The sequence below is a fragment of the Argiope bruennichi genome, chromosome X1 (genome assembly GCF_947563725.1).
Source record: "Argiope bruennichi chromosome X1, qqArgBrue1.1, whole genome shotgun sequence".
Classification (NCBI taxonomy): Eukaryota; Metazoa; Arthropoda; class Arachnida; order Araneae; family Araneidae; genus Argiope; species Argiope bruennichi.
Window position 1 is genome coordinate 80087644 of NC_079162.1, and position 125847 is coordinate 80213490.

The window sequence follows — 125847 nt, forward strand, 5'->3', positions numbered from 1 at the left end:
TAAATTTAACATGATTATAAGAGGAAATTCGGAATTTAAAATGTTTCGTATAATAATTCTTAATTCTACTTTATCCATGAATAATTAAACAGAAATTTTTTCGAAATAATATGAAATAATTATCAAGATGTCTAAATCAAATCTATGTACAATTTTATTACATAAACATAAAATTCGTAGTTTAGACTACTTTGCATGATTTGTTCCTGTTATGAGCATCATAGATAAGATAAAGCAACTGCGATTACTAAATTCATGAATTGCAATTACACTTCGTAGTAATTATTGAATCCTAATTTGTTTATGCTAAACTTTAAGAATAAAACGGGAATTAGTAAATAAGAAATCCATAAAAGGTAAGGGAAATATTTATCTTTTTTTAATTTTAATAGCGTTTTAAATTTACTTTTTCATATACAAAGTATATAAAAAAAACGCATAGTGATCATCAAAGATTTCAATTTCGAGAATTTGATAATAATAATAATAATATATAGTACTATTATTAAGCATAGCAATTCGAAATAAAAAATAAAGTTGTGATTTGTGTTTGCTCATCTGTCCATGAACGCCCTATATAAAAAATACAACCATGTAATTTGAGAGAATAATGATCAATTTGTTGAGTAATGTTTACACCAAAACCATAGATTTCTGACAAATGGCGGGCAATATTCGTCTATGAGAAGTCTATCTGCCTGAGTGCATGCAAACACGATAAATGAAAAGCGCAACAACTATTAAACAAATACGATTTTGTATATGATTTGATTTTCAGAATATTGATCAAATTATAATCAAATATTATTTCATGAGTGTCAAAATTTGAGCCAAAATTATCATCACACTGATTATGCATTGATACAATACAATAATATAAAAACTAGTAAGCCCAAAGATTGAATTTGAATATGTGATCTTTATGCCAAAATATTATATCGGCGTCAAATTTTGGATCAAATCCATGAAAGAGTAGACTGTCTGTCTATCAAATCAAAGTTACGTGAATATGATAATTCAAAAACTGAATGATTTAGACGGTGGGAATTTTGAATATTGTCTTGGCACCAAAATATAAATTAAAACCAAATTTTGGATTTAATCAGTAAACAGAAAAAAGTACTATTCTAAACATACGTACTTGATTATTTACATTATACAAAGAAACTTAATGAAAACATCGCTATATTGTGGAAATATACGGTATAGCTACTTTCGCTGGTTAATATCCGAAAAAAGCAATAATACTATCTAAAATTTGTAAGGCTGTTTCTTTATACTTCTAAATAAGTAAAATGTGTTAATACTTAACTTCTTCAATAATATCTCCTTAAAGTCTTATTTGAATGAAATAACGACTTATTGAAAGGAAAATTTACAGGTAATAAGTATAAAGTAAGTGATGTAACCATAAGATTCTAAATATAATATCGCAAATATTATCTAACAAGAATATAAGAAGAAATTTTTGTAAGCCATGTAGTAAATTCAGGAAATCTAAAAATTTTTTTGCAAGCTAAAGGTTACCAATTTATTTTAATATAGAAAAATACAAATTTTTAACTATTAAATCTTGAATAGAAATTATAAAAAATATGGTTCCGATCCTGTTAATTTTTTCCAAAAGCAAATAAAATCTTTAAAAAATAAAGGAATTATGTTATTCTAAATGTTAAGAATTATCCTAAATGAATTATGTTATCGTATATCTGAGGCAAATAATTCTGAAGTGTTATATACTATTCAAATTTATTAAAGAAACACAAAAATTAAAAAAAAAATACCTCTCTGTTTTGAAAAGAAAAGATGAAAGTCCTGCAATCATTGTAATCAATACATAAAACTTTCTCTGCATGCCAAAAAATGAGCAATAAAGTCCCTTCCTTCACATAAACAAACAAACAAAAAGAGAGAGAGAGAAAATGAACCTAAAATTTAATAAAATTCATGAGCAAGTAAATTGGATCAAAAACAGTTTCTACAAACAAACCTTTATTTGTGTACCAAGAAGCAGAATTTTTTTATTTTAACTATATTCTGCTTCCTGAATGAGAAATGTTTTATATCAAACTCACTACTAAGTGCCACCACTGATATGATATTAAAATTTAATCAAATTAGTGATTTACTGATCATTGATTTTTAAAAATATAGAAATAGTATTTTGTCATCAAGAGCACTCATTTGATCTAAACCAGGCAACAAATGTTAGAAAAATATTATTTCTATATTTAATACTATTTATAACAAATAATAATGAGAATGTTTATAAATTAAAGAATAAAAACTAAAAAGCAGTTAAAAATAAACAGCAGTGACTTTTTTTATTTTAATTGTTTTCTTTTTTTAATGCCAAATATTCTATCGTTCTTAAATTTTCTGCCAAGAAACGCCTTTGATATAAATTGAAAGTTAAATTTATTTAAGGGTTAACTGATAGTTAAATTCGAAAAAATTAAAGTAATGTATCAAGAAAACATAAGTGTGTAAAATTTTTATTCACCGGGAAGTCGGTGAAGAAATCGATTACAAAATTCCATTCTTACTACAACAAACATGTAATGTTGAATGAAAGTGTTTAAAAACTATTTATATTAATTTTTAATAAAAAATATATAAGTTATAAAGATTATAAATTAAAAAATAAAAAGTAAAAAACAGTTAAAAATAGTCAGTGAAGACATTAGACATTCAATAAACGTAGATAAATTTAAATGCTTTTTTACAGTTATTTCAACGACCATGAAAATAATCATTGCATTTGTTTGGATTCCCCTACTTTATGCTTGTAAGGATGGAATTTTGTTATTGATTTTTCATTCACTTCTTATTATTCTAGAAATTTTAAATTTTGCTCATGTATATGTATTCGAGAGAAATACTCTATTTTACCAATTTCAACAGATAGTTAATAGTCGTCAATGCGTTTAGTTAAATTTGGAATCCTTACGCGTGGTGCCACCTGGTAGTAAATTTATGAAAAAAAAGATATCTAGTTTAAATAATGATGAATATTAAATAATAGATTAAAAATTAAAAAGCAATTAAAATAAAGAAAACTCCACTTTATATTATACGATAAACGTGTTTTTTAATAAATTCAATTAAAAAATGTGTTACAAAATAAACTTTTATGCATATACTAAGTAGCAGAAATTTTTGATTAAATTATTTTCTTTTTTAATGTTAATGTTCTCTTTTGAAATTATCAGGCAGTTCCCTTAAAAAAAATTATCAGGTTCTTAAAATTATTATCAGGCGGTGCCTTTGATATGGAATCAAAGCTAAATTAATAATTAGTTGATATTTAAGTTCCGAAAATTGTAAAGCAATATAGTAGTGTCGAGAACACCCAAGTACATGAAATTCAAAGCCTCTAGTTCATATGGAAGTAAATGCAAAAATTGAAAAAAAAATTCCAGCTTTGCAAACATGAAAGAAATAAAGAAAAGTAAAAGTATTTAAACACCGTTTAAATTAATTTTCACTTATTATTAATAAAAAGAAATTATTGAATAAAGTAAAGAATATTGGCAAAAGAAAATATTGGAAATGTTTTCTATTATAGTTGTGAATCAATTATTGATATTTTAACTTGTTTCTTACAAAATCTTCTTACCCAGGATAAAAAGATTCGGATTCATATAGGAGAAAATGTTTTTACTTTATTGTTTTACAAGATTTATATTTTTCCGAATTTTAAGAAATTCTTACTCCGCAATAATTGCGTATAGTAAAAATGGCAGATTAGAGCTAAAAATATTTTAATGCCTGCTTTGAACAAGTATTCCATAGTATGAACTAAATAATGTAACGCTTGGAGACAATATCCGTAGGAATTAGCAGTGCATCTTAAAGATTTACACAGAATTCATATCCTGCGGCTCCTTCTTTAGAATCATGAAGTATTCAATTAGGGAATCAACTAAAATTAACCTTGCAACACTTCAACTATAGCGTATTTTAAAATCTGAACGAAGATTTTCGGCAAGATGTACATGATAAGAGGCTTTGTAAACCCATTTAACGAATTTCTGAAATCATTTTTCACTAAACAGCTCGTTATTCATAAGATTGGCAATCTTCTTTTATAGTTTCCAAAAGAGTATTTCCTCACAATGCTGCTGTACTTATAATACGCATTTTATTATATAATTTCGAGATTTGTTTTTGATGTGTAATAATATGTACGCATTGAGTAAAATTATCAAATTAGTAACGTCAGTGCCTCTTATTGCTTCTAAAGAGGATATAAATATAACTTAACCAGAATATCTAATATTAGGCAACTTCCAAATGAATTTTCAGTTAGCAACTCAGCTTGGAGCATTTATTTATGAGAAGACTGTATCTTCAAAAGTTGGTTTGCGAAGTTGCCCTTTCTTGTTGAAAGTGTGAGAGTGATGAACTTACATTAAATGACGAGACATTTTTTTTTTCACTGCATTCAGAAATAGAGAATATTTTTCTTTCTACTGTATTGCTTGCTTTTCATGTAGGGGTGTAATTCATACTATGAAGTAAAAAATGGTTTTTCGTATGTGTCATTCAACCAACCACACGTTTTTAATTAGAATTAATGAAACTTTTCTAAGAGTATTCAAAATCATCTTTTTATAGTGAATGTTTGTCATGGACATTTTTTGATTTCATAATTTTTTTTCAGAGAGAACTTCAGAAAATGATTCGTTAGCCGTTTAAATAATGAAAACATCTCAATTCAATAATGACAGTTTAAATGCCGTGTTTTTTTCTGATTTTCTCAATTTCTTAAGGAAATCAGAAAACAGTATTAAATAAACAAAAAAATTATTTAAATAATATCTTATGAGAAAGATACATAATGTCATTTAAAAAAAAATATGCATAAAAGATATCTCGCGCAAGTTAATGCGGCAAAATATCAAATGTTAATTTTAAATAATTTGCCATAATAACTTGTGCACTAATAATTGCACTTAATTATTTCATTGACCATAATAGAAATTTGCATGCGAATACGCCCAATAACTAAAATGTTTATACTATTTTCGTTGAATATAACTAGAAACAAGCTTATGAACAAATGCAATAATTATAAAGCGAGGATAAAGTATTTTATTTCAATGATAATAATAATAAAGTGTTTGTTTAGATAATTTTTATAAATGTGATGATTTTTTTGAGTAACTTCGTGGCACATTGAAGAAAATCTCATATCTATCCAGGAAAAATGTTTCTTCCTCGTGAAATGTCTCAAAATTTAATACAGATTTACAATTTTAGTCAGATTAATATCCCATTTTTAAACTATACGAGCTCTATTACAAGGCAAACCTAGCGATTTTGAACTGTAGTCAAATGACAAGGAAGACACGTGAGGTCTCCTAATTTCCACATTTCAACAGCTGTTGGAAGTTTGACCCTTGAAGAATTTAGCGTGCCTCAGCCCATATACAGCGGGGATCTACCGAGGAATTCGGTCTCGAATTAGCATCAATCCTGGAAATTGCACATGCCTAAATGTCGATATTCTAACACAATTACTTACAGTTTTCGTATCAAAATCACATGCCGAGTTTAATTAACTTAATTGCTTAGTTTTTAGGTTGAGTTCACACACATACATACAGATAGATACTGTTAAAAAAATTCCTAGGGCCCATAGAACTCTAAAATGTTGAAATTCTTTTGACTCACAACATTGAATTATTTTATGATTACAATATTTTTTCGCGATAAGTATTAAAAAAATGACGGATATCCATTTTAACAACAGTTTTTGAAAAAATACGTTATGACAATCTCGAAAACTACGAATGGTGATTTGCAAACCTTACAACGATCAAAGGTTTTCTTTCTCACAATTTACCAACCCATTATCTTTCCATATATAACTGATTTATTCCTCCGCTCTACCCCCACTCCCCACCCCCCCTCAGGGCACATCTTCTACAGATGTGACGGGCTTCATGATCCCGAGGTTTCCTAGTGACCTGGCCTGCCACCTAGTTTACCCTCATTTGTGTCTACTCTAGGGTTTTACTATTTGTTTGGCACAGCATAGCCAAACAAGACACTTGCGCCAGAAAAACCGAACCAACAAACCTCAATTCTACTGTTATTTGTTCACCGAATTAAATCAAACATCATGACAAGAAAGACAAAGCCTCGGAAACTTATTGTAAGCAAGAGGTAAATGCTCATTCGATATCCGATTTTAAAATTCCAATGCATTAAAGCAATTTTAAACCTATATGTCATTTAATAATCTAGCATTATCGTCTTATGCTCATAATTACTAATTAAAGAGAGATTATCTTATTTCTAGTCAAAGCTTTGCAATATAGGGTGTTGTTTACAAACTTTAGGGATAGGTCAGACATACTAGACAACAACGTTAATGAGATTAGACAGACCATGTAACAATATCCCAAATCTTAACCTAGTATAAGTAGGACGCGGTATCAATAACAAACTTTTGGAATACTTAAGACCTTTAAAGGACATCCGTCTGAAGTGAAAGATGCTTCGTATGTTGCTATTCATGGGACTAGGTTGTCCTGTTATTGCAAATTTGTATTACATTAAATCTGTCTTGTACATTTTTATCTTTGTCCTTTCATTTTACTGGATTCATTGGCAAAGAGCTCCTTGTGCTCTTAGGGTTTCCTGTTCGTGTAATCCTGATTTGTTTTTTTATTGATTTACCATTAAAGTTTGTAAACGGCATTTTGGAATACGATATAGATTTTAATCGATAAAAGTCAGGTGTTATTTAAGCAAATTCGACAAAATATTATCAAATGGAATCTTAAATTCTAACTATTTTTTAAAAAAAATCTATAATTTTAGAAACAGAGTATAGATTGGAGATACCGCATGCGTAAAAATCATGAGGATAAATTAAGATGTATGGAATATTTTTCTAAGAATACAATAACACAGTAATATTTTTTAAATTTGTATTTTCCGAAAGAGTGAAGGGATATTTATTCACCATAATATTTTTGGATAATATATTACGGGAAATAATTACTATATCGAGGATATTTGAAATTAAAAAAAAAATTATTTATGAAATGAAAAAAACAAAACAAAACACGAATATCCAGTATGAAACAACGTAGTATGATTATGTTTGACGTTTGATTCATCTGACTGTACTTCGTGTAATGCGATTACAGCTGTTGCATTCTGTGAGTAAAGATCGTTATAACACGCACAGTCTGTCTGTCTGTCCATCTGTCTGTCTCACAGTAACGCTTTAAAGTGATAAATTATTTTCAGGTGACGATTTTCGCATCACGCAACTTACAGATAACACGCCAATCTAAAAACAGTCACATGTATAATGTTGAGTATTAAAATGGCGGAATACGATATTTTATACATGTTTAACTTTCTTTTTTCTTTTCATGAACTAATACGATACAAATATTACCGAATAATTCGGATTAAATTGCTGAAAAAGAAATCAAATTTAAATTTCGAAAAAAAAGAAAGAGAAACTTTAATAGCAATTAAATAACGAAAACAATTCTTTTAAGTAGTATTATCAGAAAGGAATTTAGAGGATCCAGATTTGATTTAATCTATTGATTGGCTGAGTGAACTAAATTCATTAATATGGCTGATAATTGATTTTTTTCGCTTTGTTTTCACATCATTTTTACTTTCTTGTATGAGAAATATCCAAAAATATTGTAATCGTCAAGAAACTCTAATTCATTCTAAAACTCTTATTTTTACTTCTTTGTATGTGAAGCTTCTGATGAAACTTCGAATGTTATTTGAATCCCAAAAACATAGTCTTGATAACAGAAGAATGCAGAGAGCTAGACAGCTGAAAATTGATATGTGACTTTTATATCAGAAATATAGATTTCGATCAAATTTATTGACGAAATCCGTCTACATAAAGTATTTGAGCACATTTCTGAAATTTAACAAGCTAGATAAAGGGAATTTTGCATACGATATTTATAAGCAGAAATAGAGATGCACATTAAAATTAATCATTGGATCAATTAGACAACAATAAAGCCACGCGAATGGGATTATCTCTCCAGCATTTAATGTGATATTAGGCCGAAAGGTGAATCTTTCCTGCACCGTATCGTTACAGGGGACGAAACATGTCGGTATCATCTGATACCTAAGATAAAGAAAATGTTTCAGAACCGATGCTGAAGTTCAGGAAGCCTTTGTGAATTGACTCTGCGACTTGGCACCTGATTTTTTTCTGTTCCGGTTTAAATAGATTGATTTACTGATAGCACAAATGTTTCAACAATCATGGAGACTATGTTGAAAAATAATATGTACCAATGCTTTTCTAACTCCTTGATTTTGTGAATATTAACCTTGCCTGAATTACAACCAACCAAATAAAGAATGTTTAGCTTAATTTTCTGATACACTGCAACTCTGATCATCAGATTTGCATATTATTGATCGAATGGTTACACGTACATGGAACACAATGGTAATGATGAACACTGCGTAATGATGACTTTAAAATCATATATAAAAATTGATGCATTTTTTCTCTTTTTTTTCTGTAGATTCGAAAAAAATAAAAATAAAACAATACATTAATTCATTGTTGATGCATTCCATTTTCCTGCAGTTTTATAGTATGTATATCTCAATACCATATGTCTTACATAAAGAATATCAGGTCAATTTCATTTTTTTAAAGCGGGAAGTATTCGCATTCAAAAATTTATCATTCAATTATACCCTTCAAGAAAAGCTGCAATTTATATGAATAAAGCCCTATTCATTTAAAAATAGATCTCTTTTCTACAATAGTGACATATATAATATTGAAGTGAATAAAGAAAATGCTTCAAGTTCCAATTTAGTGAAAAAAAAAATCTTCTGAGACATGCGGCATTCTGTAGATGTACATATGCCCTATAACCATTTTATCAGCTGCATCAGGAGAAAATATTTATTTTTATACCTAGTTATTATTCAGGGCAGAAGCGTTAAAAGTCTCCACCCCACCTCGATTTTCATGCAAGAAATACAGCTTGAATATCTATTGAAATAATTAAATGTCTGTGTTCTTCATTCACTCAGTACAATTTCAACTAATAAAAGGATTTTCACTGCCTTCAAAGGTACCGAAATGCAACAGATTCTTTCTCAAAAACATCAAAAGATTATATATATGTATAAAGGAACGAATACAATATAAAATAATGATACGGAATGTGATTGAGAAAGATCCTTTAATGCTTTGAAAATTTTTAACTATGTTTAAATCTAATACTTCATATAAATCCTCGCTTTTATTCAGAGCAAAAGAATAAGAAGTTTCTATTTCAATTCAACTCGAATTCATGGCATTTTCTAAAAGTTCAAAAAAGGGAAAAAAAATTGGCATTTTCTAAAAGTTCGAAGAAAGAAAACGAAAATGTTGCTTTACTTCAACTATCAATACTATTTTACCCAACAAAATAATTTACATTACACGCCAATCTATCCTCTTTCATACACTTGAATTAGATTTTGGGTTATGGCAATCGTTTATACGATGTTTTCTTGTATTTTGAAAAAGTGGAGCATAGTTTGAAGACATTTCTTATTGTAATATCGTAAGGGATTATAAATAATGCCATTTTTTTCAATTAACCCATGGTCTCAAAATAATTGAAATGTGGGTAGTGGCTTCTGTCCTTCATAATTCGATTGATATTATTGTCTGAAAATAGTGTCAATTTGTTTTTAAATGCTTTTATTTTCGAGTGGGCATCTTTTAGGGATATAAATAATTATTACTTAGCGAAGTCAAAAGAATTCTTGGATTGTAATGACTGGCATAACATTCAAATCACCTAAGTTATCTGTAACACCGGCTATCTATTGCTACAGAAAGTTCACCTGGAAAATTCATGACCAGTGATTATGAAATGAATATCCATTTGCAATAATGATGGCAAAAAAAAAAAAAAGACTAATGATTTTCAGCTTACATCATTGCACTCAATTCAACAAACAATAAACGATCAATCGAATCCCTCTTCCAAAACCAGTTGTTGTAAGATCCATAATTATGAATCTAATATTCACTTCTCTTGCCCGGATATCGCATGGTTTTAAATGCGAAATGATTCAATGATATGTTCAATTGAAGAAAGATGCTACTTATCTGCTTTTATGATACATGTTGGTCATTCAATTATAGTATTTGCATTTTATGTACTATATAATCTTTGGCTTCCAGCACTTCAAAATCGCCTTAGGGAATGACATTTAGATCTACAAAGAAAAAAACTTATCACGTTTGCATATTATTACACTGATAAAGCGCACGTTTAGAACTTCTCTGATATGACAGGTTATCTTGATGCTTTATAGAATGATAAGCACTCATATTATCATAATTTTGTGAATAAAAATAGCGGTAATTTTTTTTTTCGTTATCAAACTGAGGATATTGGCGAATACATTTAAGATATATATGTCAAAGAAAAAAAAAAGCCAGTACATTTATAATTGAGATATAATAAGGTCAAACCGAAAAAAATGACAATACCTATTATAGTATTATATCATTTTAAATATGTGAATGTGAAAATTGTATACGTTTTTATTTCTTTTCTTTATCTTTTTTTTAAAAAAACTATATTTTTTAATCTCTGTATGAAAGAAATAAGCGATTCTGATAATAAAGATGTTTTAATTCACTGGCGTTTTACATTTCCATATATCATTTAATTGAGTAGGATTTTTCCCCCTTCAATATTAAGGCATTCCTTACAAATACTTCAAAATGCGCAATTTAACATATATTCTATATTTTTTTAAGAAAAAGATAAAAATTAATATTTATATAAGAGTTGAAAAAATTTACAGGAAATTAAAAATATGGTTCAAATTTCCTATGGGTTATGCAAAAATAAAATAAAAATAAATTATCAACGTCTTATTAATTTTAAAATAATTTTTGTTAAACATCTATAAAATTAACAAAAAAAATTGCTTTTGAAAGGTAAAATATTGTTTCACATTTCTTTGAATGAATAGTTTATTCGTATATCTTGTAATTTTTATGAGTTTCAAGTGTTATAGTTATGAGTTATATCCCATATGGGTTTCTACTATAATTGCAAAAAGAATTTTAATTATGTTGCTGTCAAATCAATTCTTCAAGTAAATTCATAATTTATAGTAGAAGAAACATAAACAGTTACATCAGCGGGCTGTTTACAAAATGAAAAATGAGTTAAAATTCGGGAGATGATGAGGAAAAAGAGTTATGAACTTCAACTGAAATGAATTAGACAGAGGCAGATGGCCCGATTGGCTCGAAAATGTAAACAAGTGAAACCATTTTTTTTTCTTTTTCTTTTATGGAAGGTCAAAGTTAAAAAATCAATCTGCCTCCTCTTTATTCAATGCTTGGAGATTCTCTTTCGAATTTAAAGTCAACGAAATCATAATGGCTTTGAAAATGCAAGATTTCTATGAACACGCGTGTTGAACACATTATTTATACGTACACATTATTACAGCATGTTAGTTTAAATTTACATGCGACGATGATGAAGAGGTTTCTAACTGATGTTCATGATATTTTGCTTGTGTATCGACCCTGAATAAATAATGTTGGTTCTATAGAAAAAAATATTTTTCACAAAATATCTAAAGGAGCTAAAAAGTGACTAATACGATAATGATTTCAATTTTTTTTTAAAGTTCCTTAATTTTTTAAGAAATGAAATTTTCGCAATTTTTCATAGATTAAATAACTAAAATTTTCTAGATTCTTAGGGTTTCTAAGCGTTTTTAGATTTTTTGAATTACTTAATACATCTCAAAATCTTTCAACTTGAAAATGAAGTAATAACTTATTACAATTTTTCTATCTTTAGAATCTTTAAATTTTCAAGATTCATGTTAAATGGTTTAAAAATCTTTTTCAATATTCCTTCACGAGTTTTTCAAGATGTAAAGTAGAATATGCCGTTTTCATCTATTTGTCTACTTAAAAAATGTTTTGAAATTGATATATTAACTTTAATTCTAATTAATCAGATTATTTTTGGTATTTTCCCCTTAAAACTTATCTTTATTTTAACTTTATCATCATCAGTTCAAAATTATAGGTCTTGTACTTACGGGTATGAATTTAGTTTTACTATATAGTTTTTTTTATTTTTACGGGATTCTTATTCTATAGGAGAAATATAAGATTATATTCATCTGTTAAATAATAATGATTATGCAATATTGGAAATCATCGAAGAATCATAAGCACTTTAATGGCTCGTGAAAATTTCTAAATTTCCTACTTACTAAATTCTCGTTTAACTTCAAAAGAAGAAAAGCAAATTTTACTGTGTTTCTAAATTATTATAGCCGGAAACCTTTCTTTTCAGTCAAGAACTTATAAACAAGGATATCACGATTCATTAAATACGTAATTTAGTGAATCGGAATTCAGTTGATGATTACTTGCGAATGGTTATTGATATGAAGATCCTATTTTTAAAACTTTCAGCCCCTTTCGAAAGAAAGAATTTGTTTCTATGTCATACAAAGTTAATAGGCAACACTAATCAATATCCAATTGCAGAATTCAATACATATACAGTCACTCAAAAAAGTATTGGGACACTTGGCATGAATAATTGCAAAGCTATTTATAAAACTATATCACATTAAAATGAAAACAAAGTTAATCAAGAAATATTTTAACATTTGGTATACAGTTTATAAGGAAAATTTAGTTGGTATTTTAGAACTATACTTTGATATAGCTTTTCAAATATAATTCAAATGCAAATAGGGGTCAAAAAAGTATTGGGACACTTTTGAAATGAGAAACTCAACAAATATAGAGCAAATCAATAAAATTGAATTCACTACCACTATTTTTGGACTATAATTTTAAACTTAAAAGTTTCAGCAAATAATATTAGTTATAGAAAAAAAAGTGGAGAAACAAAGATATATCAGTTGTTGGGCGAAATCTTGTCATTGAAAAATGGAAAATTAGTTCATTGTTTAGTACATATCTTGAAATTGAGTAAGTCTACTGTTTTTAATATTATTCAAGGTTCAAGAAAACAAATAGTATTGAAAACAAGCAAAGATCAGGACTTCCAAGTATATTTAATGAATGTGAAGAAAGGTGGATTGTGAAACAAGTTCACTTTAAGCCCAAAATTAGTGCAGTAAAATTGAATTTTACTGCACTAGTATTGACCTCACAGCTACCAAATTTGGTACATGTATACCTTGGAGGTCGGGAATGTGCATCTGAGGTCCCTTTTTTGAATTTATAATTAGAATTTTAATTATTAATAAAAAACTAACTCTCTCGCCAAAAAATCTTTTCATTTCCTCACCGCCAAATAAGTAAGGCTGCAGCTTTTTCCCCACGCTACCGAGGGAGGCTTAACATGCTTTCAACCAATAATTTCAAACGATTCTGTTTATTTTCGTAATGCTGGATGCATTTAAAATCAAACATTATTAATTAATCCATTTTTCGGATTCATTCTGAAATACTTTTGAATTAAAATAACACAGAATACAGGAAATTAAAAATTTCTATTCTGGGTAGCGTTACCCCAACTGGCGCAGGAAATACAAGCATTTGCGATACCATAACTGGCGTTGAAAATTCATGCATGCTCACTGTGTTCTGATTGTTGACAACTGATTTGCTGTTTTGTTTTATTTCAGCTACACATTGTAAATAAAATGTTTTTAGGTTAATTGTGTGCTTTTGTAATTAAATTTTATTTATGTTAGTTATATATTTTTCGTATATGCTTATAGTTTTAAGTACATCGTTTTTTAAGTAGTTTTTTTTCTCCTACGCTAACAAGGGTAGGCTGAACATGCTTTCGACCGATTATTTCAAACGATTCTGTTTATTTTCTTAATGTTGGATGCATTTAAAATTAAACATTGCTAATTAATCGATCTGTTCATGACGAATCTGAGAAAATTTTGTTGAAAAATTCTTGAGATATTACATAGATTAAGAAAAATATTCTTTAGTGCCCATAAGGTTTAAATACTCAGCGACTCTGTTTTCAGCGCTCATATTTAAAAAAAATGTTTTGTTTCAGTAAAAAAATGTTCTTATATTAATTGCAATTTAATCATTTCCACTTTAATTTAAAGCATACATTCTAGGGGAATTAACAGAAAATTAGAGAGATTCATGTTACATTATGGCTGAAGACCTTTATAATATTATGAGTGAATTATGTGACTATCAAAATTTGAAGCCTTAAAATATTTTTATGAAGAAGCTATTAAAATAGAAGTTACATAAAATATTTAATTATTAAAATTTTAACGAGCATTAAGATAGGCGAACCAGCTGGTTGCCAAAGGCGGCTAGTACTTCATATAGGAGAAAACAAAAATGGCGCAAAGACTAATACACACACACACACACAAAAAAAAAACCGACATTTACAGGCGACTCAAAGATCAAAAGATTTCCTGTCTTCAGCTTTTTCAGTTCTAACAAGCAAAGAATAGAAAAAGAAATTATTGTGATTGACTGTCGATCTGTCTATTCTTATCTATGTGAACACGATAACTCAAAGATATAGTTAGGTAATAATACTTTTTATAGAACATATGACTAAATTGGAAAAAGTTTTCAAATATATATTCGCTTATTTTCGATATTTTCTTTTACTAATCAATACAAAGTTCCTTTCTTAAATCATTTATTTATTACCTCATCTTATATGTACTAAAAGAAAGGGGAAAATTAAAGAAATGGATGGGAAAATATAGGTTATAAGCTTCTTTTCCTTGCTTATTATTATTAAGACCCAATGTGTATTATAAAAATTCGATTTCGTTCATCAGGGAACAAATTTGGAACGAATGACTTACTGTTATTACGTTCCTATAATTCCTAGAATGATTGTTGTCAAATAACCTTGATGTTAAAAAAAAGCAATAACATTACTTTTGATGCTGAAATTGAAGTAATAACGTTTTCTGGATAAAAAAGTATTTAAGTTACTAAGGCTATATACTATTAAATATTTAAGTTATTAAGGCTACATCGAATTGCTGGCTGCTTGTTTGATTTGGAAGGTATACATTGTATGTTCTGAATTAATACACTGCATGGAAGAGTTCATCAATCTGTGTTCATTTCAAACTGGTTAAATAATATCATCGATCAAAATCCGCAGACGTGCAGTAAAATGATACTGCAAGCTTACATAATCCAGTCACACCGATAAGTAACAACAACAACAACAACAACAAAAAAAAAACAGCAATTTTGGAAAGAAAATGAATCAATTTTCATTTTTGTTTATAATATTTCTCTTTCATATCCAAGGTTTTATTATTTTTATAGACTTTCAGTTTTATGAGATGTTTTTGGAATTTTTATGCTTTACACGTATTCTTTATTAAAAAATATTTTCTTTGTCATTATTTTTAAATCTTTTTACTGCCTTAGACGATACCTGGATCACTTGGTTTTTATTTTGCTTCTAATAGTAATATTTTTACAATCAATCTCAGTTAATTTATGTTTACAGCAATTTTTTTTTTATGCATTTCACTTTTTTTCAAACTTTTAGTTCCTTTTGGCAAACTTTCTCCTTCAACATCGAAATAAAAAGGCCTAAACAACAGAATTCAAAAGTTGTGTAACTTTCAGCAATTTATCCCTTTTTTTATTATCTGGTTATAGTCAAAATTGTTATGATGCCCCAGGAGGCAGCACACTAACCCAGATATCTGAACATCGCGGTTTCAGATCTGAAACAGCAAGAGACAGGAAATTTCCAGAACCCAAATCTTCACCTTTCAGAGGGTACATTACTCCATTTCAGCTACTTAATGAAATCATGAGACCTCCAGGGTACAAGAGTTGTACTTCCAAAAAAAAAAAAAAAAAAAAAAGAGTCGTTTACTTGGTGGTTGAGAATGAACGTATCCTTGAAATCCTTAAGGTCAGTAATGCTGGTTACCTCATTTAGCTTGGACTGGCCTGACCTTGATAAAGTAACATCATCTAGTATCTCCATTACCAGTTCTTCAGCTTACTAACGTCTGGTGGTGGAGTTACTGCGTCCTTGTGAAGGTAAGCTTTAAAGGAGTTTTATTTTCCTTTGGATTTTCACTCGTTCCATGTCACTATCCTCAACCCATAGTAAAATTGTTTTATGTCATCACGCGCTGCCATATCAAGATTTTTAGCTATTTCCAAAGATGGTTGTTCCTGCAGGAAAGATTAGATTTAGTTTTCGCTTCGCATTTATACTTCATAGTTCAATGAATTGACATACCACTCTCAGGATTAAAAATTTTTTTATTTTTTGAATACTAATTTTGAAGTTTTTTAGCCTACATTATGCATATTAAATCAGATATGGAATAATTCAAATTCCGTTGCTAAATGTGATTTATTTTGATTTGAAATTTTCATGTTTCAATATTACATGTCAGTGAAAGTGATGCTAATGACCAATTTTTTAAAAGGGCCCTGGGGTTGTAAAATTTTTGATAAAAATACAAAATATAAAATTATTTTTTTATGAAACATTTCCTAGGACTTACTCAGATCTTATTTAGAAAATTTATAAATACAATTGTTTGAATTTCATTTTTGAGTAAAATGAGCTAAGAGTTTGAAATTCCGAAATAAATTTTTTATGTATACTAAATTTCTCTATAAAATTATTCAAAAATATAACTTTTTGAGCTGTGAAGAAAAGTTTATGTTCAAAAATACTGCGAAACGACAAAAGGCTTTAAATGGATTAATGAAATTCGCTAAAAAAAAACACAAATTAAAGACTACAATTTTCAGTTGCATTTTGAATAAAGAAAATTATGGATTCAATAAAAGTGAAATAGAAAAAAAAATATCATTAAAAATAGCAATAGAAAAACTCATTTACTAGACGGTCTTAAAAAATATTTTTGCAAGTTTTGAAAACCCGATTAATGCTCCAAATAAATTATTTTACTCTTAAACAATTTTTGTGGAAAAATTAAATCTAATTATTTGAAAGCTTCTCTTATATATTTTAGTGTGAAATGATTATTCAAAATTAAATTTCCGTATTAGTTAATCTGTATATACGGGTAGTGGAAAAAAATTTGATTATTTCAGTTATAGAGAGTTTACCCCTCCCCCCCCACCATGGCTGCTTAATGAGGATGATTGCTTACAGAATTATTTGAAATAAGGACTTTCAGAGAGGATATTATATTCTGCTTATGCGTAAAAGCTATAAAAATTCTTCAATAAAAGAGAGAAATTCAAAGCAAAAATATTTTCTATGAAAATAATAAGTAATTTTCTAATTAGGAGTTAAAGGTGGTATAATCACGGAATCTTTGTTATAAGGCCAGAAAATTGCATGCTAGAGACCCGAATTTACCAGAAATGCCCTATGTAAATGTAACCCTATGTAATGCCCTTGTTGACACTAAATCCGTAGGAATTAAGTGCCCGGCGTCTGATTAAAATCTGCAGGCGCAGGTGTCGTCCTATTCAAATGCCGGCGGTTCGGAAATAAGAGATTAAGGCCTTAAATAGCTGTCAAGAAGTTTGGAAAAGAGAAATTAATCCAAGGAAAGCTAATTTGTAGAAATAATTAAATCAGAATTTAATCAGCAACTATTTATTGTACTAATGGAATATCATGCTATCGAAATGTGTAAGATGTGAAAGATATTTATTACAATCAAAAATTTAAAGCAGCATATATTTAATTTTTTTTAAGTGGAGAAAAGTAATTTTATAATTTAACATTTCGATAGTAAGTTGATGAAGACAATTGTTGCATATATTTATTTTTTTTTAAGTGGAGAAAAGTAATTTTACAATTTAACTTAAGATTAAAATTTATGTTTTGTACAAGTATTTTTTATGCTTAACAATTATAATTAGTATTATACAAACCAACAGGAAAGATATTACGCTAAACGCTGGCAATTTCATGTCCTTCATTGATTTTCTGTTTAAGGGGAAAATTAGAAAAATGCAAATAAATCTCAAATGTTATTAAATAACAAAACAAATGCATAGCATACGTATCCTTTTTTAAATCATGTATTTAATATTTTCTAGATAGTAGTTTTGGAAAATTATCATTCTTTTCAAGTTATTTCGTTTCCTTAGAAAAGCCTCGCATTATTCTTTCATTTAATAGATTTAATAACATAGATATTCTGTAGTTTTTCTGATATGTTAATTTTTATTGTTAAATTTAGTTAGCTCAAAATCTCAAATTGTCCTTTTTCAGAAGCAGCTACAGAAAAAGTAATATTATATAGCCTAAATTTCATTTTTCATCAAAGGACAAAGAAACAAAATCGTCTTGGTTTGCGGATTTGATCTTGCAGTTTTGTAGGGAATGATGAACTTTACTCGAACACGCTTAAAATACGAATCGCAAAGCCTTTTGTGTTTGCCGAAAAACTGATATGATTTGATTCATCTCGAGTGTTTTGAAAGTCATTCGGCTCACAAATGTGCATGCATTTAAGGAAAAAGATTTATTTCCAATACGTTAAGAAATTTGTTTGCTTAGACAGTTTTCAGAGAAACTGTCTCACATTTGTGTTTAGCTTCAAGGAAAACAAGAATAATTCCCAGAAGCCAGCTCGACTGCATCGAGTAATTCCTTGTCAAAGTGCACAACAGTTTAATAGTATTTGAATAAGGCTGATTAAAAGTAGTGTCAGAGACTAGAACGCATAACATATATATCTTTCGATTCTCGTTCCTCAGCGCTGCCGTGGCACGACTCTGTAGTCCATTTTTAGGTTGAAGTCTGGTTTTATTTGAATGGATAATTGGTTTTATAATAACTTGATTTATCTGTGATCAGTGAAGTAAATATAAATTTGCTTTCCTTCCATTAAATTTCCATTGCTACTCGAATAATATAAAATCAATAATCAATAAATTCAAATTATATGTACTTATTTATAAGGATAATCTAATATTTCACTCAAGTTCACACACTTGAACATTTTCTTGTATTTAAAAAAATAGTATATGAATTTTCCCAGGACTTGTTAATATCGTTTTAATTTACTTTACAAAAATAATTAACAAATACATATAAAAAACTTTTTAATAATTATATAAAAAGAAAAAGATTTGTTTTCAGAAAATGCTATCTTAGTGAAATATAAGGGCCCTTGATCAAATGATTTGTAAATAATTCACTGAAAAGTGCCAGACTGAAAGCAACAGTGCTAATTTACGAGTTGTTGCTATTGCTCCTGAGGTTGACTAAAAGAACTTTAAATAAAAAATATCAGAATACCATGCTGAATGCTAATATGCCATTTCATCAAAGAATATTTATTTGAAGTAATTCAATGGATTTGAAATTTGTTTTTTTTTAATGCACTTATATCAGATTTTGAAACAGTACAAAGATTAAGACAGACAAGTTTTGACAGTTTGCTTGTTTTTTATTTTGTTATAATTGTATGCAGTGTATTTTTTTTATTCCTACAATCACGTTTAAATTCTTAGTGAATGCATGTATCACTGTTTTACCAAAGAAGAGCTATTTGCAGACATCACAAAAATTTAATTTTTTATGTGATATTTTGTGCTTTGAAAAGCTTTTTTATTTAAAATAAATTATTTATAAGAAAATAAAATTGTAAAAGTAACAGGCCTTTTATATTGATGATTATTGAATAGCCATTAACTTTATTGCTTTAATTTTAATAATTATATTAATGATAGAACTTGCATTATTTTGCTATACAATATCCGGCAAAATTGACTTTTAAAAAATCGAGTTTTTTTAACTGATGATTATTGACTAGTCACTAAATTTACTGCTTAAATTCTTATAATGACTAATTGAAATTGAATTATTTTCTGATGCAATACTCGGCGACAATTGACTTTCTCTCATTCCTAATACTTTAGTAAATGTATTATTCCTCATCTCATGAGCAATGTCACTTTTATACTTCAAGCTTTCTCTTGAATTTTGCTTACACTTAAAAACATTCAGTCTTTGAAAAATTTTAATACCATGGACTTTACTTGTTTGCTTTTTAAGCTTATTCGTGAAGAAAATTATCCGTTTCCTTTCCACTTCAATAAAATAGTCGTACGAGAAAACAAAATAGTATCATATGTCCGCATGATCTTGTTGTCTTACAAACAGTGAAACAAATATCTAACTCACCGAATGATATAAAAAAACCACAGAGTATATTCTTGATTATATAAAGAATATTTTTAATTCGTTGAGAAGTAACATCTCAGTTAAAAGGGAATGTTAGATAACTACGCTGTGCTCTAGAAGGTTGAACCAGAATCGTCACTCCTAGGTCTTGCACAGTTAAACAATAACTCAACAACCACTAAGAACAACGTTAGATATCATATTAAAATACCTGGAAAAGTAAAAAATTGAACAGTTGATAAATAAAACTACGTATTTATAAAGATTCGACTTAGCACCATACCTTTGCATTTAATTCAGGAGCTTATAATTTTGACAATTTTTCCTAGGAGAAACAAGTTTTGAGTTGAACCATCAACCACTGTTGTTGTTGTGACTTATGGCACTTTATAAGCCCGCTGACAGTTATCTGTCAGCGATTTAAACCGAATGAGCGTCTCTTGTTTTTTCGATAGCGCCAACTAGAGCCAAGAGTACGACTTAGTTACTAACACGTCACAACCCTTTTCAAGGGGCGGACTTCATTCATACATTTCATTCACTCATCCACAGATCGTAATTTAGACCTGAATCAGAGAACGATCACCTCTGAACCGGTACCCCCCCCCCCCCCCCCAGTGGTATTACTCTCGACATGGAGGACTTTGTGACCATGACCAATTTATACGATGCTCCAGTCACCACAAACACGGAGAGTCTTCGGCCTGCTCTTTGTCAGCGATTTAAGCTATCAACCACTGATGCACCATTACTTTTACGTCTTGTTCCATAAAAAAACAACTTCCGCGTCATGTATCTTTGAAGGTAGAGTTTTCATGGTTGAGTCTCTCAACGAATTATATGGAGAGACTTTGATTAATCTAGGCTCTTAAACACTTTTCAACCAGAGGAAACTGGTGAATCCCCATTGTTTTTTTTCTTGATGCATATTACTCTAGTACGTATAGAAGAAAGATAAATGACAATATCACAATAAAATGTAGCTTATATGAACCTATCACTCCATGCATTTTGTATTCAGCGAACCTTATTAGAACATTTTTTTAAGCAATAGTGGCGATAATTCTTTTTATTTACCTATGTATTCACTCTTATGTAATGAAACATTTTATCCTGCAAATTGCTGTTTTAATAGGTTTCTTTTTCTCTTTTAGAGACCGAAATGAAACGACACTTCCTGTACCTATTATTACTTATGACAACATTATTCCTTGTGGGAGACAGCCGCCCTGAAATCTTCACTCCTTCAGATTCAGCTGACATTGGCAAAATGTCTTCTGTTCTTGCAAAGTCAGAGCCACGGCAAATGGGACTTCTTGGATTCACGGCTTTAGGAGCACTTATGTTTCCAATTCTAGTTTCATTAGGAATGGCCAGCTTTGTCTCTCATCTGCCCACAGTATTCAAAGAATTTGCTTCTGAATTCGGCATACCAGCAACTCCACCTCGAAATTTCTTCTTTTTCAGAAGAAATCTGTATGGTCGTAGTGGTTATGATTCCCGGCTGGACTATATACTGAACAATCTTCAAAGACTGCAAAGTGAAACATCTGGAAATGGAGATATCCTTAAGTATAACTATGGACGTAGTAGACGATAGAGATCAAGTCACCATGAACTGTGGATAAACCATATCAATTGTCGAAGTTTTCTACTGCCATTGATATTAATATTTTCTTAAATTTAATACCATTGATACCTACTAATGAGCATTAGCAGCTTTAAAAGAATTCGTTTACTTTTTAACAGTTGTAAATTCTTTCTTTCTTTTTTTTTTTTCCTTTCAGTTCTGGACTGGAAATTAAGAAAATGGCGTTCTCAACAAATTCTTGGGATCAAAAATTTCTATTTCATATTTCTATCTAAATTTTCTAATACTGTAAATAATTATTCTAAATCTAATTGATGACTTTTTAAAATTATTTCTTAATCTATATTCAATAGAAATGATAACAATTTTTATGAAAAATGTTGGTAGAAGCTCAAGTTAATGTTAAGAGAAGCTCAAGTTAAGTGTTTAGGAGCCTAGATTAATGTTCTAGACTCTCCTCCAGAACAGGGTCTAATCAACCCTATCAGTTTAACGCCACTTTGTCTTAACAAGTCACATAGAAACGATTCTGGAGAAGGAAATAAAAACTTATAATTGAGAGCATTTCAGAAATTGAGATAATAAATCAGATATCTAACGCATCTTTTCATTAGCAATTATTTACCACGGTGAATCAATCCGGAAAAATTTATTTTGAATCTTTGTGATGACGGAGTTTTATTTTCTTGCCTATGACTAGAGCAAGTGAGGAATTTTCCAAAGATAATGGATTTGATGTTAAATTGATTTGATTGATTTTTGTATTTAAGAAAACATATCAAAAGCGCCTATGCCCATACACTTGTCTTCATAGGCAATAATTTACTGAGGAGCAAAAATCTGTGAAAATTCATTTCAGATTTTCGTGATAATGGTGCTCTATTTTCTTACCTATGCCTGGAGCAAATGGGGAAATTTTCCAAAGATAGTTTATTTAATCTGTCATATTGAAACAAGCTGGGGTTTGTCATAAAAAAACATATCATATATTTAAAAAATACGTAAATCGTATTTATCTTCAATTACGTTCCCATAACCTTAAAAAATAGTATTGTTTTAATATCTAGTATTGTTAGAAAAATATTGGATTCGTTTATCCGTTTGATACGGAATTATGTATATCAATGTTAAACTGTGTTATGTATGACTGCATAAATAATAAAATATAATTTGAAAATGATGAGTATTTTTTTAAAGATTTTTGTTGTTTTCTATTTAAAACTCTGTTAAAACCAGTGACTTTTCGGCTTATTATAAATTATTTATGACATTTTCATAACGTGAAATTATTTCATTAGTAATATTTGATATATAAATTAAATATATATTATTTAAAAGATGTACACTCTAATAAAGACCCAATAACTAATTTCTAAACACAGGCAAATGTGCAAGTATTTATAACAAATAATTTTCGCCATTCCGTAGCCAGATACATGGGGCAACTTATATTCTGAATCTAATCAGTTGAAGATTGTTAAGATTCAGAAAGATTTTGGTCTTGCAGCGAGCTGATATTCAGTTAATCTTTAAGAGGTTAAACAATGAACATTTTCAAAAATGTTTTTTTTTTTCAATTTATATCTTTTGATATTTACATCGAATATAGGCGAACAGTACCAAATGTAAACATAATTCAATTTTAGTCAATATGCTTTAAGTCTTGAAGTTTTGGTGGTATATGAATTCTATTGATATTAAAAAATTTCATAAATTTCTATTTAATGGATAAGATAGGGCTATAAGTAGGGATTGCAATACCGTACCAAAATTTCAATACCGGTATTCGGTATTTTTCAGATCTTAATACCGGGATACCAGTTTTAATACCGGTATTAGAAATTTTAGAAAAAGAAAGAAAACACAGGTGTTTCTTTGTTTTATTTGCCAGTTTTATTAGAAAGGGCAAATATCACAAAAAATAATTTGTAACTTATAAATTATAACAGTATATAAAGAATCACAAAAAAGTAAAAGAACCACTTATTTATTTAAATCACAAAAAATTGTAAATATCACTATTCAGGCTGTGGTACTAATACAAATTTTTGACATGTGATCTTAAAACACATAATGCATCAATTGTACTGTCATTAAGCCTGAAAAGTAATTTTGTGCAAAAATTACTAGCTGTCAAAAACGCTCTTTCGGCATCTACGATAATTAGTGGTACTGTTAGCAAAGCGCGATATACTTTTTCCAATTACTTACCTCTAAATCCCTCATCGTCAAATAAATCGATTTCTTATCGGATGGTTTTGGATATAGCTGATTTCTGTATTGTATTTTGGTTCGTTGAAATTTTCTTATTTATAGCTAATTCTAATTTTTGTTCAAGAGACAACTCCTTTTCACTATCGACATTAGTGTCATCATAATCTTCGATAACTGAACCGAATTCCTTTGAATGTGGATAGGTTTGTGGGTAAAAAATTTTAAGAAAATTTACCATAAACTTAATCAGATTTGAATTATTTTCTTTTCTTCTTTTTCATTTTCATTTTTAAAATCATTATAATTATGTAAATACCATAAGACATTTTCTATTTCGATATGCCTTTCTTCTGTGCGATTTTTCAATGTAATATATAATCTTCAGATAGTGATGTGTGCTGTTCTAGTGTGATGTTAGGACGTGTCTAACGTGTTAACGTTAGGTTCCAACGTGTTTTAAAATCTAATATTAACATATATTCTGTTTTATTTTCAGTTAGTATGTATTTTAGTAATATGTCATCTTTTATAGGGGAACGTTTAAATATCTTAACAATTTTTCGAACTTTATAAATTATAGGAAGCAATTCTTGATGGGTTAATATTTCATCCTCATTAGCAATATCTTCTTCAACAATTACATTGTCATTATCTTCATTGTCAATATCACTCTCACTCTTACTCTCTTTAAAGTTGGAATCCGAAGTTTCTATATCCACAGTATTTGGATTCATATGTTCTTTATTTTTTTGGTATGATGCATCTATTACTCCTAACTGAATTGCATGAGCATAGCACAATTGCTGATTTGCACCAATAAACTTTCCAACTTTTTTCAAAACTGTTGCTCCATCAGTTGTTATGGATACAATATTTTCTTCCAGGGATAATCCATGTTCCGCTAATTCAGATTTAAGCAATTAATTAGTTAATTAATTTCGCCCGTTAGGGAGACATAAAAACAAAAACGTATACTGTTTTGCTATGTTGGTCATCCCTGAAAATATAGTGGAGACTATTTTAAAAATTTCTAGTAAATACCGAAAAACCGGTATTTAAACTTGTGAATACCGGTATTACAAAATTGTACAAATGGCTCAAAATACCGGTATTCGGTATCCCGGTATACCGGTATTGCAATCTCTAGCTATAAGCTACACTGGATGGAGTGTTCTTATGAATTTCTCGTATACAGTCGCAATATAACTTGTTTTGGATTTACTTTCACTGTTGGGAACAGGATAGAATATGCATTTTGAACTACTTTCCTTTAACCAAATTGGTTCATAATTTGTCCTTTATTTAACTTTTGGTGCAAGAATCACATGCTAAAATTCATGCATTTTGTTTGATTTATTTTTGATTGAACGTGTTCATGTGCAGATGAATGGATATATCGACAAACAATCCATCCTACGACGTATTTATTCCGATATATGATACACGTTTAATAATAAAATCATTTACCATATTTCATTGATATAGCTTGTTAATTTTTGAGTTATCATATACAAACACAAATGGATGGCCAGGCAAACACTCAGACGTCCCCATGAAAGATTTCTTTTGAAATTTATTTTATTTTAAAAGGAATTTTTTTATATATATATAAAGCAATGTTGAAAGACATACTTTGCTTTCTGTTTCATTTAAACGGTTTTTATTCCTGACAGAGAATTCTTTTGTGAAAATAAGATGCTCTCCCAAAAATATAAAAATCACGTTGTTCTAAAAGGTTTTGGTTGTTGCTGCAAAGCTTAAAATCTATTTGAACAGAAATGCATAAATTTTGGAAAATAATGTTTTATGTTTTTCTCCTTCGATTGATATCAAAATTTTTATGAGTTTCTGTTGAAAAATTTGTAGCTTGTGGATTTAAAAATATAAAATAAACCTCTATATTTTAAAAAATGCACAATTTTAGTCTGACTTACAGAGTGTTTTAATGTAAATTAAGAATTATAGTTAAAGGTTTCTTATATCTAGAAATGCATTGCCAAAATGGGATGGTATGAAGATTTCAAATTTTCGATTGCTTATTATTCATCACTCGTTCATTCAAAATTCAAAATTCTGAATTTTTTTTTGTATTAATTTTTTTGTATTTAATCTAGAGAATTCAGATATGTATTCGAAATCTAGTGTTGCTACTTGAAAAACTAAGTATTAGTATATATATATATATATATATATATATGATGATGATGACCCTTTACTTGAAGAAATATTCCTTGTGCTTATAAAGTACATATTTCCACAGCGACAGGTATTTATGGTTTTATTTGTGGTAATTAGTTTCGGAATAAAAAGTAGTATCTGGATACTTTTTTGACAGACTGTACAAACCATATAAATATAAAGTGTCAAACAATTGCAAGTTGTTAAAGTGTTATATAAGTTGTAAGCAAACAGATGTAATAAATATAAGTTGTTCTAGAAAGCAGATGTAAATAATAGAAAGGTACACAAACAAAGAAGTAGTTTGATTTGCTGCTTTTTAAGTAAAGACGTTCTTTGCAAATGTGATGGATAAAATTTTGCCGATGACGCAATAATATTTTTGAATTTAATGAGAAACGAAACTTATAAGACTATGATTCGGTAGTTACGAACTTGGAAGTGTCTTGCTACATTAATTTCTAGATTTTTTAATCTTCTAATACACTCTTAGCAACTTTTAAATCAGAAGTTCCTGCACTATGGGTCTCGATAAGTTTTTGAATGTATGTATATTTTTCCACATTTTGAAAGATGTAATATTAGCTTAAAATCTACATCAAACCATATATTAGAAATATTTTTTGTAAAATTATATTTAATAATAACTTTTTTCATACCAAAGATCCTTTTTGGCCCATAAATTTCTTTCGGAAAGAACATGAGCTTTCCAATTTTGACAAATTTCTTGCGCCTAAGATGAAGTGGGCTGCTATAAAGCGGTTTCTGAAAAGTGGATCGCAATGTTTAAAAACTTGGGGACTCCTGTTTTAAACAATATAGCACAAATGTTTATTGCATAAACTATGAAAATACGAAACAGTGAAAAATAAACCGTATGTATGTAAAAGGACACTACAGGATACATTTTTTGAAACACTGAAAAGTATTAAAATAGGAGAAAATGTGTTATCCTTTCTCTAAACTTGTGATTAAAAATAGTAAATATGAATTTTTAAGTATAATTTTATCAGAAAAGAGTAGAATTATGTTTATCTATAAGCATTTTTTCGAAATTATTTTAATGATAATAATACTTAGAGCCTTATTGGTAGTTATTTAAAGAAAAATATTTTCATTGAACTTTGTTTTTATCATTAGGAATCGCAACGCAAAATTTAATAATAAAACTTACATATAAATCAATCAAAGCTATATCGATATATGATGAAAAAGGTACACTATTTCATCTTTTCGTCAAAGTGCTTTTCAACCTTGGAAAGTAGATTTGTTACTATATGAGACCTTCTCTCTAATTTATTTGATATTTTCTTTGGATTAACCGTATTCTTCTTCGAAAAAAATTGGAATTATTTCAAAACAGCATATTAATAGTAGTTTTTTTAATTATCTTCTTTTCATTATTCGATTATATAATTCACTTGAATCAAACATTAATTTCTTTTTCCTGATAGGTGTTTTGATACGATATCAAAAAATTGAAGTTTGCTGTTAGAAACAGTTCTGAATAAACTCTTGAGATTCAACTTGCTAGTTACTATCTAAACTTAGTTGAAGAAGATGGAAGCTTATTTTTCTTTAGTTATGGCATCCGAAGCATCCACCACATTTGAATTTCGAAAGATTTTGTTTCCGAAGCAAGCATTTCCTATTGCGGAAGAAGCTAGAACCCTTTACCGATATGTTTGTTTATTACTTCAGTTTTAAGGCATTGATGCCTGAAATCATACTAAAAATTGAAAAGTGCCTATTTGGCATTTGCTTTTCATGTTATATGACTGGGTACAGTATCAAACAAATTGCATGTTTTGATACATCAGATATAACCTACCACTATTTTACAGTGATCAAATATCTTTGTACCATGATAGCATGGTGGATTCTGCACTATAACCGAAGATAGCTAAAACACCTGAGAAATGATTTGGGGCAATTAATAATAGATTTAAAGAATACTAACAGCAAATCTATCAGCACATGGATAAAGTTTACCAATTATTTATTTGTATTCATCATATTTCGGCCAGATGTAATTTGCAACGTAAAGTTGTTGATTGTCAACAAGAATCAGAAATTTTTTTGTCCTTATATGCAAAATTTGGCAGTTAGCAACGATACTGCTAGGATGTTGCATTTTATTTTATTCTCAACATTCAACTACTACAGTTTAGGCCTTCCGCATATCACAATGGTATTTTATTGCTTTTACTGTGTGGAACTTATTCGCATGAGCAAGAAGTTAACTACCAAGCGACTTTACAAAACGGCCAAGTTAACTTTGACAAAACATTTCGATGACAAATATTATTTTAAAAATGTATATTTACTTCTGTTGAATGGAATCAGAAAGCTTGAAAATACATTTTCAAAATTGATGTTTTTACTGTTTGTGAATTCTTTTCTTGAGATATTGCGCATCGAAACTGTTGTTTGTTCATTCTTTATATGACTCGATTATAGCAGCAGTTTCTTTCTTGGTGATCATAATTGATCAGGCTCAAGATAATATTTTTGATGCTAAAGGAAACTTAAGGGGATTTAATAAAGTACTTTCAATCCAGTATCGTCTTAAAGATTTGAAGGAAGAAATAGAATTTTGGCAAGATATGAGACACATTCGCCTAGCTGCCTGGGAAATATTTAAAATAAAACGAGACCTATTTCTAAGCATCATAACTTTATACATCTCTTATGGTGTGCTGATTGTACAATTTACTGCTTAAGATTCTTTGAAAGACTGCTTTAATTTTCAGCCATTAGTAGTAAAAAATACGAAGCAGTAATAAAATTTTTTCGATTCATCCTGGCCCAAGTGAAAAAAATAATATATCTCGCTGAAGAGAGAGAAAGATATTTGCTTCATCGTCGCTGAAACATTTGAAATGGAACTTATTTCTGAACAACACAGATTTAAATATTGTCCTTAGAACACTGCTTGTTTTCAAATGACAGCCCAAAGTTTCTTCTGCATTGCAACTTCCCAAGAAAGCTTTGCGCATTAGAAGCGAATCATTAAGACGCTTGAATACTGAATGTAATGCACCATATGCACAAGGACTCAAGGGAATAATTAGAGAAATTTAAAGAGATATAACATTGAAACTTAATAGAAACTTTGAAAAATGGCATTGAAACATTATGTGTCAATTCAAAAGCTGATATTTTTTATATCTAAAAAAATATTTATATGCATCAGATCTAAATTAGAAATTATTTGCAAAAACAATTATCTGTAAAAATTGTGAGAACTCCCATCTCGAATATTTACAGGTAATGAACAGTAATAATTTCTGCTCATTATCTGGAAGTGCTCGAAGATTTGAAATTCGATTCCTCTGATTTTCATTTGCTTTGAATCACGTAGCTACGCAATAAAATTTTATTACATCCTTGAAAGATTGTATTTTCTTTATTTACTGCTAATTCCTTGTAATTCGTACTAATTATTTGACAAATTGGTATAAACTGACAAATATTCCAAAAAGTTTAGTAGTTTGCCACTTTAATAATTTAGCATGATACAATCAAAAACATACATGCAAGTATTTATACAATCACAAGAGAAGTTGCTTTACAGTATAAAGAAACTACCCAATTTAAGAAGAGTATAAGGAGCTCTTCGATTTCTATGCACTCGTTTTCGTTTCAAAGTACGATACGAAATTTGCTAAAAGTTGGAAGTATATGTTTGGTATGTTTGATTTGTCTAAAATGGATCACTTCAGTACACAATACAGTATTATGAATTCGTATAAAAATTACTTCCAAGTGTTTCTGTTAGAACATTTGGTTGTTCTTCGTTGGTTCTGTTGGAAGAATATAGAATCCAAATTTTCGCATGTTAACTTTTTTCATTGTTTTAAACTTGGAAGGAGCAGTTTCCCTCCCTCAATTATATGCACATTAATTTTTTTTAAAAAATAATTTTGTAAATATTTTAAACCTTTTATAAACCAATGGTATAGTCATTCGCTCATTTTTCTTCTTCCTCAAATCTTATTATGAACTCTAATATTTATTTCAGTGTTAGAGACGTTTTTAGATTCATCAGCGCGAGCGTCAATTATCACAGTATTTGATAAGTCAATAATTTTCTATAATAAGGGCGATGTTATTTAATGTAACTCTAATAATATTAAATGTCAAAGTTTGTCATTTGATTGGCGCTTTGCAGAACTCAACGTTGATTATAGAAATACTAAGCTTTATATCAAACTTTGAATACTGAAGATTGCCTTTCTGAGCCACAAAATTACAATTAAATTTACTAAAAAAATTAATCAAAATTTTGATGTTTTTGAACAGTTTTTTTATCAACTTTCCGAAGAATTACCACACTAAAAAATATATTTATATGATTTTAAAATTCAGAACACAATCTTTTTACTGATTTTAAATTGAATGTTATGCGACTTTTGGTCTGAAAGTATCAATTTTTTATTCCTATTTCAAATTACTAGTAGAACTAATATTTCAAACGAATCGGATAGAATGTCGCGATCAGCTTGAATAAAATATTAAGACTTCATGTAAAAAAACAGTTTAAGTTTCTTTTAAGTGATATGATTTTCTTTTATATATTTTTAGACGCGTTTCTGAATACATTTGAAAGTTTTATTATGTATATTTCTCTAATATAGTCACAAGATATCTGAACTATTGCATTTTTTGCTTTAAATGGTACTTTTTCATTTCTTATACAAATTCTCCTTGAAAATAAATATCATAAAAAAAAAATTCTTTGCAGAGAAAAGCTCAAATAGGCAGCAGATAGCCACAACCACTTACAGTTCTGTCATGTCAGCCCAAATTTAATTTGAAAAGTTTTGAAATTTGGTCTAATACAACTTAAGCTGAAGATGTTTCATTTATTTTCCTTAGATAAATTTTGTATGTATTTGAATTTTCATTGCTAATTTTAGTAATAAATATGTTTATCATTCTATTTCTATGTTATTTTTTATAGTAGGTATTTTGAAATCGTCCAACGATTCAATTTTCTTTTTAAATTAATTTCGTATATAGTAGCTACTGTTTGAATCTTCATTTTTTTAGCTTTCAAAAATAGTAGTTCATTTAATTAAGAAATTTTAACTACATTGTTAAACAGTTTTTGTTCAAAATTACTAGTATAAAATTCAAAAGTAATTATTTTAAACAACCAGCAAATTTTAAATTTCAATGCCATAAAATGTTTTTGATTTACGCACATTTTCTTGATCTAACTTATTATTCATAATAAGTTGGGCGAACCAGATGATCGGTTAAAATAAATATCAACAACATTCGCCCTCCCCCCCAAAAAAATAAGCAATTACTACATTGACAGCTGCAATTTCAATATACAGCATCAGCAGCTGCATTTATACAACAATCGATTTTCTTTTTATGACACGCACTCATTTACTTTTGAACTTTTATTGTGCATGCATTCGAAATTTGATATCGGATCTTTCAATCTATCGGATATTTTCAGCGTAATAAAAAAAATAATTATATTTCGGCAATAATAAGCCTCAAAAGGGATAAATAAATCCATGCGCTAAAAATCCAGAATTTGCTGTACTTATTTTAACCGATTTATATCATGTCAGTTGCAAAATAGGTTTTGAAACTTTTCAAACAGTGATTCCTCAGATTTCCTTGATTTACATCGTATACTATATTTCAATGTACATATTTTATGTCAAGTTAAACATCTGGTATATATTAATGAAATAACCAAATAAAGTACAATTTGTAGTTAATCCTTCTATGTTCTATGTAGCAGTACTAAAAATCTTCGAAACAGTAGGCATTTTAAATTAAAATTTCGTGAATTGCATTTTAAATTTAAATTAAAGTTACATTAGAGCATAACCATCATATACAGTTAATTCATGCTTTAAAAAAATTTGCTTTTAAAAGTAGTATCTAAGTAGGACGCTGCTCTAGTGAGTTTATTTATATAAAATAATTTTAAAAAGTATGTTCCATTTTCCATTTGCTGCAACTTGAAAGAGAACTTAATTCTTAGATGTTTGTGTTCACTCGGTTTTTATGCTAAAATTGATTGAGAATGATACACAGGTGGCGAGTTCAGCTCTACTAGTTTAGTTTAGTTTCAACCAACTTTTAAACAGTTGAGCCTTAAATAAAATCATCGTTATGCCTCTTTGACATCTTTGTATAGCAAACTACTTTTTGATGTCATTTTTATGTAGATTTAAAGCAAAGCCAAATAAGTAAATTCTCCATGAAAAATTAGACCATGAAAGATTGGAATATTTCCTAAGTGATGCTGGAGATACCTGTAATACAAAGTTATTTTTAATTTAAGATGATTTTTGCGGTCGTCATATACTAACTCTTGAACATGGTGTGTGCGAAAATCTTCGCAAATTAGTTCAACAAAAAATAAAGACTTCCATTACTTATATCTGAGAATACAATGAAATAAAGGTTATTGTCATCAGAAAGCTGGAAAAACCCACAAAAAACCACCCCCTAACCTATTTCCAGGTACACAATCCAATTCTTAAAGTATTATTTTCATGATTGCCTTTTTGGCAAACATCTGCGGTTTCTATTCTCTAGAAGTAGGGTCTTTCTCTGTTTATTTTCAAAGACTCAAACTGTTCCTTTTAGCGATCAAGATTACTAACAATTTGGAAAGAAAAAAGCCAGCTAACGTGCCATTGAACTTGCAAAGACGTCCCTCGCTTCCGGCAATAGAGATGACACCATTTCCTTGGCGTATCCTGTTCTTTCAGTCTAGTCACAGTCGGAAAGGAATTTACTCTTAATAAAGCTCGAAGCAAGGTCCCCCCGAAAGACGCAGCTTGTTTACAGGTAAATATGATATTCTTTTTCCAGCGGTCAATAATTCATCATTATCGCTTCTCGGGTAACTTTTCCTTTGCCGATACATGGTGGATTAAAAAGCCGTAGTTTGTTGAGGATATCTAAATAAAACGATTTTCCTAATTCGTGAATTCTCATCAAACGAGATCACTTTTCCTGATTACTCCTGGATCTATAGTAACCAGACCTAAATATTTATACTTAAAGATGATTATGCACAAGAAAAGCTATTTCATGATACTAAAAAATAAAATTATTTGAGTCTGAATTGAAACGAGATTTTCATGAGGGTTGGTGCTTGTTTTGTTAATAATATTCTTAATAAAATTATGAAATAAATAATTTTCTGCTTGGCAAAAAAAAAAAAAACCTTGTCTAACTGTTTATAAGTCAATTTTATTATTTTGTTTTCAACATTATATTATTCATCATTTTCACCCGCCCCTCAAGCAATTTTTCTTTCTTCAGAAAATACTGAGCTACAATACACCAACGACGAGATATATTAATAAAGCAAATAATATTTCAAAATAGTAAGATACCCTTACTTCTGTTTAAAATGTACACAGATATCCTTAATATGAAATATTTGCATTATTATTCTGGTTTAAAATTCTTAGAATTTTTATTGAACATATTTACAACTTTTCTTTATAGTTATATACGTTTAGCAAAATGAAGAAATAGTTAACCAATACTACTTTATGACAATGGGCGATTCCTTTATGACTATATGCAGCAGAACTTGTTTCATTTTTTGTAACTTTGTTACTAAATATTTTCTATCTATACCAATGACGATAAAATTTCGCTCTAATAAAGTTAGAGCGAAAAATAAATATAAGTTGTGTAGTCCAGATGCTTTTAAAGAGTACCCATTGTCTCAAATCATTCCAAATTTAAAGTATTCTTTATATGACTGTGAAGGCATTGTACCTTGAAGCAGTTTTTAAAAGAATATTTTTTTTTAATTTTTATTTTCAGTAAAGTTTAAAGTTGTAAGATTAAAACTCTATTAATTAACAAATGTGTTATTTTTTAAAAAAATTGATTACTTCTGTTATGCAAAGGATGTAATAATGTATTTTCTTCGCACCCTTGAAAGTGATCCAAGTTACACCATTATTGTGTCTTGGGGATGGGGACAAAAAGTAAAATAAACACTTATTCAAAAAAGAATGAAAATGTTTATTTTATAACTGTATTATAAATAAATACAATAATAATTATTATTATTGGTAGTTTTGTAATTTTTGATAATTGGAAGAGTATATTAGTTTTTTCTCTAAATAAAATTATTCAGGAATTTATGAAAGTTTCCCATTATAAACTGGATCAGATGATGTATTTTAAAATTCAGTACCTCAGTAGCCCCAAATTACTGCACAATATTTGGGAAATATTGAATAGTATTGGGGATACCGAGGAGTTCCGTATACCATATCAACAATATTGTACAGTCGAGGTACAAAAAAAAAAAAAAAAAAAAAAAGAGCTATTCAGATTTATTCTGCAATCGATCAACCTATTTAAAATCTAAAAGTACCATTTTTAAGGTATTGATGAATATTAAAAGATGATGCGCCTAAAACTTTCGTAGGGGTTGTCACCATATTTAAAATTGTACAAACTTTAAAATTTTCTATGGCAACATCAGTTTTTGATGTCATGAATAAATTTCCGAAGGAAAAAGATACCCAGTGTACAGCTTTTGGTTAATATGCCATTATTACATCAGTAGATATTTGACATTTTCTGTTAAGGAGTATTTTCCATATTTAGATGTGTTAGATTTAGATGTTCTTCGATTTGATACTTTATTTGCAACAAAATATTCATACTGAAAATTTTTGGAAGAATTTTGTTTATTTTATGCAAAAAAATGTTCAAGAGCATTGAAAGTTTAGTTTAAATTTTCACCAGTGCCTAATTCACCATTAAGTTGAAAACACCAAAATGGAAATTTTTGTCGTATAAAGAAATAAAATTAAAAATATTTTTGCTATCTAAATTAATATATTACAGAAATGAGAGAGAAAAAATTAACTGGTTTTTATTCTTTTTGCGTTTTATTCCTGCATTTCTTTATCAGTACATATTATTCCTACCATCACTACTACTACTCATAAATAGAATACAATGATATGCTGCATTATTTTACGAGCATACAAAAAAGTAGTACAGTAGTGCACGTAGTCAGTTGCATTTTCGTTCGCTGATAAATGTAAATCAGTTCGTAGTGTTCAATGCGAATGCTTTGTGATTGCAAAAGATTTCATGAAGGCATTTATACAGGGTATATGCATGTTATCGACTTGGAAAACAAATTGCAGAACATCGCTCTAAATGTTCGTTCATAAATTTCCATTTTTGTAGTATTTTTTAAGCTATATTTTATCGCATATCTTGTTGTTTTTATATGAATAGAGATTTGAGAGAAGGCATAATTATAAGAATTTATATATATATTTATAAGAATAATTATATATATCTAAAAGAACAATCATGAATAACTATAAGGATCATTATTACATATAGATAATTATAAGAATAATTATTCCTTTGAATGTCTTTCAGTGACGAGGTAGTAATCAGCTTAATAATCGAAACTTTGCATTAGAACTGTTTGCTTAAACAAAACAAAGTTGATTTAATAAAGTTGGCATAGAAAAAAATTTAGTATTTATTAGAGTATTTACTGTATTAAATAAAGTAACAAAATGAATTGCAAATTGTAATTATATATATATATATATATATATATATATATATATATATATATATATATAATATTAAATGCATAATTAAACAATGTTTTGATGATTATATTTTTTTATTCCATTTGTGATTATATGTAGTGTATAAATGTTACAATAATTATAATTACGGTAGGTTAATCCTATGAAATTTGAGGCTTATTTAAGAAATATTGTGCACTTAAATAAACATGAGTAAATTCAAACACAAATCACTCTTTTCTTGTTAGAAAATATTGAATTCGTTATCCATAAATTATTAAGAGAAATAATTCATCAGAATGTTTGTAAAATTAAATAGTTAAATCTTACAGAGTATTTATTACGAAATAAAATTCCCATTTTTCTGGAATTTGCTATATTCTGTACGTGATATTATACGAGGAGAAGGATAAAAATTCTACCTTGTTACAAGGACAGAGACTATCTACCACATTTAAAAGTAGCGCCTGTTAATCAATAATATAGCATTGAAATTGTTTTTAAATTTTTATTTCATATTTTTTACCACTGACGAATTTCTTAAATCTATTCTTACATTAAAACAATGTAGAAAACGGTATTTGTTTCAAAGAATACATGATGAGCAGCATTTCAATGCCAAATAAAAATATATTTGGTCGATATTTTGAAATCTGTAAACTACCCCTAAATGCATCCTTTCAGGGGTAATACAGAAAACTTAGTATAACAAAAAAATTACTCGTAGAAATGAGGTGAAATTTTGCATGTCCGTATAACATGGTCTTGTACTTCGATTTATGTCAAAATTCAAGTATGTTGCAATTTAAAAACTTGAACTTTAATTTTGTAATTTTTTTTTCAAATGTTAAATATTACTTTTTTCATTTTAAATGAGTAGAACACCTTTTTTTCATAACAAAAAAAGTTTAAGTCAATAGCTTAATAAATTTTTAAGATAAGAATAAAAGTTCAAAATTTAATTTTAACATCAGAAAGTCAAAGTTTTGTTAACTCATAATTTCGAAGCGAACAGACTTAAACTAATGAAATTTGATTTCTAGAAATAACTTTTGACATTTAACATTTGATGAGAAAAATAGGTGTTGCCACTGGATATTTTGAAGTTTGTTCTTATTTGGGCGAAACTTTTCATTAGGTAAACCTCTTGGAAATCCGTCATGTCTTTTGAAGAAATATTAAATAACTGATTTAAGATAAATATAAATAAATTTGATTTTTAAACATCTTAGATTTATATATTTATGCTTTCTAACATTCTTATATATATATCTGCTACCAGAAAACTTTAATTTTAGAAATTGATAAATTCATTTTTAATAACGATGAAAAATTTATGTTAGCAGCTTAGTGAAATAATTTAAAATTGCTTTGAGCTATGAATGCATTTATAACTTTTTAAGCAGAAATGCGTAATTATATGACAAGAGAGCAAAACGATTAAGAATCATGTAGTGATTCCAAATAATAACAACATGATTTTTGGGGGTGAGTGAGTGGAACTAGAAAGGAGTGTAACAACCTAGTTAGAATTATGTTACTGTCTTATACATTTAAAAACTATTAATTTTGAACCTAATTTCCATAATTTATTCTAATAGCACATTTTAGTTGCGAGTAAAACCTCTTTCTCTTTGATTTTAAATTACATTCCTAATTCTAGATTATAAATTAGCCGTTAAATTAAAAGGATAATTTCTCTCCATATGTAATGTGTTCCTACAGAGTCAAGCTGCTATGTTGTCCTGGTGGTGAGATTTTATCTTAGGAGCAGGATGGTTCTGGGTTCGTGACCCGATTCCATCGAAGAACTGTTTTGTGAGTGGGTATGGTGCATACTAAATCTGTTGAGGCAACTCTCCTGCCTCTAGTGTGCAAGTTTGGAGAAGGGTCGTGGCGTCGTGCTTATCATTTGACAGCGGTTTAAAATTACGAGATCCGTCTCAAAATAGCCCTAATATTACTTTAAAAAGGGACATTAATATAACTATATAAACTCACTAATCATATTGAGTTAAGCATGCAATTATCATAATTGTCAAGCGCTATCTCAAGGTCTCGTTGGTCTAAAGGATAAGATCTCGGGCTCGAATCTAAAGTAAATAAAATACAAAAATAAAACAAGTTTAGGTTAACATCTCATTTGCGAGATACGTTGAAATTTAATAGTCATTCATATTCTAGTAGGAAATTAGAATTATTACAGAAACATTTATAGTATTGGGAGCTGATCTGTTGAATACCGGGAAAACAATATTGATTCATAAACTAAACTTTATAGGATAAGTGCATGGTATAGTATTATTCTGTTTTTATCTTTAGCATTCTTATTCCTAGGTCATTATAATATATTAATGTTTATGTTTAACAGCCGATTTTAAGACTTGACCGATGTTTAAAAGAAACAGTGAATATTGGGAATTATTACGTTTATTTAACTGAACAGATATGTCATACAATATAGTGATATTGAGAAATATTCGTAAATTGTATAATGTCATGCAATACCTTATAATATTTTATAATATTGAACATTACTGTTCAACATCATGTAACATTATAACCTATTCTGTTTCCATTTTTGTTTTGGGATAGTAAATTTCCAGTTTTAATAAAGTTTCATAGAAGTATCGAAATATAATCCTAATTTATATATTCTTCATTGATGCAAGAAACCAAAGTTGTGCATTTTGATTAATCCCAGGTCGTTCAGCTTGTTCGAAATACAGATGTATATTAAAATTCAGTTTTTATAGACATTTCTTTTAAGCGTTCGGAAGGACAACATTCTGTGTTTGAGTGATAGCAACAATTAGCTGAATTTGCAACCATATTGCCTCCAAAACTCTGTTTTTGAATAATATGCTAATTTTAATAATTTTACAGAAATAGGAGACTTACCTACGTTGCATGATTTCTGAAACCTCATACCGATAAACATAGAACATATTTAAATACAAGTAGAACAAACGGAAAAATATTATTTTCCGATTGAAGTAATCAAATCGATAGTTTTAAAAGATAATCCAGGTTTTTTAGTATTTGTTTATTTGCGAAAGAGTCGTGTTCTGTTAAACTGCGTCTGATTATGACAGATGTTACGCCGGTGTGACAGATGTTATCAGGTCATAGTTAATGAGCTCACTCTCAGCGAAATCAGTTTTTATTAAATATGCAAATTCATGAAAACCTGAGCTACATCTGCTATTAATATTTTATTAATAAAGTTTGATTGATAAAGGAATATAAAAAATATTTTTTGCAAAATTAAGGCCTTTGCGATTTTGGCATAAGTGGACTTTCTTTTGTTGTTTCGGATAAAATTACATTCGCCAGGCAGCAAATATTATCTTTCCCATTATTTCAAAATTTTATGGTCACAATTTTTCAATAAGTGAAGATTGATCAGTATATTATTTATCTACAACATTTACCTTCTCTTTGTGAACTTATTAAAAACATTTCATTGTTGAGACATACATAGACACACACACAAAAAAAAGTTGTTTTTTTTTAATCATTGATAATTTTGGTGGAAAGATAAGATATTCAGGGAACGGTTTAATGAAATGGTTCTGTGAGTTCAACAACTTCGATGTTTTGAAAAATTAGAATAACTTAATAATGTAGCACATACTTATTATGGCTTCATTTTTAAAATGTCTTTTTAAAAAAGTGGTAGCTTTAATGCAAGAAATTTGTTCGATATCCTTAAAATGGAATATATCTTTAAAAAGTGAATTTTCGAAGAATGAAAAAGGGCTTTTTCAACTATGTAGCTTATGAAGAAATCTGTTTCCAATAATCAAGATCAAAATATTTAAAAATGCATTTTGATATGCATTAAAATACTGAACATTACAATCACCAAAACCAAAAAATGTAATATTTTACACGGACTTTCGCAGATATGATATCTAATAACTTCATAATTATAATATCTAACAAATAAAAATCTTTTCATTTGAATCATTTTTTTTTTCAGAAATAAAAATGCGCTACTTCTTTGTGAACATGCTTTTCCTGTGGATGATGTTAGTAGTGTTGAGTGAAACGTCTCCAATAGAAAATCCTCACACATTTTCAGCAGACGGTTCTTCAACTGAAATAGCGTCTCGGCAACTTGGACCAATAGGATTAACAATCCTTGGGGCAGTATCTCTCCCGATTTTGATTCCTGTTGGTGTAGCTAGATTAGTCAGTAGATTGACTAATCTTGGAAACAGTACATCTGCAACTGGAGTAACAGTTCGACCAGTTATCTTACCAAATCGACCATTAAGACTACCACTTTCCAGAAGTTTGCATGTTAGATCTTTAGATAAACAAAAAAACTTTAAACAGCTTGCTTTTCTTAAGCACTGAACGATGACCCCCCCCCCTTTCTTTTATCGTAGCTATATGGTCAGTGAAATTTACACAAACTACTTAAAAAATTTGTGAGATTTCTATATATAAACCAAATGATTTATACAATGCAATATATAGTATGTAGAATGTGTTTTGTGATATATTTATTTGAAATAAACATTGTTATCATAAGTATCTTTAATTTTGTGTAGATTTCTTTCAAACCATTTGTGGTAATCAAAAGATGCTCAATTTTTATGATAGAAGTTTAAACCTTTCATCTTTAAATAGAGGATCTAAAAAGCTCAAAATACTTTGAGTGTTAGAAAAAATAGTAAAAGTAAAAAGCCTTTTAAAGTAAAGCCTTTTGTTATTGTACTAAACAGTAGAAAATAATTTTTTAAACAAAAATATGGATCCGAAAACTAGGGACTGATAGAAATGTTTTTAGGGAATTGAAATTTTAATGAATTTAATAAGTTATTTTAATTTAATGAATCTATAGAAATTTTCTTTCATGATAATTTTTGCGATGTAATTTTTTTATATTATTGTTTTCAGCATCTCGAGCTCTGATTTTTATTAAAACTTCCATATTTTTAAGGAAGAAATGCATATTTTCTATTTTTATTGTACTAATAAAAACGTGTTTCAAAAAAAATATATTTATATATATTTTTTTTCGTCTTTAATCTATTTCATAAATAATTATTCTAAATATTATGATATACTGAAATCTCAGATTCACTACCAGATGGTGCCCCAACTGTAGAAACCAAGTGCAATTAAAATTAAACAATCTATCGGTCATTAAATTCTGAAAACATTGAAGTATTCACTTGTCATCGAAAAATTCATTCATCAAAACACAAATTTAGAATTCTAGTGCTTCAATAAGTTAATAAAATTAGTATTACAAAATTCCAATTTCACAAAGATGAAACAAATTAAATAAATCATGTATTAAATTTTAGCGAGTCCTGAATTATCTTCCACATAGGAATAATTTAATTTTAATTTAGAATTACCATTTCGATTCAAAAATTTATTTTTAAAACTCCTTTTACTGTTTTTCGTATATAGCTATTTTTCATCCTACTCTCAAATGTCATCTTATCTAATATAATAGGCTTGATAATTATGAAAAACGTGTTTATATTGTCAAACGTGTTTCATTTTAGCAAAACATTTTTTCTGAGGTTATCTTAATCATACAATAAATCTTTTACACGAGCAAAAATGAATAAATTGATCATGAATTTTAACTTCGATATCTGAGTTTGATAAAATAACTTCTTTGAGGATTCCGTCAATTATTTATTAACATGGGAATTTAGCAAAAGTTTCTTATTTTGATTTCTGATATTGTCTCCGGTTTGTATATTTCCTATTCACAATAGTCCAATACAGTAGTTCAATTTATATGGAAGTTCATAAACAAAACGTACACAGTGGTAAATGAATTAATGCTGTTGCTCTCTCCGAGATCAGATAAAAATAATATATAAAAAATTATTCCTTGATTATACGAAAAATATCATCTTTAATCAATATTTTTATTACGAAATATCAATTTTTAAGAATTTAATTATTTAAAAAGTGATAAATTACTATTTTTAGGATTTTCTAATTTTCTATTTTCTAATTTTAGAATTCTAAAATTTCTATTTTATTTTCTCTTATGCGAAATATACAAAAAGAAAGCATTGTGATCATAAAAAAATGGACCCTTCTAGTTTTTTAACTATCTTAGTTCGAAAAAGCCATTTTTAGAATTGTGTCTGTTTGTCTGTGAAAACGATAATTAAAAAGCACAACAAATTAGACAGATAAAATTTGGTATATGGTCTTAAAACAAAAGTTATTTATTCCTATCAAAATTAAAAAGAAATTCTTTTACTGCAATCCTGTCTGTCTGTCCGCAAGTGCACATGCATAAATGACAGCACAAAAATGCAATAAATTAGATAGATGATGTTTGGAATATAGTTTTATCTTTGGAATGGTAAATCTATACAAAATTTTGCGTCAGATTCGTTCACGGATAAGATTTGGACTGTATGGTAATTTTCATCCATTTAATTCCATGCGTTTTTGAATATCGTGTTACTACATGCACATGGACGAACATACAGAGAAATAATAAATTCTCGCTACTTTATTACTGTTGAATTTAGAAGAATATAAGTACAGCGATTCAAAGTGTATTTATGCAAAATCTAAAAGTTCACTTTTCATTGTTTGTTGTGTAAGTTTTAATTATATTAGATGTTTTACAAAAAGGATAGGAACTATTAAAAGCTAAATTTTAAGTAAAATGGAATCAAGTTTTTAATGCATTTTTTTTTTTATGTTTTAAGTCAATCTAAAGCATTTCATTGTTTTTTTTTTTTTTTTTTTTTTTACTAGCAATGTTTAAAATTGCTTAATCTATAAGATTCGATGGAATTTTTTTTCTACATATTTTACTTCTGCTTGCGCAAAATTGTTTGTTTTCCGTCAAAAACAAAAAGATCCCACATTAATTAACATCGCAAAAATTATTCTTTTAACTGATTAAATGTAAAAGATATCAGGTACATTTGATGTTATAAAAATAACAAAAATCTTACTAATTTGAATAACACCTGTGGTTGTTATAAATGTGCATTAATTCATGAAGGCTTATAAGCACATTTTGAAATTTATCAAGAAAATACCACAATATAAATTTAAACACTGACTAATAATATTCTTAAAGGAAAGAAAACGCATGTATATACAACACATACTTTTCACACATGTATATACTTTTGTAATTTTCTTTTTTTAGAAATGAGAAAAATTTTGACTCTGAATTTTTATCTATGAATTGAAAAAAAAAAATAAAAAAATAATTTTTATAGGGAAAAATTACAATAAAGCACAATTTATATGTTGACTGATATAAAATGGCGCATAAATGGAAAAATATGTAATCGAAATTTTAATAAACAACTTTGATTGTCACAAAATTAATGCCATTTTAGCAAATTTTTTTAAAGTAATAATTTTAGTTTTTACTTTTCTGTACATGAAATATACAAAGACAAAATATTGAAATTGTCAAGAAATTTGAGCTCTACCTTTAGAACAAATCTTCAGATTTCAGTCCCGAGTCCGAAAAATACATTTTTGGAATTAAGTGTGACTGTGAGCAAGATAGATGAAATTTGGTATGCAATGCGCAGGTTTAGCATCTAAAATTCTTTTCAAATTCTGTACCAAATCTGTCAAAGGGTTGTACGTCTATCGGTCTGTATTCTTACATGCATGTAAATGCAATAATTCAAAAATGCAATTACTTAAATAAATGATATTTAGTATAATTGCAGTTCTGTGCCAAATTTTGGTCAAAAATGGTCAACAGAATGGTTCAAATGGTTCAACAAAATGGTATATTACTATGGTTCAAAATACATACTCACATTTATTCACTAAACTCTGAAGTGTATAACAATCAAATGCGCAACTTAGAATACTGTGCACTCTTGGTATTCACGGTCTTGCTTAAGATCCCCAATTTAATGCTGAGAAGAGGGAGAATACACGAAAAAATTTAGAGGAGGTCACTTCAGCTGGTTTTTAAGTAGTTCTAGTATATTACTCTAAAGTACTGAAAGCAATAATTAAATCTTCAAATTAAAAATTTATTATAAATATGAGAAAATCGTACCTTTATTTCATATTATATTTAAAATTTATATATTTCTTATTTTATATGATTTTTGTCCATGTAAATAAATATTTAACTAAAAAAAACTTTTGTCATCGTCTGATATTCTATTTGCATGTGTATATTAAGTACACCATTATGAATAGAATTAAGTGCATCGAATGGTTTTATATCAGTATTTTGATAAATAAAATTAAGTTTATTGGAGGATTTTCCATTAGTGTTTTGACAAACAAAATAAGTTCGAACAAAATAAGTTTTGCAAAGAGTCTTAAAACTGTAAAGACACTGCAACATTGTAAACTGTAAACATTGTGTAACAACTTCGTCAAATTTTTTTAAAACCATTGCTTAAATTAACACCAGATAATTCTCCTTCGATTAATTTAATATCTTGACTTTCTAATTCATCAGTTGTGGATAATTCTAGTCTAAATATAGGTATCACAGTTGAAACTCCTTGAAAATTATCTTTGCTTTCAGGAGATTCCAGTCTTCTTCAACACTTATAATAACATATAACCGAAGCTTCAGATCTTTTGCATCTTCTAAGCGTGGTATTTGTCATTATACTTATTACGAATGAATGGAGGTAATGATGAAATAACTTGTAAGTCCTTCCTCATATTATTTAGGACCGCTGCGTCCGGAGATTGCGGGTTCGAAACCAAAGTCCAACAAAGATCCGCCATATACTGTGATCTGGCGCTTGTTAAGTTCATTCATTAATTATTCATCTAAATATTTAGTTCACATTTTCAAAAATATTGTATTACGCTGGATATAAATGAAATACAATATGAATATTGTCGCTGTGGCATAGCTTGATTAAACTACGCTTAGAGCATAATATAGTCTGTTTGCCCCAAGCTATCATTAATGGTTTGATATATATAAATGGATCCGTGGAAATTGTATTATCCTACCCACCTCCCTCCTCCCTACATATTTGACTTTAAGAAATGTCTAAAATATATTAACGTATTGTTGCCAAATCCCCATCACCACCACCAAGAATTATATCAGGAACATCCATACCTCCCTGTTGCTACGCAACGGCATACGACATAATCCATATCACTATCCTTGAAAATACAGTACCTACACTCCTGACTATCCGGCCTAGTTTATCGTAATTAAATGAAGAAGGCCAGGCATTAGAAGCGGGCATCGGCTACGATCCTCCGACGAGTCGTCTGTAAAATACAAGCTGTGACAGGAAAAGAGTAACGTTCTGCTCGTTGTTCATTGCTTCGTCAGTGTGTAACCGACCTCAATTGTTGCCGTTGTTCCTAATTATAACTGCAAAGTACGTACAGTGTTCATAAATTGTTCTTGAGGTGTGCTTAATACTTTTTTAAGTGTACCACAGTGTAAATTATAGAATTTATGTTAAAATGTGAAAAGTTTATATCTTTTAACTTATTTTTCTGTAATAAATTTTTGAAATTTGCAGTGCAGTATATAAACATATATGAATTACCAGTACAGAGCCTTCTATTTTAACTCGACACGTTACTGGCAACTGCCTCTATGATTCATCGGGGCGCTGAAACATTCACATTCTACGTGGTCTGAAATAAATGGAGGGCTTAGTACTCAATAAGAAGTAAGAAAATACGTATTATAACATTAAGTTAGTGTATAAAAATTTTGTCTTCTGGTATTGGTGGGGCAAGAAATTAGTTCATAGAACTTCGGTCGATCCGGCCTGTCCTTTCGTCACATTAGGTCGGATACTCGGGAGTGTACTGTAGCTGTTTTATATTCATGAAAAAAATCAAGATAATTTTTTAATGTAAATGTGACTTTAGTTTCATTTGTGCTTTAAGGTTTCACACTTGCAATTTTGAAGATCTATATTAAGCATTTAAAACTAGTTATACTCAATTTCAACTTATAAAGTGCGAGCTCTGAGAGTGACACAAGATAATGGGGAGGGAGGGGGGGGGGACGGGCGAGTAAACAGAAATCAGTGAGAGTGTTTTCTTGGATTTTCCAGCATACTTTCATAATGTGGCATACTTTGTATTTAACTTTATCATAGATGATGATCAAGTATGCAAATTGTGTTCCGTTACATCGACTGATTTGAACAAAATTTTTTACAAATGTATAATTTGTGTGTCATTATCATATATCAAATTCCCTTTACCGTGCTTGTTTCAATTTTGGATTACCGCATCCACATGTGTAGGGAAGACAACATGATAGACAGATAAATAATCGACTGATTCGATTTAAAATTTTATTTCGGTAATAAAAGCAAATGCCAAATATCGTCCATATAACTTGTTTTGTATCTGAGTTATCGTGTTCATATGCACACGGATATACAGGTAGATTTCCCATTGATTGATTTCAACCCAAGTTAGAAATAGACCTACAATTTTAGTGCAAAGGCTGCATATTAAAGTCCATTCGTCTATCTCCTTTAGCTCCAGAATTTTCAGAAATAGACAAAAATGTTTTCTTTTTCAGACTCGAGTATAAAACTTGGGGACGATAAGAGACTTGGAGATTTTAACGTTAACAATAATTTTCTTTTATATGATTTATAAAAAAAAATCACTTGAAAAAGAAATTAATAGTTAAAACTAAAATAAGATAAAATACATTCGTTTACTACAAAAATAAAATGCAACCCTTGGAAATAACTAAATACACAGAAGTAACTTACAAATATCATGGTAAGGAGTTGCATTGAAGCCTGATGTGGATATTTTAATCCTGCAAACTAAAAATGTAATTAAGAACCAGAATTTTAACCAGACTGAAAAATCTATTTTTAAGTTTCTGTAGATGCCTCGAAGAAACTAATATAAGAAAGTAGGCAAGATATGCTAAGAAAGTAAGCAAAGGGAAAAAATCTTACCACTGTAAGAGGCAGCATTTAAACCTAATACGGTAATTATGAAACAGTAAGCTAAAAAAATTAAAAGCGTTGTTTTAAACCAAACTGCAAATCGGAAATATGCTAAGAAGGTAGGCAAGGGGCAAAATCTTACAAATATCACTACAAGACGTTACATTGAAATCTGATGTTGCAATTTTCAGCACACAGGCTAAAACGTTTAAAGCCCCTTTTTTAATATCAAACTTCAAACCTGCTTATAAATTCCTCTGTTTAACATCAGATACTACAAAAAGTTGGGCAAGAGGCAAAATCTTACAAACACCAATGTAAGAGGTTGCATTGAAACCTAATGTGGCAATTTGCTGCCCGCAGGCTAAAAAGTTTAGAATCACTTTTTAAAATCAAACTGCAAACCTACTTTTAAGTTCCACTTATGTCGGAAGTGTTCCAAGAAGTTTATATTTGAAGGAAATTATTAAATATTTTGAATGCGGATCAATTACCGTTGACTTTAGCTTCGCACTTGCAAATACGAAGCTTCTACGCTTCTTGTTTGTGTTTATGCTAAGAAGCCTTGAAACCCACTTCACATTTTTTTTTTTTGAAATGAATATCTTCCGCATCTCATTTGGTAAAACAACAATCTAGGAATCCGTGTCAGTGACTGCAAGATCAAAAACAGGTCATTCCCGGAATATTCTGTTTTATTTTCGCTACTGATGAGTGCAGAAATCTTTAATGACAAGATCGTATAGACTTGCTATATTTAAAAGAGAAACAGAGAGATGCCGGGGGCTCTTCTTGCTTAACCACAGAGAGTTGAATAACAACTTGATAAGCCGACAGTTGTAGAGTCCAGTCGTGTCTACAGAGCTCCACGGTGAAAAGGTACAAGTCTTCTTCTCAAGTAAGTGTTATACCATACTCTAGAAGATAATTAATTTTTTAGGGGGGGGGAGTTCTTTGATATAATGTTTTCATCGATTAATCTTAAAAAAAAAAGAATAATTTATTTAAATTTATGAAAGAGTAGTCTTCTTAAATGACATTCTAGAATAAAGAGCAGATTTAATGAGAAAATTGTTTTTTATGTTGAGCCTTATTAGTATCCTATGATGAAAGCCGTCAAGAAAAGGATTTGCAAGGGCGTTCATAGGAGGTGTGGTGAATAGATATTTACCCTTATCTCAGAATTCCCTCCCCCTTCCTATTATTAGATTAATTTAAGTACGGTCTTTTTAAGCGAAATGGGTCACAATCCTTCTTGGAGGCGCACAGTAGAGTTGGGAGTCAACAAAACGCCCCAAGGCAAAATTTCTACTAATTTCCTCCACCTTAATAATTTGAAGTGTTTTAACAATCATAGCTCCATAAAACTGAAAAAAAAATGTCTTAAATCAATGTCTCTCAAGCCTGTATTACCTGATAGTAATGTTCTACAAGGTTTTTTAATACTACTAATAAAAAAATTATTAAGAAAATGATAACCATATTAAACATGTAGTGGAACTTGACATTTGAAGTTGAAGGACCGCAAAAATAATCGTAAGTTCGATTTTTACAAAATTTTTCGAAAATTAAGAAAACTGAATCTGTAAGAACGAACAAGGGTAAACAATATATATATATATATATAAACTAAAATAGCAATAAGGTTTTATTTTTGATATTCAACAATTTTAGAAGATAACATTTAATTAATAAAAAATGGCAATTACTCTTAGTAAATAAAATGATAATAGGTTAGAAAATTTTAAATAATTTTAGTAAATTGCTAATTAATGTTACCGAACAAAACGTATTAGTACTTTTAATAGAAACAATTATGCAATAAAACTTCGAAATAAACAATATTACTGACTTTTAACATATTCAGAGATTTTGTTTAATAAATAAAAAACTTTTTTTTATTGAATACGTTGTACAGCAGTTAAACCCCGATTGAATTAGGGGGCCTTTAAAAATAATTCTTTTACGATCACTGAAAACTCAAGGTGCTGATGTCTTTAACTAATGAAAACGATACAGAAATATTTTTTTAAAAAAATACAATTTTAGTTTGAATTTCGAATTCAACAAAATAAATTCAAATCATTGTGTTATTTTAATAGTAAGTAATCAGGAAAAAATATGTTAATAGAAATAACTAAGACGAGAGAAAAAAAATCTGTATTACCAATAATTTTGGATTAAATATCTTCGCATTAACCAAGTTCTTATACCTGTCAATAAAGTTCTACAAAATTCCTTAGTACTAATAATAGTAATTGGTTAAGAATTAATTATGAAATTTAATATATATATTAATCAAACTTTATTAATACTTCCTTCATATACTTTATTCCCCTGCACGTGTGAGCAGTTGAGATACGAAAAAAATGCGACGAATGCGGACTTCTTCGCCTTGAGAAACAGGTCATCATAGAAAAGAATCCCAGATTGAATTCTTTCCGAGAATTTATCTTTTTACAGTTTGATGTAATATATATATATGCATGTATGTATTGCGATTAAATACACCATTCTGCAAAAGAAAATGAAAAAAAAAAGTTTCCGTTTCGTAAAGCCATTTTTTTTAAACCTGCTAATAAAATATACAAGAATTTATAAATTTTCCCATCTTTCCATATTTACAGTGTTTGAAATTTAAGAATTCATGATTCAAAAAGGTTGCTTCGTTCTCACGCTAAAAGAAAATTCAAAAAGAGAAAGGGTTCATGATTCCCCTTCCCCCCCCAGCCTCCTCCATTATTCCTTTTGTCCGGAAATGCTAAACATCTACCTACCTTTCTTCAATTCCCTACTGCTTCTTCTTCTTCTTCTTTTTTTTTTTTTTAATTCTTACTTTCTTTTGCTCAGAAAGGTACTCAGAAATATATATTTCAAATAAATTATCATAACGTATCTTAATCATAAAACTAATAACCGAAAGCAGGGTTTGAAATTTAAGAATACGTGATTTTAAAGATTGCTTCATTCTCATGTCAAATGGAAACACAAAAAATGAAAAATTAAAAACGTGTTTTTTTTGTTTTGTTTTTTTACTTTATTATATTTTTTGTCCGGAAATGGCGAACATCTGCTCACCTTATTTTTTCTTCTTCCTTTTTTCGGCGCCACAACTTTTCTCCTTTTAACAAACAGAATTGGATCTGTGATTCATAAACATCTAAAGAAGTTTTGCATTTATTAACAGTCAATATTTTACAGTCTTTTCTAAAATTCGTTTGTATTTGCCCATTTCTTTCTGTTTAATTAATTCTAAATAGATAAATATCAGTGCTTAGAAAAATAGAAACATTTTTAAATAGGGCAAAATAATGTATGTTAACCATAACACTAACTAGAGGAAAACAATTATAAAAATAAAACTATTTTTTGTTTTGATTTAGAATCGCGTTTTTCGGTCTTCAGACCAATTTTGAATCATAAGTTTTGTTAATTTTTATGGTAATCGATTCTAAACACACCGAAACGTTGCAGAAAATGTAGAAAAGTATATTTATTTATATACTTTTTTTGAGAAAACTAATGTCTTTTACAGAAGATATCTGGACTTATGCTAGAGTGAATAACAAATTTACATTTATTTTAATTATTTGATATGATTTGTAAACGAAGAAGACTCTCAGTGAAGATGGCAGAAATTTTTAAAAGTTTTATTTAGTATCGACTTTATGCTATCGAGAAAGTAACCCTTCCCGCCCGTCGCATTACATGTCATAATTTAATATTTTATTAACAAGAAATTCAAAAACTAGGAAAAAAAATCGAATTACCAACGAATTCGAATTAAAAACTTTGGAATAGGCCAAGTCTTACTATACAAGCATGTTGGATTTTCGAGAAGTGATGCTGACATTCTAAATTCATTTACGCCTGAGACCCAGAGAACAACAACAACAAAACTATTTTTTTATATTAGAGTTCCATAAAATTTTTCTACTGGAGATCCTCTTTCTAGTGAGAAAAAATCATGACTCTTTTTTCTTCTAAAAGTTTTTATTTGTATTCGAAAAACCGAAAATGTATTATTAATTATTGAATTATTTGACTACAAATAAAAAAAAAATCAACTCAAATTGCTATTCAGTAAATTTCCTTCAATGTTTTAAGTCAAAAGTTTTTTTTTTTTTTTTTTTTTTTTAACATTTTGATTTTACAGGATATTAAAGAATTTTATGTAAAAGTCAAAACTGTAATAAAATTTTATTGGGAATGGAAACATTTTATGTCAATTCTAATCTAGGTCAAATTCCGAAGTAGATAAAATTTCCCTTTTCGGTGTTTTTCCATTTGGTCCATTTCATAATATTATGAGGGTTCCTGAAAATGTAACTTTATCAAATTTTTCTGCTATAAATAAAGTAATAGTTACAGTTTTATTTCATTTGACATTATTAATTTCGAAATACTTTTTTTAAAACTGGGAGTGATTTAAAAAATTAATAAATCTGCATTGATCGGAAATGTCTCATTGAGAACAACACCCACCCATGTCATTTTTTGACTTAATGCTCATCCAAAGAATCCAATTTTTGCTTGAATTTGTTCTGACACGTTTGTTTATAAGATCTACAACTTATTTCACTTTAGAGCATAGCGGACGTACACATTAGCAAAAAAAAAAAAAAAAAAAAAAAAAACTTTATCCTCATTATTGCACTCATATATATGAAAAAACGGTATTGAAATATATGTTGTTCAACAAAATGAATAACTATTGGGTTTAGAAATGTATTTATCTTTTAAATTAAAGTTACCTTTTTTCTAAATAGCATTTTTGCATTTTACATTCACAAGTTTTTGAACTGTTCTATATATCTTCATTTTTGAGGATATTGTTTAAAATTTATAATAAAAACTTCAGTTATGTGCTAAAATAAATTTCTGTTTAATATCTTCAGTATAAACTTTAATATCTTCAATATAAAAAAAAAGAAAGAAAACTTTGCCGAAGTTAGTTGCATTAACAGTCCTTTTGGAAAAGTCGATGGCTATTCTAGAAGGAATTTCGTAACTTTGAATCGTGATCAAATGAAGAAGACGGTATTTAAGCCGGTGCCTTCTTTTTCCAAACTTCCCCATTACACTAGAGGGAGAACGTTTGTTCAACGATGTCAGATTTAAATGTAAATGGTACCCAGGACATAGTATTACTCCCCCCGCCTCGAGATATTTCACTTTAAAAAGTAACATAAAATCACAGATGCTTTATCTTCCTCTGGTGCCCCTTAAGACTCCGCCATCGCTGAACGAAGGACATGTGCCCCTTAAGACTGGGGGTATTTTTATCTGTACAGCTTTGCCTCCTCGTTGCTATGTCATTATTATAGAGACAAACATTCACTGTAAATCAAATAATTTAACGACATTTATGCTTCATATGAAATAAAAAGTTTATTCCTCAATACTTTATTTAAGAATAATTTTAGTTATAGCTTATTCAAATAAATAAATGATAGCCGAAAAAAATTTCATCAGCTGATGAAAATCAATATCCCACCCCACATTTTCTAATTTCTGCAGTTTTTTTTTTTTTTTTTTTAAATAAATAGTATGCCTTTTCTAAAACCTGATGTGAAAAAATTGATATTTCTGCCCCATATAAAAATGACAAATTCCATAGTATTCGAATTAATAGGGTTATTCAAAACAATCGCGCAGAATACAAATGGCTATAACTTTCTTGCAAACAGCGACAGGAAGGAAACATTTCAACACAATGCAGAAGGAAACTTAAAATTTTGTTTGTGTAAGTAATAATTACCCTATGCGACTTTCTTTTGTCACAAGGGCAACATCCATCAAATGTGTTATGAAACTCTTCCCAAATTACTCGTTGTATATTTCTTTATTTCATTGCAATGTGTCTTTTATTTTGTTTTACGCCTGCTTTGCGTGCAACAGTGAACTAAATGGAGGCATACATGCATAATGTTTCACATGGTAGTGAAATGTGCTTCCGCATGGAGTTGTTCATGTGACCAAAGTGTTACAGAAGGCATTTATTACACACCCAAACCTAAACGTTTCTTTTTTAGATTATTTTCAAATTTTTATTCTAATCATTGTCACAAGGAAATCACAGTCAATGAATAGCCCTGAAGTTTAGACTAACTCTGTGATATAACAAGTAAGGTTGTTTATGTGATTTCATTATTTGTAATTTTTGTTTTCATTTAATTATTTTATTTGCATTTTTATTCTTTGTATAGTTATTCATATAGTAAACATTAATCTTAATTAAGCGCTTAAATTTCTTTCAGCAGCACATAAATAAACTATGCCAAGGGGAGAAGTCCCCACAAAATTGTCTCGCATGATCTCCTATAAACGTCTTATTCCTTCTCCCGACATAAAATTGAGGATCTCGGGTAAGGCTGCGAATACCTTGCATGGCACTGTCGAACAGTATTTACGAAATACAGATCTTTGTTGTGAATATAGTATTTTTACTTTATCTATCGTTCGAAAATGTATTTTGGACGCCATTTTTCAGATCGATTGAAATAAAAATTTAACAATGAACTATGGCTGTAGTCGCAAAACCACATACCGAATTTCATTAACTTAAGACATTACGTTTAAGAGTTATTACGTTTGCATGCATGCGAAGGTACGGACAATCAGAGGATTAACCTTTTGACAAATAGAGTTCAAAATTTGATAGAAATCTACATTTTAAATGTATACCAGCATACCAAATTTTATCTGTCTAGCGCTTTATGTTTTGTAGTTATCGAGTTCAACAACCAGCCAGATTTCCCCAGAATGGGTTTCGTTCAAAATTCGATAGGAATCTACAAATTTGATCGTTATTTCATATATCGAATTTCAGTCACATAGCTCAAAGCGTTTTTTGAGTTATCATTTTCACAGGCAGACATAATGCCAAAAATGCATTTTTCGGAATCGAGGAGGGCCGAGGCTGGTTATACATACAGGGTTATTTTCCGCTGCGGATATTATACCGGTACCGCTCACAGAAATCGAACGTTTACACATACGGCGGTAAAAGTTCCTTCGCCATCGTAAGAATCAGCGTAATTTCATTAGCAAATAAATTTACTTTAACCGTATTATTTAAACTATTTACTGTTTAAGTGCAGATTCTATCTTTATTGTTATTTTGTCGTCGAATGAAGAGTAAAGGGAAAAACATTGACTTATTTGGATTTATTCAATTAATGAGAAAAGAGAGGAGTTAGGAGATTTTTACACGTTATTTGAAGATTTGAGACTAAAGAAAGTGGCATGGGCGGCTGAAAGATATCAGCACAAAAATACCAAAATGAGGAATTCCATTCAACATGTAAGAATGATGGCAATAGCTTTTGAAATCTATAAGCTGGAGTATTAAATCGCAACGAGTAAAATAAATGTTTTACTTACAATTATTTTTGTACAATGTTATTATAAAGTTTTTAAGATAACTTTGTCTATTGATGCAATTCCATAAAATATACAAATATGAACAGAACCTTAGATACGATTTATACATATAAATATACAATTAGAAATTAATATACAATTAATATTACCATTTAGTTGTGCTGATGGGCATTGCTGACAATGAATACCGTTTTATTTCGTGCTTGCTAGGCGCAGAAAATCCAGAAGTTCCATACTTTTTTATTGGGCTGCCTAAAAATTTGCTAAGGCCATATACTGAAACACATTTGACAGTCGAAAAGGAAATATTTAACTATCGATTTGTGAAGCAAGAAGATGCATAGAATGCTCTTTCGATATTCTCATCAATAAATAGAGAATATTCCATCGTCCTTTTAATGTTCTGCCACAATTTGCGAATAATATTAAAGCTTGTATTATTCGTCATAAATATGTTAGGGATAGAGATAGATATATGATTGAGAATACAATGTTAATTATAGGATTGGAAGATTTCCACGGAGAGAATATTACAAGAGAAGGCTTGAAAGCCAACAATATGCGTAGATATTTTGTTTCAAATGCAGGCATGATTTCCTGGCACACATCTACAGTATAAAAATATTCTGATCGCCATGATATTAGCGACATATAATTGTAAAATATGCCTCTTTTTTCTTTAAAACAAGTATTGCAAAAAAAAAAAAAAAAAAGTTTTTCTTTACATTTTTTTTTATTTACTTGTAAAATATTTCTGATTTATTAGAAATAAGTTAAAAGCATAAAAAACTTGTTGATAAACGTAATATCCTCCATCTATTATCTTGTAAGTACATACGTATGAGAAAGTACGGATTTCCTATATATCGTTTCTCTCTTTTTCTTCCAATAAATCAAAGTCGTTACAAATTTCTCTTTCATATTTATTTTTCACCGATTCTCGAAGCTTTTTTATAATAACCAATGGGTAAAATCACCTTATAAAACATCATCTTGTTTATGACTTTTAAATTAACAAATTTGAGTAGTGTGTATCAATGTATTTACAGTTTTACTCTGTTATTTCAGCTATTGCACTGGTTCTTGTTACCAACTGTTACCATCGTTCAACAAGGCGCATGAGGAAACACATGATGAACCAAGTTCTTCACAACGTATTGATTATTATATTACTACTCTGTAAGGATGTGTTCTGTAAACCGGCTGGAGATGATCTAATGTCCAGCTTCATCAAAACACAGACAGAAATTACACAGCCAAAACAGTTTATAGGTTCAAGCGTGATTGGTGGACTAATGTGGCCAGTTTTGTTAACACTCACATCAATGGCAATCATGGCCCGTATCCCCGACTTTTTTCAGCGTATATTTACTGGAACAGGCGGTTATAGATCAAAACGATCAGATTTTCAAGACGATCATTTAAATGAACTATTAAAATTATTAGAAACATCACTACAACAATTAGACAAAACTGTGCTTGAGGACGCTCAAGCTAACAGAAATCACTTAAAATCAACAGAAAGATGATTATTCCCAGAATTTGTTCTTTATATATATTTTTAAAGATTTTAAGCACATAGGAAAAGGATGCTTAGAAAAGTCCCAATTCCCGATTTCTGCAAACATGTCAATATGCAACAAGAGAAAGAACTTACAGAAGGAATCCAGCCACACGAAGATTGAAAGACAGAAACCCAAGAACCTATTTTGAAAAGCAATGATCAGCTAGATAAACAAATCCATGGATGTTTCAATGTGTTACGGAGCTTAACTAACATATACTAAAATGTTAAATAAAAGTTATTGATATTATTATTGAAAAAGTCTTATTCAGCTGTCTATGATACTGCTTGATATTAATACATACTGAAAAACCTAGGATTTATTAAGGATTATCATTGATATTCAGTTGCACAAGACATAGCTGATAGAGACATTATTAACTAACCTGAAAGAAGGAAAGCATTAGAGAAATAGGAGAAAAACACAACCTAATGTAATATAAAATTGCCATAATTAAAAGACGACAGCTAATATTTGTTTCTACAATAAATAAGTATTGTTTTACATCTTTGTTGAATAGAACAGATTTAATAGATTGCAATTAAGACAATGGAAAATATATAATGTACTCACATTAGAAATTACTAAAAGAATATCCAGCTCTTTTTATTAGATCCAGTGTAACCTTTTACACTTTACCCAAACAGTAAAACTGATCACATTTTAATGTAACCAAACATTCTGTAGTAATATTTTTAAGTAAGCATTGGTACATGTCTACAATTACAATCTAATCAAGCTTTATTTACTTACAGCAAGGATTATTTCCCTTCAAAAATCCATAACAGACGGAAAAAGAAACTACTTATATAAAAAAAGGTACATGAAATATTAGCTAGTGATTAATAAAGATATTTGTAACTTGATTTAAGGCAACTATTTGCAAACGTAGAATAAAATATTTGAAGTAAAGATGGTTTTCTAAACTACTTTTACATAGAAGTATAGAAGAGCCTGACAGTAGGGAGGGATGCTAGTATTCATGAATTCAAAAATTTTCAGTATCTGAATTCTCAGTTTCATAAGATAATGAAATTTGGAAGTTTAACCAGAGTTCAATAAAAGTAATAAAATATAAAAATTAAGAGCTATTTCTGTACTGAAATATAATGTTGAATATAACCCTTAACAAAAACAAGTAAAACTCGATGGATAATATGATTAAAATAAAAACAACACGTAGAAGGCCGGTAATTTTATTACAACTTAAATTTGAAAGGAAAATACACTGATCAAATACATAAGAAGAAAACATAGATTTATAAATTTGTTAAAATACTTTCAACAAGCACAATATTTATAAATAAAAATGGCTTTAATATTTACAAAAGTAGCAAACTGCTCATAAAAGTTATACATTGAGCAATATAGTACAAATATCTTGCACAAACACACACCGGAACAGCTACATGTAAAACTTTTTAGAAGCACTTAAAATTCTTTAATTCGCTACCAGTTGTTCATGCCTGGCTTGCTAAGAGTCATAAAATATATCTGACATGCAGAACCACCTTTTGCAGACGAAAAAAATACCTACAAAGTACAAAATGAAAATATTAAAAGTGTCAGAACATGACATATAATAATGACGAAAGATTCTATAATTATTGGCATATATTTTACCTCAGACTAAAAAAATATCGTATAGAAAAACTTGCATTTATAAAGATTCATAATAATACATAGTCTTCTCATTTTTTAAACAAAGAAATATATGTATGTGAAAGCAGAAAAGGAAAATATATAAACCATGGTGCCCACTTGCTTTTACGGGTTAAAAATATTAAAAAATGAGTAATCATTATTTTAGGAAAACAGCAGATAAACATATTCTAAATTTTATTTTGCAGGAAAACAGTAAACCCATTATCCAATTCATCAAATCGCTACTTTCACCAAGACTTTTCTTTGCAATTTTTGTGAAAAGTTTTAGACCATGAATTAATATAACTAATAACATCCATTACACACATATATTTTATAATCTATTAATGAAAAAGATTTCATTAAAAATAAATAAAACTATCGAATAGGAAAGCACTTTCATAACACATTTCAAGTACTAAAAACGCTCATATAAACAAATCATCCTAGAATGTGGTTACATTGTAACACAGCTGAAGGATTTGAGGCAACTCCCAAATAACACATAAAACGAAATAAAAAAACAAGAAGGGGAAAAACTCTAAAGCAAATAAAAGTAAGAAAATAATGAAAAGAATTTTGAAACAAAATTTGGAAGTAAAGACATCTGTCATATATTATTGATTGAAGGTTCAGTAGCAAAGGGTAAATATAGAAATTAAATACAGTGGCTCTCCAAAAGTTCATATACATTTTTGGGAAATCAATTTTTATGCAAAATTATATTTTTATTTAAAATATGAACCAAAGGCGTTCGTATTTTGTGAATAATTATACACAACAGAAGCGAACACTGAAATAAGAGTGCATAGAATCATTATCTTGCTAAATAAAACAGCTGTTTCCAATACCAATTTTTGGGCTAATAATTTTAAATTGTCTTTTGAAATATTTTATTAAAGAATAAGATTCATTATTTCATGAAAAAATACCTAATTATCTCTTCCTGATACTGACACATATCGGCTCCCCCCCCAATAAAAAGAACACCATTATGTTCTATTATTACAACTAATTTCTTTTGATTAAGTTCCTCACTTTTTCTTCTCAATACAATTATATGCCTATTAGAACTGAACATGCAAAATTTGATTTCATCTGCAAATTAGATACGATTCCAATATGCTTCATTTATCATGGATTTCGAGAAAGAAAGTCTAAGCCCACCCCCCTTTTTTTTGCATTTACAAATTTGTTTCCTCCAGGAAGAACATCTATGTTACACTCTGAAACAAAAGTTTAGAGACTACTGCTTTTTTTGATGATTTAAAGAAATATTGAACTACTTACAGCAAGCTTGTTCGCATTAATTTTGTAAAACTTTATTTTAAATGCATCTAACAGAAAAATTTCAATGAAATAATTTAAATTTCATAGCAACATAAATAAAATTAACACGTCCATGCAAAAATAAGCAAATTTTAAACTTGTGACGTCACACATTCGAGACATTAAAATTTAAGATTCGCAATAGTCAGTGAAGATGCTGCGAGCAATACAAATTCAATCGGAGAAAGTTAGTAAAATGTGGATGCTGAAATAAAAACGTTAGCGAATTAACGAAATTGAAAGAATTATGAATAGGTCTAAGAAGTCTATTTATCGAATTTTATTCACAAATGAAGAATAAAAAGCAAAAATGAGATCTTGAAGAGCACGTATCACAAGCAAACGCGATGACAGAAATTAGTATCCTCACAGGTAATGAGTTTACGTCAAATTCAAAGTGCTTCTGGTATTAAAATATCAAAAGAAACGATTCGTCGACGTATTCGAGAGGAGAATATAACAGTTTTTTCATAAAATGAAACGAAATCCGGCGGTGAAAGCACAACACAAAATCCAACCGATGCAATAGACTCGTGTATATATTTCTCGTGTGGGGCAAAGTGGCATAGAGTAATATACAGCGATGAAAAAAATGTGGAATTTGGAAGGGGCAGATGTCAGAGTGCCTTATTGGATCATTTGCGCAGAGAACCAAGGAGTTTCTATAGTCCACAGCAAGGTGGCAGCTCATTGAGGTTTGGGCTGCATTTTGTTTCAATGGCCAACTAGGTTTGTATTTCCCTGATGGTCGCAAAATAGAAAACCTACGCAGAGACATTGGAGAACAATTTACTAACATTTGCGGGCTTTCAGGAGGCCGCGATGGGAATTTCAACAATATAATGTCAGCGGTATACATCATAAAGAATTGGTTAGAATTGAATATTAAAGTTGTCAAGTGGCCATCGCTAACTCCAAACTTGAATCCGATCGCAAATGTTTGAGCTATTATGTATCGTAAAGTTAATGAAAAAAATAGGCAATACTCTACTGAAGAGCTTATTGGTATCTCATTGGCTTGAAAAGTGCCTGGTTTGGTATCGAATAAAAATTATACAGAACTTGGTTTCTTCAGTACAAGCAAATAAATATGCACTAGTTTTTTGAGACATTTCTATTTTTGTTTGTTACTACAAAATATAAATTGAGTAATTAAAATTTCCTGTTTGATACATTAAGTACAAAGTACAAGGAAATAAATATGCACCAGTTTTTGTGTGATTTATCCAATATTTCTTTAAAAAAGTTACAAAAATAACAATGTCTAAACTTTTATGTTGCAATGTATTCGGCTGATCTGTATACTTCATGATCAGTTTCAGATGAAATTGATGTAGAAAACATTTTGGAAAACATCGCAAAAATCTTTACAGCATTCAAATGAGGATTTTCCACAAATTTTTTAAATACAAAATCTTTTGTTACATTATTGAACGACCTATTTTTACTTTGATCTTGGTTCGAATTTTTCCTTTAAAGCATTTTATGACATACTACACTACATGTAGAAGGGAAAAAAATTTACTAATTTAGCGGTAAACAAAATTGAATTACCACTATTATGATGAAGTATATTAGTCCTTAATTTTATATCAAATGAAATTTTTTGGAATCAAATAATATTTCATGCAAGGGTAGTAGTGCACATTGAATAACAATCAATATTCTTGAGAAAATTCATCAAACTCAAAATAAAAGTTAAAGCTCTGGTAAGCACTTCTAAAATTCATTTTTTAATTTTTGTACGGCGAAAGGAAAAGAATATTTAAAGACTTCATATATTTTTTCAGACTTTGTAATTAATTATTATATTAGAATTCGTAATAGAACTCTTTATATATGAATAACATTTAAACAGTTATTCACTACATGAAATAAAAACTCTTTTATTGGAAGATTTAAAAAATCGAAGGAAATAAAAGATTTAATTAGTTATATGATAAAGATTAAAATGTTTACCTTTTCATTCCTTTCACATAAAAATTTTAATCTTTGAGCCTTCTTGTGCATAAACACACCATCCAAGTGACCAGTTTCAACATTGCGTATTTCAATGGCTTTATTTCCCCAGCCCATCACTTGTCCAGTTCCAATGAATGCTGTAGTATGAAAAATTAAAAAACATGTACTTAACTGAAATTCTAGGAAAACGCTCATTATAACAAGAGACAGGTCATTAGAAAAATTATAATTAAAATATTTTAGAATTCTTACCTACTGAAGTCGGCATTTCTCCCCATTGGAGTACAATATTCTTACTGACCTTCCCAAAAGTATTCACATATATACCCTCGTCTGAAAAAAATTGAATACTGATTCATAATAGGTCAAAAAAGAAAAGTGACTGCAAAAATTTTAAAGAGAAACACTATAGCAAACAACTTTTAACTAAATTAAATAATTATGCATCATCATTCGGTGACAAAGAAAAAATGTATCGTTCTGGATGAATAAAATGTTATCAAAATTTCTTTTAAACAAAAAATAATAACACAAAAAACAAAACATAGGTTTGAATACTTACTGTCATAACACAATAATAATTGCATTCCTTTAGAATTTGGCAAGGTAACAATTGCATGAGGTGTAATATTTCCCTGGGACTGAAAATAAGCATTTTTTTTGTAACCAAAATTTTACTGAAAATAATATTAAACTAAAGATAAAATTAGTAAAATGAAATAACAATATGAAGGAATGTAGCATCATTCTCTTATGTATCACACATTATGAATATTAACAAAGAATCACATGAAAGTATATTGAATAAATTTCAATTATAAATGATTCTATAACATAATGACATATTCGAAAACTTAAAATGATATTACTTACTCGATTAAAATTAACAATATATTTCCATAATTCATAAAACAGGATTTAAAAATGTTGCCAGAACTCAGTAACTATACAGTAGTATCATATGTATTTGTAGTAATAATATTTACATATTAATCAATTAAAAAGCTGAATTTTAAAATTAACAGTCTAAATTTATTTAATGCACAAAGGTATTAATTCATGTAAATAAAATTATAGCAAACAAATATGACTATCTAATAATAAGAGGATCACTTTGAAACATTTTTCTTAAATACATCTTATAATATAAAATATTTTATATGTTTGGTTATTCATAGTCAATGCCACTGAGAAAGCAGGAAGGGAATTAATACGTTTATAAAGAGAAATTTACTTTTAAAATCAGAAAAAAAAAAGGCGACAAAAATTTGCATTATTTTACAAAATACAATTTACTGAACATGAAAACTTCTGAGCGAATTTATTTTATTAGATTTCCTATACCCCTCTTTTAAGTAAAAAGCTAAAGATGAAGCATTCACATTTTTTAATACTATGAATTAACTATATTCAACAAACATTTGTAATTTAAATTATACAAGTTTCTTAAAAACATTTTTGAGGAATTGTCCTCTTAAGAAGCTATCATAAAGAAACATTCACAATTTTTAAAAGTTACTAAAAGAAAGGTAAAAACAAGAACAGATAATAAATATAAAAAAAGAACTCAAATTTCTTTATTAATAAAGAACTTAACTGTTGCCAGATATATTTACTTAGATACACAAAGCTGCTAAATGTATAGCAAGAACAAACATTATTACATTTATAATTTAAAAAAATCATAAACTTTAAAATTATATTTTACAAATAATAAAATAAATGAAATATCTACTGAATTTGTAGAAATTATTTACATGCAGATTTTTAAGTCATTTAGAAGCTTACAAGTCATTTTTTTATTTTGCACCAGAAAGAGAGAGAGTAAATATAAAAATTTGTACCAAATATTTAACTTATCTAGAGTGTTATTAATAATAAGAAGTAATGATCATTATACTGTATAGAGTCGTCTTAAAAAACTTAAGTGCCTGGGAATAGAGTAATTTTGCTCTCCATCGGACTCATAACTTCAGAATTTGGGCAGCTACAGTCCAACGAAAATACTTACCAATAATCAAATAACTGAGGAGAAAAAATAATGTCACATGATCTCTGATTTAAGCCTTACAATTTTTCAAATCCACACCTTTTCAAAATAGGATTTTGCAAGTCAGCTTCTGCCTTCCCTGATCATATATATGATTAATTTTAACGGTTATATTATAAAAAAGCAGATTTTTTTTCTATTCTAATATACATTAATCAATTTACTTCCATCTGTCTAATTTAATGCAAAAACAAAGAAATACAAAAACATATATAAACACTTCGTATCTTATGTAAAAATTAATACAAAAGTATATATTTTAATTTATAGCATAAATAAAGCATCAATCAAGGAAATGTTATTATATATTTAAGTAATATAAACTACAAACTAATATAAGAATAATTTGTGCATAGATGTATGTAAGCACTCAATATCTTAATTTCACACCTTAATGGAGTCTTATTTGATTGATTTAGATATGTTTATTTTAATTTCTAAACAGGTTAAAAATTAATTTGTGTCAAATTTATCAATTTTAATTTGATCTACATTTTTTAATATTTCACATTTTGTGAATAACTTATCATTTAAATTAGGTTGTTCTCATAATAAATCTTTAATAAGGTTGAATCTGTTGAGGTTGTCAATCAATCAAGGTTGATCTCTTCATTAAATCTTTACTTCTTTAATATCAAAATTTTGTTATTACTTTGAACATACTTATGCTCAGTTAATTTTTTGTTCAACATTAAAATAAAATCAGTACAGCAAGTTTTTAGAAATGATGGCGCGCCTAGGATCAAAGGAACCCTGTTGGGTATAGCCCAGTTAAACCATTTGAAAAGACGGCTTTAACATTGTGTAAACTATTTTGCATAAAACTACACTAAAAATTCAACGGCCATTTTTTAATTTAATTTTTTGAAAATGCAAATGTCACTGCTTTAATACTTTCATATCAGAAATTTTCAAATTAAAATAAACTGATTTATCATAATATTTTATCCAGGAAAAGTTCAGAAACTTTAGAAATTTTTCAAAGCACAATTTTATAACTGTAAAAATAAACAATAATTCTTAACAGTACTATGCTCCATTCTGAATTATTATTACTTGAGCAAAAAAGTCAGTGCAATATATACTGAAAATTATGAAATAGCTTACATGCGCTGGAAGGTATACATCATAGACAGCACCCGAATCCAGATCCACAGCATGAAATCCATCAGCAGAACCAAATATAACTTTAAGCCGTATATTTTCTTCCACTGTTAAGTCAACTAATAAAGGCTTATGCAAAAGATCAGTAAATGATTTGAATGCCATGAACTTATGGTATGGTTTAGGAGCCCAAGCATAGATTTCAACACTTTCCTTTAAGGCAATGACGAGGAACTTGATTCTCTCATATTTAACTAAATTAAAATAAACATTAATTTAGGGAGGAATAAAGCAAGCAATAACATTTTTTTGGATTTAAATTTAAAAAATAGTTTAAAATTATTTATGTTATTGCAGTACAGCAAAGAAATTAGTTTATTTATAACTAAAAACTAGAATTTTCACAATCAATTTAACACCACAATAGTAGCAACAGAATTCCAGTTTGAGAACAAATATCATTACAAGCATTATGGACAAAAAATTTTCATTTCGTCAGCAGAATTTTCTCTTCTAAATTTAGTTGAAAACAAAATGTAACGTATCCAAAAGTATACGCGCTGGTAACGGATAGTGAAACAAAATGATCTCAACAAATGTTTCACTATATTCCCACTTTAGCATTCCAAATTTAATTTAAAATATGCTAATCTAAACTTATAAGCAAGGAAAAAACGAAGGAAAATTCATGGTAGAGAAGGCATCTATGCTTTCACTTTGAAAGGAAATTAAAATGAATTAAATATCAAAAAATGAGGGCATCTAATTTAAAAAAAATACATAAATCAAATAACTAAAGAATTTACATGAATGTAAAAGGCACTTTCAAAAATAACAAGGAATGAATAAAAATACCAGATTAAATGTATAACAAATACACTTGAAGGCAAATTCATATTGTTGTATGGCATAACATTTTCACACAAAATAAACCCAATTTTTTTTTTGTGTATGAAAAGTTAAGAGTCAAATTCTATACTAAAAATATACATATTAAATTCTAAAAAAAAAAAAAAAGCACACTTTTAGCTATTTAAAGCATTTTAAGCAGTGTGTCCCATTCTAATTAGCCCAATCCATGAATATTTTTTATAAGAGTTAGCACTTCAATTTATGAACTGCTTAAACGCAAATTGCAAGTATTGCAAACTAGAATGGGTTAAAAAGAAAGACATTTGTAGATCACAAAACAAAAAAGATAAAAATCAGAGTCACAAGATCAATAGAACAATCAATCGTACATTAGAAGGGTAATATTATATCCAATAGCAGATAAAATATATAAGACTTAAATAATGGGAAATGATGGCTATCAAAATTAACTTAACACTTTTATCACAACTGACAGACATTAGTGGTAAATAAACATAATTTGTTATCTGACACATCTTGTTTTTTAAATGACAATGAAAATGCTAACAAAAATTATGAGAATTCAAACTTACCTAGAAATTTGATATTTCAATTTCAGACTGATTTTTAAAAAAAAATTAGATAACTATTTAAATTTCAGGATTTGGTTTTAGATAAATTCATACAGCAAAACACATATAAAAATAGAAATAACTGAAACTCATCAACAGGATTTCTAAAAGCTATTTAATCTAAGCTAAGAAAAACCAAAGGAAACGAAAGAAATGAAAGGTAAGTCAACCAATGATAAAATATGAAAGCGTGTAAGAGAAAGAAAATTCAAAATTCTTTTAAAAAACCCAATTTAAAATGAAAAACAAAAATATAATTCCATGAGTCTTCAAATAAAAAGTTAAATGCTAAACTGGGAAGTCACAATCTACATGACTACACATTATGTTACTGAATACAGATAGAAATATTTTACCATTGCCACTCCATATTCGAAACGTATTTTCCCAGTCTTTAAAGCCATGTTGAGGAATAGACCACACCACTTGGATAGCAAAAGAAAAGAAAAAGAAAAAAAGGAAGAATAAAATTTGTACAGGATGGAATAGACTTAAATTTTTCTCTGCTATATAATAAGCATTTCATTTTAGAAACATAAAATTAGTATAAATTTTCCCCTATACAATTTATGATTTGAAAATTATGTTTTAAAAATGAGTTACACCTGCACTTAAGATTTTTTTTGTTGATATTATTGTTGTTGTATAGCTCGTTTAATCAAAAATGTACACTGCATATAGAACTGGATAAAAAGCAAATAAAAAAATTCATTTTCTGCTAAATCAAATGGGTATATCTCATTCATTGATGAATATAATACAAAAAGTAATGCAAACGCCTCAATGAAATTTTACTACATAAATAAAACTATAGTTTATATTTAGATATTTTTGTAGATATATAAAAGAATCATTGTTATAAATATGTGAAAAATAGAATAAATGAAAAAAGTAAAAATTCGCATTTAGTTATTTTAAAAAATTCAGCTCTTTCATTTACAAACCACACACTATGCAATTTAATGATTTCTCGAATGCTTTTAAACTACACCCTTTTCAAAATGTGCTTACAAAACAAATATTTCTCTCAGTGAAACAAGTTACCTAACAAATATAAGTGAAAAACAATATTTTGCTCCAAATGGCAGCAATTTTTAAAGTAAACAGTCATATAAAAATAACTAAACAAAAAGAAGAGATACAAGCACCAGAAATAAGTACTTTAATTGCAGTTAGTGGACTGCATGCAAATGATATTAAGAAGTTCTATTAGAAGTAAAACTTATAGAAGGACAAAGTGAAATTCTTAATTTTGTTCTTATGAATTCAATTCAAAGATCAGGATAAATGAATATTTGATTTCTACTTTTAAATAAAGAATACTAAGCCATAATTTGACTAAATGTTCATGAAAATTTTCAAACTATGCAGTATCAATTATACAACGATTGTACAGCAAAGCTTTGAAATAAGAAGTGGAAAACAACTTTCAACTTACTGTATTTCCTACAAACTGAACCCGCAATATAATGCAACAACAAGAAACTAAAAGGCCCAGTTGAAATTTAACTTTCCTTAATGTCTTAACGTTATCCATGATAACAAAATTTCCAAATAAAAAAAAATAGAAGGAACTGATATAAACAAGAAAATCAGTTTTAAAAACAACCTTTATCAAATAGAAATTTTTGTGCAAGTTCAAAGTTTCATTTAAAAAAAAAAAAAAAAAAAAAAAGACTTCTGATTGCTATTTTTCTATTCAAAGTAAATAAAAAATCAGTTTAAAGCAATGTAATTAAAATAAAATTTATCCAAAGAAATTATACTAAAACTTAATAAAATTACTGAAGTTAATATTATGTATGCCATTTGATACAAAGAAAATAAGTCAAAACTAAATTATTAATAGAACTCGAAGATCATCAAAAAACACATTTGAGCAGCCCATCATTCAACACAAATGCTTTTGCTACGAAACTATAATGTGTCATATAACAGAAAATACTTTTCCCAAATAGCACTATCAAAAATAACTATGGGAGAAAAATGTAACTTCCACAAACTAAAATTATTTGTATTGTCATCAAAACATAAACTAAAGTTATTTATTTTGTCAGCAAATGAAAATCGAAATTTGATCCAAAAATCGATTTATAAAAAAAAACTTTTTATTTTAAAGGAGTACATACTACATACTACGTCAAAATAGTTTTATTTAAAAGAAACACTTGTAATTTTAAAATAAGGAACAAATCATCAAAATCATTAATGATTCCCCCCCCCTTTATAGTACATAAGTCTTTTACTAAAGAAAGATAATTGGCATAAGCCAACAATTAACGAAAATTTATTATAAAAATTACGGGCTAATCAGGTTAGGACGAACTGCTTAAACTGGAACTGAAATCATAAGCAATTTGTCTTAAGATTTTGACAAAAACGATACCAGATGTTGGCACCTTTAAAAAAAGATACATTCTGCAGAAAATAACGTGCCAATAATTAAAAGAGAGAAAACAAAAAGAAAAGTTCTTTTAAAGTTTATTTCAAAATAAGCCATAAATATGAAATGTGGCATCAGCGGGAAAATATATTTTCTAATGACTATCCGATATGCAACATATAAATTAATATCCTGGACGTTAAAAAACTGTAAACTTCGGGCACAAGTATTTTAACAGTAAGACACGTAATTTAAACTACATTCCCCCAAAAAAAATCTCATATTTAAACTTAACGAAACGAAATATTAATTTATTGTGCATTTACAACCTTGAATATAATTATTAAATAAGAAATGCAGGTATGTTTAACTCTCTCTATCATCATGAATGATCTATCATTAAAACATTCTAAAAAATATCATCATCTCCTCCTACAAATCCCCTGCCCCTTTTAAGAAAAACAGTTTAACCTATTAAGTTACATTTACTGAAAATGTGGCAATAAAAAAAGGTTTCAAAGCTACATATGGATTAATACAGAATCATGCAATCAATTTTTAAAGATGGACAACATTTCTAAACAGTTATAAATAAAAGTAAAAAGATGCATTTTAAAAAAAGATATATATTGCTCAAATATCTCTCTCAAAAAACATTTCAGACACATTTTCTCCATCATAATGCAAAATGCAATGTCAGTATTATTTCATTATTCATATATGAGGTCTTAAGAGAAATTTGAAGCTACTGAAATTAAATGTAGAAAAATAATTTCTCAATAACAAGATATATTCAAAAGAAACTATTTCATCTATATTTATTTGCTGGCTATGATTACTTGCATTTCAAACAGATTACTATAGATCATGGCACAAATATTCAGACACAATATTTTCAAATCTGCAATTTGCAAGAAATATATTAGCTACAAGCCGAGAAGTATTAATGTCAGCATATTATTTTCTCCTATCATTTCTTAATTTTTTTTTCTCTTGACAGATTGTTATGAACTGAATAGTTTTAAAACATGTTTTTACATTGTTCGTTATACTTTTTTTTTTTGACAGACAAATTAATTAGAGACGAAATACAGAACATCATGGAGCTTAAGTTCACATTCAGATATATTAAGAATTCCCTTTGCCAATTGTAAATAATTTACTAAACAATGTTTAAATACTGATAATTTTAACTACTCAGATTTCAAAACATTTGATAGACTGATGGAGAATTATTAGATTATATAAGACACAAAATCTCAATATGAATAAACGAACAAAAATAATACTAGCAATTTTCTATTAAATCAAGTACCCTAAATAATACAAAATTAAAGCTCTTTCACCACCCTCGATTGAGAAGTAAAACTCATCTGAAAAGAATAATGGGATTTTTCAGTTTTCAATTTTTGTGCTTATATTCTATTTGTTTCTGTAGAAAGAAACAAAAATATACTATTAATAATTTAACCTCTAAATCCATATATATCAATATAAAAATAATATAAATTTCGTTTTTCAAATGTATAAAGAGTTAATATCGTCAGATCATCAACTATTAACTAACACTAAATTTTGAATACCGTTTATGAAGAAAATAGATAAAACATTACATTTCATGAGGCGGATTTCAAAATACTTTTATTGCACATTAAAATTTTAAACTACAATAACAAAAGTAAAAAATTGTTAGTTATCAAAAGGTATCTTTCATTTTAAAATCCTTTTTCTAACACGAACCAAGCTAGGACATCAATTTAATATCAAACCCAACTTTATCAAGAAAACATATAAAACAGCCAAAAACAAGTTTAGTTAAATTCCTATTAATACAAAAAATATTCTCTCATCCCTCCAAGATTTCAACATTTTCAAATAATAAAATTAAAATTCATTAATTCTAACGAATTGTAAGTTTTATGGAAGAAAACATTGAAAGAAATTTATAGTATGTTAAAAGAGCAAAAAATGTAAAACAATTTCTTTTGCAGCTTTATATTTTTAGAAAATCTTTAAGCCTTACATTTAAAAAAAAAAAAAAAAAAAACTCACACAATCATTATACTGACCTATTTTAAAATGCACAGCTCCTTGTAAATCACCAACATTTATCCAACCATTCTGCCTCTCCACTTGCTGGAATACACAAATTACAGATACATTATAGCTTATGCACGAAAAAAATGGTAAAAGCAGTAAATAATAAATAATCTTTACATCTTGAAAATAATGTACAGTGTAGATGTGAGAATTTACAAATGCCAAACATAGTGCTAGTTCATGTACGAAAAAAAGTACTTAAGAGTATTTGAAAAGTAAACAAAATTACTAACATCTTCATTCAATCTAACAATAATGAGAGCTAATCAGTCAAAAAATAAAGTATAGGGTTGAAAATAAATAAATTTGGTCATTTAAAAAAAGAAATAACTGAAATTGCGCCAAAACTTACTAGTAGTTATGCTGTATCAAAAAGCTATTTATCAGTTTGAGAGCTTTTTTCTCGGAATCGGCTGGCTATTGCGCTTTAATAATATATATATTATGATGGAATATCCTAAAACTACCATTACACTAAATTTTCCACCCTGGACCTTTACCTTATAAAACAGCTTTTGGACACCGACAATACTATATTTCTCTCACAAGAGTGCAAAGAAAATTGAATTTAAAGAATAAAATTAATTCTGAATAATACCAAATTTGAATTATTTTTGCATTTTCATACCGAAATCAATATAGAAATAAATTTATGCCAATGAAAATAGCAATGTTTGATGTATTAGTTGAAATGAGATTCAAATAAAAAGTCTAAGGTTGTTAACAAAAGAAAAAGTCTAAAGTTTGAAAATTGAAATTTCTTAGGTTAAAGAAATTAATGCATGCAAACAGATTTTTCCTCGGCCTTATTTCAGTTAGTTTCCCATAGTGCTTGCTATTTTGAAAATACTTTATCATTTTTCCTTTTACTATACTTCAACGTAGTCACTTGTTTTAAACAGATACTATAAATATTTTTAAGAACTTAATTTCCAAAAAGAAATTACACAGAATTAACTTTCTTTAATAATATATTAAATGCTAAAACTAGGAAAATAAAATATTAATATTTTTAATATATAACGAAATTTGAATTCCGTGTTTAAAAACTAATTTATTTTAAGCTGTTGCTATACAATACAAGGCAATTAATTATACGTTATTTTATTTTATAAAAACCATGTACGTTTAAATAGTAATGTTAAAGTAATTCAGCACTGAAATTTAAGTTAAAATTGTCTTTTCTTGGAAATTAATAAACATCAGTAATATAACTGCTAGAAAATGAAGGAACATTAATTAGTAACACAATAATAGATATTGAAAATAAAAATGGGAACAAGAAATCAAAAAATATTCATACCCCATCAGAGCGGAGAATTTTACTTTTCAACCATGATAAGTAATACACACGAACTCGAGACTTCTTGCCAGAAATTGAAACGAGTATATTCTGACCTTCCAACACTTCCATCTGCTGAAATCTTCGCCTTGAAATCAGTTGATAAACTTTACCTTGGCCACTTCTATCAAGCAACATTAATCCATTTTCGGTGCCAATTAACAAATTTACTCCTGAAAACAAAAAAAGTATCAAACAATTAAAAAATGTGGATAAGAAAGAAAATATGCTACCTGGAAATAAAAGTAGCCAAAGTCTACCGGGTGTTACTCTATATATTTTGAACAACTTATATGGAACAGATTTAGTTGGACTAAGGACAACATTTCAAAACATATTTTATAACTTTAGTTATAATTAAAAGCTTAAGAACATTTTAATGATTTCCTTTATACTTCTTATTCAAAACTAAATTTATATAAAAAAAAAAATCAACAAAATTTTCATTAAAAATAGGAATTTAAAAGGCAAAACAGAAATAACAGCATTGTTCCATTTGACTATTTCATTCAAAATAAACTTTTTTTTAAAGCAAAAGCTATTAGTAAGTAGCTGATACCAAATTTTGAGTTAGTATATATTAAATATGAACCATTGAAAAAATATGCTCGTATGATTTGTGCAGTTTTTAATAATTTTCAAAGTGCATTTTTGAAGGGGAGAAAAAAGAAAAGAGTGATGTAAAACCTTTTAAAGGCATAAATAAAATATTTAATATTTACCCCATAATGCTGCACAAAGAATTTCCGAATTAAATCTCTTCTTGTACTTCCTGATTTCAGGAGTATCAGGAGTAACTTCATGGGCTGTTGGAGTGACATTGACATTAATCTGTGACAATTTTTGAGGTGAAGGTGAGGAACCACTTCCAGCTCCAAATCCAAAAGTCAAAAATGATCTTTGCTTATGATGATACTGAAAAATTTAGATAAAAATTAACCTCATAAAAATACCTGAAAATGATATTTTAGAATACTTTCAAACATTTTGCACATTATTAAATAATAGCATTTAAAAGGGAAAATACCACACAAAAATGACCATTGAAGAAATATGAAAATTAAAAAAGAATTTAAAATTTTAACTGTTTTTGCCACAAATAACAGTTAACTGTTTTTAACTGTTAACACAAATAAAAATTCAAAAATTGGCATTAAAAAAAAATCTTTTTTAAGTGATATAAGGATAATAGAAGTTACAATATTAACTTGAAAATTTTTTCAGTTATAGCGATTTAAATGTTAATTTAGATATAAATGAAGAGTCTAATAAGATTTTCACAAAATTTTAGCATTAATAAGATTTTCACAAAATTTTTGCATTAGTCACTTGATAATAATGGGTGACAAAATACATGCATAAAACTTTTCACATTTAGAACATATTCTTGTTAATGTAACCTTTTTTAAGTAGAAGGCAAGTTTGTAAATGCAATAAATCTCTTTACATCAACGCACGCACGCACGCACAAATCTATCACCAGTAGAAAATATATTACTTCAAATTTTTAATAAAAAACTGTCACATTTCTAGCGCACAAAAGCTAACTAATTTTTAAACAGAAAAACGAATTATTTTGAATATAGCATACATACTTAATTATGAAATAATCTATGTAAGACATCCTTAACAAACCTCCAATGTAAGCTTCAAGCTACAAACAGCAGTTCGGTTATTTTTTGAAATATTAAAAGGAATAGATGTCTTTAATTCAGGAAGTAAATAGCTACTAACATGAATTGATTATTATGAGCATCAAATTAAGTACTTGATTAATATATATATATATATATATATATATATATATATATATATATATATATATATATAATGATATTTTAAACTTTTAATTTAAACCAAATTAATTTCCAAAGCTTATCGTAATTTAGCCCATAGTAATTTCATTCTCTTATTTCTTGATCCAATTCCACTTTCAGTTTAATTAATTCAACTGAAGCTGTGTGAAAATTACTGCGCAATCTACGTATCAAATGAAAGTGATCCCTTCGGTGCCCTTACCAAGGTGTCAAAGGTCACAATGTGTATTGAATTGGCGCGTGGCCGGAATACAATAGAATACCGGAAAGACAATAGATAGCAATTTTATAATGCTATGGGGAGTTTAAAAACTTGATTCTGCAACATCAAACTAGAATTAATTTTTTTTTTTTGTTCATTTAAAAGTGGCAAGCAGTCTCTTATATCAAAGAGTTTACTATTATTTTGGAAACAATAAATCATTAAAAAGAAAACAATGAAAATTATTTCACAATGATACCAAAAATCAGCAATAGCTTTGAAAACTGCTGTAAAGATACCATTAGATGCCAAAGAAAATTTTCTTTAAATATATGGTGTGCCATCAAATCCAATTGCATTTTTGATGTCCCCCAACAACAATAAAACAATATTTTGTGCAACAACATAATTCTTTTAAATTGCATATGTAAATTATATTTAATTTGGTATTACTGAAAATATTAGATTTTATTTACTTCATCAGATCTTTCCGCTTTTGAACCCAAGACTTGTTGTGATGAATGCTGAGGGAATAAATCGGGAAGAACTCCACCAGGACGAGATCCAGCCATTCCAATATTAGCAGGAGTACTCTGAGATGATTCTAAACGCTGACCATGAAGTCTACTTACATCCGGCAATAAAGGAGAGTTCTGATGTTCTCTGGGCTCTTTAGAATTATCAGCCTATGGATGATATAAAAAGTAAATTAAAACAGTAAATATTTCCTTGGAGCAACTAAAATACCAAACCTACGAGAGCTGCACTTTTCTAAACAAATGAATCAAAGTGCATATAAAAGGGGGAGTATTGAAAAAAATAATTAAAATCAGGCTGATTTGAACCAATTAGAGTGAGTGAGATTTCTGTCTTTTGGCTGCGCTTGCGCCCACATGATGTTTGTTAAATATTGCTAAATTTGAAGTGTATATGTAATAAAAATGAAGAGATAGTAATCAATTTTATGAATTTGTTAATTTCAAAAAGGGGAAAAAGAACTTATAACAGAAGCTTTTAGTCTTCTGTGCCATATAGTTTATCATTAGAATCACTAAAAATAAATCGGGATTATGATGAAAGACAGACTACAAATGATATAAATAGTCCTTTACTATAATTACTAATATTCTGTGCTTTAGTTTCCCCCAGTAAACGATGACATAAGTACTATATTGCTTAAAAGTCTATTATATAAAATATATAATACATATATCATATAAAAATGTATTGTAACATTGTTTAAAACATAGAAATTAAATACATTAAGTTACACACAATATCTTGCTAAGAAAAAAATTGAAGAAAACTACCGACATGTTACAAATAGTTTTTTCAAAGACAAAATATCTTTTCCTTTCTTAGTCCACAAAGGTGTTTTTAACTAACAAGGGAAAAACAACATTGGTAAAATTCAGAATATGAATGTTTTAGGATTTATGTATTTATACTGCCTGTTAAAAAACTGTTTGGGCATTTCTTATTGCTCGCAATCCATAAAAGCTAAATTCACAGAAGATACATCCTTTAACATGAAAGAATATACTCTCTCTCTCTGTGTGTTTTTAAAGCAAACTGCATTCACATAACAGACCACTTATGTATTTATACTCTTATAATCTTCAAGCTATCTTATTGCAATCTCCAATTTTTGGTCTTAAATTATTCTGAATTAAAAAAAAAAAAAATCCCCAAATTTAAAATTTGAAAAAACGGCTCAAAATAACTGGAAATATGTAAAAAACATTTGGGAGATTTTTTTAAAAAATAAATGCTAACATAGCAAATAGAACAAGATAACTCCAGCTTCAATGCTTTCCTTCATTCAAGTTTTCATTTCAGTCGTTGGGTAGTTTTGAAATATCGTAATTGCGTTCTAAGAAAGATTAATGCCTTTTTTAAAGTTCACCATCAGGAATAGTGAAAATAAGAATTTGAAATGGGAGTACTGCATTTGCATATTTAATTACAAAAAAAATAATAAAATAGTTAAACAGCATTTTTGAAGCTATCATCTATTGCAAATCATCTAAAATGATTCAACATATTGGAAAAATTTAGCAATTAATATTAATAAAACAAGCTTAACTCAAAATACTTTCAGACAAGCTAAAAATAAAGACAAATGCTTATTTATTGAAACATTCCCTTATAATTGAAAGAAACAGCATAATACTGCTGTTTTGCATATTCAAGTCTCCCCTAAATGATACCTTGAAGCATTTTTAAGAAATTTTCTATCTTATTTTACCAGAAAGAGAATATGCCCAATTAATTTATCAAAACAATTTCAAACTTCAGTTTTATTTTTTAAAACAAGTATTTTGTCCAACTATGAAGAAGATAAATTATCGTACTAGAAATCGTTTTTGTATTTTATTCATACATGTTACACTACATAAATTTGTACATAGTACAAAATTTGGTTTCTGAGCCTTTTCATTAATTTTCATTAAAGACGTCATAAATCATTTCTACAACTGAAAACGGCTCTTATTTGTCCCCAACAGAAGCTTATTATTAACTTGAAATGTAACCAAAGTAGAAACTGTTAAGAGGAATGCATATTTTCTACTCACCTTTATATTCATTTCAAAAAGAGGAAAAATATATCTTAATCAAACGCAATGTTAAAAGACATTATTCTCTGTATCCTCTTAGCAGTTTTTTAGCGAGAGAATCCTTTTGTAAGATTGAGATCACACGTTGTTTTGAAAGATTTTGGTTTTTCTTAAATATTTTTTAAATTATTTGCACTGAAAGGATAAAATTTAAAACAGTGATGCTTCAGATCTTGCTTCTTCCACAGACATCCAAATTTCAGTAGGTTTTTATTCAAAAATTTTAACTTTTAAATTTAAAAATTAAAAAGATAAAATAGATGTTAATTTTTTTCAAAAGGGATATTTGCTGTCTTTTTTTACTGAGCCTTCTATTATAGATACGAGTCATTGCCAAAGATTCATAATATCTTGAAATATATTGGGAAAAACAAACAAAACAACAACAAACAGGAATTCTTATTTAACATTAGGAACTGAAAAGTATTTGAGCTGTTTTAAACTGAAGAATGTGAATATGTATTTGAAATGGGATATTGCTATTCGAAATAATTGAGTTTGTGCAAATTTAAATATGAAGAAGATTTCTTGCATCATAAAATATTCCATACACTTATAGAAAGCTTATTTCTACAGTGACATGAATTTTTAGTTTCTATGTGCAATAATTAATTTCAGAATAACAAACAGTGTCCAGATATCTTTTTGACAGAATATGCCATACATAGGTTTTCATAGAAGAAATAAAAATATCAACGCAAACATATTCAAAATAAATAAAAAAATATACATAAAATTTGGTGCATTTTAGTATATGCACAAAACGCTTATACTATGTCTTTTAAAATTAAAAGTTTAATTTCATTCCAGTGCATCTGTAAAGCTGAATATGAAAAGCTCCTAATTTGTTATATATACTTATTTCCAAATAATATCCAATTCTAAAATGTAAAGAATATACAATTTTCCGGTTTTTACTGCTAGAATGATTTTTTCACTGAAATCTCACCTTTACAATTCAAATAAATTATTATAAATAACTCAAACATATTTGTTTTCTTTCGTCAATGATATTTTAACCAGTATAAAAATTTAAATTCATTAAATTTACTGTAAAAAAGCTGTAAATTAATCACACGTTAAACTCTCAAATGGATTTGAAAATAGCACCTTATATCGTCAATGACAAATTTTTTCATAAGGACAAACTCTCATTTTTTTTATTTGATTAAATATGATTTTACATAGGCAGTACTTCAGTATATGTGATAGAACTGAACATCCTCTGAATTTCTATTTCATAGATTTTAAAAAAGAAAATCAAACAAAATTATTTTAATTTACTAAAATGAATGTAATAATGCCATAGAAAATGCATTATTCATCAACAAAATTGCATGCATTGCTTATTTAGGAAAGCATTAAATGTTTTATATAAGCATCACCTATCAAAAGACAATATTTTAAAATGCAGCAGTTATCAAATTTGATTTAACAAGTTGACAAGGCATTAGAGCATGGATAATTCAATGTTCACAAACCTTATGAAGAGCCTTGGTATCTTCATCATCAGGAGTTGGTGGTAGAGGTCGGTTTGGTGCTTGACTAGACACTAAAATAAAGTGATATCAAGCAATAATGTTTTTAGATTTAATAATGCATTTGTAAAGATTATATCAAAGAAAATTGAAAACATATTTATAGATGAAAAATAAATTATAATTATTCAATATACTCTTTAAACAAGATATAGCACTTCAATCTGATGCAGGTATATATTTATGAATAAAAATCAACCGTAGAATTTTACTGATATATTAGTATCGATTTAAACCTTAGCATAAACAAGAGATATTGAGAGGATTTTGCCAGATTCAGTATTTTTTAATTAAATTTATAGGTCAATTAGTAGCTTTATGAGTAAGATATCTAGGAGTGAATTACTGTTACAGCACTTATAGGCATTTTGTTACAGGAATTCATTAATACAAAAAGTATTTGAAAAAAAATGAAAAAATTAAAGATAATTTAATTAGCCTTTTGCTTGGTAAAACCGTTCACCAGAACATAAAAAAAAAAAAAACACTGCTCATGTAATAATGGTTTTGACTGATGATGTTACTTGTAGTGGTAATAGCAAAGTTATTTTAAGAAATTACAACTTAGTTAAACCAGTTCTCTTTACATTTAAATATACACATTTAAAAATGTAAAATTTCCCGATTCCAATTTTTCAACGAAAACACACATTTCGAATATGAAAATTAAGGGTTTTCATTGTTTTTTTTTTTTTTTAATTTTTACAAAACGTTTTATTCACGTACAAATATAAAGGATCGTATAAAATCATACAGCGATAAAAAATATGACAAAACCCAAATTTTAAAAAGTGCATTGGTGATTGCAACATTTTGTAATCACCAATTAAAAGTGTCTGGAGCTTTCTTCACAATCAAGTCTATGATATGGGAGTGCTTATAAGGTTTTGTAAAACTTAAATTTGCATCTTTACTGAGTGCATGTTATTCAAGAGCTGAAAACCCTGATATGCAGAAGCAGTAGTTACACTACTATACGTGGTTAAGAGCATTTATTTATAGAAATGGAATTTAAAATAATCCGTTTTTTCAGATGACGATTGGTTTTCCCTCAAAAGGAAAATATACAAATTCGGAGTGCAGAAAATCCGAATATTTCAGGAGAAACCACTGGATTAATTAAAACTCAATGTGTGGTGTACTATGTCATTAAGGGTAGCGGATCCACTGCTTTTTGAGCAGAAAATGAATGGAACAAAGTATATCAATATTCTTCAGTAGTTTAATTGATTGTTTCATGAAGAGGAATATTTTTGCTGCTTTCAAGCAGAATCTGTAACTTCTAAAGCAAAAATGTCATTTATAAGGGCTTTTTTTTAAATGAATGTCAAAGTTGAAAACAACTCTGGCCGCCTCGTTTTCAAGTCTGTCAATTTTTTTTTTTCCTATTTAGCCGTCTATTTGCATAATTCCCACTCTAAACATTAAAATGAAATTAAATAAATAAACGTTCGCATTTTGAGAACAGTAATTTTATGTGCAGTCCAGTAGTGTACATATGAGATGGAATCGGGGAAATATCTGAAAAAATTATTCATGTCTTGAACAGCTCTAGTGATAATATTCGTCTTTCTTTCAATTCTGAATAGCAGAATGGGCCCTTTTTTTAAATTTCAGTTTATATTCGTAATTTGAACCCTGCAGAATTAGAGCCCCATTAGAATTTTTTAAAAAAAAAATTAGAACTAATCGATTGACTATAAAGACAAAATATTTTCTTCACATCAATTTGTGAAATGAGACAGATTTGACATATCCTCCAATTTCTGAAATTAAGTAAAGTAATTCTGAAATTAACAAAAGTACTGTTCTTTCATTTAGGATGTAAAATATAAATTCTTTTATAAAAATAAATAAAATTGATCTCACTTCCTCTCCTTTCATTATAAAATAAAGAAGATAACCAAACAGACATATCTTAAAATTCTAACCTTTTTGAACCAATGCTCTTAAAGTATCAGTATTGTAACAGTCAGGTGGCCTGCAATAAAAAAATTAAATAAGCATCACCAACATGCTGAATTAAAGGAAGAAATTTAGAAAAAGCATAAGCTTAAGAAGTTTAAATTCTAATCAAGCAAGAAGCATACCCTACAAGTTATTTTCATGGTAAAAATGTAACTTTTAAGACAAACAAGGAATTAATACTTTGAATAGATCATTTCAAATAAGTGGAGATGTATTTATATGAGAATTAATACATGTGGTTTAAAATGCTTTTTTTTTTTTTTTTTTTTTTTGCTAAAAAATACAGAGAGGGGAAATGGAATAAATAATATTTTCCTAACATTAAATTCTCATGATAAAGACAAAAAAAGAAATGTAGTCAGGAGGTTTTACAACATTTCAGTGTGCACTATTTTTTATGCAACATGACTTTTCAAATCTAAGCACTAACTATGTGCTTAGTTTGTGTGCTAATGTGCTATTGTTTAAAGATCCATAACAATGTGAGATAATCAGATTGCATTAGAGTTACCCTCTTGTATACTATGTTCTAAAAATGGAAGTATCTGATTAAAAACTAATAAATCAGAATTGATAGAAAAATTCAAATTTGTGGTCAAGGTGGTAAAACAATGTATTTCATGTGCATCACATTATAATTCTTTTCAATCATATCAAAGCACAAGAGTTTACAGCCTTCCTTTGATGAACTAGAAAACCATTAATAAGCAGGGAATTATTGTTACTTTAATTTTAAACTGGTTATTTTTAAAATCAAATTTAATGGAACATTAAAATTAGTAGTGAATACTTTAAAGTGCATTTTTAAACTTGGACATGAATGCATTCAATGAGTTTAGAAATCTAAATCTATTATAATAATATACAGAAAGAAACAATTAAAATTTAAGTGCCATTTACATACAGGGGTCTTGGGGGATCCGAAGCTAATAAAGTGCCATCATTTTGTACTTGTCCATCATCTTCATCATCATCGTCATCATCTGAGTCAGAAACAATTGGTGGTGGAGGAGGGGGGAATTCAGGTGAACTGCCATTTAAAGTAGAATATTCATCACAGGGAACAGCCGGAGGTAAGTTACAATTGTTTGGGCTTGGGGCACTACTGTCCATTACAGATACATCAGCTAAATGAGAAGCTACCACGTCCAAGTCCTTAAAAATACAAGATGTGCTTTCTGAATCACATTTTTTAAAAAAAATTATATAATAGTACAAACGCCAGTTTTCATAGCATTAACAAAATATATTAAAAAATCAATTTCAGTGCAACATATTAAGGTATCAAAAATGAAAGTTAAATGCTTATGAATACTCTTGGAGAATTGTTATGGACAAATTATTCAAAAAATTCACTTCATTATTAATATCTATGGAGAAAAGCAGAATTTCCCAGTTAAAAGTGCATTTTTCCATGTACAAGGTCAGCAATGAAAAGGATAAGCTAAATTTCAATTTAATGCAATTCATTTGATTAATAATATTATCTGATGCCAAACAATTTTTATTTTAAAACAGTCCATTTAGCTTCAGTTACTATAGAATTTTCAATCATCTAAGTTAAAATTTTATTAAGGAAATAATACAATTTTATTATCTGAATGTGATTTTTAAACATTAACTGAATACTCGATATTGCTAATTAAAAGCTAATGCATAATAGTATTATCAGTCATTTTTTTTATGATAACGATTATTATTATTATTTTTTTATAGATTTTGTGATGCAAGAAATGTATATTGAATGTCTTAGCAAAAGAAGCTCTGATATTATATGTTGAAGTTCTGGTATATATACAGTACTATTCGGCTATAATGCAAGTTAGAAATATTCTTAATCAGTGCAAAGCGTCGAAACAATTCTTGACATTGTCTGCCCGTCACGAAAACTTTCCCCATCAAATGTTCTCATTTCCGGCGGTCGCTATAGAAACGGATTAAAAAAGGACGACTTAGTTTTAAGTAGGTTCATTCAAGTTTCTTATACTGCAGTCTTAGCACGAAATTGGCTATATATGCTACTATGTAGTATCATACTACTTTAATTTATGAAAACAAATTTTTAAAAATAATTATTATTTGTATGCCTAACGACTGCACAAACTAAACCACATTAATTATCAGCAATTAACACTACATCTAGTTTAACATAAAAATCAAAGCATAATTAATCGTAATTATTTCTTAATTTTTATAAAAGCTTGTATTATATTCTAATTCAAAGTAAAATGTTATGCATTATATATGCATGAAACCTTTCCGAAATTTAAATTTATTTATCTTCTTTGAAGTAAATATTTCCCCAAATACAAAATTTATTATTTAAAAAATATAAATTTAATTTGAAACTTAATTTCAAAATGCGAAAGCTTTCTAAAATATAATTAACTTTGCAAAGTTTAAATATAAAAATATTTGAGTACTTAAGATAATTTAAATGCATATTCAGGCGCTTGCTTGAGGCGTCGGACTTTAAAAAAAACCCAAATAAAGCACTTTTTAAAAAATTATTTAAACATCGCTTTACATTATTTCTATCAAAAAAAAAAAAAAAAATGCACAAGTTTTATTTCGGGTAATATTCCAGATGACTTATACTTATTTTTCCAGAATACTTATTTATCCGGGCTCGAAAAATTAAAGAATTACTTCAAAGAAAACACTTTCTTACGAACTGTCATTTCAATTAGCAACATGGAAAATGAGGTTTTCTTTTCAATGATTATTAGTAATCATTACCAGTATAGGTATAGTTATTAGTACTCATTACCAGTAAAGGATCCATGAGGAACCCCTGTTTGGTTTGACCATTTTGGGGTTGAAAATCTTTCACGTTAAATGTCTTTCTGTTTCTCTTTCATATTTCTGTCCAATGCTCATTGAATGTCGTTGAAGAAAACTCATCAGCATTGTTAAACCAATCAGGCCTTCCGATTAGAAGAAATCTCGTTAAATATTTAAATATTCTAATTCTTTTAGGTCACATTAACGTGGGAATGTTTTTAGCTTCCTGAAATTAAATTTGAGAAGTAACGCTATTAGAATCTATTCAAACTACAGAAATATGAAGAAAAAGGCCTGAACAAATTCTTTTTTTTTTTTTTTTTTTTTTTGCTTTCATTCTTAAAAAACGTGCAATGCTATCATTATAGTATTTGATAATACTTGGAAGTAAATATTTAATAGAATTACTTCTCTACATTTGCATAAGCTCCCATTTAACAAAAAATAAAGAAAATCATACAAATTTTCTAAATATTTTTGTACAGCATCAAATTGCTATTTTCACTTAATTTCAAAATAATTTGTTTCTTTTAAATGTATTCAGTTCAATAAAATTTTTTATTTTAGCACAAATCACAAAAGCTTAAATCCTCCTTTATTGTTTTTATCTTGACAATGATCCTGACAGGAGGTAACTGGATTGCAAATGCAGATTTAATGGAAATAATTTAGTGATTCCAATGAAAATAATGTAGCGAATTTTTAAAGAATATTTCCTCAAAAATAAATGAATCGCACACTTTCCTACAAAAATTTACTCTTATTAAAATCTTCAACACAATTTCCAAATAAAAAGAATTCAAAATCAGTAATCATTTTAATTTTTCTGATACAAACAGCTCACCATATTTTGCTTTCAAAACGTTCAAATATTTATAATTTTAAAGATATGTTCTTGAAACCGATTTCTGTATTATTCATTTCCATATATCAATCAATTCAAATAGGGATTTTTTTTTATTAATCCGTTAAAAAGTTATCTAACTTCTGATTTACGACGATTTTTTTTTTTTTTAATTTCAACTTCTGGAACACCATATGAAAAGATTTCTATTCAGAAAAATGATAAAAAGTGCTGATACAGGAATTCCTTTTTATAAGAATGGGTCTTTGGTTTTAATTGAAAATCATACGAGAAATATTTTTGTAGCACTTAATGCAAATCGTTGAAAATTCACGACAAATTAAAAAAGCAAAACAGCACAAATGATTTCTCTGAATGTAAATGAAACACATTTGATTTTACAGACTAATATATATTTAAATTTTATTATAAAAGCTATATTTATAATCAAAAAACAGATTTATCTCATGGCAATTTATTTGCTTTAATTATTGGTTATTATTTATTACACACCAAATATTATTAATATTGTAATATTATTAATATCGCTGGTATGAGTAATGAATAAATATAAAAAAAACAGGTTACATAACTACATCAATATGCTTTTTTGAAAATTTTTTTTAAAAAAAGCTCTTTTTTTTCTTTTTTTTTCTCTTCCTTAAAAACACTCAATTCCCAGTTTATTTAAAATTTTATTTCTTAAAAATAAAAAGTCATGCATTTAAGGGCTAAAACTTTCGAAAATTCTATAAAAAGTGAGCTATTGGAAAGTTAAGGTAACTGCCTACGTTCGAGAAAATTTTTTTAAAGGCTATTTTTTAAGAGTTAATTTGTGTTTTTTAGTTAAATAAGGATATAAAATGAATAAACATTTATAAAAAAATTTTTATAACTGTCCCATATTTTTAAATTGATAAATTTGATGTAAGTTTTAACTAAAGTTAACCAAAACAATTAACACTCTACACAAAATTCTAATTTAGCAATTAAAATTTTCTTTATACATAGCATACATAAAATAGTTATCTTCAAAATGAACTAAAATCTAAGAGATTAATTAAAATGCAAAAATATTTTGAAGGTTTTTATTTGCAATGTAGACATTATTCTTAAATTTTCAGCTATTTTCTAACATAAAAGGCTATAAGTAAAAAAGTATTTACTGTACATCAAAACTTTTGGTTCATTTCATAGACAATAGTGTAAAGAACATTGTCTGAAAATTTCATTAAAAAATATTAATTAATACTGGAGATATCATGTTAATGGTTTACACCTTCTATCGAAAAAATTATTTTCTCTTCATAAAACAGTCTAAAATTCTCCACATTTATAAGTTAAACCTTCTTTTTCTTCATGCATTGTACATTTTTTCTTTTGCCGAGCTCTCACTTTTTTTTTCTGTGAACTTTTGCAGCTGATAATGAATGCCTTTTTGAATTACAAACACGTTCATAGTCAAAAAGCTTTAATCCTTCTTGAGTGTAACAACCAACACTTATTTGCAATTGATTTAACACACTTTTTATGCCATTGCCAGCTTTATTAAACACGTTAAGCAATATAGGACCCCAACGACAGAGTTTGGAGTTCAATGAGATGTTGTTTCAGGACTATATTCCAGAGCAAACTATTAAAACTCTCATTAGCGTTTTGTGTCATTCTATGGAAGCCTTTCTTTAACAATTTTTGATCACAAAGTTTCATATATACATGTTTTATGATATTTATAATATTTTGCGGTAGTCCATTGGATTTCCCAAGAAAGGTTTTCCCCTGTGCCTTTGCTTGTTGATATTTACATCAGCTATTGACTTCTACTGGACATTGCCCATGCATGGAATGTTTCGAGCCTGTGCAAAAGTGATAAAATGCTACAATAACTCCAGATTGAATGTGTTTTAGACTATCAAAATTACTACGAATGACAATTCAATAGTAATGCTGTAATGTATCGATAAAATTATCAGTTAATTAGCCCTTTCCTTTCAGTCCCTTTGTTGGTTTTTTCAATTTCTGTAATTGACTGCCAATTCTTTTTTGGACATAACCAATAAATACATTCTAATTTGGTGACCATATTTGCACCATATATATATATATATATATATATATATATATATATATATATATATATATATATATATTTCACAGCATCATGCACTAGCAACATCATAAAATCGTTATTTGCGTTTTAAAGCTAAGAAAAAAAAGGTAAAAAATATGTTAAAAGCGGCATTTTACAACAACTTCCGGTTGCAGACTAAGACTTCCGGTTAATTTTCAAGTATACTGCACTTTTTTAATTTGATACATCTCGGCTAATAGATGACATAAAATGAAAAGAAAAATGTTTAAATTAAAATATTTTCGCAAAAAAAAAAAAAAAAAAAATTTTTTTTTTGAACAAAATGGTCGAAAAATGCCATTTTTAATGTAGGCAGTCACCTTAATAGAATTCAATAATTACTAATGCCAAGACAATATTCATCAGTTTATTCAGAAAACTGTTTAGCAGTAGTAATGAGATCACCCTATTTCTGCATAATTATAAACCAAATATTCTTTAATATATGAAACTAATAATACAAAATTCTAGTAAAATTTTGATAAAAAACGCTAGCAAATAAGAAAATCTGAGATATATCTATGTTCAATAGTCACTGATAAGTTAAAATTTTCACATGTGTAAATGAGTTGATGGCAGACAGTCAAATAGTGAATAGAAGTCAATCTACTTATCTAAAAAGTTAAATTTACATTATCACAAAGAAAAAAAAAATCAAGCATTCCTAAACTTCTTCTTTAGAATAAAAGAAATATTAAATCACACAGCATATGAATTGTATTTTTATATTTCTTTTTTTTGGCACATTAAAAACATATAAAATTAATCAACACATCATTATATTTACTATATTAGTAACAAGCATCTCTAGAATTTTTTTTAAAAAAAGAAGCTAAATAGAGAAACAAATGCAAGGTAATAAATTTTTAATGGTTATCAATCTACAGTCAAAGCAACTTTCATTTAAAAAAGAATAAAATAGTACAATTTAACAAAAGCAATGACAAAGTAAAACCAAAATATTTATATTTATTATATATTCAATTTAAATTATTCTATATATATTACATATGTATACAAAAGCTTACAAATAATGAACAAAATAAAAAGACATCTATAATTATTAAATGTTCTTCCACCTCTCAGTTATATATGATATTCTATAAAATGATACCAATAATAATGGTGATGCATTCAGAGAAAAAAGAAATATATCAATGAAACATAAATGAACTGAATCAGCAAATATTTAAATAAGCAAGTCAATAATACCATCTTTAAATATCACTTAACAAAGAAATTTTAACTGTAATGTTTTTTTTTCTCCTTATTTTACTTACTTCTGGTTTTCGAGCTGCAGGTTTTAAAACTGCAGCACTCCTACTGGGGGGCAAGGCTGGAGGCTGTAATTGCTGATTTCTTGGAGGAGTGGCAGGTTTCTTTTCTTCCCCAGGAATAGGTGGTAAAGGTTTACTTGGAGGAGGAGGATCAGGCACAACTACAATGGTTTTATTCAATGGAGTTAAAATTTTAATGTTTAGTTAACTACCAACATATAAATATCATTGTTAGTACAAATAATTTTGCAAATTAATAATTCAATAAAAGCATAAAATTCAGCGAAAATTGTATAAAACAGATAATCTTGATGTAGCACTCAATTTATTATCTCACACTTGACAACCATTTTCCTTTCTGGATAAAAATAAGATGGGTAATTAAAGATAAAATAGTTACAAGTGAACTAAAGTAACTTTTACATGCCAAGGGAAAAACTGTAGAAATACTAAAACAAATGAAAATTGCGCTTGTAGGCAATAAATTTGGCAGTCAGAAAGCTGTCATACAAAACATTTTAATTCATACCAAATTTGTTTTAAGAAATGTGCTATCCATTAAAGGCACAAACTATTATTATTGGGATTCGTAAGTTTACACAAAGAATTTCATATTTCGTACTTACCTAGAAAGAGTGGTATAAGATCAAATTTAAACAATAAAAAATTGCAAAAAATGTTTGATTTCAAGATTTATTATTTGCTAGGCACACAAACAACAATAAAAAAAAAGTATTATTTTCAGAATATGAATTTTTCTGAATAGCAATAATCTCAAAACTTTCAATGTTCCAAAAGTCAAGCCATTTACAAGATGTAACCTTTTCCCACAGTGCGACAACCATTAACTGTCTGATGTTCGTAACAATTATCTTTACTGCCACTATTGAGAAACATAACCTACTCCCCAAAGTAAGTAAATCACTTTAAAAATTCCATTATAAGTTTAAATTTACCAAAAGTACTAAGCACTGAACATGAAAAAAAAAAAAATCACTATATGCAATATAATTGGACCATAAGAGTGTTAACAATTCATAGTAATGAACACACAACTTTAGCTTGACACATCCCTAATTATTGTTAGAAATTCTGTATCAAATTGCAAAACCACAATTATCAAAGTGAAAAAAAATTGTAAATTCCTAAAAAGCCTATATAATAATCCACAACAAACAAATGTGGGAAAGGAATGCCAAATTTAAAGATTGAAGAGAAAGAGTTTTTATTTCCAATAGAGCATACATAATTTTATCTATTTAATTACTCCCATAAATCAAATATTTGAAAAATACTGTCAAGCTGATATATAGGAGATACTCAGAATGTTAACGCTAGCCTATCTCAACCCAGTTCAAGAATTGATAAAAACCTTGATAATTTCAGTCCTTTCTTTTTGAAAGGAAAAAAAAAAAAAAAAAAAAAAAAAAAAAAAACAACAAGAGTTTAATCAGCAGGATCTAAGTGTCAAAGGCTATTCAGAATCTATATCACGATTTTTAAAAATATTTCAAGTAATGAAGAACACTTTTGTTCCTTCCAACTTAATCTGCAGTATTTAAGTCTGTTAAAAAATCACAGCCCGATTTTTGAAAATTCTATTAACTCTCATTACAATAATTAAATATCTAAAATTTACCTTCAATAAACAAGAATAAAATGTTTATAAAAATAGTATAGTGTAATGTAGAGAAACTGTCCTCTCTCCAAACAGTTCCACTACAGAAATAATGATTTTCTTTCGAATGAATTGAAAAGGCCAGGAAATACAACTGAGAGATGAGATGGACAGGGCAATCACACTCTTGTCATTTTGTAGTTCTCCTTAACTTCTACACATTAAATGCTATCTTGAATTCCAATCTTTACAAAATACTTTGAAGAACCATTCAATAATATAACAGGATATCAAAAATGAAAAGGTAGTGTCTTCCCTAGACGATATTTTGTTTATGCTTTTGTCTTTGTCCAAGCAATATTAAAAACGTTTGTTTCGAAACGTCTGTTTATTTTAGTATTTTTCATATACATATAAGTCTATTTAAAACATCCTAAAAAACTAAAAAAGACTCCTGAAACAGTGTGAACAAATCCTCATAATGATAGCAATTAAATGTATTTCACAGCAAACGAAACTATCTATATGAATCTTCTGGTATAACTATTAATTTTAGATGCACATTAAAAAATACATAATATTTAATCATTCAATAACTCAAAAAACATTAGTTAAAAAAGCTTGATTACTTGAAGCTTGGCCTTCATAGTAATTAATTGACAAAAAGTTGAAAGCCTTAAAATTTTCAAAATCATCAGCAAAAGAGCTTTAAGTGCACGGCAGAGGGATGTTGCAAATAAGTTATTAAGATCTTCTGTAAATGAAATCAGTCCAGTCGAGTAAACTCAGCTCTTTTTCATATATAGTCAAAAACAAATGAAACAACTGAGTCTGATAAAGAATTAGGAAGAAGAAGAAAAAAAAAAAAAAAAAAAAAAAAAGAAAGAAAGAAAGAAAGAAAAGAAAATTGACGATTAACCTTTTCGCCCCTAAAGCCGGCTATATCCGGCTTCCACATAATAACCCTTGGAGACGAACGCCGGCTAAAACCTGCAGGAATTAGTTTACGAATTGCAGCGCCTTCTGTGATCGCTGTACAAACTATTTGGCGGAAGGAATAAACCACACGACTTGAATAAAAGTTATTCATCCACAATTTTTTAATCAACGTTGAGTATTATAAAGCAACAGACAATTAACGAGAACTGTACAAACTTCAGAAAAAAAGAATATCAAAAGACTTTTAATACTGATAAGTTCGCATTCCGTCTAAAAATATTCTCACTTTTTATATCACAATTTGTTTTCATTTTAATAAAGGATTCAGGTCCTGCCCTCCTCAAAAGGATTTTTTAAAAATCTATGAAAACATCAAATGAATTAAAGACGTATACGGATAGCGGTAACGAAAATGAAACATATATAAAAATAGCACCTCTCAAAAAATGACGATTTAAATGGCTAAGTACAGGGTGACTATAAGTAAATTGACCGTATTCAGACCTCTCTAGAACCCCAAACGTTTTTGATGAAACTTGGTATATACATTATATGGATCATGGAGGGGGGACTTTTGCAACTAAAAAAATAGTTCAAATTTTGACCAACTGGGGGAATTGCGAAGCCTAAAAAAGAACAAAAAATCCGCCAAAATTATTAAAATTTATTCAGTTATAGAATGTGCTCAACGTGTGTTTCACTGACATCAATTACGTGTTGAAGGCGCACTATAGCGTGTTCAATGGTAGCGCGAAAAAACTTTCGAGGGATTTCAGCAACATGGCCTGTAATGCTGGCTTTCAATTCGGGAAAAGTCCTAATTCCTCCTCCATAAACACGGTCTTTTAGTAATCCCTACAACCAGAAATCACGGGGATTTAAGTCGGGTGAATGAGGATTCCAGGCATCAGGAAAAGATCTGGATATTACCCGATACCCGCCACATTTAGTACGAAGCAGTTCTTTGATTTGGCGTCCAATGTAGGGGTGTTGCTCCACCTTGCATGAAGACAGTGGTCTGCAAACATTGCCGTTCCTGTAAAGCAGGAATGCCCTGATGTCGAAGAAGTTCACTGCACCGTTCACTCATGATAAAGCACGTTTTAAGATCTTGCGGAGTGAGAGTTTCAAAGAAAAACGGTCCGAGGATAGAATCAGCAGTAAATACACACATGCAGTCTCGCAATCAGAATGCAGTGGCTGTTGATGCAGGACATTAAGAGGTAAAGCATCCTATATGCGGTAATTTTGATTATTCTGAATTCCATCTAAAGAAAAGTGCACCTCATCTAATCATAGAATTTGCCAAGGCCACCTGTCATCAACTTCCATTCTTGCCAAAAATTGGCAAGCAAATTCATAGCGTGTTTGGAGGTCTTGAGGTTACGGCACCTGCATCTCGTGTATCTTATATGGATAGTATTTTTAAATGGATCGTAAAATTTTTCGCACTGTCGATCACGGAATCGCCAACTCACGTGACACTGATCGAGCACTTGCTGAAGAATAGCTGGAACTGGGGACTCTTAACCACAGCAGCGACTTCTTCGATAGTTTCATTCGCAACCGATTTCCTCCCTCTTCCTGGTAATCCACCCAAGTCTGCAGTCTCTTCAAATTTCATAATCATCATCAAACCATTCTTCAACATGGACCCTTTTCGCAGTTCCTTTAAACGACGATATTCTCGCAGTGCAACTAAGGTATTGCTGTCGTTTTGACAAAACAATTTTACCAGTAAAGCTTGATCTTTCTTCTGTAAGGGCATGACTAACAATGACAAAGGCACGCAGAATGATTTCTGGGCTCTGACTGCATCTTTAAAAGTTTCACTAATTTGTATCAGGAATTAAAAAAAAAAAAATGGTAACTGCTGGTCAAAATGTGAACTATTTTTTCATTGAAGAAATTTTTCCCCAATGATCCATATAAAGTATATATCAAATTTCATCAAAATACCATTAGGAAAAATGGGTTCCAGAGGGGTTTGAATAGGGATACTTTAATTATAACCACCCTGTAGCTCAGAGTCCGAAGATTAGAGGATACTTATTCGCAAAATACAACTTCATCAAATATTATATGGACGAGGGCAAAATTTATCCCTAAAATTCACCACCCTATCACATTGAATTTAAACAGGCATAAGGAAAATTAGATTATTTTCAGTCATTTGTCAGTGGATAAATTGAGTATATTGCAAAATAATAATAAAAATAATAGCCTAATAATTGGTACACAGCTTAATGAATTGCATTGTTTCATTGCTATCGCCATTTCGATGATAAGAAAAAAAAAAGCTATCTTTATCAGAATATTGGAAAGGGGATAAGAAAATGAGAAATGATATCTTTGGAGATGTAATCAGCAGAGACTGCTATTTATTACGTTTACAGATGCTATATTTTAGAGGTGATCATTTATACGATTCCGATCGTTTACACAAAATCCGCAAAACAGTTGATAAATTAAAGTGGATCATTTAATAATTCTTTTTACCATAACTCTAATCTATGTATTGACAAAAGCCTGTGTTTATAGAAAGGCAAACAATGCATTCAATAGAAACAAATTTTCTACTGTTCTTTCTCCTTCCATTCCATTGAAACAATTAAATTCATCGAAGAGGAATAAATTTGGAATCAAACCACTTATTAATTGAAATTACAAGCCAAGTTAGATTCAAGACTGCATTCTTTATACAGGACTAAAGAGCTCGAACTGAAAGACTGGTAAATTGTGGAGTGTTGTAATGTTTCTCCTAGAACCCTGTTTAGACAAAGACTATACACTTTACATAGATAAATGGTACATTAGCCCCACAGTATTTTCATAAAATAGTGTGGGGCTAAATAATAAAAATTGTGCGTGGTAATGTGACAAAGAGGAGAAAAAATATGACAAAAATGAAAAATTACAAAAAGGAGATGCATGCTTTCCCTCCCTGAGCTATAAAAGCTATAAAATGGAATAATAAAATAACTTTTCATGATTCCCACAATACACACAGAAGATATGTGGATATTCCAGAAAGCTAAAGTGAACAAAAAATTGTACAAAAACCAGCTTGAGTACACCATTACAATAAATTGATGGGTTCAATAGGCAAGACTGACAAAATAATCAGCACTATCAATTTAACCTGCATAAAAAATAAAAACAAAGCAGTAGAAACTTTTTTTTGTACAGGATTGGTATATGCTTAATGAATGCATATTGTCTACACAAACTGAAACCAACAAAATATCGAGCGCAAAATTTTAATTGAAAAAATAAAATAGATGCTAATGAATATCAAAAACACTATCATCCAATTACACATGGAAATAATCACAAGCCAAGATTCAATGGAAGAAATTTTCCTTCTTTTTACGAACCAAAAGGCAAGAATAAATCATAAAAGTTTATTGTATGTAGGGGAAATGATGTAAGACAAGGATCGCGTTATGAAAGCGAAGAATTTAAGTCGAGTTGTGTAAACAAATACTGGATAAAATTATTAATCACTACATATTACTCTTTTACTAAATTCAAATATTAATTACTCTCATGTGAGATACAAATGAATTAAACCTTTCTTGTATTCGATTTCCTTTTGCTTATGTTTATTTTTTAATTAATCAGTTTATCCGTTTTTAATAAGTGTTTTGTTAATGTGATAAATTAAAAATAAACAGGAGAAAACAATAAAAAAAATTAATATTGGAAATTGGTCAAATGGTACATCATTCTTCTCTATATTATTTTAATGATTTTTTTTTAAAAAATAAGAACACTTCACTTTCGGCGCATGATCTAGTTTAGTGTCTGTATTATAGCATACTGAATTGTCATGAGGAAAGTGTTAAAGACAAGGCGTGAACAATAAAAATAATATATATGTTGAATACCAATAAGTCTCTGTGGAGGTACAGGAGGACGTGGTGGTGGCAGAGGAGTGTCAGCCGCACGATAATTTCCACCAGATGGGGTCAATGTTTGACTATCGTCTTGGTAATTTCTCCTCAGAGTTGAATCTTCAAGAATATTTCTAGAGCTACAGAATTAAATAATAAATATGTTAAAATCGGTATGCAAAATATATATACATAATTTATGTGGACACAAAGACATCTTTATTTTTTACAATGTAGAAATTTTAAAAAACAAATGATTTTAAAAACATTACAAGGCATACAGAAAAAAATTAACCAATTTAAAAATATGCGTAGTTTGAACAAATGAAATGGCATCAAAAATTAATACCTTATCTGTGCAGGAATCATATCATCATCTTCACCCTCACTTCCACTGTATCTATATTCATCGTGGTCTCTTTCTTCACCTATAAAAAAGACCAACAGTTCAGAAAAAAAAAAAGAATTTATTATATGCCATCTTAATTCAAATTAAGAATCAACAGGACTTCTCAGGCGATTTTAAGCTTTAATCTCTGACAGTGTATAAATTAAGTACACAATATGGATGCACTTTTTTATATTTTTAAAAAACTCTCTAAACAATTCAGTATACATTGCCATGGAAAATTTATTGTTTAATAAAATTCAACTTTTTATGGAAAGATTAATATATAGCAGCCCTTTGATTACCATTAAAACAAATATATAAAATTGCAGCAAATTTGTCCTGCTTATTGATTTAATTTCCAAAGTCAGTCAAAGCACAAATTCCCACACTAAAGCACAATTTGTAAAAATTATTAACTAAGATTTCTTTTCACAGTTGCTTGATGAAAATAAATAGTGGTTTTAAATAAAATTTACCATTAATGGTTGAGTTTCAAATTTCTAATTATCTTCCTAAACAAGTACAAGCACAATCTCAATTTTTCAAAGTTCACAAAATATAATTCACATAAATCAAATTTTGTTTTCAATAATTTAAAATAAATTCAATCAAAAATCTAGAAATAATGCTCATAGTAATTATTTCCTTTTCTTTCATTTTAGTCAAAAACAGTAAGAAGGATAATAAAATATCCATTTTGATACTGCCAAATAAAAATATGTTTTCAATATGATATTGTTGGCAGTTCCAATAATGCAGCAACATCAATTCAGAAGAAACATGCACTTTGCATCGATGACTTCCTTATATTATATATATATCTTCAGAAAAAAATTCTGAAATGGAAAATGCAATTTTAATTTACTTCTCTCAGAAATTCTAATTTAATTTTTCCAGATATTACTTCCCCACAATGATAAAACCCGCATAGAACATGACTCATTTTTTTTAAGTTAATGAGGAAGGGGCATCATGCAGTTTAAAATCATCTACCATCAGAAAAAAAATTATAAAACTCAGTTATAAGGCCTTATTCGAAGAGCAAATACCCTGGACACTTTCGTCGGCAAACGAGCAGGAAAAAACGTATGTAATGACGTCATGTGAGCATTTGCTGTATGCTAAACCCCAAAACACAGCAGTACTTTAAGGTTGATTTATCGCTCTGTATTCGCTCTACTTGTTTTGTGAATATCTGTAGTTGACTCACTTTGTTAGTGGGATTCCTGTTCATACATTTCGTATATTACTACTTATGATGGATTTTTAATGCTATTTTTAGTTTTTTTACTTGCTATACTTACTTATAGTATCAGTTTTGTTTTGTTGTCAATCCTGATGAGACGCAATATATTGCTCGCTCATCAATTTTATTAATTTTTCAGTAATAATGACAGGTTTACATACAAAAAAGTTTAATAATTGCATAATGCGTCTGCATTGGAATTTTATAGAATAAATTGGGAATATCAAATTTAACACAAATACACTAAAAAAGTGATTTTGTATGTGGGGGTGCAATCAACTTTAAAAATAAAAACTTCATTATTTTTTACATTGAAAAATCAAATAGCAGCAGAATCTTTCATATTTTACAATTCCCTCAAATGTGACTATATAATTTGCTGAACTCTATTTCACTGGTTAGAAAATGAATTGATGCTTATTAAATTTCACATCAGCATACAAATTAAATAATTTTTAATTGTATGAAAAATATTACATATTTTAGAAATTCAAAATTCTACCATTATTTAAAAAAAATTAAAGATTCAATCTAATCAAATATATTTTACAAAATGAAGACAGTTCACATAAACATTAATTTTTTTTCTAAATTTTGAAAATAAATTTTATTGATTTTGATTATTTTATCTACTGGTTTTAGTATATCTTCATCTTCTGATAATTTTGTACGAATTTTTTCGTATAACATTTTTTTTTCAATAATGAATATTCAGTGGATATTCCAAACAGCCGGCTTTTCATGAATAAAGCTAATCAAAACTGACTTTTTATTACACTATTATATACAACTTTTTTTGCCGTTTTTTTTTACAGAGAAGGAGTGATTCGGAAATATATTTACAACTTAGTTTCATATTTTTGTCAATCGCGCCATTTTTGGCAACTACGTCACTACCAAAACCATACACGATTGATTGAATTTCATTTGCGTACGTTCTTTTTGCCACTGTAGTCAACACTTTTAAGCTGGTTGAAAAAAGCTCACGATGACGAAAATCTTGCTTGACCAGTTGCTGCGGGCATACACGGAAAACAGTCCACGAAAGTGTAGACGCTATTTGCCCGTCTGATAAGGCCTTTAAAAGTAATTTTTTTACCAATAAAAATATACACGTTTAACAATATACATATATTTAAAAAAACAATAACATAACAGCATAACAAAAAAACCTCTGTTAGAATTTACCGAACTTTAGGGAGATAGAGCTAAGGAATTTTAGAAGGAAACGATTAACTGACAGAAGAAATTGACCAAATGCTATTGAAATTAATAATTGAAAATATCAAATTCACTTGCCTTTTTTATTTTTCCTACATCTGTCCAAATGGTCTTTCAGCTGAATTCTTACTTGGCGTTCAGTAGGTTGATCTCGGATGAAAGGATGCTTTAAGAGCTGATCAGTATATGGTCGCTGCTGATAATCTTTCACTAAAACAGTTTCAATAAAACTATGAAACTTCTTTGCCCACTTTTTGGATTTCAAACGAGGTGGTGGATTCCGTGGAATGAGAAATAATGCTCGCATGGGATGCATATCACAAAGAGCTAGATGAAGAAAATAGCAATTGTAAGATTTGGAGAAAAATGGCTTCATTAAAGTATTTACTTGTTTTCAATCAGCTTGTTTTCAAGCAACATTACAAACAATGATATATATATATATATATATATATATATATATTAATAAACACTTTAGTAGCGTCATTTATTATATACTGGCATGTAGACACTTCGAGCAGATATGAATCTTAAAATGCAACTGTTATTTTATAATTGTAGATAAAACTAAGATAACTTACGAGGCTGCGATTCCGCCATTTCAAGTGCAGTAATACCAAGAGACCAGAGATCACTCTAAAATTTAGATCAAAAATGAAAATATTAATAACATACATAACTCCTGAAAAGTTAATGATATGTACATAATCCCAAAAAATGAAATTTATATATTTAAGGACTAATAAAAATAAAAGTCAATAAACTTTATCTAAATATTAATTCAGACATTTTTTTTTACCTATATATTTAAAGATTTTCTTCAACTTCCTAACAATGTATATTTATGAAATTATTTGTATAGTTAAGCTTGAATAAATTTTTACCAAACTTCGAAATTATTCAACAAGTTATTCAAAAGAGACTTAAATTCTGAATTTCAGTTTTATGATGATAACGACAATAGTTTTTCCAACCAATTTTTAAATTTCTACACCAATATGAGATGTGATATATATTGTTAAATAGATAAGTTTTTTTACAGTTTATGAAAATATAAGAAGAAAAATGTCTAATATTTTAATTTTTAACGTTAATTTAATGGTGTATCTACTTACTCTATTATCATAGGTAGCATCTGGATTTTCATCACAAGCAATAACTTCAGGAGCCATCCTACAAATAGAATACAAAATATTATTCTGCATAAGATTAAAAAAAAAGCAAATTCGAAAATTATAGAAAATTAATTTTGGAAAATAACTAAGATGTTTTATGTTGAAAAATTACCATTTATACGAGAGCAATTAAAAATGATCTAGTGATAGATTCAAGAAGTTTTCAGCTCAAAGTTTACTTCATATAAGCTAATGTATTTATCAGCAAAAATATAAAAACAAATACTGAAAACAGAAAGTAAAGTGAAGAAATAGACCTAAAAAACAGAAAAGTAAGGAAAAATTGTTATATAAGGAATCTTTGAAAAATGTATGCAAACTCTAAATAAATAATATAAATCAGAATTTCATAAATTAGTTAATACAAATATAATATACTGTCAATTATTAAAAATGTTTTAATTAGTTGTCATTATTCTACAAACATTGCTGACAATGCTAACTAAAATAATCACAAACATTGTTAATCATATCAAATAGCATTTAAGTACATTCCAAGTCAATAACTATTCTCTATTCATCTACTGCAATCAATCATCTACAGCTGGGTTATAAATATTATGTTCCAAGTGTTCACTTGAAAAAGGATTCCATTGGGATGAATTCCAATGACTGTGGGAAGAATTCAATGATTCTTTTTTGCCCAACACATCAGTCTATCACAATATCATCAAGATAAGGTACCAAAATTGCGATGGTAAGGAGTGGATGATTCATTCAGTAGAAAGTATCATTGTTTCCAAACATCTAAAAATATGTTATGTCATTTGGGAAAGTTTCAGTGAGACACAGTATCCTCAAAGAAAATTTCAATTAATCCAAATGCCAAACCACATTTCATAGTTAGCACCAGAAAAGAATATTTGGTATTCCACTGAGAAATCAAGATTCTTAAATGCTAGGTAATTGTAATTATGACGATTAATTGAGCCCATTTATGAAAAAGTACTGTATAATTCTGCACAAATTATTCGAAAGTCGAATGAACCGAAACATCGATTAATTGAAAGCGTTCACGTGGCAAATTAAAATTTATGGGCCATGTAGAAATATTACAGTTTTGGTATTGTAGAACTTTTCCTCACCCTGACAACTGGTATACGAGTCTAAAAACTGCATTGTTAGTAGCGTGTGAACCTTCACGTTGGACATATTGCACTGCATAATTGTACCATTCACCATGGCAACTAAATTTAAACATGTTGCTCTCAATGTTTATAAGCTTAAAAAATAAGACCATTTGAAGGACGGCACTTGATGATCAAGCATAACTTAGGAATATGAAATTGGAAATGAAATAATATTAGACATAAAAAAGAAAAGTGATGCTGTGTAATGGTAGCAGAAGCCTGGGTTACTATCAAGGACACTGCACTAACAAAGGTTTGGAATAAGCTCTTTACATTAGACAAAGAGCCGCCAGACAGCCAATTTGTTTAAAAACTGACTGTAGTGATTAATGAGTCCAAGATTTGAAGAATGTAACAAAATAAACATCCAAGACTGGTTCGAATATGATGTAAATAATCATGTCTGCCAAATACTGTTCGATGTTGAAATCACTGCCATTATCATGACACTCTAAGACCTTTTAGATAACAAGGAAGAGCCTAGCGATGGTAGTAGTGAAAAAGGACCATCTAAGATGAAACTTTTCCACTGTTTTGACAAAGCTATGATATGATTGGAATTAAAAGAAAAATGTGATATTATCTTTAAAATGTACAAAGATTTAGAAGGGGGGGGGGTCAATTCTGACGCGAGAAAAAATCGTCGACTTCTTTTCCAAAACTGTTAGCTTACTCTAATGTTCTATTCCTTTATGGAGAGTATGTATTTGTAATATGTAGAATACAAAATATATGTTTTAAGTTTAATATAACTGTTTCTTTGTTTCATACTGCTCCTATGACAAGTACATTTTTACATTTTCTTTATGTAAATGACTCACTCCAAGTGGTCCAGGCAATCGATGTTTCACTGCATTAATTAATATAAAGCATGAAATTTCAATAACCGACAAAATTTTACATCCATATTAAATAATTTGTGCCATGGCATTTTAAGATATCCTGCTGTTTCAGTAAAACTATTCAAAGTAAGGTAAAAGTCTCAGGAAATCCTGAAAATTTGTTACATACTTGATAAATATTGCAAACCATTGCAACGAGAGTTTTAAAATGGATATAATAAAGCTTAGAGAAAGCATATTCTTTCATACACATAAAAATCACAGAGAAATTATGAAATTTTAATACATTTTTAAGAATTGTAACAATATTTATATTTACCAGTACAGCTTTGAGAATAACTGAGTATATCATATTTAATAAATATGAAAGGGGGGAAACAATATAATGCATTTCATTAAATTATCTAATAACAGGAGTGCGATCACATACCAGTAAGGAGTGCCAATAAAAGTATTCCGTCTTCCAATCGTACGATCTAGTTGAGCACTCACTCCAAAGTCAACTGATGTAGATTTAAAAAAAAAAATTATTTATGAAGTAAACTAAAAGAATATAAAAAAAATTGAAAAAGTACGTTAAGAAATAGCGTGAGCATAACCCACTATATAATCAATGAAACACATATGCTTTAAAATTGCTATTATTTTATCTATGTTATAAAATACCATCGATTTTTTACAATAATATCAAATAAATAAATTCCATCCAATATGGGAAAAATCATTCTTATATTTGAATCTTTTATAAAGTAATTTAAGTTTTCAACTTAGAGTATTCCAAAATTTGAGAAGTCTAAATGCGTTGCACAAGAATCCAAATTTTGTTTATATATTATTTAAAAGCATTGAATATGAAAGGAAACTAAAAGGTTACGGCTCTTCATTCGGACAAAAATTACAAGGAGTTTTATACATTTCTCCAGGTTATGAGAGGGGTTCAATTAAAAAAATAAAAACTATGAATGCATAAAAAAAAGAGATCACCACTAACGAGAATGAATTCCAAGTTAAGACCAACAATTTGCAGGAGTGCAATATGTTCTCTCTTGGTGGTACACTGTGTTTTAAGTTTAAAATCAAATTATGTCATATTTATATTAAATATATTATAATCCAACTTGTTGTCACCTTTAAAAAAAAACTTGAAGTGATTCTGTATGCAGCAGTATGAAACTTTTTGCTATCATTTTTAATTTAACAGTTTTAACTACATCCCTACTTTATGTAGAATTATATCCAATACAAAACAGGGTTACAGATCGAATATAATTAAAATACTAGAATGTGCTCAAAGAAAAAAAGTGGTTAATGGTATGTATAGCATTACTTATTATACAATTATATAAAATATGCATAAGAAACATATAAATCGCATATTTATAGTATAAATTGATGTGATTTAAAGGAAATAACTTGAAAATGAAACTTTTTTTATACCTAATTTGACTTCAGCATTATCTGTCAAAAGAACATTCTGCCCTTTTATATCTCTATGTATTATTTTGTTGGCATGTAAATGACTTAGACCCTGCAAAAAATAAATACAGTATTAAAGACTTAACACAATCTAATAACAATCAAACTAAACTAATCAGAAAACTCAAATAAATTAAATGCATTAGAATTGAAAAAACAAATCCTTGCTTTCATATGATAAAATAAAATATAACGAAAATCCACAATTATTTTTGACAGAGAATTTGACGAATCATTAAATGGCTTAATATGAATTAATACTTGGAAGACATCATGGTATAAATTTATATTAAAAATCCATAAATTTAATTGAAATGAACATATGAGAACTAAAGCTATACTAACTCGTAAAATTTCTCGACAAATATAAGCAATCCATTCTTCTTTAATTGGCTGGCCTTTAGTAGCTAAAAAGAGATATTCCTTTTTACCAAACAGGCAAATAATAAAATATAATTTTGTTGAAAAAAGAGCAAACATATAAAGCAAACTTACATTTAACTAAATCAGTTACTGATCCTGCTCCACAATATTCCATAACAAGCTGAAAATATACATAAGAATAAATAAAACATAATATTATAAGCTTTTTATTATCCAAGGAGAGAACATAAGGCCACAAATTTCTCTTATCTCGCCATAAATATCAATCTTACAATATGATCAATTTCGATTATAATAACTTTATAAAATATTTAATTTTCTTACTTTGACTATAACAACAATATTTAAAATAAATTCAAACATTAGTGATGTCATATATTATATATATATATATATATACAGGGTGGTCAAGAAATAATAGGAGGTGTTCGGAGCCCTGTAGCGTGTTTGTTTTCGACGAAATATAACAAAATTTGGCCACCATACACATTCAAGTATGAGGTTTCGATTTATCAAGAAAAAAATTAGTACTAAAAAACGCCGATAGGGGAAATCTTGGTGCTATAAGCGCATAATGTGTGGAGAAAGAATACAGAACTGCCAATGGAAACAATAAATAGCAACACACCAAATACCAATGAAAAACGTTTATTATAGCAACTTACAAATTTGGCTCAAGGTGACTACTAACTTGATGTTCCAATAATTGCATGCGGTACACGAGGTTTTCGACGGTGGCTCGCAGCATATCGGCATTTGTCTATGAAACGTTATTTGATCTTTTAAAGTAGGAATGTCAGGCACATGTCCTTGATACACAACGTCTTTCAGGTGAAACAGAACCGCCTCACAACCAAAAATTGCCAAGATTCAGATCAGAGTCGTCAGTTAATGGGTGTTATCTTATACGGATAAAATTTCAGGATCTTACGCAATTATCTTCTTCATCGTATAGAACGGGATATCTGTTCATGAGCGCCGAAGCGTAAGTGAAGCCAAACTGATGAAGCTGAGAGGGCCGGGGGTGTAGGTGAGGCAATGTCCAATCAGAGTGGTCCGACGTCAGGGGTGTAACTGTTCGTAGGTAGGTGAGGAGAAGTTCTTAGTCCTGTGCTTCGTCTTGGGTACTGGATAAGGCATTGTTCCCGGGCGGTCAATTAGAGTGGAGTTATTTTGCTGTGGATGGGTAAAGCTGGGGACTTTATTCTATGAGTGTGTTGAGAATGATTCCCTTCGGGGTCTTTTTTTCCCTTGCTAATTTAGCTGCTTTTATGAATTCAGAGAATTCTTTTAATATATTTCTTATTTCTTTAAGGGCTTCTAACATTTCTCATTTACACTCATGTCCATAAATTAAGGATAATTCAGAGTCACGCGGAAATCGAAAACTAAAATACATATTTCACCCGTAAAATGACTACACACATCTTCAAAAATCATGTGCAAATTGCAGGAAACCACCAGATGACACCAATAGTACATCACAATGACGAGAGTGTAAGAGAGTAATGTATAAGGAATACAGGCAAAAAAGTAAAATTGTTCGCAAGCGCTTTATAAGCCTTTCAGTGCAATAACAGCATAGTTATGACACACAGGAAGCATTTGGATGATTTTTTACGTGGTAGAATTATCGGCCGTCTTGAAAGTGGGTGTAACCAGCTGGAAGTATCTGAGGAACTTGGAGTTGCCCAGAGTGTCATCTCCAGGCTTTGGCCCCTTATTTGCAGCCAGTCAACCTGCTCCTACATGTCTAGAGGAACTTTGGAGAGCATTGCTTGATGAGTGGTGTAATATTCCCCAAGATCAGATCGATAATTTGATACTCAACATGTCTAGGCGTTGTACGGACTTTATTGCATCGTCTGGGAGACATACTATTGTATTAACCATCATACCAACCATGTAATATTGGTATTTGTAAATAGTTTTTTTTTTTTAATTTGCTCCAGGGAGCAAAAAATCGGAATTTTTATTAATGATATCAAACATATAGCATCTTTTTTGCTCTTTACCTTTTGTTTAATAAATAGGCTTTACAAATAAGTCACATTTGTTTTGCTTCTGTCTCTTTCTTTTCCTGAACTTGCATTATCCTTAATTCATGAACATGAGTGTATTTCTGCAGCTGTATGGTCCTCCAAAGTTAGGTTCTTCCTTGTTTCTGGTGGTGGGTGCTGGTGATCCTTGATGCGTTAATCTGGGGGGGGGGGGGTACTTAAGTCCTTGTTCCGATCCCTTGGCTATTTTTGCATAGGTAGGGCGTACTGTTCTGTATGTCAATTTCGGGTAATTTCTACATCCTTTCCATGCAGCAAGGTGTCCAGTTTTAATGTCCAGCAATTAATACAGATCGAATCCGGGATTCTTTCCTTAATTTAGCATTATCTTGTTTGGTGGGGACCCACACATTTGATATTTTAGGAGCCATTCTGCAATTTCTTGCCGAGTGGAAAAAGCCGGAGCAATTATAACAACTCGTGGCAGCAGGTTTTTTTCCTATACGTTTTGACTTTTATTTTGATATGTAACAGGCTCTTTTCATTGTAGATGTTTTCTGCGTTTGATGTTCTTGATTTCTATGAGAAATATGGGGTATAGAGTCTTTTCCCTGTAGTTTCTAAGTTGGAAGATTCTGTAAACTTCGTAATTTTTCTCTTGTAGTGCTATCTTAATTTCGCTTTTATCTCAGTTGCCTGGAAGCCCTTTAATAATTATCTTAATTGGCCTCATGTCAACACTTTCGGAAATGAAACATTCTTCTTTTTCTTCATCCAGGAGTTGTATTATTTGTGTTGTTTGCTTTTCAGTAGCTGGCTGTATGGAGATAGAATTATTATATAATCGGTTTTCTGCTTCTGGGAAGTATTTATGCAGTTGTTGGAGAATTATTTTGTATTGGCCCTTTAATTTAAGGTTGATAGATGGTACTTTCTTTCATCAATTGTAGGGTATAAAATTTACTATTGGTAGGGATATTATTTCCAGTTTCTTTGAAATTTAGCAGATTTTCTTGGAGAGACTACTTTAAACCCGTCATTATCTGTCGGTCTTTATACTCTTGTATTTGTTTCATCCTGCTCAAGTTCCATCATTTCATAAGATTGTGCGTTGTGTATTTGGCATTTTTGGATTGGGCATGGGCTGAGTAACGTGATGTCGTCGTGAATAATTTCTTTTTCTTCCTGGAGTTCTTTAACTTTGTTTAGATCTTCTAAATAGTAGGTGGTATGTGCCTGGTTGTTTGCTTCCTGTTGTGATAGTGTGACTTTCAGTGTGTCACTTTTTTCATCTATTTCCCTAGCTTGCTGATCTCTTTTTTCTAAGAAGTTGCAGATATTCTGTTAGTTATTTATGTGGTACGAACAGTTCAGTAGATTGCAGGGGTTTTTATGCTTACGCTTCATCTGATGCATTTCAATAATATGGAGAAATCCGTTGAGAATACATCTTTACCTGTTAATTCAAGTATAAGATTATTGTACCCTATTTCAGCTGTATTCTCTCCATTATCAAGACACACCAATCAGTGCAATACGACCTGAACTGGACTAATCGATCAGAATAATTGCTGCCGCTAGAAACCCGGTGGAGAGAGAACACTCCGAACGTCTGTCTCCTTCCATGGCTGGAGACAGAATGAGAATGACTTGAATTCCCGCAATCCTTCCTTTTTATTTTCGATATCGAGTCACGAAGTGCCCGTATATGCAAAATACATAATAAAGTTTTCCATCGATGCGCCAGAATTTCCCCTATCGGCGTTTTTTGGTACTTTTTTCTTATTAAATCGAAATCGCATTCTTTAATGTGTATGGTGGCCTAATTTTGTATTTCGTCCAGTACATAACACACTACAGGACTCCAAACAACTCCTGCTATTTCTTGATCACCCTGTATATATATACAAAAAATGGCTAATTTTCAAAATAACTCTTTGTTTTTTTACTCCTTTTTCTAATATATGTATCATTTTAATTGCTTGAACCATTAAACTATCCTCTTGTTTTGAAACAACATAAAAATGGATAGACATAATACTTCTAAGTTATGACCATACCTTAGAATTACCACATAGCTGTAATGGCTTAGAATGGTAACCAACCCAGTATTTAATATCTCTAATTGCTACAAAATATGAACATGGATTTAGAGCCTGTACAGACTAAATGTGCAGTCAATCCATGTACAAAACCCATCTATAAAATTAAAACAGATCTGGGAACATTGAAATTCTATCAATGCTTCAATACAAACTACTTCCCCCCCTGGAAATGTTCATTTTTATTTAATTCTAAATGCAGGTTCTGTCAGACAAATGAAACCAAAATTTTACAAAGGAAGTTTTATTTTTATTCAAATTTTTATTTCTTAGTCATAAAATAAACTTCATATGGATTAATTTCAACAAAAATAGAAAAAGAGAGTAGACAAAAAGAAAAACAGGATAAATTAAACCTATAATCTTTAAAACTTACCCATAACTTATCATCTTTCCCAGGAGGGCTTTTTTGTATGAAAGCTCCATAATATGTAGCAATATTTCTGTGATGAGAATACTATAAAAAATAGAATTCAACAAAAATAAATTTTTCGAAATTTTTAACAATTCTTTTCTTTCTATCAAAGCTATTACACAGTTTGGATCAATGTAAAAGGCATTTTATTTATCATTATTTCTTCTACGAATATTTTTTAAAGGATTTCATAAAATGATTGGAAACTGTACTTTCAGTATGGTTAAATAATATTTATATAACAGTAATTATGCAAAGATATCACTATTGAAAAATAACAAAGCACATACATACATATATTTTTAAAATAAATTCTTATTTTTGATTCTTCATAAATAATATTAAAATAAATTGCATTTATTTAATGATTTTAAAAAGAGTGTAAAAATCTAACTGCAAAGCAAATCATAAACTTCACCTTTTTCAAGACATTTATTTCAAGTTTTATTTCTTCTTCTTCATCCTAGAGAAAAAGCATTTGTTAGTATCTTTTATAACAAAAATAATTAATAAAAACATAAGTACACTTTTTATTACTATTCATTTAATGGTTCATCTCAAAGTTCTCTAATTTAGAAATTTACACATAGGTTATAGCAAGAAAGAAAAGACTCAACACAAGAATTTAAGAATAAAACTCAATTAAAAATAAAACTCAAAGCTGTTTTGTAAATTTTAAGATATTCTTTGAAATTTAAGGAATTTTACTATGGAAATTCTATAATATAAAAATGAAAATTATCTGTTAAAAGAAGATCATAGAACTCTTAAAAATATATTGTTAACAATAAAAGTCCATAATATAGCTTGGAACAGAAATGTACACATAATCAGGTAAAGACTGAGGATATTTTAAATACTTTAAAATGTAAATGGAATTAAAAACTAAATAATACTGAATACAAACCTCAGTAACATCCATAATCTTAATAGCAGCAAGTTGTCCTGTTTTAGTATGACGACCCTAAACATTAAATATAACATTAGATTTTGAGAAACACTGTTTTAAAGAAAGTTGTGGCAAAATCAACTATTAGGTCATAGTATATAATGCATATTAATAAATTAGCACACAGCATATAAAGAATTTCTGGTAATTAAATAATTTAGTTAACTTTATCAAACACAAAATTAATATAAAAGCTTTGAATCAAAGCATTAATAAAAAAAAGACAATAAGAATTTGAAAATAAATATAAGTTACAACCCTTGAAGTGAAAATAATTAAATGCTTGGGTTACTAACTTTAATCCCCCACATGTTAGTACTTCAAATCAAATAAAGTTAAGGCCTGAATTATAAAGAGGGTTTTTAAAAAAATATTTTATAGGAATAATAACAGTGTAAAATAATAGAATTTGTAACATTTTTATACTTTAGGAAATAATTGTCTTATAAATATGAGCATTAAAAAATTATTACTTTATTCATTCATAATAGTTATACATCCAAATAATCAATATCCTTTGGCGAATTAATAAATTTTCTAAGTTAAGAGACAAAATTTTTAAAAGAAACATAAAATACTGCTTTCTTTGGTTTAAAACTATACTACAACATTTTTATAAAGCTTTTTACTTCCCCACTCTCTTTATCCCTTGAATAAATTTAGAATTATAACTACCTTTTATATAATATGAAGATAAATATTTAATGTTTGTTCTTTATAAGTAGCAAACACCACAAAATGCTCCAGTTCATTAATTCAGCAAGTACACAGGATGGAAGAAACATTTTGCTCTTCATTATGTATAATTTTAAAATACTAATTCTAAAAACTTTATTTAAAAAAAAGACTTTTCAAATCCTTTTGAAAGTAGTCCAATGATTTGGCAATAAGAACTGGGCAAACAACTTCTTTCTTATCTAATATTTGAATACATAGTTTAATAAGACCTAATTTATTTACAAAGCATCTTTTATTATAAATAAATTCTTCTGAAAAAATAGGATTGTCAATGCAAAACATTTAGATTAATTTAAAGGGGGAAAAAACAATACAATATCAAATGAATTAGAAAGAATTATTGAAAATGAGTCACAGGAATTAAATTTGCCTTCTCGCACACTTTTATAGCAATTTATCAAAACATGAAGAAATTAAAAAATATGAGAAATTTGTATGGAAAATATAAAAATGCAAAAAATACTATAGTGGTAAACATTACTATAAGCAAAATGATTAATGAAACACTAGAGCAGTGAAAAATAATTTCTTTTAAATGGAAAACTTAAAGAACTTTTAATAATAAAAAAAAAAAGTTGCTTTTTCGCAATCTAATAATAATCTATGAGTAATAAAACATTTTAAATAAACACTTTAATAAGTTAGCTAATCTGAGCAAATAATCTGGATTCTGATACAAATATATTTAGCAGTGACTTCTAAATACATAATTTCATCAAGACTAGAACAATTATATTTGATTTTTAATATCAATAAATGTACTGATAAATACAAATATATTTTCGTCTGAACAGAGAAATTAAGAGAAAAATAAACCAAATGTATCTTATTTCAAGAAAGGCTGATACTTTTAAATTAACTCATTTCCGATTCTATACGTTTTCCTGCATCTAACATTAAAAACTAAATATTTATTATTTGGAAATCAGTTTTATTTATTCAAATAATTGTGTAAATGATGATGCCAGAATAATGAAACCTAAAAAGAGCTCCTGAAAACCAGCAAGGGGAAAAAAAAAAAAAGACCCCAATATATTTATATTTAGTACTTCTTTTAACATTAAAATATTATCAAGACAAACTATTTTTAAATAAATAACCTTAATTAAATATGCCTAAATAGTATTTATAAAAAGTTGAACTATTTGACTAATATGCTATATACTAATACCCTTTTAAGATTTTTAATTTTAAAATGATATATTACAATATTAACTTATAGCTAATATTATTAATAAACTTTTTAACCAACTTTAATTTAAAAATCATGCAATTAGAATGGCTATTTCATTGAATTTAAATCATCATTAATTATTAGAATCAATTAATTCATCACTTTCATGCAACAGCATGAAAGAGAGAAATTTCTTTTTTTAATGATAAATACCTTGTAGACTTGACCATATGTTCCATTGCCAACAACTTCAATAAGTTCAAATATGCCAGCTGGGTCCTTCAAATGAAAAGTATGAGATTAGTGTCTTGTAACTAATTAAAATAAAAAGATATAATCATCAAGATCATCTTAAGCCTAAAATAGACAAATCAGAAACTACTAGAGCATTCATTAACAGTAGCTGCTCATAGTTCAATTTTAAATTAAAAAATTTTGAAGTTTTAGTAGTCATTTCTGTTTTGGCTTTATTTTTCATATAGTATTTGTGAATAATATTAACATCAAGAGGATGAAAGATAACTGATATTTATCTGAAGATTTTTTTTTTCACATATAGTTTTAAAATGCAGAATTATAAAGAAGCATTACTAATTCAGTTTCCATCTTACTGAAAACAGAACAGCTTGAATTCACTAAATTGCTAAAAATAAAATCATCAAAAATTTTAATTACAATATGATAAAATACAAAGCTTTTAAGTCAACTTATAAAATTCATTTTATTTATTCTAAAATATGTTAACTTCTAATATTTCAAATTATACTTAATGGAATATCAACTCTTTAAAATCCTAAATCATTTTGAAAAACTAGAACAAATCTCTTCTTAATCATGAAACTGTAAGAATAAAAATGATATCTTTATAAGGCTTGATATAATAATTAGCAGCACGGAGGTTTATAACAGAAATATTGTTCAGAATGTGACATAATAGCCTGTAAATCATGTAACTCATAATTTGGAATAATAAACAGAAAACAAGGGTATTATCATGAACCATGAATATTTAGAAATAAATATTGCTCAATTAATTACATAATTATTTTTTTACATTGATAATATAGTAAACTATCTATAAAATAGACAAAAAAGATTTTAGAAGTTGTTAAAATAGTATTTTTACAGCATATTGGACTAAACGATAAAATTTTATTGCATTCAATAATCAGGTAAAAAACAACAAATATCAATTGAAAATACTATTCCCACTTTTTAAAATATATATACTACTTTTAGAAGTAGCTAAAATAAAAATAAAAATTTACATTTTTAAATTTCTCTTCAAAATTAAAGAAAACAAAGTCTTTATTAAAAGAATATAACATTATCACTAATAAAAGAATTAATGCATATGCACAGAAAAATTTTATATGGCTAATAAGCAAATTCACATGAACAATTCATATAACAGATTAAATATCCAGTTTCTAAAAACTGCCATATAAGGATACATTATATGCCATACATCAAATGACCATTTTATTTGGTGATATTTTTAATGAAGTTAAATATGATGATTAATTCACCTCCACTTAGTAAATGACTGAATAACAATGAAAAAAAGAGTACTGCTGACACAATCACTGAAATGGATACCATATCACTTTTTGATAACAAAAACAGAATTTAGATTTTTTGACTTGCACAGAAGACCTACGCCATTCCTGGGAATCAAAGCTGGGTTCCCTACATAACCACTGATAATAATAAGATGAATAATCTAACTTTACTAGACAGCATAGATTTATTAAACTTGAATTTAAGATATAGAAAGAAAATTGGGAAAACTTCATACTTAATGATATGGTGAGAATAAGAAGAAGGATGAATGAGAGAATTTATGCATAATGAATTAAGACTCCCAATGGTTAGACTTCACATTTTATTGCTCATGTTTGATAAAAATTTTGAAGGATTTATTATTATAAAATATGCACAAAAATAAATAATTGAGAATATACAGATGTTTGTACTAGATAAAAATTTATTACAGCAATATCAAAAGACAAGTTGGCATTAATTAACAAGTATAAATTGTTGAAAAGTTTTTATATGTGTTAAAGTGTCATGCAAACACAGAAGACTTTTTGAATATAATGAAAAACAGTTGAAATTCTTTCCTTTAATGAAATAAAAATATTTATCAATTGCCAAAAAGAAAAGCATTTATTGCCTGATCAATTCAAATATAAGAACATAACTTATGCACATACAACATTTCTTATTCAAACAGTCATTCCCTCCACCTTCTTTTGAATGTGGGAAGTGAAATCTTTGTTTTCTGTACTTGATGTAAAGCAAATTTTTCAAAATACATATATAAATTAACTATTCCATTTCTCGTTATCACTAGCATAGTTGAGAAAATTAATGCATTTTGCTCATTATTACCTTCTCCCATATTTAAATGGAAATGTCAAACTTACATTTCCCTTACTAACAGCTATTGGACTGTGAATAAGCATGATACATTGCTTTTATAATTTGCTCATTGCCAAAAAGGAAATATATGGCAAATTACTAGTTAAAAAAACAGAGAAATTAATATCACTGTAATTATAAAATAGATGTTTTGATTCCACATTCTACAGTTATTAACAAAGAGAAAGCTGATGAACTAGGTGTAGAATTGGTTCAATTCTCAGAATGTAGCAAAATTATAAAGATATGATATTATCAAAGCTAATATTTCATGAAAATATTCCCCAGTTATGGTTACATACCTTTAATTTATAATATAACTTCTTTTTCTCAAAAACCATATAAATTTTTAATGATAAACTACCACCCTTTTCAGGAATCCAATTATGAGTTAAAATATCATACTCTGATGAACAGAATAAAAATATATAATCTTAAATCTAAAAAGTTTGTCATAACTTTTATACAAGCATAAAGTCAAATATATTGAAAACTACAATATAAAAAATTTTTATTTCAAGAACATATTTTCTGAAATTTTATAAAGCTACAACATAATACAAATTTTATTCTAATAACTTAATTTCTCAAATTATGCTTTAGTACTTTATTTAAATATAAATGTCAATTAAAAATCCTTTATAATCTCACAGTAAAGCAGCATAAATTCAGAGTAATAATTTTCTAGTATGGAATACACTACTTATATATTAATCAGATTATCAATTTCAGTTTAAAAAAGACAACAAAAAAATGATGACAGGCTAAACAACTAAAGGGAAAAAATTTATATATATATTTATATTTTTGAGCCAAAGGATTTTTTTTTGTATTAAAAAATTATAAATCTAAACAAAATCAATATTTTATATTAGGGAAACAATCTAAAAGATGACTGTCTCCCTCTCATATTTACAATAATGCATAACTAATGCTAAACTATTTCTTGTAAAAATACTAAAAATTTAAAGATACATATAAAATTATTAAAAAATCTAGAAATAAGAAATGAAATGAAAATGCATGCAGTTTATGAATTACATACATTAAAAGGTTAAAAAAGTCTCCTCAAGAACACTGCTCAATTTTTTTTTTTTTAATGGACACTACAATTTTTAACTATACATTATGTTAAAAATAAAGTTGGAAGTCATTAAAAAAGATTAAACATGTAATGAAACTATTCTCTAAAAAAAAAATCTCTTTTTAATTAAAGATAACACTTTCTTTACTTTATTTTGCCCATATAAAGATCAATCTGGGGGTGGGGAGAAGGGAAGAGATTACTTTTCATCTTAGAGAATAGCAATGTTACAATTTTTTTTTTTAATTTTAAAATTCAAGTGTTTCTTGTATGGCAGTAGTGAATTCAAGTGTCTTAACAGATATCAGTAAAGTTCCAGGCTGATCAAAGTGAGGGGAAAAAAAAAAAAAAAAAAAAAAACTGATTCTTTTTTTAATGGAGATATCAGCATTTCCAACAGATAAGAGAAAAATTTCTAGACTGATAAAGAAGAGAGGGAAAAAAAGACAGTAATATCGTATCTGGATAACAGAATTCTCAACAGATAGGAGCTAACTTTCGGATTGATAAAGAAAAGGATGAAAGATCAATAAACTTTATCTAGATTAGTCTTTCAAAACATATTTTAAATTTTTTTTTTTTTTGGTACATAAATGATTAAAAATGATTTGATGAATCTTAACATAAGAATGATTCTAGCAATCTTAAGATAATAAATTTTATTAAGATTTTTTTTATTTATTTTGCAAATCATGAGGTATGCTCAATTATAAATAAAATAAAATGAAACAAACTGTTTTGTTTGAAGTTGTTTAATTTTCTGATAATAGTATAAAATTTCAGAATTGGTAGCATAAAAAGTCACTAATGTGAAATTTAACTTAGATGCTAATTGCTTTGAATTCAAAATTTTCATTCTAGAATTTTGAAAGTTTTTTAGAATACCTGACATTTTAACATTTTGGAAGACATTAAGTAATTAGATAATTGAATTTAATCTTACCGAACTATGCTTCTTTGACATTCATTTTGAACTAAGTTATCAATGCAAATAATTCAACTTCCTGACAATTGTTGTAACTTTTAATAAAACCCTTTTATAAATATTTAAAATATATTGATAAATCTAGATAACAAATGTTTTAGCTTCATAAAATTTTATATTATTCATATTTTAACTACATTTAACATATTTAAAACTTATATTCTTAAAAATGATATATTTATAAAATTAACTGAATAAATCATATAATAGTTATCTATATATTTAAATGTTTAGTGAATCCAACCAATCAATAAATTATTTTCAACTAGCATCTTAACCATAAAAGTTTGCTTTCAGAAGAATTTTGAAACTATTTTTTGAATGACTCCTAAAATAACATGGAAGAAACACATAACTGGTATTAATATATTTTCAGATCAAAATTTAAAAAATACTGACTGAACTGAATACAAATACATGTGTGATTATTAGCTTTAAATGCTAGTCATATAGAGGAAGAACTAGTATATTACTATGCATACTCCAATATTTCATATTTTTACTTAATAAATACCCCATTTATTGAATTTAGAAATATTATAATCAGCTCAAATTTAGTAATTAAACATTTTTTCTTTAATTAAATACTTCAAAATTAATAATGTAAAATAAGTATTTGAACCTTTTTAAAAAATCAATTACAATTAAAAAGTAAGTCAGATAAGCTAAATAAAGGAAAAAATTAAATATAATATATGTAAAATTCATACACAAAGAGGATATTCTTTAGTTGCTATTCTAACCTAAGAATATAGGTATCTCACATGTACAAGAAAATACAGCTTTTAAATTATACACAAAATATTTTTCAAATATTATTAATAAATAACCTCCAACTAGAATACAGAACAATAATGATTAAATATACTTAATTTATAATTATTAAATTAATATATATTTCAGTAATATAATTAGAAAAGTCATAAGATTTAAAAATAGAAATTTAAGAAATTATATGAAAGATAATGTTTCCTCCATTTTTTTTTCTAGAATATATATTAATGTATACTAATTTTTATACATGCATTTCTTAAGAATATTCATTTATTATATATAGCTTTATATACAATAACTTTGTAATGGATTTCATTATCATATTTCATTCCAATTATTTTAGAATTATTATTTTTTTACAAAGAGTCATCAACAAAAATTGGAACTTAAATTATTACTGTATTAAGTAATGCATAAATACAAAAATGCCAAAGAATCTTATTCACATGAAGAATGATAAAAGCATATAAAGACAAATATAAACTGTTGATTTTTAGATGCAATAGGAATATTCAACCATTTTTTTAAGTATTAGATAAACCACTCATATGTCTAAATATAATAAAATAGAAAATAAAGAAAATCTTTCATGGCATCAATAATCTAAATCAATAAACAGATTTACGAAAACGTTTAAATTGACTATCTTCAATAGCAAGCAATTCAGTTAATTTTTACTCAAAAGTTAGTCAGGAAATAATAACAATGACAGAAACAATTAAAGGCTTGTTTAATAATAATCATTATCAAATTAATATTAAAGCAACTAATGCATTAATATTCGATCATTGTCAGTAAACTTATAAAAACATTTATTGGATTTTTCTATGGCAAGATGGAAAGTCTGGAGGGGGAAGGGAAAGAAAAAAAAAAAAAAAAAAGGGAAGAAAGAAAGAAAAATTATTAACATGGCATTTAGAAAACAGGAAATCAATCGCAAACGGAATGCAATGGAAAAAAATTTTCATTAGTACTCTAAACTGAAAAATGTGACTGTAGTTAAGATATCCTTACTTTTAAACTATTTAAATCTATATCGTCTAAACTGCAATTGACACTCTGTGTGACTGCCATTCTAACAGATTCTGCAGCAATTTTATATCGCTAAACAGCAATTCATAAAGTTAAGTGACTAGATAGCAATTAATTTTTTGGAAGCCGATTATAGTTTAAATTACTCAAAAGTAATAATAGTGACATCGAAGGAATAAATTTTAGCGTCCGACATATACAAATCTTGTAAATCTCGGATACAGAAAACAACTCTTGTCAAAAGTATGCGGTTACGGCTACTGCAAACAGGTAGTAGTTTCGAATTCTAAAATGGAGAAGACGCAAATGGCTGAATAAAGCATTTGTAGATTTTTACTATCATCTTCAATAAGTTACGAGCATGATGTTTATTTTTATACTTTCTAAAACAAATTTTTGTCCTGAAAAATTACAAATTTCTGATTGCTGTGTAAAATTTTCTGTCAATCTTCTTTCAAAGCAATATATATTAAACTCTGAAAATAATGAAAATGTTCATTTTGTAGTATAGTCACACTGGAACAGCAAGGAGGGATAGCTGTGATAATAATAATTGAAATCCAAGATTACGCGAAACATAAAACATAATAATTTTAAAGATTCATTATGTTCTTAATATAAATTAATATTCAGTATGGATAGGTGCATAGAGCCTCTCTCTTTATCCCCACGGTCCTAATAAATTTTTTAATGAAAATTTATTATAATATTAAACTTTCTAGATATATTCTAATTTTATTTTAATTTCGCGATAAAATACACATTATTGAAAACACTCTCATGTCATATCACTTTTCTTGAGAATCTACAGGAAAAACTAAAAGGCTTTTAGAACATAAAACCACAATGCCCAATAGTATTATTACGATATCTTCACAATATTGCACGGTATTTAAAATATCGATCAATATAATACCTTGAAATAATAGGAGTGTTATTTCATAAATCAATCAATCAATAGATATTTCAAGTAAAGATAGGAAAGAAATTAAATTAATGAAATTCTAGAAAAATCTGACAAATTGCATGAAAATTTTTGAAATAAAAGTGATACCTCTAAAATCGGGTTTACACTAATTTTACAGACATCTAAAATTTTGCGTCGAAGACACATATCGAAGGCTTTTTGTTACAGATAAAATATTAGTAAGTTCTTCCAGTCAGCAAAAAATGCCCAACAATATTGTAATGATATTTTCATGATATTGTAAGTCATTCAGAATATCAAACAAGATCGTGGAGATACCATATGAAATACTGTGTTAATAGGACTTAAAGCTTTAACGACAACACAAAAAGATGAGCATTCCTCTCACTTCATTTATCAAGATGTCGATGGTGGGGAACTACATGCTTACAATATTGCAAACATACTATTCTACGGCTGCTACTGGTAACAATCTGCATAATTTTGTCAAGGCAACAGCAAACTGAAGGTACTGGGTGAAATCAACATATAAGTCAGCTCTTTATTGAAGATTTAAATGAAGATGATTGTGACTTTTTGTCAGAAGAAGGAAGGGTAAGTAATATTGCTCAATTTAAAAAACAAGATTGTATAATATTCTTTTACAATATTTAAATAACGTCAGAATTTTATTCTGATGCTCAGTATGAAGTACAGTAATGCTCGAAATATCAATCATATTGCATAGTTTCCCAGTAATACACATAGTATTTTCAACTAGTATAAGTATTCTCCATTCTATCACATTATTAAAGCAGGACATAAAGTTTATTTCTTCATTGTCTGACATAAACTCTTGACTGCTCTTTAATGATATTTATTAACTTATCATTTCTTTTGTTACTTCATTTCCAATATATTTCGAAATTCGAACCCGAAACCCTGAGCTTCTTTTCTTCGCATCTATTTCCATTCGAGTAGTGGGACTTTTGGCTGAAAAACAAAATTTGATTATGATGGAAATTAGCCCGAGTCAAGCACTTTTGCATTTACTTTTGAATAGTCTTTTTAATTAAATCCATTTTTAAAACTCTTGAAATGAAGATGCATTTTGAAGTCAAAGAGGAAGTGACTTCCGCTTATTACTATGATTTATTATTGGAATAAATTATGGCAATTACTCAAAGACATTTGCTTTTGAAAATATAAGTTATTAAAAGGATTATTATTTTTCAGAAAGCATTTACCGTTTTGGCTATTTAATATAATTTATGAAATTAAAATTTTGACATTAAGAAAAAGGTTAGATACAGTTCTCTGTAGAACATGGGTTACTTCTCATAGTTCTTGATAGTTTGCTGAAACAGAATAATTTGGGCATGCTTTATATATAGTAAATGTTGGGAATGAGAATTTTTCAAAAGCAAAATTTTTTATAATTATACTTAGTATTTTACAATTAACAAAAATTTATTCTATTTTAAATTTATAAGTAATGAATGACTATGACAGTTTACTATAAACTGGATGTTTCTTTAAATAAGAACAGAACATCAAAACCTGGATACGCTCAAACATATTTAGATTGTTTAATTATTCCTAGTAAAACACATAAAAAATAAATAACAAAATTATCATATAGTTAATCATAAAATTTGCAATATTACCAATAGAAGGTTGATCGAAATTGCTGCATGTAGAGTTTTCAGTTTAGTTTCTGTATAATTCATTAATGATGTTGAACTTCAACATCATTAATGAATGGCCAACATCATTAATGAATGGCCAACATCATTAATGAATGGCTTCAACATCATAATAGAAGGTTTAAGAATTTTTGAAAATTGCCAGCTACGATTTGAAATATTGGATTTTGATGAACAAAACAAAAATAAAATTGTGAAAAAGAAGTAACCATTATTAATTCGGATACATTTTTTTTTTCTGTATAATGTTCAACATAACTTTAGATGCTTGAAAAATAAATAACCTTTGAGACAGAGGTTTCACAGAACAAAACTTTGCTTACATATATTATCATCTGTTGCAGAATCAATCCCCCAAGCATTTTCCGTGTAAAATATGATGATAAATCAAAATAAGATATTCTAATCTAAATAATTTTTCATAAGCTACTTAAAAATTTATCAAATTGCTGTAAATCGTTATTTTTTTTAATGGTGGTAAAGTAATCGGATTGTTTTTTAGAATCATGAAAAACACATAAATCGTTTCATAAAAAAAATCAAAACTATTTTATTGAAAATATAAATAAACAACAACAACAACTGAACAATAACTATTCCATTAAGTCTCGCAATGTACTAAAAAATTAAATGAAGAAACTTAATTACTTAAAAACACATCACTTATTAAACAGTAGATTAGAATATATAATATAAAAACAACAATCAAAAATATTTTTTCTAAAACAGAGTAATTTTTATAAGTTAAAAACTCAAATTTTTGAAAACGAAAAGAAATGTATTTTGTAATTTCAATATTGTTAGTACATGGGATTAAAATGATAGCTGGAGTTCAATCTTCCTCGAGTTCAAATGCATGATTTTTTTTTTCTTCTTTTCTGAAACGCACCGGTGTCAGTAGAAACAGTTTTGAAAGATTCTTAATAAATATAATTAAGTATTACTAGAATGAAATAATTAGAAAGTGGGAAATTTAATAATTATTTCACAAATAAAATCAGCTAGTACCTTCATTATGAACTTTTTCAAATTCGCAAAAAAAAAAAAAAAAAAAAAAAAAAAAAAAAAAAAACTAAAATATTCCTGTGGTCAGAAGATGAAAAGAAATTCAGCCCTTATTCTTAACTAAGTGAAGAAGGAGAGACCTAATGTATTACTTTAAAGGATGATTTATTATACTTGAAAGAGAGAGTACTAGGGAGATGTCTGATATACTGAAAAAGCACTGAGACGTTTGTCATGGACAAACGACGCAACTATTATGTTTTTACTAACTCCAAGTAGTAAACAAAATTTGTGTTGCAGACAAGTGATTCTGTGGACGACAGAAGATCTCGACGATAAAATTAGGGATTTTTTTTCGAATTGTCGTCAGCATGCCTCTTCAAATCTGGTGTAAACGCAGTTTAAGATGATGAAAGTTTGGAAGGAAAACTGAAAGGTATGTAAATGTCAAGAATCTTTTTGAAAAATTTTACCTGATTTTAAAAAGCATAATATGCAATAAAAACTGAAGTATGTAATCAAAACAAATTACCCACAATTATTTTCCTGATTTTCTGGGGAACAAAATTATTGAAATCTTTCTAAATCAGATTGATTCAAAAGTAATTTTTTTTCCTTCACCTATGGGCATTAGTAGATATGAACTGTTCATTTTCGGATTCGAAAACCTTCCGCGCTTTTATGTATGCATCAAAAGACATTTATATCGTCCAAAAAGGGGTGACAGGAAAGATGAAAGGAGGAAATATTTACATTTAACAATAGGATGGAAGATTATTCGTGGAATCGGGAGGCATAATAACTATTCATCTTTTTGTGTACCATCCCATAGGGAAGCACTACTGCCGAAAAGTCATAGTCTCGGATCATAATACAGAATATGTAAATTTCTAAAGGAAACTTAATGCATAGTCGCGGTGAAAAGCTTTATTATGTTATCGATCATCCCGTGAAAACTAAACATATCATTTTAAAAGTAACAGTGGATACTAAAAGATGCTGAATCTAAAATTTTCGTAGGGGATTATCTATATATTTAAAACTATACAAACTTTGAAATTTCCTAACAACATCCTTTTTGATGTCATGAATATATTACCAATGAAAAAACCCGGAATACAAATTTTAGGTAATATAAATCTGGAGGCATTTGAAATTTTTTGTTAAGGGGTTGTTTCAGATGTGTGAGATTTAGATATTCTCTAGATGTCAGTAACAGCAATTTTAATCTTCTTACATTTTAAAAGCCTCTGTAAAGCTACAATTTCCATTTAAAATCGATTGCTACTTCATTTATGACAAAAAAATTTATAGTGAAATTTTTTTTGGGGAGACATTTTGATTCTTTTCCTCAAAAAAGTATTTAAGAGCATTGAAAGCTTTGTTTAAATTGCACCTTAGCCGGATTCGCCATTGTACTGAAAGCACCAAAATGGAAAATTTTGTTCTATGAACAAAAAAAAAAAAAAAAAAAAAAAAAAAAACTTAAAAGAAATATTAATCTTAGCATAAAAATTAATATCTGAACGAGAGAAAACCGATTTTTATTATTTTTGGGCTTTATTCCTATATCATTTTATCAGTTTATACTATTCCTATCATCAGATAGAAATTACTCGTAAATACACATGAAATGGTACACGAAATGATTTATTTTACGAGCATATAAAAAAGCAGTGCATTTCATTTACTAATAAATGTAAATTAGTTTTCTTCTATGTTTTACAGGCAACTTAGAGCTCTACATAAATGCTTTTAATTGCGAAAGATTTCATTGTATGAAGACACGTATACAGGATATATGCGTTTTATAGACGTAAAAAACGAATTGCAGAACGTCACGCTAAATGTATATTCATATCTTTAATTATCATTATTGTAGCACTTTTTTAAACTATTATTCATAACATATTTTACTGTTTCTTACATGATTATAAATTTGAAAGTATATGAATAATTATTCTATAGGCTCTCTTTAAGAAGTAACCAACTTAATAATTGAAAATTCATATTAGAGCCTATTTACTTAAACACAACAAAGCTAATTTAATTAAATTGGTCTAGAAAAAATTTTATATTTATCAACCAACTGTATTAAATGGAATAATGAAATCAATAAAAACGAATTACAAATCTTAATAATATATTTAAATATAATTTAGTAAAAACAATTATTCTTAGAAGCGTGAGAATAGATGTAGGTTTAATTTTTGCATTCGTTATTAAAAGGATAAACGAACAGTTCTGTACTTTGTAAAAAAAATAAAAATTACTGATTTTCAGTTTTCATATACTTCTGCACTTCATTTAAATACTAAGAACAAAAGATGCGTGCAGAAAAGTAGTAAATTAAAATATTAATCAGTACTTTGTGAATGATTGAAATTGTTTGAAATTCTTCGTTTTCACATGAGTAGGGAATAAATGTGAAATATATTTTGCATCCAAAATGTTAATATTAAATGTGTTATATAATAATATTTTGATGCCTGAATATTTTAATTCCATTTGTGATTGTATACAATATTGTAATAATTATGATTACAGCAGATTATTCTTATGAAATTTGAGACTTGTGTATGATATATTGAGCACTTAAACATCAACAAATTTAAACAAATACAAGTGGCCTTTTTCTTGTTAAAAAAATATGTAGTTCATTATGCATTAATTCTTAAAAGAAATCATTTGTCAGGATGATTGTAAAATTAAATAGTTAAACTCTGCGAAGCATTTATTAGGAAATAAAATTTAAATTTTTCAGTAATTTCTTACATTTTATTAGTTATCCTATATAAGCCGATAAATAAAAATGCTAGTTTGCCACAAGAGCAGAGACTATCCTTTACTTTTAAATGTAGCGACCGTAAATAAAATATCATGGTGATGGGGAAACTTTTTTACTAATTTCATAATTTTTCCCGCTGACGAAAATTATTTAATATTCTCTTACACAACAACAACGTGAAAAATGGTATTCGTTTCAAGGAATGCATGATCATTCAAGGAATTCTGTTTGGCACTTTTGCGGATTATACACTTAAGGTTATGAAATTTTTTTATGTATTTGTATTAAAATATAAATTAAAAAACATTTAAAAACAAAATATAGTATTTTTTTTTAAAAAATTAAAAGATATATAATTTTTAAAAATTTCAAAATATTCCAGGCGATTAAATTTTTAATTTTTCTATTTTTCTCTTATTACCCATTATATATTTATTTGGAACAAAACTGCGTATGGTTTTGTAATTATAATTAAGTGCAAAGTTTTTAGAAATATTTTTATGCACACTTACTGAATTTTTATAAGAATTTATGTTTTACTGAACTAAAATTGACTTTTAACTGTCTACAAAATTTCGATTTATAAAATGCATGCCTTATTTTCTTTTAATGTTTAACCGAAATCTTTATTATCAATTTTATTTAATTTTTTCAAAAATTAAGACACCTGGAGCATGTCAATGATATTTACGTCTAGTTACAATATCATTTTGAGAAAAGTCATTCAAATGTACTTTCTTTCTCTTGGCCCTTCAAATATTTATTTTATTGAACAATACATTTTATAACTCTATTTTAGTTGAATATAAACTTATATTTCGTCGATGAACAGATAAAAATAAAATTTCATGTTTTCGTCCATTTTTACTTATTTCAAATTCCACTGTCCTGTTAAATGCCGAATAAAAGGCTATTGACATTTTGAAATTTATGAATGCGGCCCTAAATGCATCGTTTTAGGGGCAATAACTGAAAACTTAAAGTAACGAAAAGCTAATCGTAGGAATGAACTGAAATTTTTCATATCCTTATAAATGTCCTTCGATTTATACCAAAATTTGAGTTACTGCTGTTAAAAACTTTTCAATTCTAATTCTAAATTTTTTTATATTAAAAATTACTTTTTAATGATAAATGTGTGCAAAATGTGCAGAATATTTTATATTTTCACAACAAAAAAGTTTAAGTCAATAATTATATTATTTTTTAAATATGATTTAAACTTCAAAATTTCATTTTAACATTAGAAAGTTAAAAAATTTTTTTCTTTGCTTACAATTTCGAAACGAGTAGACCTAGACTAATGAAACTTGGTTTCCGGGACTAATTTTTAGTGCAGTTTTAAAATTTGATGAGAAAAAGTGGATTTTACTATTGGGAATTTCGAAATTTGTTCCCATTTTGACTGTATAGATTGGCCCTTATAAAATTTAAAAATCTTTAAGAGTACGTTAATTCCTTTTGAAAGATGCCTTTTTAATGACTGTACGATGAACGATGCCTTTTTAATGACTGTACGATGAACGATGCCTGAATAAAGCTGGGTGGCTTTTCCTCCCGCGACTTATGTGTTTCTAAAATAACTGATTTCTAGCTCTTACATGCTTTTGAATTGAATTTAAAGTTGACAGATTATTGATGATTGTTGGTATTTTTGCCATTTTCTTTAAAGCTTTGTAATGTTTGAAGATAACTACGACTTTCTTTTTTTGTTTTGTTTCGGAAGCTATTGATGGAATATTAAAAACAAATACTGTGCCACAAATTTGTTAAACATTGTCTCATCAATTCATATAACTTAAGAGATAGTTTTTGTTATAATAACAAGTTCTTCAAGTTTAATCTTATTTGCATTCAGAGTTTGCTGTCTTTTTAATCAAAGAATCGTAGAAGTTGTACATGATCAGCAATAATAATAATAATAATAATAAACATGGACGACCGAAAAAAATTAAGTATATTGTCAAAGTTACAAACTCGGTTTAAGCAACTGTTTAAAGACTGGAATGAATTTAAGTTCTTCTGGACATTTTAATAATTTAAAGTTTCCAGACAAGTCAGATGAATGCATCTAATTATCGGGGTTTTATGTTCAGTTAAAACTGGATCCTTCATACCGATTTATTTTTTAGAACAAAAGCAGCATCCAATCTTTCTGCGTCTCACATATCAAATGGATTTTTGGATCAAAATAACACGTTCCCAAAACAAATTTTTCTAATTAGAGCAGTGGGGAAAATTGGGACGTTATTAGGCTAGTGATCTTCCAGTCCGATAAAAGATGATAAATCGTTAATTTTTGGCTTTAGAAAACAAAATTTTATAACATCTATAGCAAACCAATTTCTGTTGTTAAAGAAAGAAGTCTGTTACTATTCGGAAGAACAGAATTTGCTTAACTAACAGGTATACTATTCTAAGTGGCGGCATTTTTTCTATTTTTTTTATTAGTTAATTGGGAAAACCACCATTTTTAATAACCTAATCTAAAACACCTTACTTCATAGATATGGCGGCACGGTTATCTTTATTTATTTTCAATAAAGCTGTAAAAAGTTCAGAATTATTTATGTAATACCACAGGAAAATAAAGCTTTAAGTCATTTGAAATTTTCATTGATATTTTTTAACTATACAATTTAACTGTTGACAGTAAAATACTTTTAGATTAGTGTTATACCTGGAGTGTATGTCAGAGTTTTACAGTTTTCATAAGAAAACGTATTTTTGGAAACCTTTTAAGTAAAGTATTTTTAAATAATAAAATTTTACATGTTCTTATCTAAAATAGAAGAAATAATTAACTTAAATATCTTTTCAAAGGTGAACTAAATTAAATAAACAAATTGTCTCTAGTAAATTCTTTTCACTCTTCAGTTTTAATGAATATCTAAGAAATGAAAAATCACGCAGCATTTCCTTTCTTTAAGTTCTATCAAGCAGACCATGACCGTTTCACCTGGACTGTCAGATAGACAATGATCGTTGCTAGATAAGAGTGAGTAAGGAACTATCGTTCATTAACATGATACATGACGAAAGATGTGGTAATTTCTTTAAAATATTCGTATCTCGAAGTTAACACGTAATAATCCTCCTCCTGAATGTCACTAAGAATTTTCATCTGATGGTTTCAATCATCATGTAGTTTAAATGTTATCATAATAAACTACAAGTATAATATGGAATGTTTGTTGATATGACTGTTTTCCATATTAGTTAGTTTTACGCAACGCTTCTATATAAGACATGGTTTCATCTTATTTATCTTAATCCACTCTCCAATACAACCTGGGATTTATTTAATTCTTGATTCAGACTTTCATTGTGCCACCTAGTGTGCTCTCATGTGTAATTGTTAAGCAATTAAATGTGTGAAAAGTTTTAAGTGTCGACTCACGATACTAGACATTGGAAAATGAGATTATTTGCGAATAGTCGATGCTTAGAGTTCTGTGTAAGCCTGATTTTTTTATGAATATGCCTTAAATTTAATCTTCCCTGCAGCTCGACCTAAAACTTTCTTCAAACTGTTTTCTCTAACGTAAAAAATAAAATGCCTAGTTGAGAAGCAACTGAAAGCCTAAAAATAGTAGTGAATTAAATAATTTTTTATTTAAACTTGAGGACAACTGAATAATACAGTCACTGTATAATTCTGAGTTAACCATATTAATTCTGAAATACTTTAATTGAAGATATTTCATCATATTTCTTATTTCGATCCAAGTCAGAGTTATAAAAATGTCCTGGTCCGACCTGATTTTTTTTAAGACCCATCTTTACCCTGCAATGCAATATCTATAAAATCTACAAAACACGTAAAATGCCATTAAGCTTTCATAGTAAAAATTTTAAAGCCTTTCTTTCTTTTTTTTTTTCACATTCTATAAATAGAAGAATTGTCAATGGTGAATAAATCCTCAATCTCACTCATAACTTATTATAACATTAGTGAGCAATAACACTTTTATTGATGGGAACAGTATCTATACAAATGTATTTCTGTTTTTGTTTTCCATCTTTTTTAATGATTGTGCATGAAATAAGAAGCTTCATTATAAAACAAATGAATTTTAGAAAGAATTCCCGAAGACAAATTTTAAAATTGCTTTGATAAATTAAATACAGTAGTACCCGAAGTTACGCGGTAGGTGAGACGAACAAAATGGCTAAGTTGGATTCTTGTTTTACATATAAATGCATACAAGTTTTTAGCTAATTAGAGGTAATAGCTTGGAAACGGGTGTTTGGAAAAAATATGTAATAAATAATGTAGTCTTCCTACTTATCAATACAAAATTAACATAAAATTATAAAAATAATTTTTAAAGTGTTATTTGGATGTCGATGGCTTCATAAGATGTAACAAATGCACCTGGAGACTCAAAGTTTATTTTTTCTCTCTTAAATTTTCTTCACTGTATATTAACCCTTAGCACTCCTATGGCTCCTCTCAGGCACCATTCAAGACGGTGCATCATTTTGAGCTTTTAGGTATTTACTTAAAATTTTGATTGTCAGTAATACCTACAAGGTGGTAAAAAGATGTAAAATAATTTTTTGGAAGAATTCCATTTAAAACAATTATATATATTTATTTTTCAAAACGATAAGCAAGTCTTTATATTAGGTGAATAATTATGCATCGAATTTCTTTTCGGAGTGCAAAGGGTTAGTGATACTTTTATTCCTTATATTGTAATATGAATACATTCCTGTTCTATTGTCTCCAAAATTGATATTCTTTTTTCAATTCAATCGAGACCGTCTATTAAGCTTATATTTGTCATCTGCTTCTTTGATGGATCTGGGTTTGAGGTATTGCTGTGTACTGTTATCATGTGCTCTCGCACCTCTATAAGCTCATCTACTCTCAGTTCTCTGCTATGAGAGCCCAACAGAATACTGATATCATTATTAATTTATTAATGCAATTGCATGGCTTAATTAACAACTTCTTCTATTACATGATAGATTCGATAGTTTCTGGCATTATTTTCGACTTATTTTTGAAAACTAGCGGATATTTTTTTGCATTTTCTCCCATCGAGGGGCACCTCATTATTCGATGGTTCTCCCCACCCGAGTGAGTAGAGAAATGGTTGGGGTCGCGATCTCTTTCCGATGACGGGATGTGCTTCCCATGGGAAGGGTTGTACCGTGGCTGGTTATGCCCTTAGGGTTCAACCTTAGTTCCCAACAATGCTGTCGCGGCGATCCGCTAATTCAAATTTAATCTGAATGCTTTTAAGCAGAAGGGGGGAGTAGCT

The 125847-nt window shown here is 28.3% G+C and overlaps 2 protein-coding genes across 3 annotated transcripts; one reads left to right on the forward strand and one right to left on the reverse strand.

The window, feature by feature from the left end:
* The first annotated feature begins 15943 nt into the window (after nucleotides 1-15943).
* Nucleotides 15944-22906, forward strand: LOC129958909 (uncharacterized). The gene is made up of 2 exons (XM_056071644.1): nucleotides 15944-16078; nucleotides 21326-22906. The coding sequence occupies exon 2, from the start codon at nucleotides 21334-21336 to the stop codon at nucleotides 21769-21771; it is 438 nt and encodes a 145-aa protein (XP_055927619.1). The 5' UTR covers nucleotides 15944-16078; nucleotides 21326-21333; the 3' UTR covers nucleotides 21772-22906.
* Nucleotides 22907-56776: 33870 nt separating this feature from the next.
* LOC129958310 (mitogen-activated protein kinase kinase kinase kinase 4-like) lies at nucleotides 56777-114426 on the reverse strand. Of its 2 annotated transcripts, XM_056070706.1 has the most exons (28): nucleotides 114151-114426; nucleotides 108083-108148; nucleotides 105916-105972; nucleotides 105427-105471; nucleotides 104970-105050; nucleotides 100603-100651; nucleotides 100453-100514; nucleotides 100069-100159; nucleotides 99062-99134; nucleotides 96600-96657; nucleotides 96066-96120; nucleotides 95563-95811; nucleotides 92976-93054; nucleotides 92621-92766; nucleotides 86177-86334; nucleotides 80042-80292; nucleotides 79101-79150; nucleotides 77113-77183; nucleotides 73490-73699; nucleotides 71717-71909; nucleotides 70956-71167; nucleotides 69622-69688; nucleotides 65526-65594; nucleotides 63689-63939; nucleotides 61094-61172; nucleotides 60784-60864; nucleotides 60529-60668; nucleotides 56777-57129 (listed from the first exon to the last, which is right to left on the reverse strand). In XM_056070706.1, exons 1-28 carry the CDS (start codon nucleotides 114208-114210, stop codon nucleotides 57046-57048), a joined length of 3087 nt encoding a protein of 1028 aa, XP_055926681.1. In that variant the 5' UTR covers nucleotides 114211-114426; the 3' UTR covers nucleotides 56777-57045. The 2 variants fall into 2 exon arrangements, with proteins under 2 accessions (XP_055926681.1, XP_055926682.1); XM_056070707.1 differs by lacking the exon at nucleotides 65526-65594.
* Nucleotides 114427-125847: the final 11421 nt, after the last annotated feature.

Excerpts from the sequence above, each read along its gene's own strand:
- LOC129958310 (XM_056070706.1), bottom strand. The coding sequence starts at position 114,210 with ATGGCAGTCACACAGAGTGTCAATTGCAGTTTAGACGATATAGATTTA. Across the intron at positions 95,812-96,065 it reads AATGGCGGAATCGCAGCCTC|CTCTTTGTGATATGCATCCC; the intron begins GTAAGTTATCTT and ends TTCTTCATCTAG. Across the intron at positions 63,940-65,525 it reads TCGAATATGGAGTGGCAATG|TTAAATATGAGAGAATCAAG; the intron begins GTAAAATATTTC and ends ATTTTAATTTAG.
- LOC129958909 (XM_056071644.1), top strand. The coding sequence starts at position 21,334 with ATGAAACGACACTTCCTGTACCTATTATTACTTATGACAACATTATTC.